Genomic DNA, 144,179 nt, shown 5'->3' on the forward strand with positions numbered 1-144,179 from the left:
TTGTTAGGCATTTGGAGATTTCTTGAATGTCCTAATTCTTTAGAAGATGTCTTGTTGATACTACTCAGTGCCACTTTTGGGTCTAGATTGATCTAGAAGTTGAGGTTTTTTGTCTGAGCATTGAAGTTGTGTAACGACAGTTGTATAGCATGGGATAATGTTTTAGGTCCGACTTTGGCAATGTATGTAATGTTTTGATGTGTTCGACGAGGAACATTCTGATTTTGTCCACTTCTCATTCCTTCCCACCATCACAATGCTTAGTGGTGACCTATTTTAGATCTTTGTCTTGGCTGACTTAGAGGATTATGTTTTTCAAAAGACAATATATGTAGGAGTATGATCTGGATGAGTTGGTATGGCTTTTTGTGTTGAATGCATGCGATATTGAAAGAATTTAGTTAATGTGTAAGTGTTATGTTTTGATTAAGTAAAAGAAGGTTTTTGAAAGGTATATGAACCTTGTACATGGCAGGAGATCAAAAGAACTAGAAAGATTTGTGCCTGATCACTTCAAAAACAAAAAAGATCCCAACCGAACAAAAAGGGATCAACACGCATTACATAAAAAACCAAAAAAAGACAGCTTTAGATGTGTAAGTGTTATGTTGTGGATTGTTATCGAAAGCAATTCTGGTAGAGTAGACTATGTTTTGGTGTTAGATTCTCTTTTATCTTTCTCTCTTGAGCAGTCAGCCTTTTTCTAGGCAGCAAGCCCTCTGACAGTGAGCCTTTCTGGGCAGTGAGCCCACTTGTAGTGAACATCTTTGTTGTGAGCCATCATTTATAAAAATCACCTTAACCGGTATTTCTAAATTGAGAATTAGCATTCTCCATGGTTTTTCCCATCTTGGGTTTTCCACGTAAATTCTGGTATTCCCTATGTCTAATTTGTTGTCTGCATATGCTTTCATGCTTTATCTATTTTGATTAAATCTATTAGTTGTTTTAGATCTGTGAATGAAAGTTTAAAGAATTTTTTTATTGTCAACTAATTCACCCCCCTCTCTCAGTTGCTCGGATATTCAACAAAGAATATTAGGGATTTTTCGATAAATTATTTTTATTAAGGAAAAAATAGGTTTTGAGGGGACCCAAAACCCCCTACAATAGGTTTTGAAGGGACCTAAAACCCTCAGATTTTACAAGGATCCAAAACCCAAAGTAAAACACTGCCAAAAGATACAGCAAAGAAATTCAGTAGCCCAATCTTAGCCTAATCAACAAGGTAAAATCATTGAAGAACCGATTGAAAACATAAGTAGGCCAAAGAAAAACTCAGACAACACTAATGGATGTAAAAACAAGAAAATCTAATGGTTTTTTCAAGGCTCCCTTGACCTGTAACAAATACCAAGGGTTTTTCTAGACACCCATAACCTAAAGATCAACCAGATCCATGAATAAAATCCCGAAGGAGAAATATGGAACTAGGGGGTTTTGAAAGCCTCCCCAAACCTTCATATTGGTTTTTGAACTGGCTCCCAAAATCATCAGGTTGAAGTTAGCAAAGACACTCTAGTTGATAGTCAGCTCCCTTCTAGCACAACTCCTCTCCACCTCTATAGGACAAGGATCCACCTCAATAGGAGCTAAAGAGAAACAAACACCAAATGGAAATACCAAACACCATCCAACCCCAGAAAATCTAGAAATAAAAGATCCAAACAACACCATATTGTTCAAAAATTGGGTTTTAGAGAGGCTCCCAAAACCTTAAAAGAGGGATGAGGCACAAACTAGTCATACCCCAAGGCAGCAACCTCCATTAAACTCTCCACCTCCATAGGAGAAAAGTGATAGAGAGCCAACATTGTGGAGATGATAGCAGTCAAACAACCAGCCTCAAGAAATAGGGCCAAAAAAGTACCCAAAAAACTCCATCCAATAACACCCAACTGACCACTCTTCCCCTCAATGGAAGAGCCATTCACCTAAATAGAATAGGTTAAAAAGGAGAATAATATGAGAGCTAAAATAGCACCATAACCCATCATGATGAAGATAACAATAGAAAAGCACAAGGTCCATGATGCAAGAAAAAAAGAAACCCCCTTGAAGACCAAAGAGATGCCAAGGTCAAGAGGCACACCACAAAACCCACCAAGCAAGGCACTGATGCAATACTATCAGCCTCCTTAAGATACCCTAAACCATAAAAAAAGAGGGCCCAACAAACCCCCAACACTAAGATCTACAATCAACACTTCCAAATAACCTCTAAGAGCATTACAACCCAAATGACGAACAGGGAGCCATCACCCATCACAAATTTTGGAGAAAAATAGAGCCCACAACCATAGGGGAAGGCCACACCTCATCAAATCCATTTGGGACTCCATTCTTGCCAACAACAACCTCTCTACCCAAATCCCAAGCCTCTCCACCATGCATGTGCACCACCATGCACACACAAAAGCATAGAGCGAAACGAGTAGAAGGACAAATAACCAAGAAATGGGAAAAACCCCCATTCCCGCAAACCACACATCCGAAAACTACCACAGCCACAAAAGATGGTAGGAGATCAGCCTCCTCATTACCATTTGTGCTAACTAAGATAGCTCCATTGCCAGCAAAAACCCATCTAGTTGTAGCCCTCGTGTGGTTCCCACTCCCGCCTCCATACATATCAAATCCAAACTAAAAAGGAAGAGCCAAACTCGCCTTTGCTGAAGGAAGCCAATCATCATCTTCATCTGGGTCACTGTCATCCCCGACTTTTGCATCTCCCTATGAATCCCTAGATGCACTTCATCATTTCAAATCTCAACTAATGCTTGATAAAAGAATGTTTATTTTTTGGTTTCCCCTTAATAAAAAGGAGGAAAAAACAAAAATTGGTGCATGACCTCATAATAAATCTTTTTCTCTCTACCTTATGATTTAAAACAAAAAAATCAATGGGTAAACTACTACACCCATTGTGGACGTGCCTCTAATATCCTCCATTAGTAGGGCCCGAGAAGGAAAACCTAAAATGACCATTGAGTGGACCATTGAATGAAATTTAGTATTTGAAACTTTATATACAAACTTTCTCTCTAAATAATTTTAAAATAGAAAAATTAATAATTTTTTAATTTCTTTTTTGATCATTTGATAATTTAATTTAGATTTTAGTTTTAATTAAAATTCATCATAGAAAGGCCCATTAATGGGCCTTTATGGGCTAATTCATTTTTGTAGAAGGATAAAGGGGTTGAATGGACAAAGCCAAAATTAGGATGGATTAAAATTAATTTTGATGGTGCATCTAGGGGAAATCGAGGGCCATTTGGAGTAGGGTAACTTACTAGCTAGCTATTGGAGCTTAGAAGCTCAAGGAAGGGATGAATAATGAAGCTGAAGTTAGTGTGACATTATTGATGATCACATTGGCAAGCAAACTTTCAATATCCAATTTGCACTTGGAGGGAGATAAACAAAATATAGTTAATGGGATTATAAAAAGTGAAACACCAAACTGAAAAAATCAACAAATTGGTAAAAATTATTAAGGCAAAGTTTAAACATTTTCAAATTATCAAAATCACCCATGTTAGAAAGGACGAAAATAAGGTGGCAAATAAAATATCCAAATGGGAAACATCACTAAATGAAGGTAATGATGGTTTATGGTGGTTGGATTTATGAAACCTCTAAATCAAGGCTTGAGAGATACAACAAGAGGATCAAAGTGATACGGTTTAAAGGATGTTGATGGATGAGTGTATGATGTGTCAGTTTATGTGTGCAAGCTTTGTGGTATGATGTGAGAGTTTTTATTATAGTTGCAAATGCTCATTGAATTCGGTCTGGGCATTGGAAGCTTTCTTTTTAGGGAGCTTAAAAACATGAGAGATTTTATCAATGGTGGAAGGTAGAGAGCTTAAAGACATTGCAATAGTGTGTGGAACTTGGGCAATAGGAAGAATGGAGGCCACGTTTAAACTCGAGTCAAGGAAAAGACAAATTTTATTTATGGGGGAGATCACAAAAATAATAATGAAGGATATTTTCAAATTTGATTACCCTTACTAGATGATCAGAATGCTCCTAAGGGATGACTTTATTAAGGTGGAGCATAAATATTGCTCCAGTGTGGACATTTCATCCATTTTGCTTGCCTGGAGTTTGGAATTGGACATAAAGGAGGAAGCTTAATGGGTTATGGAGTTTGGCATAAAAATGGAGTGAAGCTTTGGATTGGGTGCATTCATTAGTATGGTAAGGCTGAGAGAAGGTTTCATTACCAAAGGTGGTAGATGGATGCAGGTAGTTGAATTCACTTCTCTACTTAGACCTTACATGGTGTGGTGCTCTACATAGAACAAAAAAGACCAATGAGAAGAGACGACTATTGATTTTCATTTCATTAAGGTGTACATTCAAGAAAGGGAGAAAAATGGAGCCAAGGATGCAGATGGTCCAATGTTGAAGAGCAAGAAGTTAAAGTTTTCTAAAGAGGATTATCGGGTGTTGAGGACCAGATAAGAATTGAAGCCTAGTTTTTAAGGTTTTGTTGTTTGCAAGTTTATTGATTTCATAGAATATATGTAATTCTTATATGTTATATGTGAAACTGTATTTGAAATAGGATGGAGTAGGACTTTGGATGGGTGGTTTTTGTTACTATTATTAGTTCTATGGTTATAGTTTGATGGTTGTGGTAGTTTAATGGTGATTCTATAGACTGGTTTACAAACTCCTGTATTTATTTTTTGATTAATATTATATATATCAACTTTACCGATAAAAAAAAACTCATATAAATGAATATATGAAATTCTTTTTTAAAAAAATTAAAAATATAAGATCACTTTAAATTATTGTTTATTATTTTCTACTTATAATTTATATTTTAATAACAAATTTAAATATATTTCAGAGTATTATTACTTTTTATCTATAATTTAACAATAAATATCAATATATTCATTTTGTGTACAAACTTTAAAATCTATTATTTCATTTATTTTAATTTGTCAAATTGTAATTATATATATAATAAATCATTTATTAAAATTCATTCCATAAATTTTAATATTTATAATTATTGGAAGATTTAAATTTTTGTATAATTAATATTAATGAGAAACAAGATCACTTGAGAATATGTAAAAATAAGTTAACATATTAATAATTATTTAACGATAAATAATATTAATGATATTGTTTAATAATAAATTGTTCTTAAATAAATAAAGTAAACTAGCATAGATCTTTTAAATACATATATCTAAAAGTGATCTAAAAGATGTTGAGAGATATCATCTCGGGACTTCTTTGCACATCTTTTAGATAGATGTATTTAAGATATATGCTAACAACATCCACAATGCAATATGCATTTAATATATTTGAGCCAGATATCTAACTCTCATATATATCTATCTAGCTCACATATTTTAAAATTATTGAGGCATTTAAGATATATGTGCTAGTAGCATTCAAAGTATGACATGTATTTAATATATGTGAGCTAGATATCTAGTTGACATATATATCTACCTAGCCCATAGATGTAAAAATTATTGAGGCATTTCATATTTTTTCAAATGCATAATCAACATATCAAAAGATAATGAATGGGATATTTCATATTAAAGAAAAATATTGATGGAAGAATTGTCTCCAATAATGTATACATTACATAAAATTATCTTATTCAGTTAAAAACAAATTTATTTTTTATATAGCATTAAAAAAATATTTAATCTAATATGTTTGATAGAACAATAGATATAATTAAAAAATGATTGTTCAAAATGTATTCAAACATATATTATTTTTAAAAATTTATTAACAAATACGACTCGTTCATGGGCCTACACGAGATGATCTATCTTCTTGCCCTCCTATTGTGCAAAATGAGGTATAGTGGGAACCTTCAGATGCAAGATGGGATAAGGAAAATTTTGGTGGGGCTTATAAAGGCAATTCGAGAGTATCAGGGGCTAGGGTGGTTTTTAGAGATTGGAAAGGAAACATAATTGCATTTGGAGCTCAAAACTTAGGTATGGGGACAAATAATGAGGCGGAGGCTCAAGCAACTCTACTGGCGGTTCAATGGGGCCTAAAACTTGGTTTCACAAATCTCCATTTGGAAAGTGACTCTTTAATAATTATCAATGCAATAATAAAAGGGTAGACACCAGTGTGGTTTTTAAATAATTATGTTAAAAAGATCAAAAATGATTTAAACTTTTTTAGTGATTTGAGAGTCTCTCATATTCTAAGGACGAGGAATGAGGTGGAAGATGTGTTGTCAAAGTGGGCCTCGTCATTTTAATAGGAGAAGGCAACCAATTTTGAAGATTTTTTAAATCTTCATACTGGTGATGTGGAGGTGGTCACTTAAGTTGGCATGCATGTCCTAGATTTTGGTGAGTATAGAGAAGGAAGGTGGAGAATGTGCTTTATGGCTTGTAGGGTAGTGGATTAAATGTCACTTTAGTAGGAATAGAATTTTTGTAACATGCCAAAGGACATGCATTTATGATTTTACATTAATGATCAAGTGTTTGATGACATGCAATGGAGGAATGCTTTTGAAATGGCAGCGAATTGCTAGTTGCTACAACTTTTGAAGTGGCTATATTTTTTGTTGTTGTATGCATTTCTATCTGCAAACTCATCCTTTCTTCTTAGAGCTTGGGTGCAAAGCGATTAGGGTGTGTTTGCAAAGGTGGTGACACTATTGAAGTGGAGGAAATGGAGGCTAGCTTCATGTTGAAAACCGAGAATCAGTTGGTCCCCTTTTTTGGATGAGTCTCTGACATAAGGTTGAAGGACCTCTTTCGGTGTAAGAATAAGAGGATAATTGACACAGTGAAATTGGTCATGGGGGAGGGAATACATCATATTAGTCATTGCTACGTAACAAATATGAACATATATTCATTAAAGGTTGCTTGGGGATTGGAATTTGAAAACTCGGTTGAAACTATAAAAATGGTGGTGAAGGCTCTGGTTCTTGAGGAGTATTTGTTGGGTATGGATACTATTTTTGAATGGGTGGTGCTTGGAGAAGGTTTCTATGAGATTTTTCCATGATCAAGGGCTCAATGAAAAATACAATAGAGAGACAAAATAATGATAGGAATAAAATCTATTCTATCAAGAGAAAATACTAATCAACTGGATCATCAATTGTTACATGCAATGAATATGAGCTTGCTTATATAGGCAAGGCTATATGGATATGTGAGCACACAAACATGACATGTATCTCAATAAGAAACAAGGGTAGGTAGGAGAAACAATTTAATATTCCACATGAGGTGGATCACCCATTGAATGTGGAATGTAACAACAAGATAAGTCCACAAAAGGTGGAAATTCTCCTACACACACTATCCCAATGTGGCACAAACACCCAAGTGTCTCATACCCAAAATACTATGAAAAGAATTTCTAAGTAAGCTTAAGTAAGGTGTAATAATATCCATGATGAATAATTATTTACACCAACACCCCCCCTTAAGTGTAACTTAGGGGAATGCACTTTAGTCTACAATGCAACTAAGCAATGCAAGATGGGCCCCGGCTACGAGGCCATGTTAGGTACCCATGCACAAATGCAAATGCATGCAAACCAATGCAATGAAATCTCTCACAAAGCGGGGAAAGAGGGAAAAACCCAATGGAAAAAAACCCTCCCCCAAAAGAGAGATGAAAACTAGATACAAAGAACTCTCATAGAAGTATGTGAAGGACAAAACCCCATGTGAGGAAAAATTTCCCCCCATATGAGAGAAGAAGAAGAAGAAGAGAGACTAGGAAGTCCCCCCTCAATGTGGAATCTACACCAATGATAGAAGCTTGATGATGAATGAAGAAACTACTCCACGAACGTCAAACCACGTTCCTCCCCTTAGGAAGAAACAAAACCAAAGGTGTGTCCATGAAGTCTCCCCAACCATGAAGGGAAGATGAAGCAAAAATACTCGTGATGAAAGGAATCTCTGAAAACTACTCAAGTGTCCCCATGTCGATGTTGAAAGTTACCCCCTCCAAAGGTGGTAAACTGCACCACACTACTAAAAAAGGCACTCCAAGATCTAGTGGAGAAGAATGTATAACAATATCAAAAGTGTAGCTAGGAAATCGGAAATCATCAAAGCAATATAAAAACTAATCTAGCTCAATCACGAAAGCAAATTGCAATGATCTATCCTAACACACTCAATAGAGACATGAAAATGAAACATTCAAAACTAAAGATTATGCAAACCAAATGTAGATCTAAATGCTTCCTTCATGCGGCTCCATTGTTCTTCTTTCCTCTTCAAATAGTTTGGTTGTGGATCTCACCTACAAGTGCATAAACCTAATGTGAAAGCAAGATTGTCATTGACACAAGAATACTCGAAGCGTGATTTGACAAAGTGATTAGAAATTCGATAATCTGATTAGGGGATTGAGATTGAAGAAATTCATCCAATTTATAGATAAATTGGAGAAATAATCAAATTAGCATGATAATGATTTGAATGGAAATTCAAATCAAGAATAGCAAAATTATGACATGTGTATGACAAATTGCTATGCAAGGATTTATGACAATTTATGACAATTTATGACAAATTGCTATGCAAGGATTGATTGATTGTCAATTATGACAAATTATGACAAATTTCTATGTCATTCCCATGAAATTAGGAGAAAAATAGGAGAGAATTGAAATTAGGAATTAGAAAATAGAAAAATAGAAAATTGATGAAAATTAGGAAATTAAGAAATTAGAAAAAGAGGAAATTAGGAATTAAGATAAATTAGGTGAATTAATTAATAATTTGTCATTTATTAATTAATTCACAAAAGAGGAATAATTAACCAATTAAATGAACATTTAATTGTGATGAGAAGACTTAGGATAAATAATTAATTTATTAATCCTAAAGGGAAAAATGACAAACAAGGTTAAATGATTAAATCACGAAACCCTAGAAGATGAATTAGCAATGCAAAGATGACAATTAGGTCTTGATGAAAGATAATTGATATCGATTTGATCATGGTTTTGAATTGATAAATGACCAATGCTGATAAATGATTTGATTGAGATTGGTTGACAAAAATCAATGACAAATTGACCAAATTGACATGATTGAAAAAGGACAAGGATCGATGACGAATCGATCGCAATATGACAAGATTGACAAGGACAACGATCGACAAAATCATGACTGAAGATTGTTATTGACAAGACCAAATTCGAAAGCGAGATAAATGAAGAATGCAGAAGAAGGACTCAATGTTCACAAATGATAAAAACCAAGTGCATGACATAGGAGAAAACGTTAATGCAACGCAAAAACCTAAAATGAGGCAATGCGCAAATGTTAAAGTATGATCCCGCAAGCGTTGACCATTTTGCTAGATTCAACTGTACATGCCAATCTCAACCAACGTCATTGACAACCTTCTTCAGGATCTTGATAATGGTTTTATTTGATGCTTCGGCTTGACCATTCCCCTGTGGATAGTATGGACTGGAGAATCGGTGTTGGATATGAAACTTTTCACAGAGTTCCTTGACATCTTTATTCTTGAAGGGACGACCATTATCTGTGACTATGGCAAGGGGAACCCCATACCGGCATATGATATAATTCAGCAAGAATTTTGAAATTTGGACACCAGTGATATAAGTCATGGGGATGGCCTCGATCCATTTTGTAAAATACTCTGTGGCTGTAATGATGAACTTGTGTCCATTTGCAGATGTCGAGTGAATCTTGCCAATAAGATCCAATCCCCATTGAGAAAAGGGCCACGGAGATATGACAGAATGAAGTTCTTGGGCTGGTGCATGAATGTAGTTTCCATGAATCTGGCATTTGTAGCACTTCTTAACAAAATCATGAACATCCTTTTCGAGAGTGGGCCAATAATACCTAGCACGAATCAACTTTTTGGCTAAGCTTAGACCATTGAAATGACCCCCACATATACCATCGTGAACCTCATGTAAAGTCGTTTGTGCTTCGTCAGAATCCAAACACCTGAGGAGGGTATGGTCAAAGGAACGTCGGTAAAGGGTGTCGGCGATGATGACATATTTGGCTGTCTGTCGGATAAAGGCTCAACGTTGGTTAGCGGAAAGGTTAGGTGGTAAGGTTTGGGATTTCAAATATTGATATACATCATTGTACCATGGGGAGTTGGGACCAACAAGAACGCACATCACATCTGTTGTTGGAATGTCAAAAGAAGGAACCAGCAATTGTTCAACTAAAAATTCACACTTGTCCATATTGTTTGGCATATTTAACATGGAGGCGATCATAGCCATCACATCTGCCGACTTGTTTTGCATTCTCGGAACTTGATTGAAATGGATAGCCGTGAATTTTGTCTTGAAGAAATCTACCATATGCTTATAGGGAATAAGCTTTTCATCTTTTGTTTCGTAGTCATCATTGACTTGACGGATGACTAATTGAGAATCTCCATAAACTTGCAAATGCTTGATGTTCCAGTGGACTGCTACTCGGAGTCCTGTGACCAGTGCTTCATACTCTGCAATGTTATTGGTACAATGGAAAGTTATTCTGTAGCACTTTGGAATAGCATCACCTTGAGGGGTGACAAACAAAATGCCTGCTCCAGACCCGAACTTGGTATGGGATCCATCAAAGTATAACTTCCATTCATTAGAGGACGTGAGAGCAAAGACTGATTCATCTGGAAAATCAGTCAACATGGGATGATCATCAGAAATAGGAGCCTCTGCAAGTTGATCTGCTATGACTTGTCCTTTTATCGCCTTTCACTCCATATACTCAATATCAAATTCACTGAGGATCATGACCCACTTTGCTAGGCAACCCGTCAAAGCTGCTTGGCTAAGCAAGTATTTTAAGGGATCAATTTTTGCAACCAACAATGTTTGGTGGCTTAACATATAATGTCGGAGCTTCTGTGTTGCAAATACCACTACTAAGCATGCCCTTTCAATAGTTGAATAATTTAGCTCATAACCTACCAGTGTCCGGCTGATATAATAAATAGCTCGCTCTTTGCCGTTCTCATCTTGTTGGGCCAAGAGAACTCCTAATGTCGTTTCAGTTGCAGAAATATACAATAAAAATGGCTTTCCTTCTATTGGAGGCATTAGAATAGGCGGCGACAGCAAATAGTCTTTGAGAGCTTGAAAGGCTGATTGACATTGCTCAGTCCATTTGAAAGCGACACCTTTGTGCAGTAGATGTTGGAATGGATGACATTTGTCAGCCAACTGAGCTATGAAGCGGTGAATTGACTGGAGCTTTCCTTGCAGACTTCTTAATTGCCGGAGGTTTGAAGGTGGAGGCATATCCATTATTGTTTTAACCTTGGCAGGGTCGACCTCAATGCCTCTGTGAGAAACAATGTACCCTAGTAATTTGCCAGTTGTGACACCAAAGACACACTTCTTTGGATTAAGTCTGAGCTTGTAAGTCTCCATTCGGTCAAAGATCGGGCCCAGGATGGCTAGATGACTATCTATGGTGACAGATTTGCATAACAAGTCATCAACATAGTCCTCCATCAAAGTGTGCATGAAATCATGAAAAATTGTCGTCATTGCTCTTTGATATGTTGCGCCTGCATTTTTAAGACCGAAGGGCATCACATTCCAGCAGTAGGTACCCCAAGCACAGGTGAATGTTGTCTTATGCTGATCTTCAGGAGCAATGCGAATTTGGTCATAGCCGAAGAAACCATCCATCAATGAAAGCATCTCGTATCTAGCAGTCATGTCAACTATGATGTCAATATTTGGCAATGGAAAATCATCTTTAGGGCATGCTTTATTGAGATCCCTAAAATATGTGCAGATTCTGATGCCCCCAGTTACTTTGCTAACTGGTACTAAATTTGAAATCCAGTCCGCATAATCGATGGGTCTGATAAAGCCCACATCCAGTAATTTTTTTAGTTCCACCTTGACCAAAAGAGCCACCTGGGGATGCATCTTTCTAAGTTTTTGTTTGACAAGCTTGGCATTGGCTTTTAGTGGCAAATGATGAAGAACCAATTCTAGATCGAGGCTAGGCATATCTACATAGGACCATGCAAAGCTGATCTTCTTCTCAAGAAAGAAATTGACAAAATCTATTTTTTCTTGTTGTGATAGAGAAGCAGCAAAATGAATGACCTTAGGGTTGTCAGGTGTACCCAAATTGATTTCCTCGGTCATTTCCACAAGCAATGGTTATTTGTCCTGACTTGATAGGGGTATGTCCACTCTTCCACCTTTGGGCACCTCAGAGAGGTTTTCACCCGCAGGTACGTCTTTTATTTTGACTTTTGTATGATCAGAGAGTGCCTTACGGTTTTCACTCAGAGATCTATTCTTTTGATTTTTTACTATTTCTTTTCTTTTTTCATTTTGATGACTGGAAGAGGGAGTTGACTCCCCAAAATATGCTATGGAATCCAGGTCAATAGCAAATCCTGCCTTATGATCACCTTGTGGTATGCCTTCCCGTAGCCCAAGGAATTCTGCAATTGCTTCGTCATTTTGAAAACAGTCCAATGTGAGTGGTTCTTGTTGGTCATGTTGGATAAGCTGGGGATAGATGAGGGGCATGTCATCATTGGTTGTAAGGAGAGAGAGAGGGCTGATATGGTAAAGATATGAACATCTATGGTGTCACTATCCAAACTGCTTGTATCGGATTTGGAGCTTGGATCCCAAAATGACTCTATCCAAGCATGAGGACATGTTTTAGGAAGAGGAGTTATTTCATGTTTGTCTTCCATAGGCAAATTATCAGGGTCAATGAAAATATTGTCGAGGGCATAGGAGCTAGAAGAAAAAGAACTCCACTCCCATTCATTGGAATCAGTTTTGGGTTGGGCATCCTCAGGTGTTATTTCATCGTCAGAATCACGCCCGTTTCTACATGTGGGCACTTTGGTAGATGTAGATCCAATTCACAATGGTACAAAACCTAACCCTAAAGTTGGAGGTCGCCTCTTGGGTATGATAGGTTCTAGCCTTCCATTGTTGTTCAGGCCTAAGCCACTACAGCCGTCATATCCTTTCTTTTGCAGCATAGTAAATCCTTTGTTGTATCGTTCCACTGGCAACCTGACAGGTGGGGTCTCAGTTGGATCTTTGTAAAGCCAATCTATGACATCATCATCTACAGTTTCTTTGTCAAGCTCACCCCATCTTGTAAATGTAGTGGGAGGCTAATATTGAATAATGACTTTAGGTTCCTTTTGCAATAAATGCGGTTTTCCATATGATTTTGGAGATATTGGTAAATTCCTGATGAGGAATGTTTGATCCATTGAATATTCTCCACACCCTTGGTCCTGTATCTTCAATTTTCCTTTAACAGCATCTAACAATTCATTAGGATCTACATAGCTATGTGACTTGGCCTCTCTATTGACTGGGACTTGCTGCTGAGGGGTATCCTTTAGAGTAGCACAAAATTGAAATGGATTAGGATCTCCCAGAATTGTTATCTCAGTTCCATTGTAAGGATATTTTAAACATTGATGATAGGTGGATGGAACTGCTTTCATTGCATGGATCCATGGACGGCCAAGGATCATATTATAAGGGAGGTCAAGGTCTAAGACCTGTAGGAAAGTGTTTTCTGTCACTGGACCGACTCTGATAGGCAACGTAATTATCCCTTTGGATGGATGCTCAGCATCATCATATGCTTTGATTGTTATTCTTTTGGAAGCATCAATGTCATTTTCTGTATATCCAAGGCCAATGACCACTCTCAAGGTACAAATATTAAGACCTGCTCTGCCATCTATCAAGACTCGTCGGATTTTACAATTATGGACAAAGACTTCAAGGTGCAAAGGATAATTATGAGGGAGCTTATCAGGTGAGATATCATTATCAAAAAATCCGACATTTTGGGAAACAGCTAGATGTCCAATCCGGGCTTGAAACTAGTCAACATCAATATCTGACGAGACAGTGGACTCAATTAAAGCTTTATCCAGGACTGCACGATGCATGGGAGACATTTTCAACAACTCAAGGATTGATATTTGTGCAGGTGTCTTTCCTAGATGATCCAAGAGATTATACTGACTTGCAGGAGTTGGTTTGGGAGGAGCTGCAGGAGCTCCTTTCAAGACTATCTTGGATCGACGAGTGGTAACGGCGCAAGAAGGATCTTGTTCCTTTATTCTCAGGGTGGAAACATACTCATTTGATGCATGAAAACAATTAATGACATTGTTATAACCAGTATTTACATAATTTTCTGGTTGGGCAGAGTTGGAAGAAGACGCTTTACCCTTGTCATGATCAAGCAAAGGAGTTTTGAAAATAGTATGATCGGTGTTAGAAGTCACATGGGGTGGATCTACCTCAATTACTCCTTGCTCTAATAAATCTTGAATCATATGTTTCAGTTGAAAACATGACATGGTTTTATGTCCTTTAGACCAATGATACTCACAGTATGCATTATCATTCCACCAATGCGGTTTTACCACTGGTTCTGCCTTGATATCTAGTAGCTTAATAAATTTTGCTTGTATTAATTACTTCATTACCGACTCAATAGGCTCTCCCAATGGTGTAAATTATCGAGGAGGCCCATCCCTTGATCGGAAAGGTTTGCACTGCTGGTTTTGTTGTTGGCCTTGTTGTTGATTATATTGTTGAGTATGCTATTGTTGAGCATGCTATTGGTATTGCAGCTGTTGAGTAACATTGCTCACTGGTGCTTGATTTTGTTCCATATTTGACATATTAGGAACACTCAATTTCTTGATCGTGAAAGGGGGTTGATTTGCATTCACCGCTCTTGCATCAACAACTCCATCATTAGTGACATTCTTGTTCTTATACCAAAATCTATTTCTGTCCCTGAATAATTTGTGTTGTCATTGTCTTTATTGAGCTTGATAATTCCTTTAGCTACAAGAGCCGTTTCAATGCTCATTCCTTTCTTAATGAGTTTCTCTATAGTACTGGGACTTTTCAATTTTAGCTCATACATCATTTCTGGGACCAAATTCTGGATGAATAGATTCACTTGTTGTTCTTCGGGTATATCGAGAGAAGAACGACTATACAAGCTTCGCCATCGTTGCAAGAAAGTCACTAATGGTTCACCTTGCTTTTGCTTGGTGTTGCATAAATCTGACATGGTCATGTCACTGTCGATGTTGAACGTGAAATGAGATAAAAACTTTTGAGCCAATTCCGACCATGTCTTTATATTTCCTGGCAGATGTGAATACCAATCCATGGCTTGTCCCGTGAGACTTCGTGCAAATAATCGCATTAAATATGTCTCCTCATAGCTTACTTCCGTACATGCCACGAAAAATGCTCAAATGTGATCTTTTGGATTGCCATTCCCTTTATATTTCTCAAAATTAGGTGCCTCAAAATGCTTAGGGAATGGAGGCATGTATACACTCTTGTCAAATGGATTAGGACATAAATCTTGATCTGTATACAACTTCTTTGTTCCTTTAGTTTCTAATGCGTCAACTTTTCGTTGCAACTTCTCAAGTTGTTGCACAATTGTATCAGATTTTGGAGGTCCATCATTAATCCCGGTGGGTATTCTTTGTTGATATATCGCATTTCCGATCGGTTGTTGATACTCTGAAATGGCCGTTTTTGGTGTCTTCGGCATATAATGCTCTTGGTACATCTCTTGTTGTTGCGGTTGTGCTATGCCTTGATATCAACCATGTTGTTGTGCTTCTTGTAGCCTAGGTTGATATTGCAATTGAGTATGTTGTTGATATTGCATAGGCGCCAATTGCGGTTGTGAAGTAGGATAGCTTGTTTGCCTTGGCACATGTTGGTGTTGAGGCTGACGGATCAGAATTTGTTGACTTTGTCCCAATTGTTGTCGTGGTGTATATCCCAGCATTTGTAAAAAACTTTGTTTAGGTGGTTTTCGTTGCTTCTCCTTAAGATGGGGTATAGCAATTGCATTAACTTGCTGTGTTTTTTGTCCAATCCATTGTGATGGTTGCAAGTTTGCATTAACTTGTAATGGTGCCAAAGGCACTGCAATTTGTTGTCGAATGCGAAATTGTTGTTGTTGCACATTGCTAGTTTGCACATTCGATTGTACCTTTTGTGTATTACTCAATTGTTGCAACAATTGTTGTTGGTGCAAAACACTATCCGTAGCTCTTTGTGTCGCCATTATTGAAGGATCTGTCGCAATAGTGTTTGGCAAACATATTGAACTTAACGGGACATAAGAACTTTGTTGCATCGTGGAATTGTTTTGGACATTGGTGATATCAGGCATTCCAGTTGTGAAGCTTTCCTGCATCTTAGATTTTGATCCAATTTTATGCATGTAAGGAACCACTTCTTGTTGAGGGACAGCTGTCAATATTGGTGTGGTCTTCATTTGATCTTGTGTTATAGGTGTTGTGTTGAATAATGGATTATTTATTGTCTCAAATGGTGACTTTTGAGGAATAGTCACTGTCAATGCCTTTGAAGCACGTTTACTCATCAAGGTAGGTTGAGTTGCTTGTTGTGTATTTTCTTCATTTGGATGCGAAGAGAAACTTAGCAACTCACCGCCTTGTTGTTCTTGCACATTAATTTGCTCACTTGAAGAGGTCACATTACTCATCATGTTAAGATACTTTTGTGGAAACATCTTAAAGACCTTGTTCAAGAGCTTATCCATCTTTTTTGTTATCTTTGGATCTTGAAGGAACATGTCAACATCATCAGAAGCATCAGAATCGAATGAAGAACCTGGTTGGATATTTGGATTTGTTTCTTGTTGAATGCCTTGATCTGAACCAAATCCTTGCGAAAGTGTTTGTTCTTCATATAATGTTTGAGTTTGAATGTCATGTTGCAGGTGTGGTTGATTCCAATTGAAAGGTGCACTTCCTCTTGGAGTTGGTGGAACACTCCCATGTCCTGGTTTCATAGTTACAAACACTGGTTCATATAATGGAGGTGGTCCAAGTTGAACTGTTCCATATGGTGGTAGAGATGTGTTTGATGAACCTTCAATTTGTACTGTTTGACAAGTTTGAAACTGTGAATTTGCTATGTTGTCCATGGGTTGATACATTGGTTCACCCATCTTTTTAGATTTTGATCTTGTCTCAACAGGCATGTCACTTATGCAAATGCAATATTTTTGGAATTTTTCAAGGGCAATATATGCTATGCAACTAAATGCAAACTTGAATAGATGAAAATGCAATCTATGTTTTTGGTTGTTTTTGAAGATATTTGACAAACTTATGAATGCAAATCTAAGAGAGGGACCCTTGGGAAATTGGAAGGATGTCTAGACCTCAAAGGACAAAAGGACTAAGTGACAAAGGACAAGGTGACAACATCTCCCCTATATGCTTGGATAATAAGCTAGGTTTGACCATATGATATTGATGACAAAAAGATAAAAGTTTGATAAGGTCTAGACTTCCTAACAATGACTTAGGGTTTATCAAAGATTTGGATTACTCAAGTATGACAAAACCTAGTTTTGAGACTATATGGAAAAGGGGACAATTACCATGCAAGTGACCCTAATATGATATGATAATGACCTAAGCTTGATGAAGATACCTAGGGTATGCAAATATGAATTTATGCCAATGGTATGATTTTAATGCAAGAGGACACATGCAAATGGATGACCCTTATTGATATGCAAAGGAGTATGACTTAGGTGAAACCTAACCTTGGTACTTGACAATGAATTTTGCAAATTCCAACCTAGGATGAACCTAAATGTAAGTGACATGAATGTTGAGACAAGATTTTGAACAATGTTTGCTAACCATGTTTAAAGATGAGTTTTGAATCTTGTTGAACTTTTGTTGGATGAATGTCTCTTGTGTTTAATCTTACGTTGGATCAACTTCTTTTGTTCTTGAAATGAGATACAATTCAACTTTTGACAAGAAAAGAATACAAGATATTGCAACTTAGACTCAAGACAATCATGCTCATTCCCATATTTCTTATGGTAGGCAAGGACAATAGGTACCTTAAAGGTAGACTCATTATGGGATTCAAGGAGAATACATAGATGCTTGACCCCACGGGCTCCCCTCCATGGCACTCACTTCTCAGGGTAGCCAAGCATTAGTCCCCATGGAAATCTCCCCATGGCGAACTTAGTATCTCTTCCAAGTATCCGAACTTATCCTTCTCAAGCAACTAGAAGGGTTTTTGGCTTCTAAAAACAAGGTGTTTAGTAAGGATTTTTGTTAAGTGTTACTCCTTGATGTCACGCAAGCATGATTGAGACATTAATCCCATCAAGATACCAAACAAATGTAGTCACACAAGCATGATTTAGACCAAGAGGCCCTACTTAGATGTTGATATGAGAAAGAGTTCAAGGGTCATCACTTCCCAAGTAACTGCAATTCCCACGTAACCCTTCCTTCAAAGCTTTCGCTCATCAGGTATTTGTTTATAGTGAGTTATAATGCCAAGGTATTCTAGCCATACTCACTTTGGGTCGTTCCCTTCTCACGATTATCACTTGCTTGCAAAAGCAAATGGTCGGGAAGGCAGGCCCTCTAAAGGAGACACACAATCAAAGACACGAGCATGGTATCGAAGATCTGGATTTTTGATCACCCTAAGAAGGATGAGAGCATACTCTCCTACTCCAATGTCACACTCAACAATCAAAGCAAAAACATGTTCATTCCAACCTATTTAAAAAAATCACTAGGTGCCTAAAACATTAATGACAAACACCAAGTTTAGTTGTTTCTCCAAGGCAACCTGCAAAAACCCCAGTTAGAAGTTTGAGGTGTTTATTCTTTGACTATCAATTCTGCATAAAACATGTTAGTAGTTTCATTTGTTGTCTTTGCCATGCGTATGCCAAGATGCTGCACAGATAATTAGTACCAAAAACCAAAACACAGAAAACAGAATACAAAAACAAGATAATTTTTTAAGCAAAACACTATCTTTTTACCTCTGTTCTGGACTTTACATAGGCGCAGAACTCATGACACAAGCATAGAACTCATGACACAGGCACAGAATGTCTTCAACACAGGCGCAGGGTGCTCAACACAGGTGCAAGTTGTCTTACACAGGCGCAGAAGTTCCCAGAAAACCCTGCACTGCCCTATTTTTGGGTTTTTTTTAACCTACAAATCAACTCAAAAGCACTCAAAAACACAGTAAAGGGGTTAGATGGTTAGTGTTCACGTCAAGTTCACCAATTAATGTGATCTAGGAAATCGGAAATCATCAAAGCAATATAAAAACTAATCTAGCTCAATCACGAAAGCAAATTGCAATGATCTATCCTAACACACTCAATAGAGACATGAAAATGAAACATTCAAAACTAAAGATTATGCAAACCAAATGTAGATCTAAATGCTTCCTTCATGCGGCTCCATTGTTCTTCTTTCTTCTCCAAATAGCTTTGTTGTGGATCTCACCTTCAAATGCATAAACCTAATGTGAAAGCAAGATTGACATTAGCACAAGAGTACTCGAAGCGTGATTTGACAAAGTGATTAGAAATTCGATAATCTGATTAGGGGATTGAGATTGAAGAAATTCATCCAATTTATAAATAAATTGGAGAAATAATCAAATTAGCATGATAATGATTCGAATGGAAATTCAAATCAAGAATAGCAAAATTATGACATGTGTATGACAAATTGCTATGCAAGGATTTATGACAATTTATGACAATTTATGACAAATTGCTATGCAAGGATTGATTGATTGTCAATTATGACAAATTATGACAAATTTCTATGTCATTCCCATGAAATTAGGAGAAAAATAGGAGAGAATTGAAATTAGGAATTAGAAAATAGAAAAATAGAAAATTGATGAAAATTAGGAAATTAAGAAATTAGAAAAAGAGGAAATTAGGAATTAAGATAAATTAGGTGAATTAATTAATAATTTGTCATTTATTAATTAATTCACAAAAGAGGAATAATTAACCAATTAAATGAACATTTAATTGTGATGAGAAGACTTAGGATAAATAATTAATTTATTAATCCTAAAGGGAAAAATGACAAACAAGGTTAAATGATTAAATCACGAAACCCTAGAAGATGAATTAGCAATGCAAAGATGACAATTAGGTCTTGATGAAGATAATTTATGTCGATTTGATCATGGTTTTGAATTGATAAATGACCAATGTTGATAAATGATTTGATTGAGATTGGTTGACAAAAATCAATGACAAATTGACCAAATTGACATGATTGAAAAAGGACAAGGATCGATGACGAATCGATCGCAATATGACAAGATTGACAAGGACAAAGATCGACCAAAATCATGACTGAAGATTGTTATTGACAAGACCAAATTCGAAAGCAAGATAAATGAAGAATGCAGAAGAAGGACTCAATGTTCACAAATGATAAAAACCAAGTGCGTGACATAGGAGAAAATGTTAATGCAATGCAAAAACCTAAAATGAGGCAATGCGCAAATGTTAAAGTATGATCCCGCAAGCGTTGACCATTTTTAGGTGTCTACATTTTGCCCCTCTTTGAGACAATGCGATTTTAAGTGTTGTTTCAAAGAACGATAATGAAAATGCCCCAAACAATGACAATGACATATGCATGCCCCCTCGAGGAATTGGCCGAAAACATGCACAAAAGAGGCCAATTGATCGATAATAATGACAGAACATGATAGGAGCAAACAGATTGACAAGACTAACGGAAGAAATTTTAGTAAGCAGAAATTAGATAGAGGACAGGGAGAGATGAAGAAAAACTTGCTTTCACCAATGCACAGAAGTAGGTGAGAACCTTTATTTAATGTAGCAAAGCGGATGCAGAGCATCATGGCATGGAAGGCCAGAGCTGAAAGGCAACCCTTTTTGCAAAAGACAGACACATTGCAGACAAACAACAATCACAACAAAAAAAGAAAAGGACCATGAACCATCCCGGTCACTCTAAATCACGCAGTGACATCATCGCGCAACATAGAAACATGATCGAAGCCAAAAATAAATCAGTAAAAAGATAAGATGCACAAATTCCAACAAATCAAACAAACATCTTGATCTTCATTGTCAAAAGTTGAAAGTGTTGATAGGACGATCATGCTATCTGGTTTCAAGACATGCAGTACCCCGTCTAAGACAGGAAACAGTCTGGTTTTGAGTATACCACACCCTGTATAAGACCCATGATAGTGTGCCAAGGACAAATGATTTTGAGGTTGATTGATATGACAATTTTGATCAGTTTGAATGCCTGGTTTGATTGAAAGAGTTCATCTGTTAATGCATGATTTCATTTAAAGCACAGTGTTGGATTATGTGTCATTGGATGTATACTCAGTGATCTGTCTATGCACAAAGGGATGATTTATTGCAAAATGCTTGTTTTTGGATTTTAATGGTTTGAAATTTTTTTTGTTCATTTTTTTTCAGGACTTTTTATGACTTTTTAGGGATTTTCTCAGGACATTTTTCCATTTTTTTAGAGATTTGTTCAAGACATTTTTCAATTTTTTTTTGAATTATTTCAGGACAATTTTCAATTTTTATGATTTTTTCAGGACATTTTTCAATTTTTATGATTTTTTCAGGACATTTTTCAATTTTTATGATTTTTCTCCCAGTGTCTAGCAAGGCAAGGAATATGAAAGGTGAATAAATAGGCTTGCTAAAATGTTGGTGGATAGAGGAAAGACAAAGGCCTTTTATTATGGAGACAATACAGATGCAATTTTCAAGGGCTATTGTGTGATGGGACAAGAGACTGGATGTGACAATGTAAAGCAGTGACATGGCATGAGGGACATGTCAAGAGGTTTTTGAAACCATGTTTAAATTTTGTGTCCTTATGTTAGATCAAGATCAAGGAATGAAACAGAGTGTATGGATAGTGATAAGATATGGATAGGATAAGCAAGACCAAGAATGAATAAGGGACATGGACTGAAGGTCGGGATAGGATACGTGATAGTGGCAGAAAGTTGCAATAAGATAGGGAATATGGATGAAAGGTTGTAATAAGCAAATGGATAAATGACCAAAAGCTATGATAGACTAAAAGCTGCAAACAAGATACATGATGCTCATGAAGATCCTTAGCCTTGTCAAGATCAAAGGTGGAAAGAGGAAATGGACATGAGGGATGATAGGACAAGGAAGAGTAATAGGACATGAAGGAGTATGACATGGGTTCAATAGGATAATGGAACAATGAAGGACAAAAGGATATGATAGGATAAAACCTACCCCCAAGTGTGGTGTGCAAGAAGTTCATAAATTACGCATGACGCCTGTTTGCCAGGTTTTCATCACGGTACTTGCCCAAGGCGCCTATTTGCCAGGTTTTCACCAGTGGACGAATTATTTTTCTTTACTTTTGTTCTTTTGTCTTTTTTTTTTACTTTTTTCACTTTTCTTTTTTTTTTATTTTTTTGTATTTTTGAGCTTTTCAATAGAAGATGGACACATGATAGGGGATGGAAGAAGGACTCAAGCATCTTTTTTTTTTTGGATAGTAGCCTTGAAACAAATGGACCATGACCTTTAAAAGTATACTCACAGACGTTGGTAGGATAAGGACATGGAAAATAAGATGAAACTAAGGCGAGGATTTATGCAAAGGATTGGATCAAAGGGATGGAAGGATGGAAAATATGCATTGGATAATAGGTAGGGTATTGGAAGAATTGGACTTCAGTGGATGGAAATGTTGGCAAGATCAACATTGGCACACACCTTGAGGGGTGATGGATTGATGGAGGAAAAATGGATCTCAGATTGTGAGATTTGGATGGAGGAAAGGCTATGGATTTTGGGACATAAGGGCCCAAAACGGATGAAGAAGATTTGGAAGGTTTAGATGGAGGAATAGCAATTTTGGATGCCAAGTTGGATGTTTCTTTAGGCTTTTGTGCTTCAAGGAGCCACTTAGGGATCCACATGGTTTTTGATTTTTCATGCTTTTGTGGTTCCTTGGAGTGCATTGCTTGCACAAGGGATTTAGGAACCCATATATATTTTAACTTTGCTTTATTTTGCTCAGTGGGCCTTTGTGGCCTGTTGGATATTTCTTTTTCTTTATAGATCAATTTGTTCTTTGTTTTGACATGTCGATTATATTGGACATGTTGATCCTTGAATACATGTGGATTTCTAGACTTGTGACTTTTATGCTTGGCATCCAAATTGCTTGGAGGGGGAAATGAATGCATGGATGGATATGAATGAAATGGAGTTCTTTTGGATTGATGAAATTTACTCAAGGATGTGTGCCTTTGCTGACCTTGCATAGAGGACAAAGGGATATAAGGACCTAAGATGGATGGAAGGTATGATGGTGAAGGGATATGTTTTGATTTTGATGGAGGGATACCAATGTCTTGAGAGTGAGTTGTGTAGACATGACCCTTAACATTTTCTTTCACATGGAGGGGTTCTTTCTCACGAAGGTCTACTCCTTTGCCTTTATGAATATCTTGACTCGTAGGAGACTCTTTTCTTGGGGAAGAAGATGCGAGTCCATTATGAGGTGGATATGATATGAGAGAAATAATGAGATCTTGAAGTGGATCAGATTGCACCAAATTGGAAGAACCCATTATGCATGTAAGTGGATCGGATTGCACCAAAGTGGAAGAACCCATTATGCATGTCAAGGGTTCATGAACATCTTGCACTGACACGTTAGAATCATGAGGAGGATTAGGATCATGAGGGGGACTAGGATTGTGTAGTGGACATGGTTCAATGACGGGCTCTTCAAGAGATGGAATGGGAGAAATAATGGGATCATCAAAAGAAATGAGACCTTGGAGTGTATATGGAGCATTAAGACAAGGAGATGGAGGAACAAGTGGATCTTGTGGAGGATCTGAAGGAATAATTTGATCTTGACAAAGAGGAAGATTATTGGAATCCTCTTTAAAGGTGCTTTGCTCTTGACTTTCAATGGGATCATCATAAAGGATGGAAAGTATATCTTGATCTTTCTCAGGAAGTGGAATGTCAATGGGATTTGAAAGGACATTTTTTTCATGAAATGGAAGGGGATCATTTGGGATTGGATGAACTGGGATATCTTGATCTTGCTTAGGGAATGGAGTGTCAATAGGACTTTGGATAGGATGGACAAGAATAGGGGAATCATCATGAGTGTCTGGGAACATGGGGTCCTGGTCAACAATTAGATGGGATGATAAGGTTTCAGGATCTTGATCTTGATTTTCTTTAGGACTCATTTCTTCATGCTCTAAATTATCCTCTTGACATGGGGTTGGACTTTGGATATGCATGGGGGATTTTGGCAAGGGATCAATGCTTTGGCATGAAGGAAATGCACTTTGAACATTTGTGATGGATTTTAGCAAGGAATCAATGCTTGAACATGAGGAAGAGGGACTTCGAATGGGGTCTTCTAAAACAGGTAATGGCAATAAAGTGCATGGTGGCATTGGGTCTTGTATTTCTGAAACATGACAAGGAAGTGCATCATGAATTGGATTATCATGGAAATCAATTATGGATAGCTCTTGGATAATTGCATCCTTGGGTGTATTGTTTGATGAGGACGACATGGAAGGTTCTTGGGAAACTTCTAGAGGTGTAGGGATAGATGCCATTGGAGAGTCAATTTGGTTGTGGGGGGGTGAGGCATTGCTAGACATAAGTGTATTATCTTGATCTTCTTCAAAGAACTCACTTGGTAGGTTCCTTAAGAGCCTTGCAATAAAGCCACCTTTCTTTCAAGGTTTTGACATAGTTGTATCTGGAATTTGAACTTGTTTTTGGTTTAAGTCATGTTTTGATATTGGACTTGGTTCAATTGTTCCGACATGTTTGAAACTTGGGTTGGTGTGTGTTGCAACCTTTGTTTTTGAATGTTTGGTTGTGGTTGTTGACATTGATATTCCACCATTGGTTGAACTATTTGTTGACATTGTATAGTTGGTTGGACATATTGTTGAAATTGGACCATTGGTTGTGTTGGTTGAATATGTTGGACAATTGGTTGAACCATTGGTTGTGATGGTTGAAAATGTGATTGATAGTAAACACCTTCTTGTTCTTGTTGTGGAGGCACATAATGTTGAAATTGATGTTGTCTCTTTTCTTGAAATTGTTTCATCATCTCTATTTGTGAGAGGAGAGCTGGTATGTCTGATCGTTCAAGAAGAGATCTTACATCAATTGGCTCAATCTTTGGATTTTGACCTGGAAATTTTCGAAACACTTTGGACATTTGTGATCTATTCTTCTCAATGTTTTTCACTCTTTGTTCCAATATCTCCTCTTCTTGAGCTATTTTCTCCTCTAGTTTTTGTATTTGGACATTTACATCATCATGAAAAGTTTGACCAATATTGCCTTGTTGTTGGGTTCGATATAATTGTGATTGCCTTGGATTAAAATTCGATTGCATTGTTGGTTGATACGTCAAACTTTGTTGCATCATTGGTGCTTGGAACCTTGTTTCAATAGACATGTCACTATGCAAATGCAATATTTTTGGAATTTTTCAAGGATAATGTATGATATGCAACTAAATGCAAACTAGATAGACGAGCATGCAATCTATGTTTTTGGTTGTTTTTGAAGATATTTGACAAACTTATGAATGCAAATCTAAGAGAGGGACCCTTGGGAAATTGGAAATGATGTCTAGACCTCAAAGGACAAAAGGACCAAGTGACAAAAGGACAAAATGACAATGTCTCCCCTATATGCTTGGATACTAAGCTAGGTTTGACCAAATGATATTGATGACAAAAAGACAAAAGTTTGATAAGGTTAAGACTTCCTAAAAATGACTTAGGGTTTATCAAAGATTTGGATTACTAAAGTATGACAAAACCTAGTTTTGAGACTATATGGAAAAAGGGACAATTACCATGCAAGTGACCCTAATATGATATGATAATGACCTAAGCTTGATGAAGATACCTAGGGTATGCAAATATGAATGTATGACAATGGTATGACTTTAATGCAAGAGGACACATGCAAATGGATGACCCTTATTGATATGCAAAGGAGTATGACTTAGGTGAAACCTAACCTTGGTACTTGACAATGAATTTTGCAAAATGCAACCTAGGATGAACCTAAATGTAAGTGACATGAATGTTGAGACAAGATTTTGAACAATGTCTGCTAACCATGTTTGAAGATTAGTTTTGAATCTTGTTGAACTTTTTTTGGATGAATGTCTCTTGTGTTTAATCTTATGTTGGATCAATTTGTTTTGTTCTTGAAATGAGATACAATTCAACTTTTGACAAGCAAAGAATACAAGATATTGCAACTTAGACTCAAGACAATCATGCTCATTCCCACATTTCTTATGGTAGGCAAGGACATTAGATACTTGAGAGGTAGACTCATTATGGGATTCAAGAAGAATACATAGATGCTTGACCCCACGGGCTCCCCTCCATGGCACTCACTTCTCAGGGTAGCCAAGCATTAGTCCCCATGGAAATCTCCCCATGGCGAACTTAGTATCTCTTCCAAGTATCCGAACTTGTCCTTCTCAAGCAACTAGAAGGGTTTTTGGCTTCTAAAAACAAGGTGTTTAGTAAGGATTTCTGTTAAGTGTTACTCCTTGATGTCACGCAAGCGTGATTGAGACATTAAGCCCATCAAGATACCAAAAAAATGTAGTCGCGCAAGCACGATTTAGAACAAGAGGCCCTACTTAGATGTTGATATGAGAAAGAGTTCAAGGGTCATCACTTCCCAAGTAACTGCAATTCCCACGTAACCCTTCCTTCAAAGCTTTTGCTCATCAGGTATTTGTTTATAGTGAGTTAGAATGCCAAGGTATTCTAGCCGTACTCACTTTGGGTCGTTCCCTTCTCACGATTATCACTTGCTTGCAAAAGCAAATGGTCGGGAAGGCAAGCCCTCTAAAGAAGACACACAATCAAAGACACGAGCATGGTATCGAAGATCTGGATTTCTGATCACCCTAAGAAGGATGAGAGCATACTCTCCTACTCCAATGTCACACTCAACAATCAAAGGAAAAACATGTTCATTCCAACCTATTTAAAAAAATCACTAGGTGCCTAAAACATTAATGACAAACACCAAGTTTAGTTGTTTCTCCAAGGCAACCTGCAAAAACCCAAGTTAGAAGTTTGAGGTGTTTATTCTTTGACTATCGATTCTGCATAAAACATGTTAGTAGTTTCATTTTTTGTCTTTGCCATGCGTATGCCAAGATGCTGCACAGATAATTAGTACCAAAAACCAAAACACAGAAAATAGAATACAAAAACAAGATAATTTTTTAAGCAAAACACTGTCTTTTTACCTCTGTTCTGGACTTTACACAGGCGCAGAACTCATGACACAGGCGCAAAATGTCTTCAACATAGGCACAGGATGCTCAACACAAGCGCAAGTTGTCTTACACAGGCGCAAAAGTTCCCAGAAAACCCTGCACTGCCCTGTTTTTGGGTTTTTTTTAACCTACAAATCAACTCAAAAGCACTCAAAAACACAGTAAAGGGGTTAGATGGTTAGTGTTCACGTCGGGTTCACCAATTAATGTAGCTAGGAAATCGGAAAATATCAAAGCAATATAAAAACTAATCTAGCTCAATCACGAAAGCAAATTGCAATGATCTATCCTAACACACTCAATAGAGACATGAAAATGAAACATTCAAAACTAAAGATTATGCAAACCAAATGTAGATCTAAATGCTTCCTTCATGCGGCTCCATTTTTCTTCTTTCTTCTCCAAAGAGCTTTGTTGTGGATCTCACCTTCAAATGCATAAACCTAATGTGAAAGCAAGATTGACATTGGCACAAGAGTACTCGAAGTGTGATTTGACAAAGTGATTAGAAATTCGATAATCTGATTAGGGGATTGAGATTGAAGAAATTCATCCAATTTATAGATAAATTGGAGAAATAATCAAATTATCATGATAATGATTTGAATGGAAATTCAAATCAAGAATAGCAAAATTATGACATGTGTATTGCAAATTGCTATGCAAGGATTTATGACAATTTATGACAATTTATGACAAATTGCTATGCAAGGATTGATTGATTGTCAATTATGACAAATTATGACAAATTTCTATGTCATTCCCATGAAATTAGGAGAAAAATAGGAGAGAATTGAAATTAGGAATTAGAAAATAGAAAAATAGAAAATTGATGAAAATTAGGAAATTAAGAAATTAGAAAAAGAGGAAATTAGGAATTAAGATAAATTAGGTGAATTAATTAATAATTTGTCATTTATTAATTAATTCACAAAAGAGGAATAATTAACCAATTAAATGAACATTTAATTGTGATGAGAAGACTTAGGATAAATAATTAATTTATTAATCCTAAAGGGAAAAATGACAAACAAGGTTAAATGATTAAATCACGAAACCCTAGAAGATGAATTAGCAATGCAAAGATGACAATTAGGTCTTGATGAAGATAATTTATGTCGATTTGATCATGGTTTTGAATTGATAAATGACCAATGTTGATAAATGATTTGATTGAGATTGGTTGACAAAAATCAATGACAAATTGACCAAATTGACATGATTGAAAAAGGACAAGGATCGATGACGAATCGATCGCAATATGACAAGATTGACAAGGACAAAGATCGACCAAAATCATGACTGAAGATTGTTATTGACAAGACCAAATTCGAAAGCAAGATAAATGAAGAATGCAGAAGAAGGACTCAATGTTCACAAATGATAAAAACCAAGTGCGTGACATAGGAGAAAATGTTAATGCAATGCAAAAACCTAAAATGAGGCAATGCGCAAATGTTAAAGTATGATCCCGCAAGCGTTGACCATTTTTAGGTGTCTACGCGAGTCCATTATGAGGTGGATATGATATGAGAGAAATAATGAGATCTTGAAGCAGATCGGATTGCACCAAAGTGGAAGAACCCATTGTTAATGTAAGGGGTTCATGAACATCTTGTACTGACATGTTAGAATCATGAGGGGGATTAGGATCACTAGGGGGATCAGGATCACGAGAGAGACTAGGATTGTGTAGTGGACATGGTTCAATGATTGGTTCTTCAAGAGATGGGATGGGAGAAATAATGGGATCATCCAAAGAAATGCAATCTTGGATTGTATATGGAGCATTAGGACAAGGAGATGGAGGAACAAGTGGATCTTGTGAAGGATCTAAAGGAATAATTTGATCTTGACAAGGAGGAAGATCATTGGAATCCTCTTTAAAGGTGCTTTGCTCTTGACTTTCAATGGGATCATCGAAAAGGATGGAAGGGATATCTGGAATGTCAATGGGATTTGAAAGGACATTTTTTTCATGAAATGGAAGGGGATCATTTGGGATTGGATGGACTGGGATATCTTGATCTTGCCCGGGGAATGGAGTGTCAATAGGACTTTGGATAGGATGGACAAGAATAGGGGAATCATCATGAGTGTTTGGGAACATGGGGTCTTGGTCAGCAATTGGATGGGATAATAAGGTTTCGAGATTGTGATCTTGATCTGTTTTAAGACATCTTTCTTCATGCTCTAAATTATCCTCTTGACATGGGGTTGGACTTTGGATATGCATGGAGGATTCCGACAAGGAATCAATGTTTTGGCATGAAGGAAATGCACTTTGAACATTTGTGATGGATTCTGGCAGGGAATCAATTCTTGAACATGAGGAAGAGGGACTTCGAATGGGGTTCTCTAAAACAGGTAATGGCAATAAAGTGCATGGTGGCATTGGGTCTTGTATTTCTAAAACATGACAAGGATGTGCATCATGAATTGGATTATCGTGGCAATCAATTATGGATAGCTCTTGGATAATTGCATCCTTGGGTGTATTGTTTGATGAGGACAATATGGAAGGTTCTTGTGAAACTTCTAAAGGTGTAGGGATAGATGCCACTAGAGAGTCAATTTGTTTGTGGCGGGATGAGGCATTGCTAGACATAATTGTATTATCTTGATCTTCTTCAAAGAACTCACTTGGTAATTTCCTTAAGATCATTGCAATAAAGCCACCTTTCTTTCAAGGTTTTGACATAGTTGTATCTGGAATTTGAACTTGTTTGGCAAGGAGTTGGTTCTGATCTGATGTCATGTTTTGATATTGGACTTGGTTCAATTGTTCTGACATGTTTGAAACTTGGGTTGGTGTGTGCTACAACCTTTGTTTTTGAATGTTTGGTTGTGGTTGTTGACATGGATATTCCACCATTGGTTGAACTATTTGTTGACATTGCATAGTTGGTTGGACATATTGTTGAAATTGGCCCATTGGTTGTGTTGGTTGTATATGTTGAACAATTGGTTGAACCATTGGTTGTATTGGTTGAAAATCTGATTGATAGTAAACACCTTCTTGTTCTTGTTGTGGAGGCACATAATGTCAAAATTGATGTTGTCTCTTTTCTTGAAATTGTTTCATCATCTCTATTTGGGAGAGGAGAGCTGGTATGTCTGATCGTTCAAGAAGAGATCTTACATCGATTGGCTCAACCTTTAGATTTCGACCTGGAAATTTTTGAAACATTTTGGACATTTGTGATCTATTCTTCTCAATGTTTTTCACTCTTTGTTCCAATATCTCCTCTTCTTGAGGTAGTTTCTCCTCTAGTTTTTGTATTTCGACATTTACATCATCATGATAAGTTTGATCCAAGTTCTGAGACATGTAGAGATTGGATTGACATGATTGATTTCTCAATTGTGATGACATGGCTTCATAAGAAGGTTGAGATCTCATTTCAACAAACATGTCACTTTGCAATGCAACTAATGGGATTTTTCAAGGACAATATATGATATGAAACTAAATGCAAACTAAATGAATGAGAATGCAACCTGTGTTTTTGGTTGTTTTTCAAGATTTGGACAAACTTTTTGGAATGCAAATCTAAAAGAGACCCTTAGGAAATTGAAATGATGTCTAGACCTCAAAGGACAAAAGGACCAAGTGACAAAAGGACAAAATGACAATGTCTCCCCTATATGCTTGGATACTAAGCTAGGTTTGACCAAATGACATTGATGACAAAAAGACAAAAGGTTTGATAAGGTCTAGACTTCTTAACAATGACTTAGGGTTTATCAAGGATTTGGATTAGTCAAGTATGACAAAACTTAGTTTTGGCACTATATGCAAAGGGACAATTACTATGCAAATGACCCTAATATGATATGATAATGACCTAAGCTTAATGAAGAGACCTAGGGTATGCAAATATGAATGTATGACAATGGTATTACTCTAACGCAAGAAGACACATGCAAATGGATGACCCTTATTGATATGCAAAGGAGTATGACCTAGGTGAAACCTAACCTTGGTAATTGACAATGACTTTGCAAAATGCAAACCTAGGATGAACCTAGATCTAAGTGACATGAATGTTGAGGCAAGATTTTGAAAAATATTTGACAACCATGTTTGAAGATGTTTTGAAGTTTGTTGGATGAAATTCTCTTATGTTTAACCTTGTTTTGAATCAATTTGCCTTGTTCTTGAAATGAGATGCAATTCAACTTTTGACAAGCAAAGAAGACAAGATATTTCAACTTAGACTCAAGACAATCATGCTCACTCACACATTTCTTATGGTAGGCAAGGATAGTAGGTACTTGAAAGGTAGACTTGTTATGGGATTCAAGGAGAATACATAGATGCTTGACCCCACGGGCTCCCCTCCACGGCACTCACTTCTCAGGGTAGCCAAGCATCAGTCCCCATGGAAATCTCCCCATGGCAAACTTAGTATCTCTTCCAATTATCTGAACTTGTCCTTCTCAAGCAACTAGAAGGGTTTTTGGACTCTAAAAACAAGGTGTTTAGTAAGGATTTTTGTTAAGCATTACTCCTCGATGTCACGCAAGCGTGATTGAGACATTAAGCCCATCAAGATACCAAACAAATGTAGTCACGCAAGCACGATTTAGATCGTGAGGTCCTACTTAGATGTTGATATGAGAAAGAGTTCAAGGGTCATCACTTCCCAAGTAACTGCAATTCCCACGTAACCCTTCCTTCAAAGCTTTCGCCCATCAGGTATTTGTTTATAGTGAGTTAGAATGCCAAGATATTCTAGCCGTACTCACTTTGGGTCGTTCCCTTCTCACGATTATCACTTGCTTGCAAAAGCAAATGGTCGGGAAGGCAGGCCCTCTAAAGGTGACACACAATCAAAAACATGAGCATGGTATTGAAGATCTGGATTTTTGATCACCCTAAGAAGGATGAGAGCATACTCTCCTACTCCAATGTCAAACTCAACAATCAAAGCAAACATATATTGATTCCATCCTATTTAGAAATCATACTAGGTGCCTAAATATTAATTACAAACACAAAGTTTAGTTGTAGTCTAAGGCAACCTACAAAACCACCAAGTCAGAAGTTTGATATGTTTGATCTTTGACTATCGAACCTGCATAAAATTCATTAGTAGTTTGTGAAATAATTCTTTGTCAAGCGTTTTGCCACAAAGCTACCAACAATGTTAGAGAATCGAGAGAAATGAATCACCATCAAAATTAATCCATAAAAGTTGTGATTCTTTGTCCTCTTAGATTAATCTATGTGAAATTTATCAAATTTACCACCCTAGATTAATCTAGATAAAATTTGCATGAATGCATGATTAATTTGCCAAGCTAAATTAATCTAGATGAAGGTTGCATGATTTTGTTTTTTTGAAAATTTTGACCATTTACAGCAGCATAATTAAAATTGTCATAACTTCCTCAATATTTATCCAAATCACAAACTGTAAAATGATCTGGAAAGGTAAAAACGTGATCTAATATACCCAGAAATCGTTTATTTTAACTTGGCACGAAATTTTTTACATGATCAATTGATTATGACTATTTTTTTTTAGAAGAAAAATCTGCAACTTCACAAAACATTCAAAAAAAATATTAGATCCAAGCATGTTCACGTCAGGTTCACCAAGTAATTAACCTAGAGGAATCTCTGAAAACTACTCAAGTGTCCCCATGTCGATGTTGAAAGTTACCCCCTCCAAAGGTGGTAAACTGTGCCACACTACTAAAAAAGGCACTCCAAGATCTAGTGGAGAAGAATGTATAACAATATCAAAAGACTCACATGTCTTCTCAAAAGATAAAGAGACCTCCTCCAACTGGTGGACAAAAGTATCCACAATCATGTCAACCTCCAAAGATTGATCATGTAGAGAATTCACAAGAGGGTCAAAGTGATCCCTCGCAAAAATCGAAGAAGGATCATCTTCATCAAAGAGAAGATGAATGTCATCAATGATGTCTCCCAAATCTGCAATGTAGGACTCGACAAACAAACCTGCAATGTCTGTCAAGTAGGCATCCTAATCAACTGAAGCTGGAAGACATGGAATATCCTACTACACTGAATCAAAAGAAGTCAAAACTGTCGCACTAGCTGCATCATCAGGTGCAATAGGTGGTGTGATATAAAGAGAAGGAGATGAAATGCAAGGCTCAAGAATGGGGTCACATGTGAGAATCTCCAAGTTCAAGTGCCCAATGTTCTCCTCAAAATCTGAATCATCAATATAGGAAGAATCAACCTCATCAATAGGACCAAAATGTGAAAAAGAGTACAACCGAGATGCATGATCAACCACCCCAGTCACAATGATAGCTCCACTCTCCAAGTCTCTAATGATAATTGAATCAGGTGTGAACTCCACAGTTTTCCTAGTTGCCCCATGTGTGATTTGATAGATGGAAAGAAGATTGTTTGTCAAGTGGGGTACACACAACACATCATTGAAGGAGTTATCCCCAATGGCAATAGATCCTTTCCCAATCACATCCATGTATGTATGATTGCCCATAAAAATTTATGGCATGTGGCAAGGCTCAAATGTAGAAAACATAGACTGTGGAGATGCCATATGATGAGAAGCCCCTGAATCCAGAAGCCATCTCCATGAATCATGACTTGTAGTAGCACAAAGTGCTTGTCCCTTTCCTTTATCTATCCCAAAAGAGTGATCATTTCTCTTAGAAGAAGTTGATGTAGACATTCTGGAAAGTAGGTTGATTTTATTCTTCTCAAGAAGATTCTTCAACTCATCAATATCCTTCTTATAACAATGATGTTCATCATGTCCTGACTTCTTGCAATATCCACACAAAAAAATGTCCTTATATGATTTCCTCTTAGGTGAGAATGGTGAATCACCTTGTTGTGGAGAGGAAGATTGTGCTCCACCTTGTTGTGGTTTTGACTTAGGTTGCTTTTGATTCTTGCCTTTTCCTTGATTGCTTTTATTCCCTTTATTAGCCACCAAAGCTTGTGACTTTGAAGATTTGAGAATCCCCATCATGGTCAACTTAGATTGCTCAAGTATCAACATCTCCGTGAATGAATAAAATAAGGGAGAAGTGTATGAGGAACCTTGAGCTAGCCTATGGGTGTGAAAGAAAGATACAAAGGTTGCATACTCTAGAGGAAGCTTTTCCAACAAGTTGTAAACCAATTGAGCATCCTTTTTGTCAATTCCACAATCCTTTAGCTTTGCTCTTAGCTCATTTGCTTTTGTGACATAATCTTGGATTGTATCAAAATCCTTGGGATCCAAAGTTGTGAGTTCACTATCAAGCTTGTAACCCTTAATCTCATCAACTTGACCATACAATTTCTGAAAAATATCCCAAGCCTCTTTAATTGTGGTACACTTATCAATGTGAAAAATGAGGTCATCTGATACATACTTTCTAAGAGTTCCAAGTGCCATAGCATTCTTAGTAAGCCATTCAATTTGAGCATTAGGATCGGCCTTAGGATCAGGTGGTGCTGTAATAGTTTCATTTACATAATGAATGAGTCCTTTTTAAAAGAGTTTACTCCATGTCTTAATCTTCCATGATGTATAATTATGAGGAGTTAAAAGTGGAAATTTAGGAGAACCCATAGCACCAAAATGAAAAAAAATAAAAGATAGAGAGAGGCACAATCACACAAGACACCCCTCCCCCAAAATACTTAATCAAGAAACCCCCCCCCCCCCCCCCCAAAATGGTGATTTGACACTTTATACTTAGTGCGTATGCAATGGGCCACTTGCAAAACAAGGCAAAGTGGACTTCTGATTTCAGTTTACAACTTCTCAAAATAAGATATAAGAGACCTCAACAAATACTGCTAGTGATCTAAACTGAGACCCAAGCGAAATACAAGTAACAAATATGCCAAGAATGGTCAAATACTAAAAGTACAATTTCTACTTAAAATCATAGAAAAAAATGATATATTATGAAAGTAGACGAAAAAATATGCACTTTCAAAAAAAATGGTACCTGAAAAGGAGGTCATATGACCCCAAACGAAGCCTCTGAAGTTGCAAAATCAGGGATTAGACAGGTACATTCATGAAGATCTATGAATTCTGAAAATCCATTTATCAAAATCAAAAAATTCTTCCACCACTGTGAAGAGCACGAAATTCTAGCCCATTTCAAAAAAAATTGCACCAAAAAAGGAGCAAAAATGAGCAAGATATGGCCTTCCAAAGATTAACTGCAAAACTGAAAAGCTCAATGAGAGGGGGTTAAAAAAAAATTCAAAATACTGTTGACGTTAGAAAATGATGGGGTTAAATTTGATGCCTATCTGCTTGTTAAAAAAATTTCACCTCCTTGCCCATTCGGTGTCCGTACAGTACGGACTGGGTGACGTGGCGATCTGTGACTGGTCGAAAAAGGTGGCGTGGCTGGTCCACGTGCCAGCCGAGGTGGTAAAGGGGCACAACAGTGTTCCAGCTGTTGACGGTCTACCGGTGGCTGTGAGACAAAGCATAGGCGGTTGCCGGAGGCTATCTACTGGAGCGGAGAAGGATGGCGAGCCAAGCCGGGAATGTTTACCGGCGATGGGAGGCACCGGGGTCAGAGGGTCAGGAATGCTGCGGAGGATGTTCTATGGCTGTCGGAATAGGACCAGTGGCCAGTGGTGGGTACTTTGGGGTCAGGGCAGAGACCGAAGCAGGCATGAGTGAGGTGTATGGGCGGCGGGGCCCCAAAAAAATCTGCAGAAAGCTAACAGAGTATGGAGAGGGGGGTGGTCATGTGACCCCCCCAAAACAATAAAATTTGATTTTTTTTTATTTTTCACTATCGCTTTTTTTTCGAAATTTTTTTTTTTTTTCAAAAAAAAACCAAAAATTAATTTAATTTTTTTGCAGAAAATAATAATAATTTTTTTTTAAATTTCGAAATCCGTACAAATATAGCCAAAATAAGCGAGAAAAAATTCTCACCAAATATAGTTGACTTTATAGTCGAAATTCATGGAAATGGCCTCCCAGACTCAACCGTGATGTCCAAATCGCTGTACGACGCCCCCAAAAATAGTAGATCCCCAAATCTAAAATATGAAGCCTCCAAAAAAGTCTCCAAAAAACTAATCAATGAAGCCCTATAAGCTCTGATACCATGTGAGATTTTGCCAAGATCAAGGGCTCAATGAAAAATACAATAGAGAGACAAAATAATGATAGGAATAAACTGTATTCTATCAAGAGAAAATACTGATCAACTGGATCATCAATTGTTACATACAATGAATATGAGCCTGCTTATATAGGCAAGACTATATGGATATGTGAGCACACAAACATGACATGTGGCTCAATAAGAAACAAGGGTAGGTAGGAAATAGGTGTGGGTAGGTAGGAGAAACAATATAATATTCCACATGAGGTGGATCACCCACTAAATGTGGAATGTAACAATAAGATAAGTCCACAAAAGGTGGAAATTCTCCTACACACACTATCCCAATGTGGCACAAACACCCAAGTGTCTCAAACCCAAACTACTATGAAATGCATTTCCTAAGTAAACTTAAGTAAGGTGTAATAATATCCATGATGAATAATTATTTACACCAACAGTTTCAATGTGGTCAAAGGATTCAATGGGGATGTTCTTGCAGATAATTTGCCATTTGTGCGATGGCAGGAATGTGACCTGATAGAAATATTCAGGGCACTAGCTCAACGTGGGTGGGAGGCATTGAAGACTTTTGTGGAGATGATGCGGGTGGAGGCGGAGTTGAGGGAGGTAATGGAGGAGGCTAGGTGAGAGGTGGGATGAAATCTCAGGCCAAGAAAGAGGAAGATAGACGCAAATGGTACTCATCCCAAGTTATGTTGTGGTTCCACCCGGTTGTACTATTTCTTTTTGTCTATTTAAATGGTTGTTGCATCGTCAAAATTGTTGGTATTTGATCATTTGATCTTAACCGGTAATTGTTTGTTTGCTTGATGCAACTGGTACATGTTTGATTGGATTATTGTATGATGATTATGTTGTATGTTGTCATTGATGGCAACTATGTTTTTACAGACATCTAAGTCATATAGGTCAACCGGTAAGCAGAGATAGTTTTATCAGAACCGGTAATTAGGACTTTAACTGGTAAAAGACATACAGTATTATATTCCAACAGCTGGTACAAGAAATCTATGAAGACTGACACTAATACATTTGGCCTAAAATCTGACGAAGGTTTCCAACGGAGAAGGTATATTGTGACCACATTTGACTATTTTTTGAAAGAAATGTCTGCATTCGTTGGAATTCCGATGATAATTCAACATTTGGTTTCGACGGAGTAGGAATTGGCAATCAAATTTTTGTTTTTTTAGAAAAAGTGCCTACATTCATCGAAATTCTGACGATGTCGGGCATTACTTTAAAAAAAAGACCAAGTCATTTGATAAACATTATTCCCGCCTCTTCGTCCCGTCGACCTCTGCCATCACAAAAAATTGGGGGAGGGAAATAGTTTTGGATTGGGGTGCCGCCAAGATCTAGTTGAAGAAAAAAGGTAGGTTAATCAACCAATTCATTCACGGGATGTTTTCTTGAAGAAAAAATCATTATGTTTGTGACAATGTGTCGACTTTGCTTGATGTAGTGATGAAATTGTTTGAATTTTACATAGGAGGTTGCATTTGTCTTGGTTGATGATCAAGTTGTATCCTTCTTATAATGAATTTTACTGCTCATAATTTTTTTCATGCAAACACTTCACATCAGCCACAGACAACAGTTAGGGGGTTTAGGCATAAATACGCTACCATTCTAGTAGACGGAAGAAAAGACAATCCCTCAAAGTTGATTAATAACAAAGCCTTTGTCGTATCCACAATGACCCTTGCAGCAGCTATAGAACAGTTGAAGGATCATACAATCTTCATGAAGTGTGGTGGAGGTTGCCCCAATAAGACACTCATGGAGTGGTGGATTAACAACTTCGAGGGAGTGTAAGTATTAGAAACCTCCTGAATGAATTAATTCGAGTTGAATGCATTGGTTCTTCTCTAAAGATTTTTTTGTAATATGGGAGTCTACTCTTCTTTGAGGGTTTAAGCTTAAATTGCATAGATTGGGTCCCCAATTTCTCCAATGAAATATAAAATTAGGAACCCTTTATGTTGATCAGTCTTGTTGAACTTCTTGTGAAATATTGGAATATAAAAGTCCTAATTAAAATAGGAGATTCCCTTGGCTACTTTGTGGGGATAAATAAAGATTTTCTTAATGGTAGGCCATGCTCAATGACTAAATTATTCAGTGAGTTTGATTTGAATGTTGAGATCATGGAGGAATTGAAGATTATATTTAAGAATGGGATATCATTTTAAAAGGTTGTTGTAGAAAGGGGTTGGTTTGAAGAATGGTGCCTCCCAAAGAATAGCTCTGAAGCTAGATTCTCATTAGGAGAACCAAAATAGTCATAGGTAGGGAGAAAAGGTTTTGTAGTGCCCATAGATTAGAAGAACCATAATTAAATCTTGAACATCCTCAAGGAGACAGAGGTTGGCTATGCAAAGAAGAATAAGGGGAAGGAAAGAGCATTGAAATAGAGGAAGAAAACATGGAGGTTACTAAAAAGCATAAAATTACTTTGCTATCTGAACAAGTGTCAACATCTCCAAGAAAACCCTCTAAGGTGGAAGGATATTGAATCCCTACTTAGAATGCCACACTACTTAAATCCTAAAAACTCTAACAACCACTCCTATCAACAGGAAAACAACAATAGAAGATAGGGAGAGACTAGAGAATTTTTGGTCCCCTTATTAGGATATCAACGATTAGTTGATGAGGATAGCATGTGGGTGCTTGGATTTATTAAAAAATGATCAATTAAATGATCCAGGGTTAGGGGAGGACATTATAGAGGAAGATGGATTATAAGGAGAGGAGCACAATATTTTGTTTGACAATCTGTTAGAGCAAGATATTGAGGATAGTGAGGATGGTTAGAGCTTAGATCACTAGCCCCATCTAGTTGAAACTTGTGGGTGACAAAAATATATGTAAGAGTCAATTCAAATTTGAAAACATGTGGATAAAGGATACAAATTTCTTCAATATGATAGTTGAATGGTTGGGCGAGGATCATTTCATAGGATCTAAGCTATTATGATTTATCTCAAAATTGAAATCAATCAAGATAAAGTTGCAACAACCAAAATAACAATCATTTCAAAAACATATTTGAGTCTAAATAGGAGTTAGAGGAGAAGTTGATAGCCTTAAATAAGGGATTGTTGAAGGATAGTATAGACTTTAGGGTTGCTATGGCAAAGTCTCTTATGGAAAAGGAGGTACATGGGAGGACACAAGAGGCATGAGAGAAGTTTGTAACCTTGATCAAGCGACTAAAGTATTAGACAAAGAGTGCCCACAAGGTTTTAGAGTAGGTGGACACCATCCTAGAATGTCAATGGATAACAATTAGATCTATGAATCATCAACCTTGAAAAAAATATGAATTTAAACAACTAAAATTTGGACCATGCCCATTATCTAGCCTAAGGATAAAATCATATATGTGATTCTTATATGATAAAAAAACTAGCACATATGAATTTTTAAATCTTGCAAGATCAAACTGCAAAAGGTCAAAAGGTAGGAATCTTATGTCTAAGAATTTTGTTGTGGAAGTTAGGGCGGTTGTCACCTATGTTGCCTTTACTCAATGAAATTTGTAGCAATTTGTTGAATCTTTACACCTCAAATTAATCATTGATAGTGTTGAGTTTTTTGATGATAAGTGATGAAATGAGGGTAGAAACAAATACTAGCTCCCTCATCTTGTGTTTATGTCTATTTGGCTTGTGGTACACTAGGTTATCCTAAAGCAAGACACATGTCAAGGTTCATATAAAAGTGTATGTGATTGTAGTGTGTTTGCTATGTAGAATGTTTTTTTTTTTTTGAAGATCGATTACCAAAATAAAATAAAAGTACAAAGTCAGGTTACAATAATAGTGACCAAGTTGATTACTCCATCAAATCACCAACCAGGCTAAACCGCCTTAAAATTAGAAAAAGAAAAAAGAATCAGTTTATACGATTAAGAGTAATGTGTAGATCTTCGAGTCAACATCAAATTACATCAATATTATATCATCTATTGACAACATATTCAAAAAGATAGATTGTAATAGCTTATTAAGATTCATTATCACTATCATTATGTGGATTCTCCTCTTTCTCTTCATTATCTCCATCTTCATTATTAGCTTCTTTGTCTTTTCCTTTGTCATTATTCTTAGGTTCAATCCTACTAATAAGGAAAGTATCAAATTCTCTTCCAAGGGGCGCAAAGATCCTCTCTCAACTAGAGCAATCAGAGTTTTGGTGAGCCATTTCTAGGTGTCTTATAGCTTCACCCCTCTTTAATTGATATTGGTGTTCATTTTGGTATTTATTGTAAAATTCTATATACTCTTCCTAGAATTTCTTCCCTATCTTTCTTAGATCATGGGGTCAATAGGTTGTTAAAGTTAAGTGCTAAGATGTTAAACAAATTAATTAACTATAATCTGACTGTGAATAAATAGTAACAGTAATGAAACACAAGACACAAGACACCAATACCCTGGGAAAACCTCCCTCTTGGAGGTAAAAAACCCAGCCTTAAACTATAAGATGTATTATATCAATGGTAGGCAATTACAATATGACAGACTTATCTCTGATTGTTGTCCTAACAGCAAGTTGCCAAGATGATAGATGATGCAGCCCTAACCAGCAGTAGATGACCAAAGGAGCGGATCAACAGAAGATGGCTTCAACAAGATGAAGCAGAATCTTGACAACTTTGCTTAATAATTCTTTGAGGTTCGCTAAAGTGCAGTCCAGCAGATTCGCTAAGGATACAAGAGTATATCGCTAACATAGAAGAGCAGAGATAGGAAGGGCATATCATATTTTTGCATGTAATGAAAATGTGTTTTACTTCATCTTGAAGTTGTTTTATATATATATATATATATATATATATATATATATATATATATATATATATATATCCTTCTTTTGGTGGTAGATCTCCTTAGGTCAGCTTGCAACATTATTAATTTATTGTTATATTGTCATTGACATTTACCACGTTCGACATTTGGGTCCAGCCCAATGCCTTGGCACATTACATTTTGGGCCCAACCCTATCACACATTGAATTGCCTTCCCCACGTCACATTTGGGTCTAGCCCAATAATAGGTACATTGAAATAATACATACATATATGATTGTCATAATCTGAACTTAGCTAATATTTTTTTTCAACATAGGCAACATCATAAATGTCTTCTTTATATATTGAAGAGGAACCTTCATCCAATATCTTCATGAATCTTTTTGTTGGCATCTTCAATGTAAATGATACCTATTCAATAATCATTACTCAAGAAACACCATTTCCATTTAACAACATGCATCCTTTTCTTACCTCTTCCATCTAACCACAAAATTACCTAATAGCTTTTTTCACCTTATCTACTTGATAACTAGCAAGGAACCACATAGATGCATAATAAATGGTGTAAAAGGATAAGATTTTTTCACACACTTGGACTCTACTTACCAATGACAAAAAGTTCCTATTCCAACCATTGATTTTTCTTTCTATCTTAGCATACATTCATTCTCACATCCTAGGTAACGAGGGTAACACTGAGAATGGTATACCCGGGTACATTACAATTTTACCAGGCCCTCCCCATTGCCAACCAAATTGACTCAATCAATCAGGAAGGTCAATAGCCGATCCTAGTAAAGTAGATTTAGGCTGAGAAATATTTTATCCAAATTCATTACAAAATAACTCTAATCTATAATCGAGTTGATCATATTATTCTTGTCCAAGGTAGGAAACATGGCAATATCATCTGCAAATTTAACTTCTTTTGATTGGCTCCACTTTCTCCTAAATCTCATCTATCACCCTTTGATTATTTCTTTGCCAAAAAGAGATCTCAAAATCTATCATTGGACTGTCTTTTGATGTTGTGACTACTCTGAGATTCATACTTATATTCTTGTGTTCCTAAGAATATCATATTCTCCATTATTGGTTCTTTATAGAAACCTATATCTTTTATCATTGGCAATGGTTTGCATGCATTTATATGAATTCAAGGCCAAGAACAAATATATACTCCTTGGTGTCAATGAAATCCCTCTAAGCATGTGTTTTCTTCATCTCTAAAACTTTTCTTTCCACCCTTGTTGTTTGTAGCACTTTAGACCTATCCATTAGGCATGAGCTTTTAATCTCTATGTTTGGCTTCTATAAAACTTATGTTTGGATTGTAACATTTGCTACTATAAAACTTCTATTTGGATTGTAACATTTGTTGCCCATTGAATCTTTTGGACTGCCCTTCATATGCATAATTTTTCATGTGGTTCAGATTATTGCCATTTTTGTGGCTTCTTTGGTGGTGCAGTAGACGTATAAGGGTTTGCATGCAACTTGTTTTTAGTAGTTAAACTCATTTTCACAATGAAGGAGCCCAAACAGGAAGAAAATTTGGCATGAACACAAAGATACCTTGAATGCACTTAATGTCATATCAGTAGATATCGAACAAATCAAATAACCAAAAGGGTTCCTCGCAAGGTTCTTTGCTATATTCCCATTATTCCACGTATGCAATGATTATTCAAGTGCACTAGCTTGGCACAATTTATGGATTACCTCTATGTTTGTGTTCATTCATAATGCAGAAAGCATTGCATGAGTTCTACTTTTAAAATTACATAAAACATTTTTTAATTTATTTGATTGAGTCTTATTTGAAAAAAACATTATCAATGATGTTTCCTTTCTCCAAGAATTGGATCTAGGATCTTTCTGTCAGATAATATGTAACATCCAATGACTAAATCTTTTCTTTACAAATGCTTATTTTATTTAATCATCTGAGCCTGAATTATAATCTATATATGTGCAGAAGTAGAAGATACAAGCTGAAGAGTCATGTGGAAGTAAATTTTGTAAAAGAAAGCAAGTAGGCATTATCTTGAATGACATGGAAACAAGCTCATCAATAGCCCAGAAGAGAGCAATTGGAGAAAAGAAAAGGAAAGTGTTAAAGGGTGATAAATACATAGAGAGTATGCAATACAAAAAAAACAATGTCTGGAGTGTGTGATGTGGTCTCTAATTTATGTCCGGAGGGACTAACTCATTTTGGAGTTTCAGGGAAACCTATTGGGCCACACTTGGAGGAAATCCATGTGTTCTTGTAAGGGCCACTTTTTTTCTATTATGAGAATGATGCTTTTGCACCAAAGGATATTTGGAAGACAATACCCAAAATTTTCTATGGTGTAGAACCAGAGTTGGTGGACTTGAAGTACTTTTCAGCTTCCAGAAGACCAAGAGGTTATGTATACAATCTCCTAATAGAAGGGTGATTTCAAGCATTACCTCTCCCCCCCATGACTATTCAGGAAGAACTTCCTTAGACAAAGGACTATTGGCCTCCATGGGATCAAAGAAAAAAATTGAATTGCATAGACTCTAGACGATGTGGTAGTGTCCTTTGTAAAGAACTATGTACTATAATTAAAAATTTCATGAGTAAATCTACAAGATAGTGAACAAAAATACATTCTTGAAAAGTGTGAAGGATGGAACTTGGTTTGGGTGGGGCCAGGTTAGGTGGCTCCTCTAGAGGTTGATGATATAGAAATTATATTAGGATTTAAAAAATATCACACTCGTGGAACTTCTTGTGCAACTGATCGATTGCACTGTTTGGGTAATGCATTCCAAATAGATACAGTTGCATACCATTTATCTGTCTTGAAATAATTTTATTATGATGGCATTAAAGTTATTTCTCTATTTTCTGGTATTGGTGGAGGAGAGGTTGCTTTGCATCGACTTGGGATACATTTAAGTTGTGTTATATCTGTGGAAATATGTGAAAAGAATAGGCTTGTCCTTAATAGTTGGTGGACTAAAACCCAATAGACAGGTAGGTTGATTCAGAGGGAAGATGTCCAAGATTTGAGTACAGAAGTACTTGAGGACTTAGTAAATAATGCTTTCAATGACTTCTGAAGATCTCAATAGATGTCTTTAGGTCTAAATTGATGAAATGCCACTTGACACATGTTGTTTACCTATTTCATCCACTGAGACCTAAAGACATCTATTGAGATCTTTGGAAGTCATTGAAAGAATTGTCTACTAAGTACTCCAGTACTTCGGTATTCAAAGCTTGGACATCTTCCCTCTGAATCAACCTGCCTGTGTGTTGGGTTTTTGTCCACCAACTATTAGGGACAAGCCTGTTATTTTCACATATTTCCACAGATACAACACAACTTAAATGTATCCCAAGCCGATGCAAAGCAACCTCTGCTCCACCAATACCAGAAAATAGAGAAAGAACTTTAATGCCATTAGGATAAAATGCTTTCAAGATAGATAAATGGTATGCAACTGTATCTATTTGGAATGCATTACCCAAACAGTGCAATCGATCAGTCGCACAAGAAGTTCCACGAGTGTGATATTTTTCAAATCCTAATATAATTTATATCTCGTCAACCTATAGAGGAGCCACCTGACCTAGCCCCACCCAAACCAAGTTCCATTCTTCGCACTTTTCAATAATGTATTTATGTTCACTATCTTGCAGTTTCCCTCGTGAATTTTCAATTATAGTACAGAGTTCTTCACGAAGGACACTACCACATCGTCTAGAGTCTATGCAATTCAATTTTTTTCTTTGATCCCATGGAGGCCAATAGTCCTTTGTCTGAGGAAGTGCTTCCTGAATAGTCATGGGGGGAGAGGTAATGCTTGAAATTGCCCTTGTATTGGGAGATTGTGTACATAACCTCTTGGTCTTCTGGAAGCTGAAAAGTACTTCGAGTCCACCAACTCTGGTTCCACACCATAGAAATTTATGGATATTGTCTTCCAAATATCCTTCGGTGCAAAAGCATCATTCTCATAATAGAAAAAAGGTGGCCCTTGCATGAACACATTGATTTCCTCCAAGCATGGACCAATAGGTTTCCCAAGAACTCCAAAACCAGTTAGTCCCTCTAGGCATAAATTAGAGACCACATCACACACTCCAGACATTGTTTGTTTGTATTACATACTCTCTACGCATTTATCACCCTTTAACACTTTCCTCTGCTTTTCTCCAATTTCTCTCTTCTAGGTAGCTGATGAGCTTGTTTCCATGTCATTCAAGATAATGCCTACTTTCTTTCTTTTACAAAATTTACTTGCACACGACTCTTTAGCTTGTATCTTCTGTTTCTGCAAAGTTTCTAATTCCGTCAAAATTTTGACGACAACTACAGAAATAACCAACAAGGATGTTGTATGTCTGATGGTACTTCCTTGTCGGACGGTTGTCGATGCATGGTAGTGGGGTCGAGCATCAACATTCTGATGGTCCTCCGATGACATTTTTGGCCGGAGGAGCGAACATAGCCGTTGTCGGAAGAAATTCATGGTGTGGTCGAAATTCTGATGTTCAATGGAATCATCAGGAAGTCCGATGATGAGTTTTCAAAAGCTACATTTGTCGGCAGTCCGAGGAAAAGTAGTCGGACTTCCAACAATAGGTCATCAGAAATTAGCCCCGAATATACTAGTGTGAGATGATGTGATTTTACAGCAGCAATAAAGGATGGTAGATGAAGTTATGTTTGTGACTGGACGTGTTGATTCGATCAGATGAATGAGATTTGATTGACAAAGCAGGTATTTTTATTGAGACTTAACCGATAGTGATGAAAATCACTCAGATCGATAAAACGACATAGAATTGGATTTGTTATGTCAGTGGCCGACATAACTAAAGTGTGCAATGTAAGATTGTCTAGCTGCATTGAACCTAGGGAATTGTAACAAGGTTCTAGTAGACCTAATGATGATTTTAAATGTGCGATGAAGTATGAAAGGATATATGTGTATGAGCTTGATAGTGTGAAAGATCATTAGAAAATTTTGTATTTCTGATAGTGCGGTGATCAGAAGAGTTGAGAGATGAAGTATATGTGATATTGTAATGTTCTGAAGTAGATCTTATCAGACACTGAAGGTGTTATACTGAGATCATTTGTACTTGTTGTCTCCCTAACAGTTGCAACAATAAAATCTTCTTACAAGGTCACTCCTAATAGCATGTAATCGAATCCTAACAAGTCTAATCATTAAATCCTCTAACCAGGTGATACATTAACTTGTGTTTGCAAATCTTAGTAACTTGGGTAGCTCCTAATAGGGCTAGTCCTCATAGGCCTTTTTGTAAAGCTCTTAACTGGGCTTAGACACTTCTAATAGGGTGTGCCCCTAACCGGGTGTTGTAGACCTTAACTAGTCAGATATCTATACAGTAGATAGTGGATCTTTGTGGGTACCTACTCCTATCGTGGCTTTTCCCATTTGGGTTTTCCACGTATAAACTCTTGTGTCATGTTATTTATGCTTTATGTGGTGATTGCATACTTGGTTTTATTTCTTATATGCCTATTGAGTTTTAAGTTGGTAAAATTGATAATCAGATTTGTATTGTTCTTACTTGCACTTATTCACACCCCCCCCCCTCAGTGCCTTATAAGTTCATCAGTTGGTATCGAAGCCTAACTTCCTTAAGGCTTAACCACTTAGAAGGGATCTCTAATATTAAGGTAAATATGGGGGAAGGAATGAGTTACCAAGAGATGGCTAAGGAACTTGTAGAAACCAAGGAAGAGCTAGAAACCCTAAGAGGCACTTGTATAAGACGTCACTAGCTAAAAGGAAGGAACTGACCAAATAATTGTTGGAGATCAATGAAATAAGCTCTTCTGATGGAGTAAATATAGATGCATTGGTTGAGGAAGTGGAGAAACTAAATGGTGAGAAACTTAACATGAGGAGAGAGCTTGAATCCCTTACAATCCGTATGAGTCAAGAAATTGAAGCTAGGAGGGCAGCTAAGACAAGATCAAAGAGAAAGATCATGAGATCTATAAGGTAAATTAGGAAAATGGCATTCTATATGCACACTGGCTTGAGGAGAAAGAAGAGAAAGAAGAAGTCAAAACAAATGTTGATATGGCAATGTCTCTTAGAGAGACTCATATGAAGCAAAATGACGATCTTACTAAAGAGCTTACAAAAGCTAATGAGAAGCTTGCAAAATTAAGCAAGAGTTATACCATGCTAGATGATCAGATCCAATCTTAGAGGATGAAAGGTGATACATTCGGGTTAGGATACAATACATTTGAGGAAGGAGACCCTTCTAGTACCAAGAGAAACATGCATGAAGGTAAAATAGATCCTAAGGCTCAGAAGCCTACCGGTAATAAAGCTTACAAACTTGTTTGTTTTAATTGTCATAAACCAAGACATACTGCTAATGTTTGTAGAAGCATATCTGATGCTAATACTGGTTATAGACCTAATACTAGATATGTGCCTAGAAAATTTAAAGGTTACTGTTAGACATGCAACACGTATGGGCATAGATCTATTGAATATAGGTATGGAGCTAATTATCCAACACCTCATATGAATCCAAGAACTAATGGTGATTGGAGAAGGAATTTCAATGACCAGAGAAGCACTAATTGGAAAAGACCCCATGTTAACCGGTCTAGTCCTTATGAGATGGAGAAAAGAATTATTGTGATTTGTGTAATTTGCAACAACTTTAGACATGTGGCAATGAACTATCAAAGAAGGATAGGTAGAGGCAATGCAGGACCATGGAAAGCATCTAGAATGGCATGTTATCATTGTAACAAACCGGGTCACATTGCTAAGTTTTACAGAACACAAAAGAACCAACCGGTGAATCATCATGCAAACTAGAAAGGAAAGCAGAAAGTTGATATTGAAGAAACCAAAGCTGAGATGAATAGAACCTGGAAGAATAAGAGAGATGACAAGCTAGCTGAGGAATCAAATTCTTCACCTAGTGTGGAGAATCCATCGCCGACAAACTAAGTTGTATCTACAACTTGGGGTGAGATTATTGTCAAATATTGAGATGGACCCCTAGATGAAGTACTGTAAGTTAAATCTGCATATTCTGATGCATTTTGATGTTTATAAGTCTTTTTGAATCATAACCCATAAATATCATTGAGTTTTTGCAACTGGTAATATGCTTAAGAGTGTTTTAAGGCATTTTATGGTTTTGTCGATTAAAGAATTTAATGTAGTAGTTTGAGAGCAAATAAAAAGAACATTTTGAATTTCATTTGACACATTGCAATCTTGAGAGCATTTAGCAAGCGAGAAGAGCAGAACAAAGTTTGTGATTGCAACATTCAGTGTGTCTAACAGAGATCTGAGGTGATTGGAAGTGCATTGTGAATCAGTGAATGATGTTGAAGGTTTTGACGGTGTGAAACCCTAGTTGAGAAGTAGGAAAGGTATTTATCAGTGAATCCTACTCTTTGCTTTGAATTTTTGCATATTGTAGTATGGATACTCTGCATCTAGTTGATGTGACTGAGAGGCCGCGATCGGAGTTTAAATGACATCCTTTCAAATCAGAGGAAACAAACCCTGTCGGTGCCCTTTGTAGTGTACCATATGGAGTTTTGCATGTCAAAGATGTCAGATCTTTTTATCACTGCAAACTGGAGGATATGGGTGTATCAGTTATTTATGAATAGTATAGATCATTGTGTGATAACAAGGGCATATTGAAAGAACAGTTTAAAAGTGTCACCGAGAAAGGGTTTCATCATGTAGTTAACTTCATTAATGATTTTGATAATGAGTTAATTAGATTTGTTTTGAATCACATTCATGATCAATTTATGTGGTTGGATCAACCACATAAAATAACCAAGGAAGTCATTCATGTAGTAACCAGATTATGCTCAACCAGTGAAGTATCCTTACTTAGATCAGTACCCAAGAATGATGTTGAGAAGTTGACAGGATCAAGATGGGATGGTAGAACCCTAATAGTAAATAACATCAATGATCCAGCTGTGAAATATGCCTCTATGATGATCGGGTATAGAATCTACTATTCAAGTAGAATGAACAACATACCGGCAACAGCTATTCATACTATCTACCAGATGGTAAAAGAGAATGTTGACTATGATTTGGCAGAGGCACTAAGAAGTCAATTGATGGTGAATCTAGAAGTTGTGAAGAAAGATAAGAAGCTGAGATTTAAATTTGGTCAGTTGATTTTGGGATTGTTCTTCTATTTCCAAAACCATTCCCCTAGTATTGGAGATGTTCAATGGATTGAAGGTACCCCTGCACTACTTCAAATGAAGAACAACATTAGGATATTGAAGAAAAATTTTGATAATATTTCATGGGGTTACTTCAAGGAATTTCAAAATAAAATGCATGCTAGAGAGCGTATACCAGCAGAAGTAGTCAACCGACGTGAGAAGACAATTTTTTTATGGTGGATACCGACACCTGTATGATGGAAACAGTTATCCCTAGAACCACATGGGTATTACCTATGGGATATGAGGTAGACAAGGATCTACTCATTGCTTATGTTAACCATCTGTTAGAGAAACCAGCAGATACCACTGCAGAGAGATTTGGGACTTACAAAGAAAAATCTCTACAAGTCCACTCTAAGCTGCAGAGACCAGTGATTGCTAAGAAGATAAAGAAGGAGGTTGAAGCATTTGTTGAGTAGGAAGGTTTCACAAAAGAGCAGATAGCAGCAACAAGGGCCAAGTACGCAGCAGAGCAAGGTGAAACATCAAGTGTACCTATCGGTACCCCTACCAGTACCCCTATTGGTAAGGCTAGAGCTGCAAAAGCCAAGGCAACAGAGAAGAAAATGGAAGAAGACAAATCAGCTAAATCACAAAGAGGGAAACCATCTAAAATTCAGTTCCGGAGAAAGCAGAAAGTTGTTGATCCACCTGCTGAACCAGTTCAAACCAGAAAGAGGAAGAAGCAACAAGCCCACAAACTGGCAAATGATGAAGAGGCTAATGAATTAGAGGAGGATAAAAGACCACTTAGAGAAAGTGTTAATAAGCACAACTGGTAAGGGCAAGTCACCTAAGAAACCACTTACATTAGAAGACTCTTTCAATAGAATGGTTCAAATAATCAAGGATTATGGGATATACAAAGGTTTGAATATATTGTTTGTTCATTTATTTAAAAGTCAACAAAGGGATATTGAAGATGCAGTCATCTTCAGTACAATAAATATAGCAGAGCCCTTATTGAGTTGCAAGTGAAGATTCCCAATTCTTTGTATAATCTTATTGATGTAAGGTGGCAGGCAGCCATTACCCAAGACAAAGAATTCATTGATTATATCTTTAAGCACCTGCAACCAGAAGTAAATGAAGAAGAAATTGAACAAATAAAGGTTAATGCAAAGGCATCTTTCAGATCCAAGAAGAGATTAACAAAAATGTTAATAGAAGAGACCGAATCAGTCTAAAAGGAGATTGAGATTTTGATCAAGAAAGCAATTAGGTCTCATCTCGAATGAAGATGAAGAAAAAGATGAACAAGTTGAGGAAGATAGTTCTCAAAAGCTAAAGGTAGAAGAACTTCCTAAAGGTGTTAAGATCATAGATTTTGAACTGGATAACAAGTATATGTATGATGATTCAATTGATACTGAACCGATATTCATTCTTGATGATAACATTGGAGATAATGTTGATAATACTATTGATAATATAGATGTACTTGATGTTGATATTCAAATGTTTGAACAACATGAGCAACAAGAGGAACATGTGGAGAAGCAAACTGAAGAAAAGAGATATGATGAGCCACTAGTGAACACACAACCTACTGATAATCAAATTCTATTGGTAAGTGTAAATTTTGATGACAGTCAAAAGGAAAAGATAGATGAGGAAGTACCAGTGAATGAACAAAATATGGAGACACGACCACCACCGGTCAAGGACACCACTGAGGAAGAGAAGACAGAAGAAGATAAGACCGAGAAGGAGAAAATAGAGAAAGAAAAGGTAGAGAAAAAGGAGTCAAAGGAGAAGAAAATAATTGATGATGATGATGACAACTCGATGAGTATTAAAGGACCTATTGATATGGACAATTTGAGTTCTTCTCAATTGATGGAGATTGCAAAAGCAATGCAATCTAGAGCTCAAAAGAAAAAAATGAAGGAACAACAAAGAGAGGAAGAGACAATCAAGATAGCAATTGATATTTTGTGACTAATACTAAAAGTTTTGTCATTCCCATTGACAAACTTGGACAGTTGGTTAACGATGTCAGAGATCAACTCAAGACTTTTGAAGATTCGGCATATATATCAATTGAAAAGGATTACAAGAAGAAAAGGACATAAACCCTGATGTCTAAGATAGATAAAGGTAAGGTAGCACTCATGGTTAATGAAGACCTATTGAAGAATGCACTAGAAACTAGAGGAAAGATTTTGGCTACTATTTCTAAGTTTTCACTGTTTTGTGCTGACTTGAAGGAGAAAATGGAAGATGCTGAGAAAGAACTTGAAATCTTGAGAAACATTTAGACCCCTGAATGACTCAGCTATTCTTTTTGGTAGATCGGTTGTAGACTTACATCACAAACTTGAGATGTATGAACATGAGCAGGTAAAATGAGTTAGATCATTGAAGGATATCTGGACTCAACTGATTCCTAAAGTTGAAATTTGACAGCGAGCATACAAGGAGTTAGAGGCTATTTTGGCTACACTTGAGATGAGCACAGTTGATGCAATGGAGGAATTAGTCAGGCAGATAAAGACACATGTTGAGATTACTGGAACATTGTTAGAGACATGAGATAATGATCTCAAATAGTTGAAGTTTCATTTCAGTGACGCTTTTTCTAAAATTTCTTTGTAAAAACTTTATGACTCTTATATATATATACTCTGATGCAAATTTTGGGGTAAAATGTATATACCTTTCATATATTTTACTTCTTTATTTGGAATTGTTGTCAAAGGGGTAGTAATAGTTAAGTGTCAGTCAAAATTTTGTATGTAATGTAAAGAGGGAGTAATAGGAGTAATTGCTAAGGGGGAGTACATGTCATATAGTCAATTTTTGTAGCACACTTTGATAATCAGATTTGCATTGTTCTTACTTGCATTGATTCATCCCCCCTCTTAGTGCCTTATAAGTTCATCACAAATTTTGACCTGTGCTCTGCTATTTTTGTAGTTTTAGATTTTTCTAGGTATATGTTTATATTATTGTAATCGAGCATAATTGAGCTCATTTTGAAACTGTCTAGGTTTATATGGGGTATTTTTTTTATTCAGAATGGATGTATGGGCAGTTTTCGGTATTTGGGGTGGTTTTTTGGTGTGCATTATATATTGAACACTTTTTTATTTATAAAATCAAATTATTACCGACAAAAAAAAAATACTCAAAAATAAAGAAAGAAATTTACTAATAAAAATAGTGTAAGTAATATAACCTTGCAAAATAGATTTATTGTAATAATCAATCGATATTTTTTATTATCAATTGTAAGAAGTATAAAATGACCAAACTTGAATAAAGATATCTAAAAAGTAAAAACAAAGAAATATAATTATTAAAAAATTATTCAAGAAAATTTTAAAAAATATAATTTTTGGTGTGTTATCCTTCTACATTCGTCTTTTTCTTATAAAACTAGATATTAAAAGTGTAACCTTGCAAGATAGAAAATATTTTTTATTACCAATTTTAATAGGTTTAAATGATCATAATAATTTATAGATATGAATGATAATTAACTCCAATATGCTTCATACAAGGTTAAATAGGGTAATTAAAATTATTACTTAACATCCTTCTAACTCCTTTTCTTATATATAATATAATATATCTTTACCTTGTGTTATTAGTTATAATAAAATACGTAATAATATAATTTATAATATATTTAATTATTATTTTATTTTATTATAAAATGTCATAATATGTTATTTTTCTTTTTAATATAAAAATATCTTTTAATTTCGTGCATAAGCAACAAATAAACAAATAATACTGTAATATACAAAATTTATATTAGCAATGTAATATGCATGTATGTATGCATACATATATGTATATAGATATGTACATATAAATATAATATACTCATGGCTATCCAACCAATTAAAGAAGAATTTAAAAAAAAAATTGTCTCTTTCATATGATTTTTTTTTTGTTGGTTTGATAGACGTTTCTTTATATATATATATATATATATATATATATATATATATATAGAGAGAGAGAGAGAGAGAGAGAGAGAGAGAGAGAGAGAGAGAGAGAGAGAGAGAGATGCATACACACATACACATGCATGCATACATATTATATATCTGCATATAATCAAACATATATAGATAATGTATAATGTAGTACATAATCTTTATAATTTATGTATATAATAATAGTTCTTTCATATATATGAAAGTATTATTATTGATCACATATACTTACTTATCTATATATTATTAAGGAATGTATAATATATATATATATATATATATATATATATATATATATATATATATATATCTGTGTGTGTGTGTGTGTGTGTGTGTGTGTGTGTGTGTGTTATATGTTATATGTATATAGAGACATTGTATAGCTTTATATGAATATTTTAATATAATTTTTAAATCGACCAAAATGATGAGTATAGTATTCATAAAAAAGGGGAGTCCTAGAAAGGAACATCCCCAAAGTCTAGGAAGGACCAAGTCTAAACCAGTTTAATAAATAATCAAAGGTCCAAAGCCTCAACATAACATAAAAAAATTAATTACCTATTTCAACATCATTAGGAAGACTATTTATTATGAAAATTTCCCCAAACATCAATAGAGGCAAAATTATTGTATGTGTATGTGTATGTGTATGTGTATGTGTATGTGTATGTGTATGTGTATGTGTATGTGTATCTATGTACATGCGTGTATGCGTGTGTATGTAAATATGTATATGTGTACATATATTTATATGTAGGTACACACACATACATATACATATGTGTGTGTACATATATATACCTACAAACACATACACAAAGGAAATCATTGTATCTTTGAATGGCTCCACTCTCTCTTGTTCCTAGAAACTTATCCCTATACATTCTAATGAGTTCTTGTCACTCCCTACAAACTAATATTGTTCTATATGTTGTTGTTCATAGAATGGTTGTTTGGGTTGTTCCTACCTTCATTGAGGTCTCTCACCCTTGTGTTCCTACTAATGATGATTTGTTGGTGTTTCTAGATACATTGACCCTTATGAATGAATTGATTGTGGTTTTAAATGTATCAGTTGTAATGAAATTGGGTATCATGTAGTCAGTGATAGATGTGTCTTCATTGCCTATAAAATCTACTCTAGATGGTATGGTTCTTCTTAGTAGTGTTGAACCTTTAGTGAACTCTAGTGGTAGCATGCACCTAAATTTATTCACTCATTCTAAAATAAAAGCCTATAATAGAGGATGTAATACCTTACCCTATTTATCCCTATAAATCTCTGATGGTAATGAGCAAAAATATCATTGTTCTTACCTCTCACCCTCCTTCTTAAGCTAAAAATTTACCTATTTCTTACACTTTGTTTGATCATATGAAGGTTCTTAAATAGAATGTGGTTGATACAAATGTTTCTTTTCCTAATAATGGTTTATTATATATTTATTCACCTATGGCTATTCCCTTGAAATGTGCATCATTAATTTTTTAAATCAATGGGTACCTATCGTAGAGGATAGAGTGGATATTTATCCTTATATTAGTAAAATTTTGTGTTTATACTTGAATCTGTACACAATAAAATGTGGTGATCAAAAAAAATTTTGAGATCATATGACCTACATACCAATGAGACTCTTGGTGCAAGTATATAAACTAATTTGAACTAGTTTAACTTCCCAAGGGGTGTCCCATTGCTCTCTATCTCACAAGATCCCTAAAGCCAATGTTTTGCTCTCGGATCATTGAGAAAATGATTTAGGAATGACAACTCCAAGAACGAGTGATATTGTGATCTGTATGCCTGAATGCACTCTAAGATCTATATAATATGTTAAAATTGTGATGGTTAAGCTAGTACGAAGATAGTGATATGATAAAGATATTGTTAAATTATCCTAATCATGTTATACTAGCATGGATATACTATTGATATGAAAATGAAATGCTTTTAAATGTTTATGATGATATTTTAACAAAGAGAGGCTAAAATGCTTAGTAAATTAGACTATAATGTAGATGCATGAAACTTGGATATATGGGTAATGAAGAATGAGAGATCTATTTATAGGTAAAATAGGGCAATGGATGGTTAAGATTGAATAATCTTAACAATGGCTAGGATTGAAAGTTACTCAATCCATGTTTACAATTTTCACCAATGAAATGTTGACAATTGTCAACAAGAGGTTGCTTGAGAGGAGATGCAAGAAGCATTAACTGCCTGAGAAGATATGAAGGTTACCTTAGGAGGTAATGGTTAAGGTTGGGTTAGGGTTATCCATTGGATAAAGCTTTGACCCAAGGGGTAAACTCTCATGCAAGGGTTAATAGGATAACTATGGTAAAAGCCATAAGTGCTTGATGAGACCCTTGGGTCAAAAGGATGGTTAAGTTAGAGGAAATTCTCTAACCAAAGGTCAAAGGTGAGTTAACCATAAATGGTTATGTAAGAGCCTTTAATGGTTTGGGAGCCTTTAATGGTTTGGAAGACTTTAGAGGTTAACCATTTGAAGACATAAAGCCTTTAATGGTTATTGAAGACTTTGGAGGTTTTTGAGAAGTGTCTTCCTTTTACTTAGGAATGTGACAATGATTAGGAGATGAATTAGGCTAAATTGGAAGTGATTAGAAGAATCTAGAAGGGGTTTAGGAGGCAAGTGGGAGATGTAGGAAAATGCAAGTGGATGAGGGAAAATAATTTTAATTAAAATAAAATATTTAATTTCAACTAAAATAGATGCAACTTGCATAAATACAAGTGGAGGGATTTTTATAAATAAATTAGATTAAAAGGAAGAAAGAGGAATTAATTAAATAAAGTGATTTATTTAATTAAAGGCTAGAAAAGGTTTAGGTGAATTTAATTAAATAAATTGAGTAATTCATTTAATCAAATAGATGAATATGAAAAAAAAAAAAAAAAAGATTTAATTAATAGGGGGATAGGATTAAAATAAATATTAAATATTTATTTAAGAAAGTGGTTAGATTTATGTGTCTACATTTTGCCCCTCTTTGAAGTGACGTGTGTGCACATGTTGATTCAAAGAAAATCACTCGATATGCTGAAAAAAATTGATCGATATGATGTTGTGTGCCAAAATGTTTGATATGATGCCCCAGATGTAGATTTGATGAATGATATTGATGATGCCCCCTCGGGAGATGAATCAAGGGTCTGGTGAAAATTTGTCAATTTTATGATCATTTTTTAATTGATTGCAATATGAGAATATTGATTGTGTTGGATGCACATTATTGATTCATCTCCTAAAAAAATGATATGGATAAGGTTAATAATGAAAAAGTGGGAGTAAAATATTGTAATGGTCACCAAAATGTAATGGTGGGTGAAAGATGTGTGAATGAGAGATCTATTGGCCATTTGGATGAATTTATTATGTGTTGCATTGATGTTTTTCATTGATGTCAACACTAGTTGTTTGGATTCTTTACCGGCACCCTTGTGGTCCCGATAGGTTGAGTGGTTTTTGGTTGGTTTGGATCTGACATGATCCGGTAGGCTCCGATATGATTTGGTTATGGGATTGGCTTATTCATGATACTCATGTTCATATTAAGTCAGTTGGTTTTGGTCTAGTGATCAGATGCTATCTTGTTTGCTTGGAAGCTTGGCTTGTGGTTCCGGCGAGGGTTTCATCGAAGCTTTTGATGAAGATCTTTGATGATATGCATAAGTGGTGTTGGTGTAATTTCTGGTGGAGATTCAGGATGTTGTTGGTGATCATGTTCGATAATTGGCGGATGGATATCATTGCTTTAGCGCATGGACCTATATTGGGTCCTAGTTGATCTAGGTTATGGACCGGCTTAATGTAACGTGTGGATTGGACCTCTCGATGTGTTTTCAAGATGTCTTATGTGTTGGATATTATTTTTTTAGTCTAAGGTCGACATGTTTTGTAATTATGTAATTGGTTTATTGTCTGGTGGCCAACCTGATTGTTTATGGTCGAGGGTTTGTATATATAGATGTAAGATCTCATTGTAGATCATCATGGTCATAGTCAAGGGATGTAATGTGTGAATAATGTAATATCATTCAGCCAGTGGATTTGGTCGATCATTGGAGATCGAATTGGGTTTATGTAAGAGGATTTAGTCCTCTGGTATTGAGCTTAACCAGAACTATACTTAGGCATAGGAGATGTTATCTTTGCAGTTCAAACACTTCTCTGGATTGTAGTTTGGATTTCTATGTTGTCAGTGAGACTCCTTTTGTGATGAGCAGTGTGCTCTAGGTTGTTGGCCTTCCTGCAAGTGCAGGCCCCTCAATTGTAATTGACATATTTACTACAAAAGTATTATCTGACTATGGGTAGGCTTCCCACCATGGTTTTTTCCTTTACCAGATTTTCCACGTATAAATCTTGGTGTCATGTGGATGGTATTTAATCTATGATTATTGTTTATTCTTAATTGGTTTAAGTGTTATTCTGGTATTTGGTTTAATTATTCCAGTATTAATGTTTTGGGTTTTGATATAAAATTTAATTGTTAATGGTTTCGGTAATCTATGACAACTGATTTACCCCCCCCCCCTCTCAATTGTCTTCTAGATATTTGAATTGTCTAACAATTAGTATCAGAGCATTGGTCCTCTCTGTAGAAAGCTTAACCACTTGAGGAAGATCCTATGGTGACTAACAGTTCAAGTTCATCCAGTTCATAACGAGCTATCTTTCAGAGGGATATTCCTAGGCTTGATGGAACAAATTACACAGTGTGAAAGATTCAGATGGAGACTCATCTTAGATGTCTTGGCAAGGAGATTTGGGAGATCACACAGAATGGTGTTACACCTTTTAATTTGTTATCTAGAAATCCTCCTCCGACAAACCTGGATAAGGAGCTTGAGAATGATTGTAGAGCAAGAGAAGCCCTCTTGTGTGCACTTTCTGATCAACAAATAATGGGATTGACTGACAAATCATCTGGAAAGGCTATATGGGATAAGTTGGAGACTCTTAATGAAGGTGACCCTATAGTGAACATTGTTAAACTTGATGGTTACCGAGTGAGATATGAAAACCTAAAGATGGAAGAAGATGAAAGGATTAGTGCATTCATGCAAAGGGTAAATGAGATTGTTATGGGAATTCAATGTTGTGGTGGAGCTCTGAGCGAAGATGAAATTGTTTCTAAAGTTTTGAGATCCCTACCACCGGCTTACAAGATGAAATCTACTACTATTAATGAGTTGAGAACAATGGCTAATACATATGTCAACGAAGATACTTTGGTTGGGAAATTATCAGGTTTTGAGCTTGAAGAATTTGGACCTTCTGGAGCTATGAAGACTGAACTAGCTTTTCATGCATCTACATCTACAACCGGTAAGCAGTATTGGAAAGCTTTATATGCAAAGTAATTGGATGATATGGAGAGAGAAGATGAGGAGTTTGAGCAACTTGAAGCCCTATTTTCTAGAAGAGTACCTAAAGGACCGGTAGGAAGTAAGTATGAAGGAAAAGCACCTTTTAAATATTTTGCATATAATAAGATTGGTCATTTTGCATCTAGATGTCCTGAAAGGAATTAAAGATTCAAAGAAAGAGTTAGAAGATATTTTAAGCCTAACCCTAGATATCATAACAAGTATAAGTACAAGAAAAACAGAGACAAATCATCCTACATAGTGGATGAGGAAGGCAATACTGATTCTAATGATGGATCGGCAAAAGAGTCTGCTAGTGGTTCCGGCAATGGGAAGGAATGGGTGTTCTTGGCTATCAAGGAAGATGTTCCGACACTGGAAGAGAATGTACGTGAAGAGAAGGCACTTTCTGCTAAAATTGAAGACAAGGATGAATGGGTAATTGACAGTGGTTGTTCGCATCATATGACTGGAGATAAAGGGAAGTTTCTATCTTTGCAAGAATTTGATGGCGGTCTAGTTAGATTTGGAGATGACAAAGCATGTATTTTCAAAGGAAAAGGAACTGTATCATTGGATGGTAAGAACAATACTGACAATGTTTATTATGTTGAAGGTTTAAGGCATAATCTTTTGAGTGTAGGACAATTGGTGGATAAGGGATTTCAATTATAGTTAAAGGATGGAAAATGTAAAATCATTACCAGATCTGGTTTGGAGATTGCAACCCTACATAGACAAAAGGTAATATATTTCATTTAAATTTCGGTGAGAAGACATGTTTGATTGCACAAATTGATGAGAGTTGGCTATGGCATAAAAGGTTGTGTCATGTGAATTTTGATTGCATTGTAAAGATCAGTTCAACTAAGGAAGTTAGAGATATACCTAAGATTATGAAGCTATATAATCCGGTATGTAAAGAATGTCAAATGGGGAAACAGGTCAGAACCTTTTTTAGGAGTATACAAGATAAATCTAATGATGTCCTTGATCTTATTCATACTGATTTGTGTGGCCCTACTAGAGTCAAAAGTTTTCAAGGTGATAGATATTTCATACTAATCATTGATGATTATCCTAGAATGATGTCGGTTACTTTTCTAAAGGAAAAATCTGAAGCATTTGAAAAGTTTAAAATCTTTAAGGATAAAGTGGAAACAGAGACATGATTGAAGATTAAATGTTTGAGGTTAGACATGGTGGAGAATTCACATCCAGTGAATTTAATAAATTTTGTGAGAAGCATGGTATAAGAAGACAATTTTATGCTCCTCAGACACCTCAACAGAATGGATTTGTGGAAAGGAAGAACAAAACTATCTTAGATGTTGCTAGAACAATGATGATGGAAGCTAGTCTACCTCGTATCTACTAGAGAGAAGAAATGAGCATGGTGGTTTATACATTCAACAGAGTACATATCAAAGGAGAAACTGGTAAGATACCTTATGAAATATAGTTTGGCAATACACATACAGTTAAGTATTTCAAAATATTTGGTAGTAAATGTTATATTAGGAGAGATGATATCAATGGAAAATTTGATCCTAGATGTGATGAAGGCATATTTCTTGGTTATTCTAATGAAATCAAGGCATATAGATGTTATAACAAAAGATTATAGAGAATTGTGGAGAGTGCTAATTTCAAAGTGGATGAGTTGAATAGAGGTCAAATCAGAGTTTATGAGAAGGAACTGGCGGTGGAAATGATTTTATCTGAACCGGTAGCACCTTTACCGGAACAGAGTGTTGAACCAATTACTCCGGCAGTATCTGAAAATTCTACAGTAACTGAAGAATCAGGAAGAGGAACAGAGAGTCAAAAGACTCCTAGGTATGTGAGATTGAACCATTCAGAAGATCAACTCGTTGGGGAAATGAAATGTCTATGATTGGGGAAATGAAATTTTTCTTAGGTTTGCAGATTACTCAAACTGATAAAGGTATTTTCATCTGTCAAACTAAGTATGCTAGGGAATTGTTGAAGAAATTTGGTATGGAAGACTCTAAACCGGTAAGTGTGTGTGTGAAATTTGGGAAACCTGGAAAGGCACAAACACTTCAATAAACCACTATTTGCATGGGTCAGTTAATCAAAAACATCAAAATGAAATCCATTGCAAGTCAGCTTATTGCCTCCTAGAAAGTGAGAGTGTGGATTTCTCTCAGATTGCTAAGCTATCCAGTGACTAGACTACACTCAAATGGAGGATTTTTAAATGCATGCAACTAGGCGAATGCAAGATTAATAATTGAATGCAAGATTAATTGATTAAGTGAAATGAGATTATCAAGCTAAATGATCAAAGCTCTAAATGAAGCTATGCTAGATTATATGCAAGAAATTGAGTCTAGATAAGAGAAAATGAATCTAAGCTAATGAACTAGAAATATAAATGATTCTAAGATTAAATGAAAGCTAAATGAAAACTAAGTTGATTGATGAATTAACTATGCAAAGCTTATTCAAAATTTCCTTGATAACCTCCAACACAATATTAGCATAATAATGATGTAAAATTCTCGAATCCTGATTGAAGAATGAGAGCCTGAATTTATAGGAAAATCAAGAGGGAGACCAAAGATCAAGATTGATCTTTAATGAATGGTCGAGATCGATTCAAAGGAAGCACAATCCAGGTGAAATGATTTGATTGGACAATTTAATTCCATTTTGGAGAGATAAGATTGAGTTCAAATTAGCAACTCAGATTCTTTCCATTTTTCTTGAGTTCAGTTGATTTGTTTCCTTTTTTAATTTTTGTGCTCATAATTTCCAATTAATTTTTCAAAAATTAATTCCTCTTTCTTGATTTGTTTCCTTTTTTGAAGATTTGTGGCAATTTTTATTTATTTTTCAAATGAAATCCTCTTTCTTGATTTGTTTCCTTTTTTGGGAGATTTATGACCATTTTTATTTATTTTTCAAATTAAATTCTCTTTCTTGATTTGTTTCCTTTTTTGAAGATTTATGGCAATTTTTATTTATTTATTAAATATGTAAAATATATTTAATTAAATAAATAAGATATTTGATTTTTAAAAGATTTTCTACTTTGAATTTTGAATTTGATCAATTGATTAAATGAGAATTTCATTAATTGGAATTGCCATGTTGCATTTTTATACCTTAGGAATTAATTAATCAGGTTCACATGATTGATTTAAATTGATTATTTTATCCAGGACCTTGATGAGTTTTTTTTTAATTTAAGCACATTAGTCAAGATTAGAGGCCCATGGTTTTGGATGACCATTTTTAGGGTATTGCATTTGCCCCTCTTTGAATTGATGTGTGAGCAGCGCATTGATTCAAAGAACAATTGATGTCTAGGAGATACCAGTTCTAAACTTGATTGATCACGAACCAGATGAAGACCGAGGTATTCAGTTTTTTTGAAGCAATGAAACTGAACAGATTGATTGAAAGCGATACTGATCCTGAGATTGATTGAACTAGGACCGATGAAGAGAAAATATATTGAACCTGAACTTGATGGATGAAGAAGCGGATCTTACTAATCTAGGACTTGATTGAACTAGACATAGTGAGCAAAGAAAAACCGATCTTAAACTTGATGGATCAAGACACGATGAGCAAAGATAAACTGTCTAGCTTGATTTGATGTGATGAAACTAAACACCTGCTTAGATTGAGTGTGCCATCAAAGATACTCTTTAAACCCTTGATTGATTTTAAATGAATAATCAGCTTGATGAAAAGCGATGAAACTGATTAATGTTAAGAGATTAATTTAGATGAAGACAATATCAGCTTGATTTGATGCGACAAAACTGATATGCCCCTAGAGATTGATTTGATTCAGATGATCAAAAAATATCAACTTGAAATGAAGCGATGAAGCCGAGATGCCCCTAGCGATAAGGTCTTGTTTGATGTTCCGTAAAGATTAGCTGCTCGACTTGTAATGAAGATTTTGAAAGAAATTCTCAACTTTGAGGATCTGATTACTGATGATGATGATGTCATGAGTATTCCCCCTTGGGAGCGAAACCGAAAGATCGACATGTTGTGCAGTGATTTCAAGCAATTTGATAAAAAGATTAAGTGTTTAATGATTTGAGTGCAAAGAATGATTCAAAGGGCCATTTGAAGATTTAACGTTGATTGATGAGAAATTGAGCACAAATTGAAGAAAAGAATGAGCAGTTGATGAAAGCATTAAGTGGTCACAATTTAGCAAAATTGACTAGGAAGATGATCTCGGATTTTGATTTTGATCCCAAAAATGGAATCATGACAGTCAAATTAAGCAAGGGTGCAGTTTTCACGCCAATCGGAGAAAGTTGAAAATTAGGGTTTTGACCACTTAGCTATGAAGAGAAGGTTGATTTAAATTCAAGCTCCAAGTGAAGAAGACCAAATTCATTGTTAGTATGCTAGATTCACCATGCAATGCACGAAACTTAACATGAATGCAGAAGATGCAACTAGGACCTAGTCATTGGATATTGATTTGCTTTCTTATCATCATTGAGCGTTAAATGTAGGAAATAGACATAAGCATCAAGGCACAAAGAGCCAGGATGACCTAAATGTCCTATCCTCTTTGATATAGCAGTCAAACATAAGCACCAAGGCAAAAGGAGGCCAAGATGACCTGAATGCTTCTTCCATGCAAACACAACAGACACTTAAAATAGATAAGGAAATAGTTCTGACCTCACTGAAGCGTGCATATAAATGGAGTCGAGGTATGTGAGGCCATTTTACCTTAATATGAAGGCTCTTATCATAGACACCCAGTTTATAGGATGTTTTTAGATCATCAGAATCACATCCACAAGCAGAAAACAAAGAAAAGTATTAAGCCCCCAGTCCTTGTACCTCTTAGTCAAGATAGACTTCCTTGAGTTACTCAGAGGGAATAATGAATGAAAGACAATATAAAAGACAACATACAAAGAAAATTTCATCGTAGCTCAAGTGGTTTGAGTTGTTGTTTTCAGTTGTTCTTTTTTTGCATGTTTGATAGGGTGTCGGTGATCAAAACTCTGTATAAGGTAGGAGATAGATGACTGACTAAGAGTGAACGATCTAGACTTGACTGACACAAGGATGGCTTGGTTGAGCTGCTAAGGGATTTAAGATTGAAGTGCCCTAGGACTATAATTTTGATCAATTGCAAGCCATGAGGGTTTTAAGGAGAACCAAGGGGGGTGACGAAAGTGATTGAAGATTATGCACAAGCAAGCAAAGCGCAAAAGAAGGAAAGCGGAAATTTTTTAGTGATTTTTAAAGATGAAACATGTTCTGCCATCAGTTGATAAAGATAAGATTAACTAGGACAAAATCCAGCATTCATGTTGATCTATGTCATTCTTTTGATTTTTTGATGATTGATAAGAGTGTTTGGTTTCAAAGAGTGAGTACCCTGTGATAAGTCAGTGTATTGACATGTTTTTTTATCAGGACTCTAAGGTTTTTGGTATCTTTTGGGTTGCATTGTGATAGTAAAATATTGTGAATTGACTATGTAATCCATGTTTTAAAACTGAACTTAAGAAATCATGTTTGAACTTTGTCGGTTAATTCCTGCAGCCATGCCAATTTATTCCTACAGTCAAATGGTTTGTCCCTGTGATATGCGGATTATTTAGGATGATTTCATATGTGAGTTAATGAATGTATTAGTTAAGTAAGATACATATGCATGTCCTTGTATGTTGTTTCTATTTTAGTGCAGATAATAATTGATGATGCGGTGGAGAATTCTCTTTCGCACCTAAGGACTGGAGAATCACGTTCAGATAGCTGGAGGTCAAATTGAAGGAGATTCAAGTGAGTGCAATCTATGGTATAATTGGAGAAATTGTACTTCACCATGGGAGTTTAACTCTGGTGAATGTTTAATTTACAAAATATCTCTTTGGCATGCAAAGACTGTGGTTCGGTTTCAGATCCACAGTTCCTGCAGCTAAGCTCTTTGTTATCCCCTTCATCTGACAGCTATCCACCTCTTCTTCTGGGCGTAACTGGAGTTGTCCATTGTAGTCTGTCTTTTCTTTATAATAAGCTCTTCCTTCTTTTCTAAGAGTTAGACAGAATGGAAAGGGATTGAGTAGAGTTTTTGTCAAGTATTCTAAATTTTCTCTCTTTGAATATGTAATCATCTTTCAGGAAGAAATGAATAAAGATATGTTATTCTGATCTATTAATAGTTCTTTGCTGAGAGTTTGATATCACTCATCCAAGGGGGCCCACTTGGTGAGCAATCCCGTGTTTATGATTATTAAAGTTGGTTTTTACTTAGTTGCAGTAGAAGTTTATTACTGGACTGTTCCTGCAGCCACTAGAAATAGATCCTGTGATTGTTCCTGCAGCCAAGGCAGAACAGTGCGATTCCTGTTATTTTTATTAGATCTTTTCAGCAGAGTTTTGTAAAGCTTTCATTTAGCCTTTATGATTTCCATTCCTACCTTTCCTATAGTAATTTAGAATAATCAATTAAGGAGCTTAGTGCATATATATTGCAGACCCATTTCAAGTTTTATGTTCCTGGATTGACAACTAAATGAACACCAGCCATGAGAATAGTAAACTCTATCATATGAATGTCCAAACTTCATATTGAGATTTCAATTAGAGGTATTATTATTGTCATTATAGTTGGCCATGCTGGATACTACAGAAGGTTTATCAAAGATTTTAGCAAAATTGCAAGTCCCTTATATACACTGCTTACTAAAGATGCATAATTTAAATGGACCTCAGCATGCAATGAAGCTTTTTTAAAGCTGAAGCATGCTTTGACTCAAGCACCAGTTCTAAAAGGACCTAATTGGTCTCTACCATTCCAAATCTATACTGATGCATCTGATTATGCTATAGGAGCATTGTTAGGACAAAAAGTTGATAAGTTGGAAAATGCAATATATTATATCAGCAAGAATTTGCAAGGACCTGAATTGAATTATACATTTACTGAAAAGGAAATGCTAGTTGTCATATATGCCCTTAACAAGTTTAGACACTATATTATAGGATATCCCATATTTGTGCATACAGATCATACTGCAATTAGATATCTTATGAATAAGCCATCCATCACCGGTAGACTGGCTCGCTGGTTATTGTTGATGCAGGAATTTGATATCACAGTTGTTGATAAGCCAGGGAAGTCTAATGTTGTTGTAGATTATCTTTCACATCTTCAATTGCAGGAAGACTCTACAATGATAGATGACACTTTTCTAGATGAGCATTTGTTTCTCATACAAGCTCATACTCCTTGGTATGCTAATATTGCCAACTATTTAGCTGCAGCTAAGATGCCAATTTCTTTTTCTCCTAAGGAAAGAAGGTTGCTAGTTGAAAAAAGTTTTAACTTTTCATAGATTGCTGATTGTTTATTTTATACTGGACCTGATCAAGTTATGCGAAGATGTGTCAGAGAAGATGAAACATATAATATCTTGCATGCATGTCATGATGAGCCATGTGGAGGTCATTTTGCTGCCAAAAGGATGGCACTAAAAATACTCAATACTGGTTATTATTGGCCTACACTACACAAGGATGCAGCTTAGTACACAAGGAAGTGTGACAGGTGTCAACGAATGGGCAGACCTACAAAATCTGATGAGATGCCACTATATCCTCAAATATCTGTTACGCCATTTGACAAATGGGGATTAGATTTTGTTGGCCCCATTGATCCACCTTCTAATGGAAAATCTTATATCTTGGTATGTACAGAATATGTGACAAAATGGGTATAAGCTAGAGCTATGCAACATGCAAGAGATAATAAGGTAGCTGAGTTTCTCTATGAAGAAATATTTACAAGGTATGGAGTACCCAGGGAAATTGTCTCATATCAGGGACCTCAATTTACATCAACATTGATAAAAGCTTTGGTCAATGAATACAATATAAGACACAGGAAATCTACTCCATACCATCCACAGTCTAATGGCCAAGTAGAAGTTACCAATAGAGAGCTTGAGGCTATTCTTACAAAAACAGTGTCTATCCACAAGAAAGATTGGTCTAATTGGCTTTCAGAGGCAATTTGGGCATATAGAACAACATGGAAAACACCAATTGGATTCACACCTTTTGAGATGGTTTATGGCAAAACAGCAATGATGCCTATTGAATTTGAGCATAAAACCTTGAGAACAGCTCTACAACTGAATATGGCATTGTCTGAAGCACAGAAGGAATGCATTCTGCAGTTAAATGCTCTTGATGAATGGAGAAAGATAGATGTTCGACAGACAGAGTTGATTCAAAACCAAAGAGCTAGATGGCATGATAAATATATCAGAGAAAAGAAATTTAAAGTTGGTGACTGGGCACTCTTGTATGATTCTAGATATAAGGATGCTATGGGAAAACTCCAAACAAGGTGGTTAGGTCCTTATGAGGTAGAAGAAGTTTTTCACAATGGAGCAGTTCGGTTGTCCACAATAGATCCTGTTCGATTTAAACTCTTAGTGAATGGACACCGACTATGACTTTATCACAAGCCAGCTACTAGAGAAGAGTTTCTACAGCAATTTGCTCCTCAAAATGAAATACAAGTTCCTGCAGCAACTGTTAATGTTCCTACAACAACTACCAATGATTCGGTAACAATTCATGAGCTTCCTGTTGCACTTGAGCATGTTGATAAAGGTGATGTTCCTGCAGCCTCTATAGTGAACTTATTTACCGTATCATAATAAAATATTTCCATGTGAAATATTGTTCTCTGTACATAAAGTTCCATCCACTACATTCCATCCCACTTTCTTACCTGTCACTTCATTTCATTTCACCATCATTTTTGCCCAATTGCAGGTACGTGTATATTTTACTTTATTTTAATTATGCATTTATTAGTTCATTATGATTTTAATCCTGTTTTAATTTGCTTCAAACCCGAAATCTCATCAGCCTGTGTGGACACGTGCTAGGTTAAGTTGGGGGGGGGTTACTTTATAGTCCTTTTTCCCAGTAAGATTTATTATCTCGAACTGATTTCCTAACTGACATTACTTATGATGATTATTATTTCACGCGAGTGAATAATAAGTTCTGTCGACAAATTTAAGATATGTAGATTTTAGTTTTTGTGAATCTGTCAAACATTTTGGTGAAGCTGCGAAAGTATCAGAGTAAAAGATGGGTGGTGATCTGATTCACCATGAACCAACTGTCCATGAAGGGTTGTTGTAGGATGTTGTCTATGTGCATTATTTCCAAAACCACAACTGGCTGGATTATTTCTTGAGAATCAGGGATTTCAATGACGAAATAGCTGTAGAATTTATGCATTCTTTTGACGAAGGAGAAGCTACAATTAAGGGGTTGAGGGTAATTTCTACATAGCAGTGAATTGCAGAGGTCACAGGGTTGCTGCAGGAAGGAGAACTCTTTCCAGAATCGAAGGATGCAAGGAGTGCTAGGGCAGAGTTCATAATTTCTACTGACAGACCCTTAATGGTGGATAGGCAAGGGACTAGAAGGGTTTCTTTGCTAGCACATTGGCCTCAGGTAGCTCTGTATATTATGAAATATATTACCTGTGAGGGACGGTATTCAAATCTCCATTCACCTCACTTCAAGTTACTTAGTCATCTGTGTCATGACCGGCGAGTTAATGTCCCAAATTTCTTGTATCATCTCATTTCTATAAGTGCTAAGGAGACTAAAAAATATGGAAATCGCTCTGTTAGCCATCATGGACTGGTGAAGTTGCTGGTACAATGGTCCCTGAGAGATGTTTCACAAATGGAATGGGGTGTGTTTGAAGATATTTTGCAATTTAGGGTTGATGAAGCCCCTATTGAAAATAATCCACCGGTTCAAGAAGAGATAGTTGCAGAAGGTCTTTCTAGTGAAGATGAGGGTTTGCTGGTTGCTGAAGGAGCTGCAATTATTTTAGAAGAAAATATTGAAGCAGAGCCAATCGAAGGACAACCCTCTACCTCTCTTCAAGGAGGTTCACCTATTTTTCAAAGGGAAGGAAAAGAATTGGAAAAGGAGGAGTCAGATGAAGAATTTGTTATCCGGCCGCAGGAAGTGCATATCCCTCCTGCAGCCAAGAGGCAGCGAACAAAAACAAAAACTCCTATGTCTGTTTCAAAAGTGTATGTGAGGAGAACAAGAAGGAGGACATAGAAGACTCAACCAGTGAGTAATCCAGTAGAGGTGATTGCAATAGAAACTTCAGAAGAAGAAAACCCTACAGAAAAGTAAATTCAAGAAAACCCTACAAAATAAGAAATTCGAGAAAACCCTGCAGAAGAAGAAATTCAAGAAAACCCTGCAGAAGAGGAAATGCAAGAAAATCCTGCAGGAAAAGAAATTTAGGAAGAAATTGTAATTGATAAGCTTGCAAATCTGGCTTCAGTGGCATTGCAATGTGAGGAGATTATTGATGATGTTCCACAGCAACCTGGAGAAAATGTGGGAGATATACCAATCCAGAATGAGGAAGTTATTGAAGAAATCCCACGGTCTAAGGTAGGACCCATAAGAACTCCTTCATCCCTAACTAGTTTATCAATTGCTTTAACATTCTTTAGGCAATGGGAAATAGAGAAGGATAGGTTGCAAGGGATAATTAATAAGCAACAAAAAGAGATTGAGAAGAAAGATAATAGAATTAAAGAATTGGAGACTAAGGTAGAAGAGATTTATGGTATGGTTCCTGAGATAATGCAGTGTAGGGCTCCCCCAAGAATTTATGCAACGCACTTGAAAGAATGGTATCTGAATTTCAGATTAAACCGCATAGTAAGGGACCTTAATCCATCCTTGGAAACACTTGAGGAATTCTATCATGCTTATCAAACCTCCCCACATTCTGTAAGGAACCTATTATGTGAATTATATTTACATAACTATGTTGTACCCCAGGACAGAGAATGGAATCCTTTGTTGTACATTGGGGATATCCATCTCAGAGCTTTAATGTCTTGGATAAAAAATGAAATGATTATAGGACCACAAGCCAGGGAGTTTGAAAAATTGGAACTTGACTGTCCATTGCCATTGAGGAGGGAATCAGAAGCACCCAGGGCTCTGTATTATGATTGGAAAAAGTTGCTAATAAGAGATGATGTTAGTAAGATAGTACTTCCAATGAGAGAGGAAGTCTACCAAGCGTATGAGCAATTGGTTCATACCCACAGGACAACAGCACTAGAAGGACTAACTCAATTTTGGAATCATTTGCCAGATCATTTAAAACTGGGAGAACCCTACTCATTACAGAATTTTCATGCAGCTATACAGAGAGCCTCCAAGTACATACAGCTAGGAAGGGAGAAATCCAATAATTGGTTGCCATTAATCTTTCAGCCTCCTATCCTTATGTGGCCACTTTTGGCATGCCAACCAACATAACAGAATTATGATGTAGATGTGGAAGAAACAGCTACATGGTCCAGGTTGGAGAAGATGAAGGGATTTTATTGGAATTTGCCTTCCAAGGGAACCGGACAGGACATTGTTGGTGATTTCAGAGTTTCAGCAAAAATCAGAAATTTTCCTTTTGCTGTAGGAGCAGCAAACCCTTGAAGTTGTGGGGCATGATAAGTCGGTGTATTGACATGTTTTTTTATCACGACTCTTAGGTTTTTGGTATCTTTTGGGTTGCATTGTGATAGTAAAATATTGTGAATTGACTATATGTAATCCATGTTTTAAAACTGAACTTAAGAAATCATGTTTGAACTTTGTCAGTTAATTCCTGCAGCCAAATGGTTTGTCCCTGTGATATGCGGATTATTTAGGATGATTTCATATGTGAGTTAATGAATATATTAGTTAAGTAAGATACATATGCATGTCCTTGTATGTTGTTTCTATTTTAGTGCAGATAATAATTGATGTTGCAGTGGAGAATTCTCTTTCGCGCCTAAGGACTAGAGAATCACGTTCAGATAGTTGGAGGTCAAATTGAAGGAGATTCAAGCAAGCACAATCTATGGTATAATCAGAGCAGTTGTACTTCACCATGGGAGTTTAACTCCGATGCATGTTTAATTTGCAAAATATCTCTTTGGCGTGCAAAGACTATGGTTCGGTTTCAGATCCACAGTTCCTGCAGCCAAGCTCTCTGTTATCCCCTTCATCTGACAGCTATCTGCCTCTTCTTCTGGGCGTAACTGGAGCTGTCCATTGTAGTTTGTCTTTTCTTTATAATAAGCTCTTACTTCTTTTCTGAGAGTTAGATAGAATGGAAAGGGATTGAGCAGAGTTTTTGTCAAGTATTCTAAATTTTCTCTCTTTGAATATGTAATCATCTTTCAGGAAGAAATAAATAAAGATATGTTATTCTGATCTATTAATAGTTCTTTGTTGAGAGTTTGATATCACTCATCCAAGGGGGTCCACTTGGTGAGTGATCCCATGTTTATGATTATTGAAGTTAGTTTTTACTTAGTTGCAATAGAAGTTCATGACTAGACTGTTCCTGCAGCCACTGGAAATAGATCCTGTGACTGCTCCTGCAGCCAAGGTAGAACGGTGTGATTCCTATTATTCTTATTAGATCTTTTCAGCAGAGTTTTGTAAAGCTTTCATTTAGCCTTTATGATTTCCATTCCTACCTTTCCTATAGTAATTTAGAATAATCAATTAAGGAGCTTACTGCATATATATTGTAGACCCATTTCAAGTTTTACGTTCCTGGATTGACAACTAAATGAACACCAGCCATGAGAATAGTAAACTCTACCGTATGAATGTCCAAACTTCAGATTGAGATTTCAATTAGAGGTATTATTATTGTCATTATAGTTGGGGTAGATACCCCATCTAAGACCGATCTATCTGGTTTTGAGCGTACACATCCTTGTATAAGACATGTTGGTGTTGGTGTTGGTGTTGGTGTTGGTGTTGGTGTTGGTGTTGGTGTTGGTGTTGGTGTTGATTAGACATGTGATCAATTTGATTGTAGACTTTGAGAGTTTGTCTATTGTTGCTTTGATTTGATAGACAATCCATGCTTTCATGCTTTGATTTTCAAGATTTTATTTTTTATTTTTTTATTTTAGGGATTATTTCAGGACTTATTCTGATTTTTAGAGCTTTTTATGTTTGCCCCTAGTGTCTAGCAAGGCAAAAGGGATTTTGAGTACATGAATGGATAAGTGAATGATGGTGGACGCTTTTAAGGACTATCTCACAACGTTAATCCAAGCACAGGGACCAGATATAGCAATGTAAAGCAAGGATTTTAGCAATGTAAAGCAAGGATATAGTGCAGTGAAGCAAGCATATAGTGTAACGAAGCCATATGGTCCAAAGAGGTGGCCATGTCAAGAGGTTTGTGGAAAGCATGTTTTTACATTTTGTCCATAGTGTTGATCAAGATCAAAGAATATATTTGGATAGGGGACAAATAGGATAAGCAAGATCAAAGGTGGTAATGAAGGATGTAAGCAAGCAATGGATAGGAGCTAAAGGGTCTGGATCAAGTGTGATAGATAAGACATATGAAGCCTACAAAGATCCTTAACCTTGTCAAGATCAAAGGTAAAAAAAGGGATACGTACATGAGGGACAATAGAACAAGGAAGGGGTATAACAGGGGTATGATAGGATAATGAAGGGCAATAGGATATGAAGGAGAAAACCTTCCCCCTAGTGGTTTGCAAGAAGTTCACAAATTACACATGACACCTATTTTCCAAGTTTTCATCATGGTACTTGTCCAAGGTGCCACAAGAAGTGGTTTCACACAAGGACGAATTTATTTCTCTTTACTTTTTTTTTCTTTTTTTTTCACTTTTTTAATTTTTTTCTTTTTTGGAAGATAATGGAGACATGATAGCAGATGGAAGAAGGACCCCAGAGTCTCGCTTCTTTGGATGGTACCCTTGGAGTATGAGTTGCAATAGACCATGGCTATGAAGGTATGCTCAAAGATGTTGGCAGGATAATGAAATGAAACTAGGGCAAGGATTTATGCAAAGGATTGGATAAGAGGGATGGAAGGGTGAAAAAGAGGTGTTGGATAATGGATGGGATGTTGGAAGAATTGTGTATGGCTAGATGGAAATTTTGGAAAGATCAACATTGGCACACACCTTGAGGGATTGTGGACATATGGAAGAGAAGTGAATCTCCAATTTTAAGATTTGGATGGAGGAAAGGTTACAGATTTTGGGGCATAAGAACCCAAAATGGATGAAGGAGGTGATGGAGGAATAGACTCGGAAGGTTTGGATGGAGGAACAACAATTTTGGATGCCAATTTTGATTTTTCTTTAGACTTTTGTGCTTCAAGCAGCAGCTTAGGGATCCACATGGTTTTTTATTTTTGATGCTTTTGTAGTTCCTTAAAGCGCATTGCTTATACAAGTGTCTTAGGAACCCATATAACTTTTGACTTTTCTTCTTTCTTTGTGGGCCTTTGTGGCATTTTGTATTTATCTTTTTCTTTTTGGATCATATTTTTCTTTGTTATGGCACGTTTATTAGATGAGACATGTTGATCCTTGAATACATGTGGATTGCTTGATTTATGACTTTTATGCTTGGCATCCAAATTGCTTGGAGGGAGATGCATGGGTAGATAGGAATGATATGGAGATATTTTAGATGGATGGAAGGTACTCGAAGATGTGTGCCTTTGTTGATCCCGCATAAGGGATGGAGGGATATAGGGACCTAGAATGGATGGAAGCGATGATGGGGAAAGCGTATATTTGGATTTAACTAGAGAAATGTAGGATTTGTGAGAGATACCAACATCTTGAGAAATGTCCCTGAGGCCATGACCTTTAACATTTTCTTTAATATGGAGGGGTTCTTTCTTGTGGAAATCTACCCCTTTGCCTTTATAATTATTTTAAATTGTAGGATACACTTTGCTTTGGAAAGAAGGCGTGAGTCCATTATGAGATGGAGGTGGAATGTAAGGAATGATAGGATCACGAAGTGAATCAAACTGAACCAAAGTGGAGGAACCCATTATGTATGTGGGGGGTTCATTAACATCTTGCAACAACATATTATCTCTAAAATCAAGAGAGGGATTAGGATCATGGGTCGGATCAGGATCAATGACAGGCTCTTCAATGGAAGGAATAATGAGATCATCAAAAGAAATGAGATCTTGGAGTGTATATGGAGGACTAGGTCATGGAGACGGAGGGACAAAGGAATATTGTGGGGGATTTAAAGGGATTATTTTATCTTGACAAGGAGGATCTAAAAGTGAAGGGATACTTTGATCTTGACAAGGAGGAAGATCATTGGATTTCTCTTTAAAGGCGCTATTCTCTTGACTTTCAATGGAATCATCAAAAAGAATGGAAGGTATATCTTGATCTTGCGTAGGAAGTGGATTAGGAATGGGATTTGGAAGGATGCTTTTCTCTTGAGATGGAAAGGGATCATCTTGGAAGAAATAGAAAGGTATAAGGGGATCATCATGGGATTCTAGTGAAATAGGATCTTTTTCAATCATTAGATGGGATTGAGGATTTTTGGTATCTTGATCTTGATTTATGATAGGACTTGTTTCTTCATTCTTCAAATTATCCTCTTGACATGGAACCACTTCTAGGGAAGGGATAGGATTTTGCATAGGCGTAGGGGATTCTTGGAAGGTCTCCATATTTTGGCATGATGGGGAAGCATTTTGAGTGGGACTCTCTAGAGTGGGTACGTTTAGAATTGGAGTGCATGATGGCATAGGATCTTGTATTTTTAAATCTTTAGAGGAACTTGTATCAATATTGGCATTAACTTGGATTTCCATAGGACATAGCCCTTCAAGGTAAACATGAGAAGTTTCATTGTTTGAAGGAGATGGTATGGATTGTTGTTGTGATGTTTTAGGAGATGAAGGCATCATGGAAGGGTTGGAGGCCACATATGGAGCCTTGCTAGACATTGGTTCATGATTTTGATCATGCTTAGAAGTAGTTCCTTCTTTTTCTTTAGGCGAGTCATTAGGATCTTCAATTTCAATGACATCATTATCAATGAGCTCTTGAATATTATGTTTTAATTCCATGCAATTCAAAGTCTTATGTTCATTTTGTCTATAATATGCACAATACTTACTCGAAAATTCACATCCCCATGTGGTCTTTTTAGGCAATATGATAAGATTGTGCTCAAGAATCTCTATCAAAGTTGACTCAATAGATTGCCCCAAAGGTGTAAACTATCTATCTAGAGGATATTTGGAGGAAATGTCTTTATGTCTTGGTGAAGGTGTCTTGTGAGCTTGTTTGAGATTTGACTTTTGATTGTCAATTATTTGCTAGTTTTTATTGTCAAATCATATAATTGTTTTAGAATTCCTTGAAGTTTCTCACTCTTGATATCATGCATTTGTTTTTCAAATGAATTCATTTATTTATTTTGTTGGATTTTCATGTCATATATTTCTTTCTTGATATCTTGAATCATTTGAGCCAAGGTAGCCATGGGAATTGGAGCCAAGGTAGCCATTTATAGTTGATAGTGAGAGGTGTTACAGATATCAATGTGAGATCAAAGCTAGTTGTTCGTTGAGGCCAGAGGTTGATGTTCAAACTTATGTGGGTGAGATACACTGACTCCGATTTTGAGTCAAGGCTAAGTAGCCTAAGTGATACTCGAGAGTGAAGTTTGGAGAATGGATTGGTTGATTGGATTAGGCTGATTGAGCTAGCTAAGAGGTAACTGACAAAATCGTGCAACACAGCTAGAGAAGGTACACTACCAAGGTGTCTTTATGCTCAGGTTTAGAAAATCAAGAATAAGCTTGTTGTTTACATTTCAGGATTAATCAAACAGGATTGTCAGAAGCCTTGTTTTTAGCAACTTTGATAGACTTCTAAGTAGTGACTCATACAACAAAATTTCAATATTTGGACGACAATCCAAGGGTTTCCAGATGACAAATGCATATACTCTTACGAGTTGTTGCCTATGCTCAGACGATAGTTTAGTACTTCTCAGATGACAAACTATGAAGGAAAATGGTGACTTGTATGACTCAAGAATGGACATAGGACGAGTTTTGACAGAGTTTTGATCACTGACTTGGTTTTTAGTTTGTCTTTCAGTTTCAGTTTGATGTTTCTGATTGTCTTGAGGTTTTGTTTTAATTGTTTTAATACATGAAAAGTACAACAAACATTAGGTGTAAAATGATAACAAGCACAACATGCTAACCCTATGGAAGTTGGTTGAGAAGGAAAACCTTTGCCCGCAAGCTAGGTACACACCCAATAGCTAATCAGAATATGGTCACTGAATCTCATGCAATGTATTCTCAATGTCGTATTAGTTGACTCCAAATGCTAATGGGGGTATGATATGGTGAGTAATCTTGGGGGGGAAACTAGCCATCCCCTTGCACAAAGATTATCTTCCTTTCGGAGGTGAGTTGGGTAGCTTCTAACCTAAAGTTTGTAGTAAGGGTTTCATTCAGAATGACTGCTTGACTATCATGCAAGCATGCTTTAGATACAAAACCCAGCAGGATGTTGAAACCATGTAGTCACGCAAGCATGATTTAGACCGCGAGGCCCTACAAGATACTCAACATGAGACACTCCTCATAAATGAAGCAGTGCCACCTATTATTTCATCTCTTGGGACTTTCACCTCAGAAGTGTTTTATTATAGTGAGTTGGATTCCTGGCTTTGTCCAAACTTACTTGGGTCGTTCCCTCTCACTGAACCTTAAGGGCTTCTCGGGAGGCAGACCCTCTAAAGGTATCAACAGATCTCAAACTCTAATAGAAAAAACCTCAAGGTCTGGATTTTTTATTGTCTAAATGGACAAGAGCATACTCTCCTACTCTGGATTTTTCCCAAAAACACGTAAAACAAAGTTCTTTCCTTTATAGAAATTGAAGTGTTCCTAAAAATATTAAGAAGACAGAATGTTTGTTTGTATCTCCCGAGGCAGCCTGCAAAACAAAGATATCAGTAGTTTGAGTTTATAATATTTGGCAAACGTATGTTAATGATTGAATTCTTTGTCAAGCAAACCTGCAAACATTAAAAGCCCAAAATTAGTTTCCAAAATAACATAAAAAAAATCATCAAAAGATAATTCTAGCATGCAAACTGTAAATTAAACTAATCTAACAAGAATTTCCATTCTTTATGACTATCCTAGTTATGACAGTTTTGATAGTACTGTGCTCTGTCATTTATAAATTTCCAACCAGATATAATTAGGAAAATCTCTTTGGTGGAAATGTGTAAAACTTGGTTTTAAACAAATATAAAACATTTGTTTAGATCCAACGGTTCAATAAAAAGTTATGCCCTCTGAAAAGAGACCATTTTTTTACTGTCACTGAAGAATAAGTAAAATGATAGTACTGCACTCTGTCATTCATAACTTTCACACCAGACAAAATTAGGAAAATCTCTTCGGTGAAAAATGTAGAAAACTTGGTTTTAAACAACATATAAAAAATTGGTTTAGATGCAACGTTTCAATAAAATGTTATGCCCTTCGAACAGAGACCATTTTTTAGAGTCACAAAAGAACAAGCAAAAATAAAGATTTTTATTTGCAAATTTAACACATGTTTATTAGTTATAAAACCCAAACATTAAATTTGTTCAAGAAACATTATAAATCTTGTAGTCATGGGTTCGAGTCCCATGATCGGCGCCGAAAATGTGTGTGAAATTTTGGAACCTACAAAGGCACAAACACTTCAATAAACCATTATTTGCATGGGCTAGTTAATCAAAAATATCAAAATGAAATCCATTGCAAGTCGGCTTATTGCCTCCTAGAAAGTGCGAGTGTGGATTGCTCTTAGATTGCTAAGCTATCCAGTGACTAGACTATACTCAAATGGAGGATTTTTAAATGCATGCAACTAGGCGAATGCAAGATTAATAATTGAATGCAAGATTAATTGATTAAGTGAAATGAGATTATCAAGCTAAATGATCAAAGATCTAAATGAAGCTAAGCTAGATTATATGCAAGAAATTGAATCTAGATAAGAGAAAATGAATCTAAGCTAATGAACTAGAAATCTAAATGATTCTAAGATTAAATGAAAGCTAAATGAAAACTAAGTTGATTGATGAATTAACTATGAAAAGCTTCTTCAAAATTTTGTCGATAAGTTGCAACACAATATTAGCATAATAATGATGTAAAATTCTCAGATCCTGATTGAAGAATGAGAGCTTGAATTTATAGGAAAATCAAGAGGGGGACCAAAGATCAAGATTGATCTTTAATGAATGTTCGAGATCGATTCAAAGGAAGCACAATCCAAGTGAAATGATTTGATTGGACAATTAATTCCATTTTGGAGAGATAAGATTGAGTTCAAATTAGCAACTCAAATTCTTTCCATTTTTCTTGAGTTCAGTTGATTTGTTTCCTTTTTTGAATTTTTGTGCTCATAATTTTCAATTAATTTTTCAAATTAATTCCTCTTTCTTGATTTCTTTCCTTTTTTGAAGATTTGTGGCAATTTTTATTTATTTTTCAAATTAAATCCTCTTTCTTAATTTCTTTCCTTTTTTTGGAGATTTATGGCAATTTTAATTTATTTTTGAAATTAAATCCTCTTTCTTAATTTCTTTCCTTTTTTGGAGATTTATGGCAATTTTAATTTATTTTTCAAATTAAATCCTCTTTCTTGATTTGTTTCCTTTTTTGAAGATTTATGGCAATTTTTATTTATTTATTAAATATGCAAAAGATATTTAATTAAATAAATGAGATATTTGATTTTAAAAAGATTTTCTATTTTGAATTTTGAATTTGATCAATTAATTAAATGAGAATTTAATTAATTGTAATTGCCATGTTGCATTTTAATACCTTAGGAATTAATTAATCAGGCTCTCATGATTGATTTAAATTGATTATTTCATTTAGGACCTTGATGAATTTTATTGAATTCAAGCACATTAGTCGAGATTAGGGGCCCATGGTTTTGGATGACCATTTTTAGGGTATTACAGTAAGTACTCCTATGGTTACAAGTGAGAAATTGACAAGAAAAAATGTTTTGCACCGGTAAATCCTACAAGATACAAATCTATAATTGGGGGTATGTTTTATTTGACTAAGACTAGGCCTGATAAAATGAATATTGTTTATATTGTATCAATATTTTAGAGTGATCCTAGAGAAAATCAAGAGAGTGCGGTGAAAAGGATTTTTAGATACTTACAAGGTACATCAGAATATGGTTTGTGGTAACCTAAGGATGATGACTTTACATTATGTGCATATACAGATGTTGATTGGGCTGGAGATGTTGATGACTGGAAAAGTGCTTTCAGTGGAGCTTTCTTTCTTGGAAAGAAGTTGGTTTCATGGATCAACAAGAAGCAATCATGTACTTCTTTATCTACTGCTAAAGCTGGGTATGTTGTTGTTGCTACTAACTGTACACAGGTTTTATGGATGAAGCAAATGTTGAAGGATATAAAGTTGGATTGTAATGGACCGGTAGTTATTCACTATGATAACTCTGCTGCTATTGACATATCAAAGAATCCGTTATTTCATTTTAAAACAAAGCACATATCTATCAAGTATAACTTTTTGAAGGAAAAGGTGGAAGAAAATGAAGTTAGACTAGTTTATGTGAACACTAAGAGCATATTGCAGATATCTTCACTAAACCTTTACCTAAGGAATCATTTGAGTACTTCAAAGATAGATTGGGAGTTTATGCCCCTTTGGTAGAGACTTGATTGATGTGGTTTGAGCACTGATGTGGGGATTCTATTGCTCAAGGGGAGTAGTCAGCTTTGTGATTCAATGGTTTATATTTTTGCTTTGATATTTTTGTCAGATTTATGGCATTCATGTCAAAGAGAGAGATAATGATGTGAAAAAAGAAAAATTTAAGGAGTTGTATACATCAGGGGGAGAGATCTATGTACAATACAGAGCTTTACAAAGATATTATTCACAAGGGGAGTTTGGTCTTTGTTTCAGAACTTCATTATTATATCTTTGAGAAAGAGATTGTTGGTTGTCTTCCATTGGGGGAGACTTGTTTGGTGTTTCTTGGTACTTAGATGTTTTTCACATCTAGTGTTGCCATCAATGCCAAAAGGGGAGATTGTTGGCCATTTGGATGAATTGATTATGTGTTGCATTGATGTTTTGTCATTGATGTCAATACTAGATGTTTGGATGCTTTACCGGCACCCTTGCAGTCTCGGTAGGTTGAGAGGTTTCTGGCTGGTTTGGATCTGGCATGATCCGATAGGCTCCTGTATGATTTGGTTATGGAATTGGCTTATTCATGATACTCATGTTCATATTCAGTCAGTTGGTTTTGGTCTGGTGATTGGATGATATCCTGTTTGCTTGGAAGATTGGCTTGTGGTTCCGGCGAGGGTTTCACCGGCAGAAATTTTGATGAAGATCTTTGATGATATGCACAAGTGGTGTTGGTGCAGTTTCTGGTGGAGATTCAAGATACTGTTGGTGATCATGTTTGAGACTTGGCAGATGGAATCCATTGCTTTAGCGTATGGACCTATATTGGGTCCTAGTTGATCTAGGTTATGAACTGGCTTAATATAACATGTGGATTGGACCTCTCGATGTGTTTCCGGGATGCCTTATGTGTTGGATATTATTTGTTTGGTCTAAGGCTGACATGTTTTGTAATTATGTAATTGGTTTATTATTTGGTGGCTGACCTGATTGTTTATGGTTGAGGGTTTGTATATATAGATGTAAGATCTCATTGTAGATCATCATGGTTATGGTCAAGGGATGTAATGTGCGAATAATGTAATATCATTCAAGTAGTGGATTTGACCAATCATTGGAGATTGAATTGGGTTTATGTAAAAGGATTTAGTCCTCCGGTATTGAGCTTAACCAAAATTGTTCTCAAGCAAACACTTCTTTGGATTGTAGTCTGGATTTCTATGTAGTCAGTGAGACTCCTTTTGTGATGAGTAGTTTTCTCTAGGTTGTTTGCCTTCCTGCAAGTGTAGGCCTCTCAATTGTGATTCACATACTTACTACAAAAGTATTATCTGATTGTGGGTAGGCTTTCCACCGTGGTTTTTCCCTTTATTGGGTTTTCCATGTATAAATCTTGGTGTCATGTGGATGGTATTTATTATGTGATTATTGTTTAGGCTTAATTGGTTTAATTGCTATTCCAGTATTTGGTTTAAGCATTCTGATATTAATGTTTTGGGTTCTAGTATTAAAATTTTAATTGCTAATAGTTTTGGTAATCCATGACAACTAATTCACCCCCCCCCCCCTCAGTTGTCTTCCAATTATTTGAATTGTCTAACAAGATCAAGAGGAAAGATACCCTTTCACTATGGATTTCCCTTCAAACACTTTTCATGCATTACATTGGAAAACGAGGGGAAAATTCACTAGATTCAACCTCCAAAGAAGAAGATAAAATTCTGAATGAAATGAGAATGATAAGTCAATCCCCTCTTCTACTTAGAATAGAAAGGAATTGATTGAATTATGTATTCAGACTAAGTGAAAAGAGATGAAGAATTGATAATAACTCAAGATCGGAGTGTGGGATGAAATTGTGCACCTAGATTTGGCAATAATATGTTAAGACGAAGCTGCCCTATGAATTTGAGGAAAAGTTGCCCAAACCGTGGTGAAAGTGTACACGGTCCTTCGAAAAATCCTCAAAATGAAAAGGGTTTTTCTACCTCTGCAAATGGAGTCCAAATTCAAAAGTATAGTTGCGCACCTACAACCTACACATAGAAAAGAGAGGAAAATGGGTTGGGATTGAGGGTTTGCCTTCAAGTCAAACCCTAGTTTTTGAATTAAACAAGTAATGAAAGAAAGTACTTGCAAGTAAATGTAAATGGAAGACTGAAATGTAAATCACCTCAAGGTAGGTTGTGATAGAAATGTTGATAGAAATGCTTGTATGAAGTTGAATGTTGAAATGAATCTCCTCTTCAATGGTTGAATCCTTGACTTGAATGCAACACCTAGCCTTGAATGGAGACTTGAGATACTTAATGCTTAAAAGGGATGCTTGAATGCTTGAATACTCTTAAACACTTGATCACAAATTTTCACCTTATTCAACTCATGCAAATGAGAGGGCAAATGCAACTTTTATACTTGTCAATTAGGGTTAATGAAATTGATTTTCGTCACAGGCCGACATCAGAGAATTTTTCCCGCTCACTGCACAACCTTCAATGCAGTCTTAGGAAGGGTCCTGCCCTAAAATAAGGCAAGGGATAGGGGCACCACGCCCCTATCCTGCCCTTTTTTGTAGGACAGGATGCAGGTTAGGCAGTGCAGAGGGCAAGGGAGATGCATTTTTGGGGGGTTGAGCAGTCTCTGGTCTCTGATTAGGCTAGGGGATTCAATTTCACATACATGAGGACCCTAATGTGGTCGAAAATTGCTAGGGTCACAATTTTATGAGACTACATTTAGCCCCCACTTTAGCGGGAGTATGAGCATACGCTAATACTATCGGTAAAATAAGAGACAAGATTGAAAGAATTTTACCACGTCAAGGAGGCAAGATGCGCCAAGCCCCCAATGGACTTAGGATATCACAACTTTGATTGATAAAGTAAAAGGGAAGATTGAGAAGGGGATAACCATGACTGCAAGTAGAAAAATTCCCCTCATTATGAGTCATGAAAGCAAGGATACCAAAGATTACAAAGCAAAACAAAGTTCACTAAGTAATTCTTAAGTATCAAGAAGGAGAAATCGAGCAGAGTGTATGCCCCCATGTTAAATTAATCGTGTGTGCCTTATCAGGAGTGATTTCTTTAAGGTAGGATACACCTAAGAGAGAGAGAGAGAAGAGAGGGAGCACGTTATCGCAAGGATTTAGCCCCCAATTGAGGAATACACCCAAGGATAATGAACACAAAACATGAGGTAGTTTCACTTTCCTTGGGGTCAGTATGCTATTATGTTGTATGATAACTCATTTATATCATATATATATGTGCATATAATAATCATCATTCCCCAAAGAAAGGAAACTTCCTTGGAAGAAAGGGAAGATAAGAGTTTGTTGAGGCAACATAAAAGCGACCAAAAGAGATCTCAATGCTTTGCATTGTCCTCAAGTAGCTGATAAATGCTTATCGACATCAACATATTCATAATCACTATCAGAAGCATTAGGAGTTGTATTTCCATCATGAATATCATGTTCACTCATTTACTCATCAAGATTTATAGAAAGAGGAACTCACAAATGAATAGAAGTAAAACCATCACATATTTTTTGCAACTTATGATTTGGAGATTTAGGTTCAACAACTTGCTTAGGAGAAAAGGGAACCATGTCAACTATTGGAGTTCTAAGAGATTGAATAGTTTGAGGGATAGATTCACAATCTCGAACATGATTTCTTCATCGGTATTCTCTCGCACAACAATTTTCTCAAGTGTTAGAGGAATACTGAGAAGGAGGAGGAATATTTGGTGAAGGAGGAGTATCTCATCTTTGATAGTTGAAGGTTTAGGTTAAGGTATTTTAGGTTTAATAAGGGGAGAAGTAGGCCTCTTCTCTCTATAAGAGGAAGGAGGCAGAACTATGCCATACAAAGGAGGAATATTAGGTGTAGGAAGAAGACCAGGTCCATCATGAGGAGGAGGTATGGGTCTAAGCTTAGGAGGAATATTGTTTTGTTTCTTAGGAGAAGGCATAGACACATCCATAGGAATAGGTTGAGGATCTTCCTTAGGAAGAAGATTAGTTCTCTCTGTTAGGGGGAGAACTTCATCTTCAATAATGATAGGAATGTGAAGTGTTAAGGATCTAGGTTTACTTAAGGATAATATCATATCTTTCTTCTATTTTTGATAAGATTGAAAAAGAGAAAGAGATTGAAATTGCTTAGGCCAAAAGAAATCAATAGGATCACCGGGGCTTCTTTCAAATGGTTTAAATAAGATATGGTTCATAGTTATGATTTTGTTATTGTGAGGAAATTTCAAACACTTATGGATTGAAGAAGCAATAACTTTCATGGAAGATAGCCAAGGATAGCCTAGATTCACACAAAATTACTCAGAAGAAGGAATGATAACAAAGTTAACATCCATAGATTTAGTATGAACTTGAATAGGAAGGGTGATAGAGCCAATGGTAGGACAAGAGAATCCATCAAATATCTTCACAACCACATTAGAAACATCATAAATTAGTTCATGCATTCTTAAAGTGAAAAGATACTCCTCGGTGATGATATTAACCATGCAAGAGGGATCAATAAGGGCACCATGACAAAGTATATCCTTAACCTTCACAACTATGTATGAAGGGCCATCGGGTGCTCTAATGGTCTTACTAGAATCAAATGTAATACAAGGATCCTTAGGCGTATCTTGTTTTTCTACCATATTTACCAAGTTTGGAGCCATAGAGGTGAATTCCTCATAAGAGAAAGAAGTAAGAACAATATCAATCACGTTAGAGGCATGAGAAGGTAAGGGATTAGTGAAAATCTTAAGATTTTGATTAGGAGGAGCTACTAATTTATTCCCTTTATCATTCACACCTATGATAGATATAGTATTATTATCAATCAAATCTTGAATCTTATTTTTCAATGCGAAACATTTCTCAGTATCATGACCAGGCTGACGATGAAATTGACAAAATGAATTGTTATCAAAATAATGGGATGCAAGTTTAGAAGGATCAACTGGTTTTATAGGAGGAAGTTTGATAAAATTTATTTGCAGCAACTGAGACATAATACTATGTAAAGATTCATTCAAAGGAGTAAACTGTCTTTCTCTTTGGGAAAAATTAGAAATAGAAAGCACACATGTTGTAACATTCACATTGTTGTTGTTGATTGTATCATTGAACTTGATGAAGATTTTTATTGGTTTGAACTTCACAAATAGTTGTTGAACACTTTCCCCCTTATCACTCGGAACCACAGGATTGGATTGCTCCATTTGACTCACAACTCGTTGATAATTGTGGAGTGTTGCGCACAACTACGGAAATAAAGTATACTCAGACAAAAGAAGCTTTTCCCTAATATCTTTTTGCAAATTAGAAATTAAAATCCTTTGAAGATCATTATCCGGTACAGGGAAAGAAATTTGATCACACAAATGCTTATATCTACCAATGAAATCAGTCACTTTTTCTTTAACACCTTGTTTAGAATGCATTAAATCAGTCAAAGTAATTTTAGGACCAATGTTATTTTGAAATTGTTGGATGAAAGAATTTGCCGGTTGTTGAAAAGAAGTGATAGAATAAGAAGGCAAAGAGCAATACCATTGTAAAGCCTTATCTCTTAGTGTTCTTGTAAACAGTTTTGCAATCAATCTTTGATCATAAGCAAAGTCAGTACACAAGGTTTGGAATGTTTTGACATGCATAAGAGGATCACCTTTTCCATTATATACTTCTAATTGAGGGACCTCAACATATTTATGTGGCGCAACTTTAACAATATCAAGAGAAAGTGGGCTCACAACATCAAAGGTGGGAACACTAAACTTGGATTGACTCGTAGAAGCAATTTGTTGTTGTAAGGAAGACACGGTTTGAGCAAGATTGTTAATTGTCGCTTCGGTAGAAGAATTGATGTTAGACATAGTTTATTGAGAAGGTGGTGTGATGTTATTGAAAGAAGGCATGGACTGAGAATAAGGTGGTGGGACATTATGATAAGTAGGCATAGGTGATGATTGGGTAGGAAAAGGGACACTTAAAGGAGGAACCAAGTTATTGAAGGAATTGCCCCCTTGTGTCACATTGATTGGTTGAGGGATAATAGGAACACTTATTGAAGATATAGGTAAAGATGGAGGATTTAATGAAGAAGAGGGATTTCCCCTAGACTAATTTTTGTAGTGATGACACTTTGAGTTGAAGTAGCCATGATGTTGGGGGTGAAAGTAGGAATACTAGTCATAAGAGTAGTCAAAGGAATAGAAGGATTGACTTGTGTTGAAGGTTGTGAATAACCTAGGGTTTCGGCACAACTCTTGATAGGAATAACATTATAATCAACAATATGTGCAATGCCACACAATATATCAATTCCATTCTTATCACTTTGAATCGTGTGCTTAAGGTCTTAAATTAATGGAAGAGCTTCACTATTAGGGTATTCTTGGGACATCCATTGTTGAAAGTTATCAAATTGATTGTCCAATTTAGAAACTTGATCTATAGAGACCCTAGTTAAAGTTTTTTCTTCATCATGGGATTCATCAATGGAGTAAATAGGCACATGACTAGGATTGGAAGAATTAGCATGATCCTCATTAAAGAAGTCACCCAAATTAGGCTCCATCTCCTCAGTAATTAAACCTTGGGAGGCCTTAATTCTAATGCTTCATCTAACAGAGATAGTATAGGTAGGACTAATTGTGGTAAAACTCATGCACTAGAGGGAAAATTTGAATTTTGAATTTTGAATTTTGAAGTATAGGAACAAAGCTTACAAAATTGAGTAATGCAAAATTTTAAAAAATAATGATTACACAATTTTAACTTTGTTGGAGAAAGAAAAAGACAATTGGAATGTTTAAAATTAGGGCCAAGGGGATACCACTTAATTTTAAAATTAACGGAATTTTTAAAATTAGGTCAGACTATAATTAACCTCTTAATTTTAAAAAAATTCTTGAAATTTGAAATGTTGAATTTTGGAGATATTTTCAATTCTAGAGGGATAAAAAATCAACAAAATCAACCAATCTTTGGATTTAGGCTATTAAATCCAGTCATAATAGTCTCCTGAAATTTTGAGAAAAAAGTCGAGGACCGTGGCAGGAATGCACATGGTCCGACCAACTTTTTTTGAATTTTTTGGGATGAATATTACGATGATTTCAAAGCTAACCACAAAAAATTGGCGAATTTTACAATTTCTAGATGGGTGAAACTAAGGTTCAAATTTAAAAATAGGACCCTATTAGGGTTTTGAAGAAAAAGAGGAATTGAATTGCAAATTTGAAAAAGGTCAAACCTAATGGATAGGGACACCTTCGAAAATGTTTAGAAATCTGAATTTGAATGAAATTTGCACAAAATCCAATTAAATTTGAAAATTAGGGTTGTATGACCTAACCATTTAATTTTGAAATTTGAAATTTGGGAAAAAGGAGGGAACTTGAAAATTTGAATTGTAGGAATGAAAACAAGTCTGAGAACAATCACAAATCTGAAAAATAAATGAAAAATTAATTTTTGCACAAGTTCAAGATGATTTTTGAAAATTAGGGTTTTAACAAGTAACCCCTTAATTTTGTAAATTTGTTTTGCAAATTGAACAAGACAATGAGGAAATTAAATTTGACAAACAAAACAATTTTCAGATCTAAGATAACCACAAGCAATTTTTACAAATCACAAGTTCAATTTTAATTTTAAAAACTAGGGTTTTTAATGATTTAACCACTAAGTTTGCAGAAAAAATAAACTTGTAAATGAAAAATATGCAATTTTGTTCAAAGGAAAGCATGCCTCACGTCAGGTTCACCAAAATGTAATAGTGGGTGAAAAATATGTGAATGAGAGATGAAGAGGAAAGCTATCATTTCCCTCCAAGGAGAGATGAGAGTTTCACTACGGATTTCCCTTCAAACACTTTTCCAGCATTACATTGGAAGAGGGGGAGAGAAATTCACTAGATTCAACCTCCAAAGAAGAAGATAGAATTTTGAATGAAATAAGAATGATAAGTCAATCCCCTCTTCTACAAGGAATGGAAAGGAATTGATTGAATTATGTATTAAGACTAAGTGAAGAGATGAAGAACTGATAATAACTCAAGATCAGAGTGTGGGATGAAGCTGGGCACCTGGATTTGGTAATAATATTTTGAGATGAAGTTGCTCTATGAATTTGAGGAAAATTTTCCCAGACCGTGGAGAAAGTGTACACGGTCCTCCGAAAAATCCGCGAAATGAAAAGGGTTTTTCTACCTCTGCAAATGGAGTCCAAATTCGAAAGTACAGTTGCGCACCTGCAACCTACACACAGAAAAGAGAGGAAAATGGGTTGGGATTGGGGGTTTCCTTTAGGTCAAACCCCAGTTTTGGAATTAACCAAGTAATGAAAGAAAGTACTTGCAAGTAAATGTAAATGGAAGACTGAAATGTAAATCACCTCAAGGGAGGTTGTGATAGAAATGTTGATAGAAATGTTTGTATGAAGTTGAATGTTAAAATGGATCTCCTCTTCAATGGTTGAATCCTTGACTTGAATGCAACACCTAGCCTTGAATGGAGACTTGAGATGCTCAATGCTTGAAAGGGATGCTTGAATTCTCTTGAACGCTTGATCGCAAATTTTTACATTATTCAATTCATGCAAATGAGAGGGAAAATGCAACTTTTATACTTGTTAATTAGGGTTAAGGAAACTATTTTTTGTCATAGGCCGACATTGGGAAAGTTTTCCCACTCACTGCAACCTCCAATGCAGTCTTAGGAAGGGTCCTACCCCAAAATAGGGTAGGGGATAGGGGCACCACACCCTTGTCCTAGGGGGGACAGGAACACCACGCCCCTATCCTGCCCTTTTTTGCAGGACAAGATGCAAGTTAGGCAGTGCAGAGGGCAGGGGAGATGCAGTTTTCAGGGGTTGAGCAATCTTTGGTCTTCGATCAGGCTAGGGGATTCAATTTTGCATGCGTGAGGACCCTAATATTGTCAAAAATTACTAGGGTCACAATTTTATAATACTAAAAATACATGTCCCACTTATTAACCCTCTGATTTACCCTATTAGAAGGTAAAAAGTGAATTTGAAAAATCTTTTGCACACTTGTCTTGTTGTGATTGTGACATTTGGAGATCTGACCATGATGTTGATTCCATACTCTTCGCACCAATTTGAGTGCGTTAGGTGATACTAGAGACCCGTCGCATATGGGCCACCAGTAAGTGGCCAAAATCCATCTTGTTTTTTATTAGTTTCATTGATTTTTGTCACGTTTTTCAATTTTTGCGTCGAAATTTATCGGTTTAGTGCATAGGGTCCCTAAGTTAGCGCATAGGAAACCCTAGGTAGGTTTAGCATCTGAGTGTCAAATGATAACACATTTGGGGGGTAGGTTAGCACATCGATGTGTTTTAGCGCATAGGGTTCATAGAGCAGCGCAAAGGGTATGACAAGTAGCGCATAGGGTAAAATAGTGCATTGGGTAAATAGGCTAGCGTATTGAAGTCGTGTTGTAGCGCATGATAGAAAAATAGCACATAAAGTGTGTTTTCTATCACATATGTGTGAAATATTAGCACATAAGTGGCAGCTTAGCGCATTGGAGCCCTGATTTAGCGGGTAGGGCAAAAAGTTGGAAAAAAGGTGTTTTGAAAAATGCATCGTGAGTCCAATGAATTGGATAGGTTGTGTAGATGTTGATATGGGTTTGTCAATTGTCTGATATGAAGCATGATCTAATGTGAGTCTTGTTTTGTTATGATGTATGATTCTGATATGTTGTTGGATTGCGATATGAGTCTGTGGTCGATATGGATCTTGTTTTGATATGAGTCGCTTTTTAGAATGAGTCAAGTTGTCGATATGGATCTGATTTTTGATATGGGTCAAGTTGTCAATATGGATCTTATTGTCTATATGGGTCAAGTTGTCGATATGGATCTAATTTTCGTTATGGGTCTTGATTTTGATATGGGTCCTGATTTTTGTTGAGTCTTGAGTCGAAATGGATCTGATTTCGTTATGAGTCTTGAGTCGATATGGATTTGATTTTGTTATGGGACTTGAGTCGACATGGATCTGATTTCATTATTAGTCTTGATTTTGATATGGATCTGATTTCGTTATGAGTTTTGATTTTGATATGGATCTGATTTCATTACGAGTCTTGAGTCGATATGGATCTAATTTCGTTATGAGTCTTGAGTCGATATGGATCTTATGTGTTTCTGATATGATTCACATTTTAATTTGATTTGTTTTTTTATTTTTGATAGATTTGATTGAATCAAGAACTGATGATGGATATGTGTTGATTTGCAAGAAAATCTTGGTGTGTTACAATCTCGGGAGTGATTCCTGAAGCTGTGGACACTTATCCCGTGCCTATCACAGGCTGACAAAGATGTGATTGAGAGATGTGGTTTATCATCCTTACTAGACATGCTCTGGTTTATCATTAACTAGGGGTTACTGACAATATTGGTAGAGAGGTGGCACAGCGACACAAATACCTTTCATTGGGCGACCGGTGAGATGACAATTACACCAGAGGACTGTTATCAAATTCTGCGGAGGTTGGGGATTTGCTACCCTATGAGAAGACTAAGGAGGGTGGCACATAGGCTCTTCGTCATGTTTTCCAGGATTATCACATTAGTGGCTATGAGATCTCGTGGCAGGAGTTTTTGGACTTGGGTTACGGCAGGTCTCATTAGTGGTTTCATGTGTCTCAACCATAGGTTGAAGGGACTGGTCGTTGGATGGGGATTGGTTCTATAGGAGATGGTGACGCAGGGACGCGAGTTTGCATGGGGGTCTTGTATGTTGGCCCATCTATACAGAGAGCTCCACCAATTAGTATATATGGGATACACTAGTCTATCAGCTGGGGTGACTTTATTACAGGTGTGGGCCTAGGAGCATATACCAGTGTCGAGGCCACTTGTAGACGGAGATAGACCAGTTGGTCACACATATTCATATGGTTATACAGGTGTAGTTTTCTAGTGTAAGCTGGGAAAACTAGAGCACTAGCGCAGGGCTTTGGATGACATCGATACGATCATCTGGAGACCCTATATGGATTATGAAGTGTGGGTCGAGTATGGGCTAGAGATGCCCTATGTATATATATGTCTAGGTACCTGATTGGGCAGATGCCCTTTATAATCGAGATATTTATGCACAGTCTCGTTCATTGGCAGTACAGTAGACATCAGGGGATGCCATAGGAAGCTTGTTTCTATGCTCATCGATGACAAGATATGCTAGAGTAGGGGCCTACCCTAGATAGTGGAGCAGTCGTGGATGAGTATATAACCTTGGAAACACAGATCTAGGATTACGAGGCTGAGGTTGTGGATGTTGGGATGACAGAGAAGTTCTTAGCTTACTTTGTGGCACATGCAGTGGCATGTATATCTGATCTGACAAAGCTGTTGCCAGCTTTTGATGATGAGGAGGAGGAGTGACCACAAAGGCGAGGGGGTCCTAGGCAAAGAGAGGAGGATGAGGGAGAGTAGGGAGGAGATGGAGGTGGAGGAGGTGGTGGAGGTGGGGATGGCGGTGGTGATAGGGGTGGAGGCAGCAGAGGTGGTCTCATGCTTGGTGTGGGTGGGGGTGTGAGGATAGGTGCGGTGTTAGCTGTTGTAGGAGGGATGGAGGAAGATAGGTGACCTGCCTAGAGGAGGAGATCTAACATTCTACCTCCACCAGCACCTCGGACAGGGATGGGTGTAGCTAGGACCACTACATAGGTACCTATTTAGATTAGGGTGCCAACCTACCAACATGATGCTCAGATTAGAGCGTTATAGGTTTTGATGCAGGAGTTGCAAGCACAGGTGCTACCGCATTAGCGACAGATTGTGCAGTTGTAGGTAGAGAGGGATACAATAGTAGAGCATCAGGGTTGAGCAGAGGCCCTTTCTGACAAGTTAAAGAGAGCCACCACAGTTGTTCCACTTCGAGACACATTGAGGGAGATATAGTACTCGACCAAGGAGGCCAAGTATTATAGGCATTTGTATGAGGATATGGTCCCTCAAGATCATAGATCTCATAGGTCTGTTGCAGTGGTATCCACTCAATCCAGATATAGTCATACGAGGATAGAGAGTAGAGGTGTTACGAGGTTGGTATGACATGATCCATCTAGTGGAGATCTGAGAGTTGGGACATATGCTGCCAGACCCTCCGCCTTAGGAGATAGTTGTTGGCATATGTGCAGAATTTGATGACACAATGATAATGTATGTTGTCATTGATGTCAATATGATGAAGTGTGAACCGGTGTGTTGAAGTAATTAAACTGGCAAGTGAACCGATATATGCAAAGTTTGTATCGGGGTTTCACTTGATATGACTACCGGTTGGTAGTCTCAACTTCAGGGTTTCCGGTTGATGCATTCCAAGTCTGTGCAATTCGACCAACGACATCCTATCATGAGTTAGCAATGAAATGAAGATTAGATCATGTTGCCACGTCAGCCTTGTGTGTGTGAAGGATTTCCTTGAGGATCTTGCATGAGAAGATTGATTCTATCTACCTCAGAATTGTGCAAAATCTTAGTAAACGGTGGAGAGCGTGTGATGGGTTATCAGCTTCTAGAAGCGGTGAAGAAAGGTTGATGAAGAACGTCTTGAGATTTATTCAAGATTGTTTTACCCTATGTAATGTGTTTAAACGGCCAGGATTGGACTGACTATATTGTTAACCTAGATGCTTAGGGTTTTAGGTTTTGGCCACCGACCTAATTGTTGTCTATAAGGTCGATGATGATTTTCATTTGAAGTCATTGGCAAATGAATGTATGTGAGGTGATTCTTGCTAGACCGAAGAAGTGAGGAGATTTGCAGAGTATGATTGCAGATGTAAAGAAATTGAAATGGATCTTCCTTGGCATTGAGTGTTGTTATCAGATCAGTGTATTACCTATTGACTTCTAACCACTTCAGCAGTTGGAAAATCCCTTTACTGGGTAGCTTTAACAGGATTTTTGTAAATCCTTTAACAAGGTGACTCAAAATCATTGAGTTCTTCAAATCCTCTTACAAGGTAACCTTTAATAGGGTTTTAACCTCTAACCGAGTATTTAGCCATCCCTTAACCGGGTGATCCCCAGCAGAATCGGTTCCTAGTAGAACCTATTGTAAAGTCTTTAACCGAACTAGGGACCTAACAGAGCAAACTTCAGAAGAGTTCAAGAACAACTTGTGCGTATTCATCCCCACCGTGGTTTTTCCCAGTTGGGTTTCCACATGAAAAATCAATGTGTTATGTGTGATTCTTTTTCATGTGATATTTTAGTGTTTACTGTTAAGTGGTAATGCAAGCTGATCTAATGGTCATTGTATTTTTGATGAATTACTTGCTTAAGCATATGGGTAAAGTTGAGATGAGATATTAGGTTTTGAGAAGATCTAAGTGTTACCGATTTATGTCTTTTACAGTCTTACAATGTTTTACCAGTATTGTCTTGGTTTAGATTGGTGTTGTTGTTTCCCAGTTAGTGCAGTCTTTGCAGTTTAAGTTGTAAGAGAATTTTTTGTCTGTACTGATTCACACCCCCCCCTCTCAGTACTTGTTGGGTATTTACTGTTCATCATTATTCATCAATTGGTATCGGAGCATCCTCCAGGTCCTTAGTGTTATAAGCTTAATCGCTTGAGGAAAATATCTTATTCTAATGATGAAGAGCGAAGGTCCTAAGTTCAACAGAGATAACTTTAAGATATGGAAGGACAAAATGAAGATCTACATTAAAATCATGGGTGCTCAACACTGGAACTATGTTGAGAATACTTATGTTGTCCCTACCGGTACTCTCATCAATGATTAAAGAAGAGAGATTCAAGAGAATGGGCAAGTCATGGAAGCTCTTATCAGCAGTCTATCTAATATTGATTTTATAGATGTTCAAGATAAAGAAAATCCCAGAGATGTATGGGATACTTTGGAGACTATCTATGGCGGTAATGAGCATGTCAAGCAAGCTAAGGAAGAGAGCCTTAGGGGAAAATTTGAAGACATGCGGATGGTTGAAGGAGAGACCATTCAACAATATGGGATAATAATTAAAACTGTTGTTGGAGACATCAAGAGTGCAGGAGGCACAATAGATGATCCCATCATTGTTAGCAAAGTTTTGAGATCCTTGTTACTGGTCTATGCAATAAGGGTTGCCGCTATTCACGATTTGAGATCTATTGACAAGACAAAGGTATCCCTAGACTCCATCATTGCTAAGTTGACCGCATATGAGCTAAATAGTTATGATGGCAGTGTTCAGAAGACTGAATCAGCCTTTAGAGCATCTGTTGCACTATCTAGAAAGGGAAAGGAAGTTGGTACCAACTATGAACCTAGACAAAGTAGAGATATGGATGATGAGGAGATCCTGATGGAGTTTGAAGCTCTTCTTGCCAAGAGAATTCCTAAGGGAACTGGAAAATATAGAGGTAAGCTCCATTTTGAATTTTTTTTCTTGCAATAGGATAGGACACATTGTTGTCAACTGTCCTAATAGTGATAATAAGGACAAACCAGAGAAGTTTAAAAAGTTCAAAGGAGGAAATAGGAGAAACTGTCTTGTTGTAGTCGATGAAGGTGTCACTGATGATGAATCAGAAGATGAAGAAAGCGAAGACATAGTGTTTGTATCCATTAAGGAAGATGTGTCAAACAAGAAGGCTCTTCTCTCCCACTTTGATAATTCTAATGAGTGATTATTGATAGTGGATGTTCTCACTACATGACTGGTGACCAGAGGAAGTTTCTGTCTCTGGAAGAGTACAATGGAGGTGTAGTCCAATTTGGTAATGATGCACCATGTATGGTAAAAGGAAAAGGGTCCATCTCTCAAAATGGAAAAAGCAGTGCTGATAATGTGTATTGGGTAGAAGGTCTCAAGCATAACCTTTTGAGTGTTGCCCAGCTGAATGATAAAGGACTCACTCTGGAATTTAAAGATGGAGTGCGCAAAATAAAAGGAAAGAGTGGTGAATTGATGGCCACCGGTATGCAAACCAGAGGTAACTTATTTCAGTTAAATACAAATATCAGTCAATGTCTAATGGCTAACTTTGATGACAATTGGATATGGCATAGGAGACTCTGCCATGTAAATTTTGATAATATTGTGAAGGCCAGTAAGATCAAGGCAGATAGAGGATTGCCTATGCTAAAAAAACTAGAGAATCCTTTGTGCAGATAATGTCAACTGGAGAAAATGTCTTCCTCAACCTTCAAAGGTAAATCTTTCACAACAGATAATTTACTTGATCTTGTGCACACTGACTTGTGTGGTCCTATGAAAACTAGGAGTGTTCAGGGAGATAGGTACTTTATGATTCTTACTGATGATTGCTCAAAAATGATGTGGGTCACATTCTTGAAAGACAAGTCTGAAGCTTTTAGAAAGTTTAAATCCTTCATAGCACTAGTTGAAAAGAAAAGCGGTAAGAGGATTAAATGCCTTAGAACTGACCAAGGAGGTGAGTTCACTTCTGGTGAATTCAATAAGTACTATGAAGAGAACGACATAAAGAGGCAGTTGTCTGCCCCTGGACTCCACAGCAGAATGACCTAGCAGAAAGGAACAACCGGACTATAGTTGAAGCAGCCAGAATGATGTTGATTCAAGGGAAGGTTGCTCACACCTTTTGGAGAGAAGCAGTGACCACTGCAGTCTACACTATGAACCAGATACTCATCAAGAAAGGTAAAGATAAAACTCCTTGTGAGTATTGGACTGGTAAGACTCCAGTAGTAAGCTACTTTAGAGTATTTGGTAGCAAGTGTTATATCAAGAGAAGTGAACACCAGAGCAAGTTTGATGCAAAATGTGATGAGGGAATATTCCTAAGGTAATCCACCAAGAGAAAATCTCTCGATTTTTTTAACAATAGGACTCAAAGAATTGTTGAAAGTATCAATGTTAGAGTCGATGAAACCTCTGAGAAACCTGAGGAAACTGGCAGTGAGTGAGCGGTAGATGAACCGGGTGTAACCTTCTGGGAACCGGTTGCAAAACAACCAAGTACAAGTAACAGTGCTCCTACACCAATAGATGTTGCGGTAGATGTAGATGAAGATGAAGATGATGATGAAGAGGAAAAGCAAGAGGAATTAGCTAAGATCATTCCTAGGTATGTAAAGTTGCATCATGGTCCAAAGCAAATCGTAGGGGATAAGAATGCAAGAATACTTACACGAAGAAAGGTCAGAGAAAATTCTTGCATTATTTCTAAATTTGAGCCAAAAACATTTAAAGAGGCACACAAAGATGAAGACTGGATTAAGGCTATGGAAGAGGAACTTGACCAGATAGAAAAGAATAATACATGGTCTTTGGTACCCAGACCTGAGCACAAAAATGTTATTGGCACCAAATGGGTTTTTTGAAACAAGCTGAATAAAGATGGCACAGTGGTAATAAACAAAGCAAGATTGGTATGTAAGGGATATGCTCAAGAAGAAGAAGAAGACTATGCAGAAACCTTTGCTCTAGTAGCTAGATTGGAAGGAGTTCGAATTCTACTTGTATATGCAACCTTCAAGGGATTCAAACTGTATCAGATGGATGTAAAATCTACATTCCTGAATAGAATACTTGAAGAAGTGTATATAGAGCAACCATATGGGTTTGCCCTATCAAAAGACAGTGATATGGTGTGTAGGCTACATAAAGCCTTGTATGGATTGAAGAAAGCACCTAGAACATGGTATGAACATTTACACTCCCATCTTGTGAAGATTGGATTTAAAAGAACAAGTGAAGATAACAATGTCTATCTGAAGTCAAAAGGAGATCAGATTCTGATCTGTGAAGTGTTTGTTGATGACATAATTTTTGGTGGAGATGATAAGATGAGCCATGCGTTTGCAGATGAAATGAAGAAGGAATTCGAGATGTCACTAATCGGAGAGATTAAGTTCTTCATTGGACTACAGATTCAACAAATGAAAGATGGTATCTTTATCACTCAGTCCAAGTATATCAAAGAGGTGTTGAAGACCTTTGGCATGGAAGACAACAAACTGATTGGTACACCGATGATGACCAGTTGTAAATTGTCAAAAGAAGATGATTCAGCTTTGGTGAATGAGAAAGAATACCGATCAATGATTGGTAAGTTGCACTATGTAGTACACAATAGATCGGACATTGCACATGCAGTGGGCATTGCTGCACATTTCCAGAAAAGTCCAAGAGAATCCCACTTGGTAGTAGTCAAGCAGATTCTTAGATATTTGAAGGGAACTATAGATTATCGATTGTGGTATCCATACAAAATGATTTCAATCTCAAAGTGTTTACCGATGCCGATTGGGATGGTAATGTGGATGATCAGAAGAGCACAACCAGTGGTGCATTCTTTCTCGGTGGTAGACTAGTCTCATGGATGAGCAATAAGCAGAGTTATATCTCTCAGTCCACAGTAGAAGCAAAATATGTAGCAGCATTTATGAACTGTACTTAGACAATTTGGATAAAGCATGTATTAAGTGGTTTCAAAGTCCCTGTATCTGAACCGGTGAGTATATTTTGTGATAACACAAGTGCAATTAATATTTCCAAGAATTCAGTTGCATGCTAGAACTAAGCACTTCGAGCTCAAGTATCATTTCTTAGAAGAGAAAGTTCAAAACAAAGAGGTTGTATTGGAACATATTTCCAGTAAGGAGCAGTTAGCATATATATTCACCAAGCCTCTACCAAAGGCTACATTTACCTATTTAAGAGGTGAATTAGGGGTGTTGCCCCTTCAAGAGGTGAACTAAAGGTATGTGCTCCACATCAGTTAGGTATTGCATTGTCAAATCTTTTCAGGATTGATGTGTTGAAGGTTGCTACTCCTCAGGGGGAGCAGTGTAGTGGAACATGGAAGCTTGTGCCTCCACTTTGGCATTGTTGTCAAAGGGGGAGAAGATGTGAAGCAGAGAAGATATCTGAGAAGATATCTGCAGTATTGAAGATATATAATATGGAAGAATATGTAGAGATATCTTTGTGTATTGCCATCAATGCCAATGGGGGAGATTGTTGGCATATGTCCATAATTTGATGACATGATTATAATGTATGTTGTCATTGATGTCAATATGATGAAGTGTGAACTGGTATGTTGAAGTAAGTAAACTGGCAAGTGAACCGGTATATGCAAAGTTTGTATCGGGGTTTCACTTGATATGACTACCGGTTGGTAGTCTCAGCTTCAGGGTTTCCAGTTGATGCATTCCATGTCTGTGCGATTCGACCGATGACATCTTGTGATGAGTTAGCATTGAAATGAAGATTAGATCGTGTTGCCATGTTAGCCTTGTGCGCGTGAAGGATTTCCTTGAGGATCCTGCATGAGAAGATTGATTCTATCTACCTCGGGAATGTGCAAAATCTTAGTAAACGGTGGAGAGCGCGTGATGGTTTATCAGCTTCTAGAAGCGGTGAAGAATGGACGATGAAGAACGTCTTGAGATTTGTTCAAGATTGTTTTACCCTATATAATGTGTTTAAATGGCCAGGATTGGACCGACTGTATTGTTAACCTAGATGCTTAGGGTTTTAGGTTTTGGCCACCAACCTAATTGTTGTTGTAGACACCTAAAATTGTCAGGTCGAATTAAATAAATATTTTATTTATTTAATTATTTTAGCCTAATTCTTCTATTAATTGAATAAATTCTTATTTATTTAATTCATTCATTTATCCTCTTCTAGCCTTATTTCTCATTTAAATAAATACATTTATTTATTTAAATTATCCTTTTCCTAAATTAAATAAATATCTTATTTATTTAATTGATCCCACTTCCTCTATTAATTATATAAATCTTCTTTCATTTAATTAATTCATTAACCTTTTCCACCCATGACACATGTCATTCATCTCTTAATTCATACACTACCTACCCTTTTATTATTTTATTATTTTCTTTACCTACTCTCTAATCATAGTCGACCTCTTTTACACCTCTCAATCTTATCCCTCCATTTCATATAGTGTCTTCTATATAAGGAGATGCTTCCTTCATTATCAAACCCTCACTATGCATTTAGCCCTGACTACGTTCTTGAACTTTCATATGCGATCCTACTTGCAACCACATTTCCGTTCTTTGTTGAGCTCTTGTGCACATATAAAATCTAAGAGCAAATATACCAAGCAAGATCAATGGAGATAGGAAGAATGGAGATTCAAACCCTATTGGACATGTGACGGTATAATCTTTGTGATTTCATTTGATTTGCATTGTCTTAGGTAATCTTCATATGTTATGGTGGATCTTTGTTGTTGTTAGGCTAGGGTTTGGTGGTTGAATTCATTTAGTCTTTCAATATTATTGTTATCTATTTTCACCGTATACATTTTGGCACGCCCGGTGGGACTCTTGTCCCTTTTGCATTTAACATCTTTTGTTGCAGATTTTGTGTTTTTGAAGTTGCAAATCTGACATTTCCGACAACATTTTGACATTTTCGCGTTTGCGCATTTTGAGATCGTATTTTTTATTTTCTGCCGCGTCTATGACATCTGGAATGGCATTGAAGGATTTCATTATAGGCGCGTCTGTGGGCAATTTAATCGCATCTGTGAGATCTAATCGCGTTTGTGATCATTTTAATCGCGTCTGTGTCTTGCAGGATTTTCTGTTTTGCATTTTTTTTTGCAGAAACGCGTATGTGAGGTGTTAAAATGTGTCTGTGTTACAGAATTGCATCTGTGTAGGGCGGAATCACGGCTGTGTAGGGTAAAATCGCGTCTGTGTTTTAAAAAAAAATTTAAAAATTTCCTCATTTAAGGTTTTCATTTTTCGCCATTTTGTCTTGCATTTAATGTTTCAGATCTGGTTTATATTGAGATAACATCTTTAGATCTAATGAAATTGGTGCAGCTTGTCTTGAAAGAAAAATCATTTTGTCGAAGGCCCCTACTTCACAAAGTCTTTTGGATCTAAAATTTACCTAACTTGTGTGCTTGCAGGAAGGTGTGCTTGCAAGAAGGGGTGATCATTTGAAACAATCCAAACTACTAATAGATCTTTGTTGCAGGACCTTGGCAAGGGTTTTTGATCTTTATTGTGTGCCTTATTTTCATAGACTAGCAAACACTTCAATTGGTGCACTAAAATTGAACCATTGTCTTTTGTGTCTTGAGCAATAGGCTCTTTTTGTTTAATCTTTAGAGGGCCTGTCTCCTCGTGTGGTCATTAGGACTACTAGTGAGGAGAGAATGACCCAAGTGGTAGTGAGGAAAACCCACCTCTTCCAAACCACTATAAACAACTGTATCAATGGTGAAAACTGTGGATAACGTGTGTTGATTAGTTCATACCGACACTATGTCTCCCCATAAACCCGTTTGATCAAATTTATTTGATCAGTTGTAGGGCGTAACCCCTATCGGCTGGCAGCCTTCTGTATTTACAGAGCTGAAAGTGCCGCATGTATGGCCACACGAGCGGATGCCCTTACTAGCACCTTTTTGTTTTAGAAGCCAAAATCCTTCTAGTTGTTGGGGCAGGAGGTCAGACCTCTGGTAGCGGCCCACACACATACGGTTCTTAGTAGAGATACAAAGTTCGCCATGAGGAGTTTTCGTGGGGACTGATGCTTGGCTGCCCCAAGAAGTGAGTGCCGAGGGTGGAGCCAGTGGGGTCAAGCATCTAAGTATCTACTCTGAATAGCATAGCCTCGGGGGAAACTCCATGTGGGATCAATAACTATTGTCTTGGCCAGCCATAAGAATTGTGCTTGACTTATTTTGAACAATCAAACATTCAAGACCAAACATCAAAACATTGTGTCTTTTGTGTCTTCAAGTGTATGCAAGACAATTTTACATCAAACAACACACTTTTTTTGGAGTCATTTTGGAGTCTAAACACTTGCAAACATTGAGTCCTCATCAACACTGTGTCCTCTTGTCACAAAAAGCAGTCAAACATTCAGATTTGGTCACAACAAAACAGCTTCACAGATTGGAAAAATTGCACAAAGTTTGTAGAAACGCGTCTATGTCTGACAGACCCGCATCTGTGTCATCTAAACACATCTGTGAAGGGTAGAAATGCATCTGTGTCTTTTGAGCAACATTGCAGCATCTCAGAAACGCGTTTGTGTCTGGCAGAACCACGTCTGTGTCATTTAAGCACGCCTGTGAAGTATACAGGCACATCTGTGTTCAGGATTGAAAACTTTCATAATTCAGCAAACAAGAACAGTCTGTTTCAGACTTATTGAGCTTCCTAAGCTATCTCTTCAGGTTTTCATCTAGCATTCAACCTATCTTTAGGTCTCACAAAGTCCATCATTTCTTTACATCTTGCATTACATTCACATTTGTCTAAACTTGAGTCAAAAGGTCACTTGCTTGTCCTCATCATACTTTGTCAACACACTACATACATACAACATTTTGCTAAGTGGTCCCTCATCAAGGTCTATCACCTTTGGGTCTCATTTGGTCTTACTTAGAGTCAAGGTCAACTTACCTCATCAAGAGAAACGATCATCTCTTTGGAAACCACACCTACTCTACTACATACATACTTGGTCTTACACTTTGGATATTGCAAGTACACCTCAGATTCATTTGCATTCCATCCAAACTCTTGGTCTTCCATACTCTTTTCATTTTCATCTAGTCTCACACATCTTGGTCAATACCTAGTTCATGGTTGAACCCCATTCCCAAAAATCTAGAAGAGAAACTAAAGAGGTTCAAGAGTCCGCAAACATGAGTTCCTATGAGTATGACAATGATATCTTTTTCAATTCTGATCATACTACATTACCTGACATGGATGCTTATAGAAACATTCCAAATGTTGAGCACATGGACACTACAAACAACAATGATACACACAATGACAATATGGACAACATTTTAGTGCATTCAACAGAAGTGGAAGACTCCATTATGGATCCTTGTTTCAATCGATTGGTTGAGGAAATAATGAGGAGAGATAGACAATACTTCTTACAAGTGACAGCACAAAGTGTAGCCAAGATCCCTCATGATTTTGACATGTCTCAAATAATGGAAAATCGACCTTTGCAACAACCTCACCTCAATATGGATCAAAGGAGGCCTAATAGTGGAGGCAATAGAGGACCATATCTTGTGCCTGAATCACCATCATCTTTGTTTCAAAAACTAGAGGTCCCATACACACATGGTCAATCATATGATACTCACCTTCGCAGACCATTATGGAAGTCTTATGCAGAAAAATATGCTCAATCACATACCAATGCTAAGGATCAACAACCAAAGCAATTGGATATCCAAAGGCATGCTCAAAATTTGGACACAAGGAAACCTCATGTCAAATTTTAGGGCAACACATTAGAACAAACTCATGACATGCCTATAGAGTATGGTATACATGGGCAAAGCAGATATTCCATTCCTCACCATGACTCTATACCAAGTGGTCCTTATACGCAGCATCATTATAGACCTCCTCCATATGAACATGTGTATGATCAATACCATCCATATATGCAACACGCTCCTCCTCCACCTGGTAGTTCAAGCATGGGGTATGGTCCAAGAAGTCGATCTCCACCTAAGAACAATTTGGAACAACAAATCAAGGACTTACAAAAGAAAATGGAGGACATAAATACACCGAAGCCAACATACACAATGAGAGACATATGTCCCTGTCCATTTGACAAAAGCATTCCAATGCCTCCATTTCCTACACACTTTGTGATACCTAAGTTTGATAAGTACAAAGGAAAAGGGGATCCTAAGGCACATATAAGACAATTTATCACAGCTTGCATTGAGGTAGCAGTGGAAGAGACATATTTGATGAGATTATTCCCACAGAGCTTAGGTGATCAAGCTATGGAATGGTTCTCCCAACTACCACCTGGAATTAAGTCATGGGGTGATTTAGCAGAGGCATTTATCCAACATTTCTCATACAACATAGAGACAAACATATCAGTCACTACTTTGTGCAACACCAAACAAAGGGATGGAGAGTCTTTTTCATCATTTTTACAAAGATGGAGGAATCTAGCCAGCAGATGCTCTTATGAAATTCCACAAAAACAAATGGTAGAGATGTTCACCCAAAATGTTAAAAAAGACATTGGTTATGACTTAAGAAAAGCTTGTATGTCCACCTTCAAGGACGTCATTGAAAAAGGCTTAGCAACAGAAAAAGTCCTAATTGAGCAAGGCATCGTCAAAATATTCAAGGAAAACAAAGATGACTGTAAAGGAAAAGATAAGCCAAGATGTTGGAATAGAAATAAGAACACAGTCAATGATGGTGTTGTTGATGCCAATACAGTGCGACCCAAAATCATTTTTTCAGGATCAAGCTCTACAAACATTCAGGTGAATACTCAAACAACTTCAAAGTCACGAAGGAAGTACACTCCATTGGGAGAACCACTTGAGTCAGTTTTCAAAAAGCTAGTGGCAAACAAGATAATCACAATTCCAGATTTTCCTCCATATGAGCCAAAGGTCAAACCAAATTGGTGGAATGACAATGAGTATCGTGAATTTCATAAGAGAAAGGGCCATAAAACAGGAAATTGTCATCGACTGAAGAACATCATACAAGATCTCATTGATAGAGGTGACATTGAGATTGAAGGACACTCATCCAATCAAGAACATGAGATGTTTAAGGAACCATTCCCAAAGCATGACAAGGGAAAAGCTAAAGCCACAGATGACCAGACCAACTATACCAGAGCATCCTATAACTATGATTCAACTACCAATCACATTTCGATGGACAATTATGTCTCTACCATTATCATCAAGGACAAAACGCCTGAGAATTCTACCCAAAGACCCAAGGTTGTCTTGAAAGGCATTGGATCTTCTTCTGAACCTACCTCTAAATGTAATGTTACAACTCATCAAGATAAATTCACTTTGCAAGGTGCTCCAGCTAAAAACATGGCTTCCTCATCAACCAAACCTGAGTATGACCTTGTAGAACAGTTGGGGAAGACACCTGTGCTCATCTCCATCCTTGAGCTCTTACGCATATCCCCCGCACATAAAGCTATTCTTGACAAAATCTTGAGAGACACTGTTGTCCCTACTCATCTGAATGTGGACCAGTTTCAAGCCATGGTGGGATACCTTTCCATTCCACACTCCCTTACATTCACAGAAGTCGATGACACCTCTGTAAGTCAGCCACATAATGCACCATTACACATTGAAGCCTTCATACACAAACATCGAATAAAATGAGTCCTGATAGATGGAGGAGCAGGTCTAAACATTTGTACATTGAGCACTATTAAACAATTGGGATATTCTGATAACGTTGTGAATTCTACAAACAAAATTACCATCAAGGCATATGATAATGAAGAGCGTTCATCCAAAGGCACAGTCACCATACCTCTCAAGGTTGGGCCAGTTACGAAGGATGTGGTTTGTCAAGTCCTAGACTTGGATCTCACATACAATATATTACTAGGATGTCCTTGGATTCATGAAATGAGGGAAGTCCCATCTACATATCATCAATGTATCAAGTTCCCACACAATGGAGTTGAAGTGACCGTCAAAGGTGATCTGAATCCATTCATATATTGCAACAATCTGCGACCTAAATCAGAAATAACAATCCCATTCAATCGAGAGGTTGTTCCTTCATCAACATATGTTGATCCAGAATCCTTGAAAGCTTCTACATCAAAACAAGCAGAGATCAAAGAAAATTTCAATATTAAAGACATGGGATGTGGTGAGTATATCTTTCATGTTGATCAACTCTCACTATCTCCTAAGACATTCAGTCGACAGGAACAATCTACAAACAATTTGAAATGCCAAGAAATTGGGTGTGAACCACCTAGTGTTGTGGCTACTAAGTCTGAATGCAAATCTCCTCTAGTGGTGCAAGCATCTCTTGATATCAATGGTCCTAAGAGTGGTTCCAGTGAAGAATCTATTGAGCATATCGCCAACCCTCTTGAGAACTCACATAGCCTTACTATGTCATTCACTCCTTCCATTTCTACTCCACTTTCAGACTTGGATCAACAAGAATTACAAAAGCCCTTACTAATTGGGGATGAAAAATTAAGCTTTGAAAAGAAAAATCTAAAAGTCAAAAATAAAGAAAAGTCCTTCAGTCCAAATCAAAATCAAAAGCTATTGGACTCTACAAAAATTAAAGTCAAGGATAAAAATCCTATGAAAGAAAAAGAACAAGAGTTGATCTCCCCTAATATCAAAATAACTGGGGGCAAAAGTTCCAAAAATATTAAGTCAAAAAGCACACTTGTTGATCCTAAGTCTCCATCATGCTATCCTACTTTCACTTCTTTTCACAATCATAAGCCTTCATCACTCATCTACTTGTTCCACACATCCTTTCCCTTCTAGCGATACATCATGGACCTTTAATGGAGCTTCCTTGAAGGATTTTGTTATCAGGAATGCCCAAACTTCTTCAAGTGACACGCATACGGGCCTGTGTAGTCCACACACTAGTAATTCTATCTCAGTTCTTTTATCAAGGAAGACAGTCACTCGAGCTACACATCATTCAGTCAAGGAACAATGCAGCTACAATCATAAAGTCAAGCCTCACACATTTGAGGTAGGTGATTTGGTTCTCAGAGAAAATCCTAAAAATCAACAAGATAGAGAGAAGAAGGGAAAGTTCAAACCAAACTGGCTTGGTCCTTACATCATCACAGCAGCATATGGATCTGGTGCATATCAGCTCTCAACCACAGAGGGTGAACCTTTGGATGATCCTATCAACAGCATGCACCTTCTCATGTTTTACACATAGCTCTTCAGAGTATCCCAATTCAAAAATACAAAAAAAATTTAAAAAAATTAAAAATACAAAAAAAATCATAAAACATAAAAATCGTTACTTGGTGAAATCTGGCAAACAGGCGCCTTGTGACACAAAAATAAAATAAAATTGAAAAACAGAAAAACATTTCGCCTAATGGTGAAAACCACTTCGGTGGCGCCCTGGGCAAGTACCATGGTGAAAACTGGGTCACCGACGCCATGTGTAGAGACATTGCTCCTCCCTCCTTCGGGACTCCATTTCATCCTTTCACTTTTCACACACTCACAACCTATCCATTCATAATAAACTTATCCACTCCCATCATGGCTTGTCATTGATCTACCTAAAATTGGTTAGCCATTCATAATAAACCTTCATTTTCACCCCTTTCCATCCATAATAAAGCAGCTCATATATGTGGCTAAGGTAAATCCTATGTCTAGTAATGGGTGTGGAACTAAGAACATCACATGTTTCGAGTACATTTTCTTCCACTTTTCTTCAGTCTATCCGTGCACAATCCACAATAAAGCAGCATTTGCATCATAGATCTGCAATAAAGTTCCATCTTCTCTGCAATAAAGTATCAGTTTCATGGATTCAATCAGTTTCAGATGAGACACAGCAGCAACAATGGGCATCAACAAATCAAATCTTTCAGCAGACTCAGACAACATTATGGTTTAGTTCTATCTATCCTTTTATGAAGGAAAACATTGTGACCACAATCAAAAAAGACTTATACAAGTGACAAGAGACACTAAACTTGAGGACTACAGTGGATGTTGGTGTCGAGTCTTGGTTTTCTTTTTTATTTTTATTTTCTGGAGACATGTCTTTTAGCTTTTCCAGGATGTCTCTAACTAGAGATTCTATCTCCAGGATGTCTTTGACTAGAAAGGCGAGGATGGGGTATCGTCACCTATTTTTCTTTGTTGTCTGTGGATTGTCTCTTAGTAATGCTATGACTTGTCCAAGGATATGAGGATGATGTGAGTCTAGTATGAACTAGGGCATTCCTTGTTTGTGATTGTCTTATCTCCATGCAAACAGGTAGAATGACTTTCTGGGTCGAACATATGCCTCGATTGTCATAACCTACTTGCCATAATAAAGCTCAATGATGATAATGCACAAGAAGCTCTTTCACTTTCATATCTTCTATCTTCCATCCCCCTTTCTTGATTGACTTTCATCATCCTTCCTGAGTCCGTGTAGCCTGCTATCACACGACTGAGTATAATGACACGCCAAAAATATTTGCATTTCATGTAGTTGCACCTGCATTACCACATATTAAGAATTTCATACATACATATAGATATCACAATTGCATTGCATCCTACACACAACACATATTAGCACATTTTACATTTTTATCATGTAAATAGTTATTTGCATTATCATATTCATCTGCATTTCATACATTCACATTTGCATCATACATAACACATTAACAACATAAAAAATTTATATCCATATCTGCATCATGAAACATCTCATCACATAGAAACATACATCATGAAACATCTCATCACATAGAAACATACATCATAGGAACATAAATCATAAGTGTCATGATACAATGATGTCAAAATCATATGGCTACAATCACCCGCAGGTGTCTACATCATAATACAAAATGGTACAAAAAAATTGATACATGGGGAGCCCTCTATGGCTATGATGAACTCCCTCCCTCGGAGCTGCTTGGCCTCGATGGATTTTGAGCCCTGGAAGGACCCGTCCCAAGATCATCTCTCATGTCCCCTCTATCTAGTGGTGGTGGAGGACCCATAACCCCACCACTGGACGCCTATCTCCTCTAACTCCCTCCAGTAGTCATCGCTATCTGTGATGGTCTGCGGAAGCTCCTAGCCCGCTGCTCTGGTGGCACAGCCCCATAGTATAGGTCTCTCCAGTAACCTATCTCCTCCCCTTCCCGCAGAACATAGGCATATCCAGCACATGTGTCCTCTATCGCCTGCCTCCCAGCCCTCAGTGTTGTCTCAGCCTCAGTATAGCACCGAATTGCCTGATCCCGCTCCCGCTCAGTATCCCTCAGCTATCTCCTAAGCCTAGTTGTCTCCCTCTCCAGATCCTGGATCTCATCTACCTATCCCTAGCAGATCTCCCTCGGCTCAAATAGCTCATCCTCCTCCTCCTCGGGCCCCTGTGCCTGTGCTTGTGCCTGTGCCTATGCCTATGCCTGTGCCTGTGCCTTTTCCTGTGCCTCTGCCTATACCTGTACCTGCCTCTGTCCCTGTCTCTACACCTGTCTAGGACCCTGTGCTGCTGGAACCTGTAATGGCAATCCACTGTGACCCCTCACCACCCGAGCCTGTCTCTCCTTCCCACCCTCTCTTCATGGAGCCACTCTCCTCTCTCCAACTACACCCTGCCTCCTCCATTGGCCTCTACCCCCACCATCTCCATCATCATCCTCATCCCCTCTGCCATCTCCATCTACCAGCTCTCCTGGATCTGTCAGGCATGGAAATGGATGCTCTACCCAATATGTAGTGTACTCTGCATCCATACTTGCATCCTCAATCTCAGGCCACATATCCCATGGCATGGGCACCATCTCTACTAGTTGCATCACGACCTAATCATATGATAATAGTGGCCCAAAGTGTGCCTGGTCTCGCACTGTCCGCGCATACATACCAGAACCCTGTGGCATCCGCTAGATCCTGCCAAACTGCCTACATACCCTATCCACTAACTGCCTCTCCAGTACATAGGGCGTCCGCCCAATCATATCTGCTCCTGAAGGTATAGGGTAGCTCCACTACGTCATCCTCCCACTGCTTGCACTTGCGGTACAGCCTCCATATCACAGTGTCAATCTCGTCGATCACTCGACACCAATGCTCCAACCTACGAATCCGTGGCTGTGAGGTAATCATATCATATAGATGAACAAAACTGTGTCCATGACCCCGGCCTCTGAAATGTATCGGTTGTGTGACTGGCAGATGCTCATATGCCCATACCTGTAACAATGTAACTCCATAGCCCAATCCTACAGATCCATGGTAGACGAACTGATGGAGCTCATAATATAAATGTGCCAGCAGGCACGGTCCCTAGGCATATCTGGTATGTTGTGTCACTAGTGTCTCCAAGGTGCTCCCCAGCCCACAACCAACTCTCGTGTCACCCTGTCTAGACACAGGAACCCACTGATCACTCCTCCTAACACTGTTGGTAGTGCTAGTCCTGTCGCTATCATCGTGTCCCATGCCACATGTCCAGCCCTCATCTCTAGTCCCGGATCCCGGAACACTCATCTCATGCCTCCCTGTCTCCATCTCGATCATAGGGTATCAGCTCCCCATCGATTAGTATCCGTAGTATCCTGTACACATCCTCTAAGGTGACTGTCGTCTCACCCATAGGCAAATGAAAAGTGCATGTCTCTGAATGCCACCTCTTAGCCAGCGCAGTCAGCAAACCCATGTTCGCCCGAAACTCAGGCACATATAGAATATATCTCAAACACATAACCTCAATGGTAGCCCTGTCCTCGAATGTCAACTCTGGTCGTAACCTCTGAGTCGATGGGAATCTCTCCCATAACTCCAGCATAGGTAAGTACTCCTGTAGTCAAGCAAATCAATCATGTCAGTCAAAGTGACACTCATTGTTCATCACAAAGTGTTGCTATCTATCCTAGTGACACTCACTGTTCATCACAAAGTGTTGCTATTTATCCTAGTGGTACTCCCTGTTCATCACAAAGTACTATGTGTTCTTGCACTCCCTGTTCATCACATAGTGTTGCTCATATTTGCACTCCCTGTTCATCACAAAGTGTTGCTCCTATTGGTACTCCTTGTTCATCACAAAGTACTATGTCTTGGTACTCCCTGTTCATCACAAAGTACTATGTCTTGGTACTCCCTGTTCATCACAAAGTACTATGTCTTGGTACTCACTGTTCATCACAAAGTGCCTCGATCTATCCTAGTCTTCCCTAAAGGACTTGCTTGAGTGTATCCTCTTAGCAGCTTATCCAATCGACAATGTATGTTCATCACAGAACTGTCCATTTGACCTTGAAGACATAAATGCACCTTCATGACATAAACGCGCTTACAGATTGCACAAATGTGCCTCTGATCTGTAATGACCCACCTATCCTGCACAGACGTGCCCACATTTCACAAACACGCCTGCACAACGTAGATGTACTCGCATCTGGCACAGACGCTTTTCCTAGCATAGACGCAGCTAGCACCAATGCAGACGCGCCTGGCCAACCTGGACGCGCCTGGCACCAACGTAGACGCGCCTACATAATTTTGACATTTTTTCACATTATCCTAAAGCGCATTTATTGCACTACCTAAGATGAATTAATGACAACATTTATTGTGACAAAGTACAAGGAGGTTTTGCGATACTTACTGGCTCTCTTCCATCTATTGGCCTCTGAAATCAACGAATGCGATCGAATCTGTGAACCAATGCCATCGCTGTTGACTGATGCTGCTCTATTCTCTCTCTGCACTCTGATCTCTTGGATGTGTGGATGACAATGAGGATGTTTTCCCCTCGTGGTCTATCTTATAGACTGCCCTAGCCCTAGCCCTCATTTCCCGAGTCAGTCTTCTTTATCCTGTGACTCTGTCACTCTATTCTGCCCTAGCCCTAGCACCAAATGGGTTTTTTGAAACAAGCTGAATAAAGATGGCACAGTGGTAATAAACAAAGCAAGATTGGTATTTAAGGGATATGCTCAAGAAAAAGGAGAAGACTATGCAAAAACCTTTGCTCTAGTAGCTAGATTGGAAGGAGTTCGAATTCTACTTGTATATGCAACCTTCAAGGGATTGAAACTGTATCAAATGGATGTAAAATCTACATTCCTGAATGGAATACTTGAAGAAGTGTATATATAGCAACCAGATGGGTTTGCCCTATCAGAAGACAGTGATATGGTGTGTAGGCTACATAAAGCCTTGTATGGATTGAGGCAAGCACCTAGAACATGGTATGAACATTTACACTCCCATCTTGTGAAGATTGGATTTAAAAGAACAAGTGAAGATAGAAATATCTATCTGAAGTCAAAAGGAGATCAGATTCTAATCTGTGAAGTGTTTGTTGATGACATAATTTTTGGTGGAGATGATAAGATGAGCCATGCGTTTGCAGATGAAATGAAGAAGGAATTCGAGATGTCACTAATCGGAGAGATTAAGTTCTTCATTGGACTATAGATTTAACAAATGAAAGATGGTATCTTTATCACTCAGTCCAAGTATATCAAAGAGGTGTTGAAGACCTTTGACATGGAAGACAACAAACCGATTGGTACACCGATGATGACCGGTTGTAAATTGTCAAAAGAAGATGATTCAGCGTTGGTGAATGAGAAAGAATACCGATCAATGATTGGTAAGTTGCACTATGTAGTAAACAACAGACCAGACATTGCACATGCAGTGGGCATTGCTACATGTTTCTAGAAAAGTCCAAGAGAATCCCACTTGGTAGCAGTCAAGCAGATTCTTAGATATTTGAAGGGAACTATAGATTATCGATTGTGGTTTCCATACAATAATGATTTCAATCTCAAAGTGTTTACCGATGCCGATTGGGCTGGTAATGTGGATGACCGAAAGAGCACAACCGGTGGTGCATTCTTTCTCGGTGGTAGACTAGTCTCATGGATGAGCAAGAAGCAGAGTTATATCTCTCAATCCACAACAGAAGCAAAATATGTAGCAGCATTTATGAATTGTACTTAGACAATTTGGATAAAGCATGTATTAAGTGGTTTCAAAGTCCCTGTATCTGAACCGGTGAGTATATTTTGTGATAACACAAGTGCAATTAATATTTCCAAGAATTTGGTTGCATGCTAGAACCAAGCACTTCGAGCTCAAGTATCATTTCTTGAGAGAGAAAGTTCAGAACAAAGAGGTTGTATTGGAACATGTTTCCAGTAAGGAGCAGTTAGCAGATATATTCACCAAGCCTCTACCGAAGGCTACATTTACCTATTTAAGAGGTGAATTAGGGGTGTTGACCCTTCAAGAGGTGAACTAAAGGTATGTGCTCCACATCAGTTAGGTATTGCATTGTCAAATCTTTTCAGGATTGATGTGTTGAAGGATGCTACTCCTCAGGGGAGCAGTGCAGTGGAACATGGAAGCTTGTGCCTCCACTTTGGCATTGTTGTCAAAGGGGAGAAGATGTGAAGCAGAGAAGATATCTGAGAAGATATCTGCAGTATTGAAGATATATAATATGGAAAAAGATGTAGAGATATCTTTGTGTATTGCCATTAATGCCAATGGGGGAGATTGTTGGCATATGTCCATAATTTGATGACATGATGATAATGTATGTTGTCATTGATGTCAATATGATGAAGTGTGAACCGGTATGTTGAAGTAAGTAAACTGGCAAGTGAACCGGTATATGCAAATTTTGTATCGGGGTTTCACTTGATATGACTATCGGTTGGTAGTCTCAGCTTCAGGGTTTCCGGTTGATGCATTCCAAGTCTGTGCGATTCGACCGATGACATCTTGTGATGAGTTAGCATTGAAATGAAGATTAGATCGCATTGCCATGTTAGCCTTGTGCGCGTGAAGGATTTCCTTGAGGATCCTACATGAGAAGATTGATTCTATCTACCTCGGGAATGTGCAAAATCTTAGTAAACGGTGGAGAGCGCGTGATGGTTTATCAGCTTCTAGAAGCGGTGAAGAATGGACGATGAAGAACGTCTTGAGATTTGTTCAAGATTGTTTTACCCTATATAATGTGTTTAAATGGCCAGGATTGGACCGACTGTATTGTTAACCTAGATGCTTAGGGTTTTAGGTTTTGGCCACCAACCTAATTGTTGTTGTAGACACCTAAAATTGTTATGTCTAATTAAATAAATATTTTATTTATTTAATTATTTTAGCCTAATTCTTCTATTAATTGAATAAATTCTTATTTATTTAATTAATTCATTTATCCTCTTCTAGCCTTATTTCTCATTTAAATAAATACATTTATTTATTTAAATTATCCTTTTCCTAAATTAAATAAATATCTTATTTATTTAATTGATCCCACTTCCTCTATTAATTATATAAATCTTCTTTCATTTAATTAATTCATTAACCTTTTCCACCCATGACACATGTCATTCATCTCTTAATTCATACACTACCTACCCTTTTATTATTTTATTATTTTCTTTACCTACCCTCTAATCATAGCCGACCTCTTTTACACCTCTCAATCTTATCCCTCCATTTCATATAGTGTCTTCTATATAAGGAGATGCTTCCTTCATTATCAAACCCTCACTATGCATTTAGCCCTGACTACGTTCTTGAACTTTCATATGCGATCCTACTTGCAACCACATTTCCGTTATTTGTTGAGCTCTTGTGCACATATAAAATCTAAGAGCAAATATATCAAGCAAGATCAATGGAGATAGGAAGAATGGAGATTCAAACCCTATTGGACATGTGATGGTATAATCTTTGTGATTTCATTTGATTTGCATTGTCTTAGGTAATCTTCATATGTTATGGTGGATCTTTGTTGTTGTTAGGCTAGAGTTTGGTGGTTGAATTCATTTAGTCTTTCAATATTGTTGTTATCCATTTTCACTGTATACAGTTGTCTATAAGGTCGATGATGATTTTCATTTGAAGTCGTTGGCAAATGAATGTATGTGAGGTGATTCTTGCCAGACCAGAGAAGTGAGTAGAGATTTGCAGAGTGTGATTGCAGATGTAAAGGAACTGAAATGGATCTGCCTTGCCATTGAGTGTTGTTATCAGATCAATGTATTACCTATTGACTTCTAACCACTTCAGCAGTTGTAAATCATTTAACAAGGTGACTCAAAATCATTGAGTTCTTCAAATCCTCTTACGCGGTAACCTTTAACAAGGTTTTAACCTCTAACCAGGTATTTAGCCATCCCTTAACCGGGTGATCCGTAGCAGGATCGGTTCCTAGCAGAACCTATTGCAAAGTCTTTAACTGGACTAGGCTCCTAACAGAGCAAACTTCAGAAGAGTTCAAGAATAACTTGTGGGTATTCATCCCCACCGTGGTTTTTCCCAGTTGGGTTTCCATGTGAAAAATCAGTGTGTTATGTGTGATGTTTTTTCATGTGATGTTTTAGTGTTTACTGTTAAGCGGTAATGCAAGCTGATCTAATGGTCATTGTATTTCTGATGAATTACTTGCTTAAGCATATGAGTGAAGTTGAGATGAGATATTAGGTTTTGAGAAGATCTAAGTGTTACCGGTTTATGTCTTTTACAGTCTTACTGTGTTTTACCGATATTGTCTTGGTTTAGATTGGTGATGTTGTTTGCCAGTTAGTGCAGTCTTTGCAGTTTAAGTTGTAAGAGAAATTTTTGTCTGTACTGATTCACCCTCCCTCTCAGTACCTGTTGGGTATTTACTGTTCATCATTATTCATCAATAGTCACACCTGAGAGACATGTCCTGTTGTTTTGATCACTTTGTTGTACTGATAGACATGATACTCATTGTACATTTTAACAGTTTTGCGAGATATATATGATATATGGCATTGATTTTCTCTGATCCACACGTGATGTGTTATTGATGATTATTGATTTATGATGTGCATTATTTGATATGATGATACTATGAGGATGATTAGATGCTTAGATAATAATGATGATCTTGAACTCTTAATGTTGATTATTATATGATGATGTGAATGCATGGTTCGTGTTGGATAGGTGTTTGTGATATGTATTGTGTTTACTTTGATATGAGATGTGATGTTATATGAATGTTATGATTGTGAGATGTACCTTGAAAATGAGAGTTAAATGATAATGATAATGATATGAGATGTATCTTGAAAATGAGATGTGTGATAATGATAATGATGTAAGATGTATCTTGAAAATGAGATGTTAATGATAATGATAATGACATGAGACTAGTGCAAGATTACAAATGATATGCAACTGAATGAAAGTTTAAGATGATATGCAACTTATTGTAATTGTATGCAACTAAATGATCACTTTAATTCTATCGTTGGCATTCCTTTTAGTCACTTGTTTGTGCTCTTTTTGTCATCATTGAGTTTTTGATATGTTGAAAGTTAATACAAGCATCATGGTATAATTGAACCATAATGACCTGAGTATAAATTACATGGATTTTTGATATTGCAAGATTATACAAGCATCAAGGTATAATTGAACCAAGATGGCCTGAGTGTTGCTTGTGTAAAATAGACAAGAGTTGACCATTTGTATGTGCAAAAATAGAAAATGTCTTCAATGATATATTTCCAATCATGTCTTGAGACAAATTTGTACCATACAAATGATCGCCTCACAGACAGAAAACCAAAGAAAATACCAGATTCCTTTGTTGCTTCTCTAGCTTAGTGCATCCTTGAGTAGCTCAGGAGATCTAATGATTCAGAAATCAATATATAAATAGTCAAAACTTCATGCCAAAATGTAAATAAATCATAATTTAGAATAAATCATCCATCGTGTGTGTGTTGAAGTTGTAGTTGGATAATGATCATGTTTTCTAGTCCAATTAGTAGTTTTGACATTAGTTGCCCTAGTATGATGTGATCCTCATTTGTTGTCTAAATGTTAAAGCGAGATGAATTCTACCCCCAGTTATGGACACTTGTCGATGTGGATATATACATTGATCACCAAGACATGGTGGGATATGATATGGATAACTGTTATATAATTAAGGACAATGACTAGGCTAAGTATGTTTGGGATAATGTTGCATGTATAATTGTTCTACGATGGCTATGGGTTGAGATCAGATGGATTAAAGATATGATGCGAGTACCAATTGTTGTGCTCTGTGAAGTGTATCTGTAATTGCAACCACAATGCACCTAATAAATCATTACAAGCAATGGTTAGTAAATTGAAATAATGAAAGACAAAACCATAGCTAATTGACTTATTGCCTCCTAGTAAATGCGAGTATGAAAAATGCTCTTAAATCTGATTATGCATATTCCAGTGACTTGACTACACTTAGATGGAGGATTTGAATGATGAAAATGCATGATCTAGCAAGAATAGCATGATTAAGCTATATGAATTTCATGATTATTCTAGAAAATAAGCTAGAATGAAGATGCAATTAAGCTAAAATTGAACATGATAACATTGCTAAAAATGATAAACTAGAAGCTAGATGCCTATAGTAACAATGCATAAGATGAGAATGAGATGGGATCCATATTGCTCAAAATGAGGTCTATTTATAGGATTTCCAAAGCTAGGGGTGAGGTGGAAAGAATCAATGGTCAAGATTGATCTAAAGATATCAATGGTTAAATTGGAGGAGGTTGGAAAAGGGGTTGGATTAAAGGGAACATCTGTCATCTCTATAGTGATAAGTGTCAAGAGACTTCTAGAAGGGTTTAGATGAAAGGGAACACTTAGTGACAAGTGTCACAAAGGTTCTAGAAGAGGTTGGATGAAAGGGGACATGGTGGTAGGTAGAATGGGTTAGGTTTAGGAATGGTTAGGTTTAGGAGTGGTAGAAGTTAGGAGAATTTGAATTTAAAAATTCAAATAATAAGAAAAGGCTAATTAATTTCAACAACTCATGAATTTGATTTGTTTTAATTAATTATGAGATTAGAAGAAATGATTTTGGATGGGGGGAATTAATTAATTTGAATTAATTAATCAAAGGGGATTATTGAAATGAACCTATTAAATAAATCCTTAGATTTATTAATAAGTAGATGAAAGAGGAAATTTAATCAAATTGCTTAGTGAATTCAATTAAATTCGGGAGGGAGATTAATTAAATAATTGCTTATTCAATTAATTATCTTCAGACCATTTTTAGGTGTATACATCGATAGATAGAGAAGTTGTTCTCTCACAAATAGCACCTGTTGCCAAGTTTTCACCACTTGTTTTTATTGCACTTTGATTTTTTGATTTTATTGTTTTTTTTGTGTCTCAAGGTGCCTGTTTGCCAGGTTTTCACCATAGTGATGATTTTTGATAACTTTTTTATTTTATTGATTTTTTTGTGTCACAAGGTGCCTGTTTGCTAGGTTTTCACCATAGTGACGATTTTTTATACTTTTTATTTTATTTTTTTGCTTTTTTGCTTGATCCGTGCATTGGACGACTCAAGTGTAGAACTTCTTCAGATGGATGTTGTTGGTTGGTTTGTCAAGCACATCCCCTTCTGAAGTTGACAATTGATATGCTCTTGATCCATAGGCTGATATGATGACAAAGGGTCCCAACTAGTTGGGCTCAAACTTCCCCTTCTTTTCTCGATCTTGCTGATTTCTGGGATTTTCTTTTAGAACCAAATCACCAATTTTGAATGCCCTAGGGATGATTTTGTGATTATAACTTCTGCACATTCGTTGTTGATATTCCTTGAGATGGTCATAGGCACATTGTCATTTTTCATCAAGAAGCTCTAATTCTTGCAACCTATTCACTTGATATTCCTCATCTGGTATGAGGCCCTTCAAAGATACTCGGAGAGATGTGATTTTTTACCTCAAGAGGCAGAATTTCTTTTAAACCATACAACAATAAATATGGGGTAGCCCCTGTAGGTGTGCGAATACTCGTTCTGTAGGCCCAAAGTGTTGGATTGAGTTGTGCATGCTAATCCTTGCCAGCATCATTCACTGTTTTCTTGAGGATTTTCAGGATTGTTTTGTTTGATGCTTCTGCTTCGACATTCCCTTGTGGGTAGTATGGTGTGGAAAAGTGATGTTGGAATTTGAATTGTTCACATAGCTCTTGCACATCTTCATTTTTGAAAGGACGTCCATTATCTGTGATGATGGAACTAGGAATGCCATATCTGCAAATGAGATAGTTGAGGATGAATGATGAGATCTGCTTTCTAGTCATAGTGGTCATTGGGACTGCTTCGATCCACTTGGTGAAGTACTTCGTGGTGGTGATAATGAACTTATGCCCATTTGAAGAGGAAGGATGAATCTTTCCTACCAGATCAAGTCCCCATTGACAGAAAGGCCAAGATGTGGTGAATGGTTGTAGCTCATGTGTTGGTGCATGTATGAGGTTACCATGAATTTGACATTTAGGAGATTTCCTAGCAAATTGATAGGACTCTCTTTCTATTCTCGACTAGTAATATCCCATTCTCAGAAGTTTCTTGGCAAGAGTAGGACCACTTGAATATGTACCACAAATACCTTCGTGAAGCTCTTGTAAGGCAAATTCAGGTTCATTATGATCGAGGCATCGAAGAAGAGTACCATCTACACCTCGGTGGTAAAGTGTGTCAACGGTTAAGGTATAGCGGGTGGCTTGTCAGATGAAGCTTTATTTTTAGTTGCAAGATAAGCTGGGTGGGAGAAGATTGTTTTTGAGATAGTCATATATCTTCCCGTATAGAGGGGAATCCAGTTAGGGAACTAATGACTTGGGATGCGTAATTGTCACAGGCTGGGAAAACAATTTCTCCACCAGGAATTCGTAACGATTTTGTTTATTTGGAATTTGTATAAGTGAGGCGATAGTGGCCATTGCATTGGCAACTTTGTTTTCCAATCTTGGAATCTACACAAAGGTGATGTGTACAAAGTACTTTTTGAAATCATCCTCCATTCTCTTGTAAGGCATTAGCTTATCATCTTTTGTCTGATAGTCATCATTGATAACTAATTGAGAATCCCCATAGACTCTTAATTATGTGATTCTCCATTATACAACTACTTTGATTCCTGTTACCAGGGCTTCGTATTCAGCAATATTGTTGGTGCATGGAAACATTAGTCTATAAGATCTCGAAATTGTGTGCCCCTCTGGAGTGACGAATAAGATGTTGACACCCGATCCATGTTGTGTATAGGATCCATCAAAGTATAGGGTCCATTTCTTGGGTGTGATAGTGAGTACATCCATATCTAGAAATTCCACCTGTAGTGGGTGTTGGTCTAGTAGTGGTGTTTTTGCTAGTTGATCTGCAATTGCTTGTCCTTTGATAGCCTGTCGTTCTGTGTATTGAATGTCAAACTCACTTAGGATCATGACCCATTTAGCTAATCTTCCCGTGAGAAAAGCTTTGCTGAGTAGATACTTGAGAGGATCAATCTTTTCTACCAACTTGATTGTGTGGGCTAACATATAGTGGCAGAACTTTTGAGAAGCAAACACCACTGCTAAGAAAGCCTTTTCGATGAATGTATAATTTAGTTCATATCCGTTCAAAGTCTTGTTGATGTAATAGATAGCCCTTTCTTTGCCTGTTGGATCTTATTGTGCTAGCAATGACCCCAATGATACTTATGTTGTTGATATATAGAGGATAAGTGGCTTGCCTGCTATTGGTGGCACCAAAACTGGTGGATTCATCAGATATTGTTTGAGTTGGTAGAATGATTTTGCGCATTTGTCTTCCCATCTGAAAGGTATATTCTAATGAAGCAAACGATTGAAAAGAAGACATTTATCTGCTAACGGAGCAATAAATCGTCTGATGGATTGTAGCCTGCCCTATAGAGATCATAGCTGGCTAATGTTTTTTAGGATGTGGCATCTCCATGATAGCCTGAACCTTTGTTGGATCTACTTCGATGTCCTTTTCTGATATAATGTAGCCCAAAAGTTTGTCGGATTGACCCTGAAGACACACTTCTTAGGGTTTAATCTGGCATTGAATTTCTCCAATCATTGAAAGATTTTATCTAGGATGTCGAGGTGTTCAACTCTTGTAAATGATTTAGCTAGCAAATAATCTACACAATCCTCCATGAAAATATGCACCATGTCGTGGAAGATTATTGTCATGGCTCTTTCATAATTTGCACCAGCATTTTTCAAGCCAAAAGGCATGATGTTACTGCAATACGTTCCCATGGACATGTAAATGCAGTTTTATCTTGATCCTCTGGAGCTATCTTGATTTGATTATATCCATAGAATCCATCCATGAGATATAGCATTGTGTGTCCTACTGTTAGATCAACAATGGTGTTGATGCTTGGCAAAGGAAAGTCATCCTTTGGACATGCCTTATTGAGGTCTTTGAAGTTTGTACAAATCCTTATGCTTGTATCTGGTTTAGAAATGGGTACAATGTTTGAGATCCATTCGGCATAGTCTATAGGCCGGATGAATCCGACGTCTAATAACTTATTCCATTCTGCTTTGACTAATAATGCCACATGTGGATTTATCTTCCTTAGTTTTTGTTTCATAGGTTTAGCTCTAGGAGCGATGGACAAGTGATGCATGATTAGATTCGGATCCATGCCTAGCATGTTAGCATAAGACCAAGCAAAATTGATTTGCTTCTCTTTGAAGAATTTGAGAAAATCTGGTTTTTCTTTTTCTGTGAGTGATTCTGCCATATGTGTAGTTTTGACTACCACTTCAGTGTCGATATTTATTGATTGAGTTGGCTCAATCAATATTGGTGATCTCTCCTAGTAATGTTCAGGAAGAGTTTCAAGTCTCTCATCTTTAGGTGCCTCAAAGAGGTTTTCACCATTAGATGTGTCCTTTGTTTTTTATTTTTTTGTGATCTAATACTGCCATTAAATGGTTTTCATCATTAGATCCATTTTTTATTGTTTTTGTGACTGATTGACTTGGCACTCCCCTGATTGCAGATATCGTTATGCGGTTCCCTGATGGAGCATATTTCTAGGTTGACTGAGCACAAGTATTGGAAAATTGATTCATCATTTGGGAATATTAGTATATCATGATGTTCGGGTTCTTCTCAGTCTATGAGGTCAAGATATATGAGCGGCAAGGAGTCGTTTGGCGGGTTAAGATCAGCTGTTGTAAGTGTCATGATGGAGACATTCTCATAGTTTTTTGGGATATCGGTGAGGTCTATGATATTATCGAGGTCTTCAATGGTACTCTCCTCGACATTGCCTTGTTCGTATTGTCGATGCTCATTCTCACTAGCCTCATAGATATGTTGTGGTCCAAATTCAAAAGGTCAAGATCTTGAGCCTTGTCCCTCATGAGAAATGGGTGTGTATGCATGGATTGTATCCACCTCAATATCTTCAGTAACATCAGAACAACTATCCCACTCGTATTCATTAGAATCGGTTTCAGAATCACTATCCTAGGTTATCTCACTGAATCTGACAGGTATGTTGTATGGTGAGAAAAGATCACTGATAATTGACACAAGTTTAGTAGCTTGTTCTGATTCGAGATCGGTGCTTGCTTGTACTCTTTGAAATTGTTCATACATTGTTTCCCTTCTTTGAGTAGAAATTTCCTTAGGTTGTGGCTCAGCCTTGGTTTGATCGGGTTCTTGTACATGATGTACTTTCTTATAAGAATCTTCCTCCCTTTGGATAGCGAGTTCTTCTTGTCGCCTCTCATTTTCTTCATGTTTTTGCTCCTTTCTTGTCTTTTTTGCTGCTTGGTTCAGTGCTTCTTTCCACGAGTCTTCATTATGATTTTTCTTTTCTTTCCATTGAGGTTTTTGATGGTGATCCTTCTTTTGCATAGGCGGAACATGTTGGCCATTCCCAAGTCCTATTTTGTCTTTTGCAAATTATGAACGGGGTTGAATGGGTTCTATGATGCCTTCTTGATGCTTGCTAATAGCTCCTTTTCCTTTGTATCCCATCCATTGCATGATCCGGAACCCATTTCCATATTGTTCTATTGGTATGGCTACTTCAAGGGTAGTAGCTTTGATTTCTTCCTCATCCTTTTATAGCCAGCTAAGGATGTCTTTATCTTTTGATTCTTCAGCCAATGTGCATATTTGGATAAATTTACATCAAACTTTGTGATGGGTTGTGCTTTCTGATGCCTTGATGTGGAATTTTGTCCATGAGACCTTGGTGAAGTTGGCAGCTTAGATAGACACGAGGGTTCAAAAGAGTATTCCCTCATGCCTTGGTCCTTTCCTTTCATCTTTTTCTTTAAGTTCATGGATAGAGACTTGAGTTCTTCTTGATGGTTGGATGATGATGAAGCTTGGGCCTCCCTATTATGTGGAATCAGGACATCTTGAGTTGTCCCCATAGCATTGCAGTACTGAAAAGGGTTAGTATCTACAGATATTGAAATTTCATGTCCATTGTAGGGGAACTTGAGACATTGATAGTACGTGGAAGGTACCACTTGCATTTCATGGATCCATGGATGACCCAAAAGTATATTGCATGTCAAGTCTATGTCCAAGACTTGCCACATGGTCTCTCTTTGTATAGGACCTACCTGAATGGGTAGTATCATAGTTCCTTCAGATGATCTTTCTTCATCATCATAGGTTGTTTCAATAAGAGCTTGCTCCAAGATATCCTTGTGTTTTGGTGAAATTTTGAGCAACTCAAGTATAGATATCTGAGCGGGTGTTCTTCGTAGTTGGTCGACCAAGTTATATTGAGTCTCAGGGAGAGTTGTTGTTGTTGATGTGTTTCCCTTCAAGACATATTTCTAAGCTCTTGTTGTCACATTTATTGATGCTTGTTCTTGTTTGTCTTTGATTTTTATGACATTCACTTGATTGTCATATGTCGATATGTGATTGATTGTGTTTTCGTATATGTGATTGATATGAGCTCCTTTGGTGTTGTTTGACATTGATGCTTCTCCCTTGTCGTAATTGGGAAGAGGATTTTTGAAAGATTCATGGTCACCATTGGTTTTATGACCATCAATCATTAAGTCTCCCTTGTTTATCATGTCTTGAACTATGTTCTTCAACCTCATGCAATCATTTGTTCTATGCCCCTTGTTTCGATGATAATCACAATAATATGAGGCATTCCACCATGGTGGTTTCACTTGGGGTTCAAAGTTGCTTGTGGCTGGCAACGTGATGATCTTATTTGCCAATAGTACTTGAAATGTTGAATCCAAGGTTTTTCCTGATGGTGTGTATATTCGTTGATATGAGAAATTATTAGCATTGCCTCTTTGATTTGTTTTGTTCCCTAGATTGTTGTTGTTGTTGCCTTGGTGATTGTTGTTGTTGTTTGACATTGAAGCTCCTTGGTTGGTATTTCATTGATAAATGTTAGTGCCTTGATTGGTACTTCTTTGATCATTATTGGATGGTGGGTTGCTTGATAAAGTCAACATGAGTTGTTTAGACTTTACATTGTTGGCATCAATTACCCCATCATTAACAATGTTTTTGTTTCTTGTCCAAAATTTGGACTTGTCTAAGTTGTTGTTATTGATTTGATTGTTAAAGGTGTTATTGTTTGACGAATTAACACCTTCCTTAAAGAACTTCAAGGTTCCTTTCTCGATGGAAGCTTCCTCTACTTGGATACCATTCTCTATTAATTTTGTAAAAGATGGTATAGATTGTAGTTTGAGATGGTAAGTCATTTCAATATTCAAATTGTCTATGAAGATTTCCATCTTTTCCTTTTCAGGTACATATCGTGGGTACCTTGCGACCATCCACCTCCATCGTTGTAGAAACACCATCAATGTTTCATTGTTCTTTTTCTTCATATTGCATACGTCAAGCATGGTGATCACATGTTGGATATTATAGGAGTATTGTGTTATGAATTTGTTCACCAACTCATCAAATTATCTAATGGGAGGTGTGAGTTCTTAAAACCACTCCATTGTTTACCCTCCCAAACTTCTTGGGAATAGTCTCATTAAATATGTGTCATTGTGAGTGAACTCCAAGCTCATAGTACAAAATTCCCGAACTTGATCACGAGGATCACTCTTACCATCATATTTGTCATACTTTGGTATATCTGGATTTGGGGGAAAAGGTACCATGTTTAATCTCCTATCAAATGGATAAGGACAAATGTCATCTAATGAGTATCTTAGTGTGGTTCCTTGTTGCATGTCCTGTATTTGGCTTTGAAGTGTTTGGAGTTGTTGTGTAAGAATAACTAGGGGTGCATTGGTCCTTCAATGGGGAGCTTCCCCTCGTTCATTAAGATTGTCCTAATTGCAGGTATTTTCTTGTTCATGAGTGTTATCTTGTTCATTAGTGTGATCTCTAATGCATATGTTTTCTTGATCATAATTTTCGTCTTCTCTCTATTGTTCTTGATTGTAAGCATAGTTTCTCACCCTTCTTCATGAAATTCTCTCATCTGTATTCCTTAATTTTTTTGTGTCAAAATCCTCAAGAATATTGACTCCTTTACTAGTTAGCATGAGTAGATATTTTTGCTTATCCACTTCTATAAGCCTTTCTATGAGTTTTTGGAAAGCCACATTCTCTTGAAATTTTTGGAGAATCTCTTCGGTGATCTTTGTTTCTCCCATATTTGCATATTCATCAAAAGGATTGGACACTCTACGACTCATACTTGATTCTAGTTGTGATTCCTTCTTTTTGTTTTTTTAAAATCGAGTGACAGCAGGCATTAATATATCTCTACAATAGTGAATTATTCTTCTTCTATTGGGGTTCTTCGTGGAGATGGTGGCTCAAGCCGAGCTTCATTTTAAGTGATAAGAAACTTTGGAAACAAGGCGGGGTTAATCCTTCCTCCCCTATTAAGGCATTGGTTGAATGTTGCTTTCTGAACGCAAGCCCTACTTCTCAAAAGTTCTTTGTCAACTTCGTTGGTTTTTCCTTGGATATACAACTGCATATGATGCAAGAATGTGCGATGTGATTTAAGAGTAGATGGTTGATATAGAGAAATTTACTCCTCTTGATAAGTGCCTTAGAACTAGGTTGTCTCTTTTTCAACTTGGTCTTTTGATGAAGACTTCTTCTTCTCAAAATATGGGGAGTGGTCATAAACAAATGGTAAATGTTGATGTTGATGTTAGACATGGATACTTTATTTTGGATACTCAAGTCTACTTGTCAAGTAAAGGTTTCATTTGATTCGCCCTCACGATAAAGTGTGCCAAATGATATGAGTCAAGTTTCATGATGTAGAAACTTGATTTGATAACTTGAGATATTAACTAGGTATTGGTTTGATAGATATTTCATGATCTTCACTAATGATTGCTCAAGGATGATGTGGGTCACAATCTTGAAGGATAAGACTGAAGCTTTTGGTAAGTTCAAGGCATCCAGGGTCTTAGCTGAGAAAGAGAGCGGTAAGAAGATAAAGTGTCTGGGGATAGATCAGGGCGGTGAATTTACTTCAAAGGAATTCACTAGGTATTGTGAAGGAAATGGTATCAAGCGACAACTTTCTGCACCAAGGACACCGAAACAAAATGGGATCGCAGAGAGAAACAACCGGTCAATTGTTGAAGCTACTAGGACGATGTTGATACAAGGAGGTGTAACGAAAACTTTATGGAGAGAATTTAACAACACAACTCTCTACACTATGAATCAGATTCTGGTAAAGAGAGGTAAGGACAAGACTCCTTATGAATATTGGTATGGTAGATCACTTGATGTTAGTTATTTTAGAATATTTGGAAGAAAGTGTTTTATTAAGAGAGGTGATTATATTAGCAAATTTGAGGCTAAAAGTGATGAAGGTATATTTCTTGGCTATTCCACCAAGAGTAAGGCCTACAAGTGTTTTAACAACCAGACACAAAGAATTGTTGAGAGTGTTGATGTTTGAGTGGATGAATTTCCTGAAGTCTCAGAGGAAACCAGTTCAAAGAAAAAGGATGAAGATCCTTGCATTTTGTTTTTGGAACCAGAAACTATGAAATCTGAAACCGACAAAGCAAATATTGATGTATCAGTCCAACCGGAACAGATAAATTCAGAAGAAGATGATGATAATGAAGAAGTTGAACCTGAAGATAATGATCATTCCAAGATATGTGAGACTAAATCACAATCCTAAATAGATTATTGGAGATAAGGATGTTGGAGTACTAACCAGAAGAAGAATCAGAGAAAATTCTTGCATGATCTCCACTATTGAACCAAGAACTGCTAAGGAAGCATTTGGTGATGATCATTGGGTTAAAGCTATGGAGGAGGAATTAGATCAAATTGAGAAGAACAACACATGGACCCTGGTACCCTAACTGGTAAATAAAAATGTGATAGGAACTAAGTGGGTTTTTAGGAACAAATTGAGTGAAGATGGTGTTGTGGTTCACAATAAAGCTAGGTTGGTTTGCAAAGGTTATGCACAAGAGGAAGGAGAAGACTATGGTGAGAATTGTGCACCAGTGGCAAGATAGGAAGGTGTCAGAACTTTACTTGCATTTGCAGCACATAAGAAAATTCAAGGTATACTAGATGGATGTTAAGTCAGTGTTTTTGAATGGGATACTTGAAGAAGAAGTATACATTGAGCAGCCAGATGGTTATGCTCTGACTGATAAGAAAGACATGGTATGCAGATTGCATAAAGCTTTATATGGATTAAAGCAGGCACCTAGAGCATGGTATGAAAGGCTTCATACACATCTGATGAAGATAGGATTTCTAAGAACCAGTGATGATAGTAACATATATCTCAAATCTCAAGGAGATAAAATACTAGTCAGCGAAGTATTTGTTGATGATATCATATTTGGAGGTAATGATGACATGAGCAATGGTTTTGGAGATGAAATGAAAAATGAGATTGAAATGTCTTTAGTGGGGGAAATAAAAAATTTCATAGGCTTGCAAATACAACAAATGAAGAATGGTATTTTCATCACGCGGTCTAAGTATGTGAAAGAGGTCTTGAAGACATTTGGCATGAGTGACTGTAAACCAGTTGGCACACCTATGGTTACAGGTTGTAAGTTTTCTAAGGAAGATGAGTCTAAATCTGTTGATGAGAAGGAATATAGGTCAATCATTGGAAAATTGCACTATATTGTTCACAGTAGACCAGACATAGCTCATGCAGTTGGCATATTTGCTAGATTTCAGAAGGATCCTAAGGAAACACATCTGATAGCAACCAAAAGAATTTTTAGATACTTGAAAGGTATTGTTGATATGGTATCCATATGGAGGAAATTTTGACTTGAAGGTGTACACAGATGCAGATTGGGTAGGAAATGTTGATTACCAGAAAATCACAATCGGTGGAGCATTTTTTCTTAGAGGAAGGCTTGTTTCATGGAGTAGTAAGAAGCAGAGTTGTACTTCACAATCTATTGTTGAAGCTGAGTATGTTGCAACTTACATGAATTGCACACAGGCTATATGGATGAGGCACATTTTGGAAGGTTTTAAGATGAAGATTTCAGAACCTATAAATATTTTATGCAATGACACAAGTGCCATAAATATTTCCAAGAACCCTATTTTGCATGCACGAACCAAGCATATTGAATTGAAGTATCATTTCTTGAGGGAAAAAGCTCAGTGTAAAGATGTTATCTTGGAGAATGTTTCTACCAAGGAGCAACTTGCAGATATTTTTACTAAACCTTTGCTTAAGACTACTTTTGAGTATCTTAGAAGTCAGTTAGGGGTTGTCCCTCTTCATGAAGTCAATTAAGTATGATGTAGACTACATCAGTCTTGGAGCTACTTGCAAAATTTTACAGGAGGATTGGTGTAAAAGTGGATGTATTCCTCAGGGGGAGCATCCAGTTACAAATTGTTGATGATGCACAGTGAAATTTAACATTAAAATTTTTTACTATTAATTTGGCATTGCTGTCAAAGGGGGAGAAGAATTATATGATTATGGGAAGGAGAACCAATGACAAGCTGAAGACACAGTGATGATGGTGAATACTTGGTAATGTAAACCAAGATTCCTATTTACAATCACGCATCAATCAATGGTGTTGATATTTGTATTACCATCAATGCCAAAGGGGGATATTGTTGGCATTTGCTTGAAGATTGCATTAATGATATGTTATGTTGTCATTGATGTCAATTGAACCGGTAATGATATTGTTGTAATATTGTTACTGTAACGAGTAGGAAGAATTTGTGAGGTAACCGGTATAAAGGTGTAAACCTTATCTATTGTTGTAACTGGTAAACCCTACCTATTGTTTTTGATAAACCCTAACTGATTAAGTTTGGTGAATTGGTTATATTGGTTTATGATCTGATGATGTGCGGTAATGATGATAACATGCATGATTATTGTATGAAGACAATTCCAAGAGATTTTGGTGAGTTGTTGTAACTATTTCTGTCTAGGGAATGAGCAAATGTATTGCATCTAATTCAAAGTGCATGATGAGTTACTAAGTTCAATGAAGCGATGATCAAGGAGCAATCAAGGTTTTCTTGATTGATGTGCAAAGATTGCTATGTAATCCAATGGTCATACTTGAACCAAATTTGTTTGTAATCTCGATGAGAGTTAGATTTTTGTTGTGTTACCGACCTGATTGATTTGTATTTAAGGTCGATGAAGTTGTTTAGTTTTTGAGAGAGTTGGCAAAGAGATAGACACGGTTCAGTTGACTGTGTGGTTGCCGAACCAGATGATGTATTTGTAGTTTGAGTAAAGGCAGATAGAAGCATGAAATGGATCTAATCAAGCAGGTGTAGTGCTCTTCTGATAGATTAGCAAACTCCTATTGTTTTCTAACAATTACAACATAATTGAAATCCCCTAACCAGGTAATCTCTAACAAGCTTGGTGCTATTCAAATCCTCTAACAAGGTAGTCCATTAGATTGGATTTTCAAATCCTCTACCGAGGTTACTCCTTACGGGGTATTGCTTCTAACAAGGAATTTGTAGTCAATCCCTTAACGAGGTGATTCCTAACATGATCAATTCTTAATAGGACATTTTGTAAAGATTTAACAGGTTAGGCTCCTAACAGGGCGAACTTTAGAAGAGTTTAGATATTATCTTGTGAGTCTCATCTCATCGTGGTTTTTACCTATTTGGGTTTCCACGTCAAAAATATTTGTGTCAAGTGGTGAATGTTTTTGTGGTTATGTTTTCATGGTTGATTTACTTTACTACTTAACTATTTTTTTGATAGGTCATGATAACCGAAAGCATTGAGATATGAAGAAGTTGTTTATTGTTAAATTGTTGTAACAGACAATCAGTTTATCTTATGAGTTTTTATCTTGACAAAGTTATTATTCTAAGTTTACTTTGAGAGATTGATTGGTGAAGCTTATTATCAGTTTTTCTATCTACTGATTCACCCCCCCCCCTCTCAGTAGTTGACCAGATACTTATTCTTTCATCATACCATCATGATCATTGTTTTGATACTCCTTAATCTTATTGGATGAAATCTGATCTCAAGATAGTTGAATATTTGATATCTCCTTCGAAGGGTGCTTATTGGATTTGGAAATTTCTTACTTATGATCCTTTTTTGTAATTTTTTTGTTGGATTTGTCAGAGGACCTAAAAGGGTATCTGAAACTATTGATGAAAATTTCACAAGGTCGGTTTGCTCTTTGTTTTTTGCCAATTTTGATCATGCGCTAGAACAGAGACCTGATGCACTAAAGGATGCCCCCAAAGTGCTATAGAATGATCCATATGTGCTATACTACCTCTCAAATGCGTTATTTTCTACTGCTTGATAACATAATTGTTGAATTGGTTATGCACTAATATGTCCCTTTGAGGCGCTAATGTTTGGTGCAAATACGTTATAATATGCTTCAGATGCGCTAGGTTGATGCTCCTATGCACTACAAAGATGTTGGAAAGCACTATCCTAGTTTTTACCAGTATGATACTTATCATGCACTAATGTGAGTGATGGAAGCGCTAACTGTTGGTTGGAATGCACTATCTAATGGTTGAGATGCGCTAGGATGTTGCTCCTACACGCTAACTGTCCTGATATTTTTGTTTGGATGATTTTGCCGAGATGCTGAGAAATGAATTTTGTGATTTGATGGATGATTGTCTGATAAAATGATTTGAAAACACAGTAGACAAAGCAGTAACAATTTGCCTATGCTAACAAATAGTGTATGTGTCTTTTGAGGATGTTTTCAAATCCCCAATGTTTTCATTGGTTTGGATTATAAAGAAGACATATCAAGCAGACTCTTTATTCAAAATGTCATTGACAATATAATAGCCCACTAGTCTCGATACTCTGTCAGCTCAAACAACCTTGTCACCCCTAGGGGGCGCCCGTTTTTTTGCCTTTTGCCAGAAATTAACCCAAAACGAATGGCTTCACAATTGAGTAGTTATTTTGGGAGATATATGGTGAGTGATCTTGGGGGCAGATTCTTCCCCACCCTTGCACTATGATATTGCCAATGTTTGGTAACTGAATCAACTCAAAGTTTCTAATGCTAAGGTTCATAATCAGACTTTCGTTCGGTCTACAGTGATAAACTCCCTCGGGAGGTTTCCCAACCTTTAGAACAAAGACTTTATGTATCTTAAAGATAGTGAGGGAAGACTAATCACTGAGAAAAACTGTTGGAGGGGATTTTCATCCGCCTCCACATTTGATTATGATGAATACTAAGAGGGGGGGGTGAATTAGTATACCAAAAAATACTGTACTTAAACACTTTAATAGTCTAGCAGTAAACCGGTAAAACAGTTTAGCAAACAAACCGGTTAACACACATGCAAACCAAATAGAAAATAATGCATTCACCCATAGAAGCACAATCACCATAACACAAGAGATTTTGACGTGGAAACCCAAATGGGAAAAACCACGGTGAGATGAAATTCACAAGTAACTATCTACAAAATAGTAACCAGACCGGTTAAGGTCATACCGGTTAAGGTCATACAATGTTCTTTACCAGAACTGATCCTATTAGGAATCTCAATCTCTGATAGGAGATAAGTCTGATTAAAGACTACCTTGTGAGAGGATTTCAGATCCACAGATGTGAACCACCTTGTTAGAGGATTTACAAAGGCTTTTCTGGGCCTACCCGGTTAATGGTTTCTAACTTGTCAAAGATGTGAGTAATCAACAAGTGAATGATCTAGCAAATGACACATTCTGCTTGATTAGATCCATTGTAGCTCATAGCTAATATATTTCAGCATTACTTCAGTCTTCAGTAACTCCTTACTCTTTTACAACTCACAAACTTGATCTTCTCGGTTAAGATTGCACATTCAAAAGCTCATCAACCACCACAAACCCTATCAGCTACACACATATTCTAAAACCCTAGACATGATGTCCTTAAAAGGAATCTGATTTCATGTCGGTCCAGTAGGACTACATTGCAAGTTCCTAGGTTCATTGTATCTAGACACATTTGGTAACACGACATAAAATCACCGTCAAAGTGTCAGTGGATGGTAACTCATCACACAAATATACCAGTTGGTAACTCATCACAGAGTATTACCGGTTTGTCCAACTTTTCGGTTACCGGTTGGTGACTCAAAGTAATACTGGTTCAAACAGATTACCGGTTTACAAAAATTGAAGATTGGGAAAAAGATAACTACTGCTTCCGGCTCCTTTGCTCTGCTCCACTTGAGATCCTTAAATTGCTTGATCTCTCTATGCCACTTGGGTCTTTATACCGCTTGAGATTAGTAAACACTTTCTGCATAACAACAGTAGTCTAAAGACTACAACATGATACCGGTTTGGAACAATTACCGATTGAGTATAATTCATACATTCTCAAAGTGATCTCATAACAAGTGTGTGTCCATCGATGACAATCACAAAATAATCATCAAAATGCCAACAATCTCCCCCTTTGGCATTGATGGCAACACTTAGGAAAAATTTTGACATCTAAGTGTTTTACAACAAAATTATACCATAAGCAAAATTACCCCCCCTAAGCATATACACTATCCCTTTTGCATAAACATGAAAGTATGCAAATCATGCATCAAAATTTGAAATACAAAATACTAATTCCCCTTTGCCAACAATGACAAAGTATAGTTGAAAAAACCCTGTTCCATTAGCATGAAAAACTGATTTAAAAAGTTTATGACAATAAAGAGTGAAACTTGTCAAAAACTAATTTAAAATCCTGTATAAATGTCTTCATGGATAAAGACCATGATTCAAGCAATGAGGTAGCAAACTCATTCTTCATTTGCATCTGATAAACCTACTCCTCCATGGCATCCATGGTACTCATCTCTTGAGTAACCTTTAGGGCATCTATATTGAGGTAGCATTTCTGGAGAATTTGTAGTCTTGGCAGTAGGACCAATTGAAGTTCCTGCAAATTATGTGTCTGGTTGCTTATCTCTGCCTCTAGTCTTGCAAACTGAAGTTGAAACCAGTGAGCAGTTTGTCCATATGTGGAGAAGGAATCATATGGCATCTTGAAGGTGCTAATAAATGACTGCATATCAGATTGCAGTTTGTCCTTCTGAGTGAGCACATCATCACAGAATAAATGAGGTTGACAAATCTTGTTGAGTAGCAGATTGCCCTCATCCATTGCATCTTTGATGTCCTTTTGTGCCTTCTGAAGTTCTGACCGAAGCTCATTCAACTTCTTCACCAAGGCAATGTTCATAGCCTTTTCGTGCTCCTTTTTGGCATTTGTTTCTGCAACTTCTTCTAGGCTTTGGACATGGTCTTCCACAACTGTACATAGAAGCTTTAATTGGGCAAGTGAGGAATCGGTACTAGGGAGGTTTGTACCGAGTATCAAATTGGTGAGTGTTTCCACCGCAGTTTGGATAACATCTTCCTCCTTTTTCCTCCTTAGAGCATCCAATCGCTCTTGAGCAATCTTAATGCTCTGTAGTAGCTCTGATTCGTTTGCAGACTGGAGGTCAATAGGACTGGTAATGTCAGCCGCTTTGGCTTGACTATTGGTTGCCTTTGGAGTCTCCATCTGAGTGCTTTGTGTCGCTTCTTCTTTCTCTTTGGCTTTCTTCTTGTCTTCTTCTGCCTTCTTTTTCTCCTCTTCTTTCCGCTTCTCTTCATCTTCATCCTTTTTCTTCTCCTCTTCCTTTTTCTTCTCCTCTTCCTTTTTCGCTTCCTTCTTCTTCTTCTCATCCTCTTCTTTCTTATTCTCCTCTTCTTTTCTCTTTTCTTCCTCTTTCTTTTTCTTCTCATCCTCTTTCTTCTTTTCCTTTTCTGCCTGTTTTGTCTTTTCTTTCTCCTGTTTCTTCTTCTCTTCCTCTGCCTATTTTCTCTTGTCTTCTTCCTGTTTCTTCTTTTCTTCCTCTGCCTATTTTCTCTTGTCTTCCTCATGTTTCTTCTTTTCTTCCTCTGCCTGTTTTCTCTTGTCTTCCTCCTATTTTATGCACATCAGGAAAGTATTGTGCAAATACTTCCTCTCTTATTTCTTGTTCCTTTTCTATGGCAATGCGCCACTTATTGTCTAAAGAATTATACAAAGAATCAGGCACCTCAGATTTAATTTCTGATGGCCACCGGTCATTAATACATAAATAATTGATAACTTCCTGTTCAACTTCTTTCTTTTCATCATCATTAAAATCATCAAAGCACTCTTTTAAATCACCAAGTACTTTTCTTCTAATATTCTTAATTGTTCTTTGACAATGTGTCAAAGGTTTATAAGAGGAAATATCAATATTTACCGATGCAGATGATGTCAGTTCACTCTTTGTCTTTTTTCTCGCTTGCCTAGTCTTCTTAGGCTATTCTTCAGATACAGTGTCCTCTGAGTTTGGTGTATTGCTTTTTGTCTTTCGCTTCCTCTCAAAGACTTTGGCGGGTGCCGCTTCCAGTTTCTTTTTTGCTGGTGACCGCTTGGTCACTTTGGGACTTGTTGTGGTAACCGGTGTCGATGCTGAAGGCACTGCCTTTCCCTTCTTTACTGAGGATTCTTGAACTAGTGTAACCCTATCCAAATAGGTGTCGGTTCTCTTTTCCTTTGGATCAAGGGGCGAGGTGATTAGGGTAGAGGCATACCCATCTAACATGTCATTCATTACCTCATATCCCATTGGTTCCACTTCTTCCTGTCTAGGCTCAACCGCCTCCATTATGCACTCATCAACTTTGATGGTGAAGCAGATGTCTTCCTCATACTTTTTGACTATATCACCGGATATTCTTACCTTTTGGTTCATTTTGAATATGAACTCATCAAAATATTTGTTCAGCACTTCCGGATAGCCGGTTCCTACCGCTTGTAGGCTTTCCTTGATTTTCTTTGTCACCAGTTGGTCAGCAGACCACTGAATATCACCTACTCCTGGAAAATAGCCTTGGAAGTAGAAGAACAACCCAACCAATAGTTGTCCAAACTTAAATTTTAGGGCATTGCCCTGTTTGATCGACTTGAGGTTCAACAGGAGTTGTCTTTGCATACCGGTGCACAGATCAAATGATGCATCTTCCTTGATCATCCTATAGGCGACATTTACCGATGCAGTAGAGACAGAGTTGATTCTGCTGCATGGAACATCTGGTATCCTATCACCATACATGCATATTTGACAAGATCGTCTTTGATTGAATTGGCAGTCATTCCTCGTGAATCGCTCATAGAACCGATGAGCTTAGTCATTTCTGTCTTGCTAATCTTTCTTAGGGCTGACACTTCACCGATATTGCAGAAACCTGTGACAGCATGAATCACTTCTAGTGTGATATCATGCATCCCCTCTAAGTACATCTTATCACCGTGTACTCTGCTCAAAATAATTCGAATGTGATCATCCAAAAATTCTTCAAGAAAATAGGCTGCGTTGTGAAGTTTCTTCTTTTCCAGAATGCTGAATTTTTTTTTAATCTTCTTATCCTTTTCGCAGAACAGGTTCAACTGGGAATGGATCATCAGAGATCCTAGGTCTTCAATCTTGCAGTCAATGAAATCTGAAATGCCTTCTTCCACTATGACACCAACGGGTATTTGAGATAGGGCATTGTATTTTGCTTTCCGTTGAATGAAGTCTACAGAATCAACGGGTGCACTAGAGCTACTATGTGATGCTGAAGCCATGATAAACAGGGAATTTTGAAAAATACCTTCGTAGATCGAATTTTAGGGCTTCGCAATTTGAACTTTGCTCCACACTCCTTCGGTTGCTGAAATATCGCTTTGCGTTCTACACTTCTCCAATAGATGTTTGCTTCAGATTCTTCTTCAGGATTTTGATAAATTCTTTGAATCGTAATGTAAATCGTTTTTCTTCGCTTTGCACTTGAAAACTTCTTTGCTTGAAAAAAAATGATAGTGAGAAATGATTTGAAAATTCTTTTAAAACAAATTCTCCACCTACCATAATAAATGCTCCACTATTAGGGCGTAAACCCTTTATACTGTTTCCGGTCTTCTGCCAATCTGACAGGTATCTCATACTAGTTAAGGTCTTTTACCGGTGTCAACCGGGGGTTTGAGATATTTCATTGTTTGCTCCCCCTAAGCTTTTCCGATGCTTAGTTTGTCGGTTCAACGACTTCTGTGCACTGGGTGCAAAAATCGATTCTTCTTGAATCGCTTCTTCTGGCTTCTTCTTCCAGGTTTTCTTCATATCTGCTTGAACAATTTTAATATCAATTTTTCCTTCTGGAGTGAGGGGTATATCATTCGATATACTCTTTCTTGCTCTGCAGAATCTTGCTGTATGACTTGGTTTGTTGTAGTGATAGCAAATCATTCCAGGTGCTCTCCAAGGTCCATTATTCATGTTTCCATTCTTCCTTCGGCATGTTGCAGCAGTGTGACCATGACCATGACAAATCATACAGATTGCTCTCCATCTGGTTGTCGCTTGATAGCCACTGCTCCTTGACTGATGACTATAGGTATTAAACCGGTTTGGGTTCTGGTTCCCAGAGGGTTCAGGAAAAACTCCTTGATTCCTTTGAGGATACCTTCCAGTATTGTGCATGATAGACCCGCATTCAAATGCTCTATGCCCAAACTTGTTGCATGCATAACGATTACCATTGAATCTATTGGATCTAGGCTTATCGTTTAGAAAATAAGGAAAATTATTGTAAGCCTTACTTCTACATATATTAGCAGTGTGTCCTTCCTTGAGACAGTTAAAGCAATCAGGTTTGAACTTTTGCTTACCTTTATCCTTTGATGTCGGTTGTTTCTTTGATGCTCCACTTTTTGTTCCAGAGGTCTCTCCTTCCTCATATTCAAAGAAACCAAGTCCATTGGTATTCTTTACCAGTTTAGCTGATTCAAGCTTCTGCTCTAGCTTGACAGAGCTCTTATTGAATTTGGCAAGTATTTCCTTTGACTCAGTGAGTTCTTTGGAAATGGCAACATTGGATTCCTTCAAGGTTGCATTCTCAGAGATAGCCAAGTTCAGTTCACCTTGCACTTCTTCTTTTTCCATTTTGCTTTCATGAAGATGAGCGGTAAGTGCACTGATCTCTTGCTTCAGCTTGGAGATCTCATGATCTTTGTCTTTTACCAGATCTTCAGCTTTCCTCCAGTTCTCAAGCTCTTGACACATTCTAATAGTTAGGCCTTCAAGTTCCCTTCTTAGGTTGGCATTGGACTCATTCAATTTTTCAACTTCTTGAATTAGGGCTTCCATGTCCGCTTCATCAGAAGAACTGTTTTCAGTTAGCTCCATCAGTTTTTCAGCATGCTCTCTTCTTTTTGCCTAAGAGGCCTTATATGTGACCATAAGCTCATCATAGGCTTGCTCAGACTGAGTGAGCCGATGAGTAAGTTCCCTCACAATGTATTCCCCCATATCTCTTTCCAAGTGGTTAGACTTATAGAAAGGTTGGCTCTGATACCAATTGATGAATACTAAGAGGGGGGGTGAATTATGATAGTTTTGATACTTAATATAAGTACATATCCAATAGCCAACAAGATGAGAGGGGGGGGTTGAATCATACAAACTTAATCTTCCATAAAAACATCAGATTCAACCTTGATAACATATACTTCAGTAACATAACCAAAACTGTTAAACATGCAAACTCAAAAGCATATAAACATCATAAACCTCATAACACCAGATTTAACATGGAAACCCAAATAGGGAAAAACCACTGTGGGATTTTGGACCCACTAAGAAATATACTCTTCTAGAGTATGCTCGGTTAAAAGCAAATCCTGTTAAAGATTATAAACACATTGCTAGATGTGACCCGATTAAGGGATTTCCCTCAGATCTGTTAGGATCTTCACTTTGTTAGAAGTGACCTTGTTAAAGGATTTCAAACACTCAATCAGAATGTCACCTTGCTAGAGGGTTTTACAAATAAGACTGTTAAGTCCACTCGGTTAAGAGATTTTATGTCACTTTCACAAAATAATAGTAATAAAAATCTATCTGCAACTTCACATCTAAAATGCTAAAGCAGATTCTTATTTGCTCAATACAATCTAGACATAGAACTAATCTTGTCCATCTGTTGGGCTTCTATACTCTGTTATTCAAACAGGTCTTCAAGCTTCTGTGCTCAGTAATCACTATGTAGCATCCCTGTGCATACACTTGCCCGCATGCATTGTTTATCAACAGTTTCCTATTTATAAACAATTAGCTAACCGCTTAATCTCCTTGATCACATTTACCATGATCAATCATAACCATCAGATCTTCAATCTTGTCCAGGTTCAATGCATCTTTCGATCTGAAAAACGTTTTACCCTGCCTTGGAACTTGCATACATTTCTTGAAACTTGTGCTAGGGTATTGCGGTTCAATCTACGTTGTAGATCTTCATGCTGACTTTCCTTTGCCATAGATTCATTAACAAACTTCATGCACAACATACCAATCATTTAATCAGTTCCAGCTCATCAGCTTCCTTCATTAAATAACGCATATAAACATTTAATGCATTTTGTTATAGCTCAGTTACAACTCGGTAAATACTAAACTTCACTCGGTAGCCATTCCGCCTTCATTAATCGATAGCGATAACCTTAGGGTTTACCGACTAGGTTCCTTAGGGTTTACTGACTAGGTTCTTTGCTTGGTAACATAGTATAGTATTAACCTTACAATTTACAACATATGTATGATGTCAAAACAATCTAAACATCATGATCTCATCATTGTCTGACTCGGTAATGGTTGCCCATTGAATACCTTAATCATCCCCTTATTCTTCATAATCTTTCTGTGTCTTTTACCGACATCTTTATACTCTTCAAATCATACTTCTTAAGATATGGCAACATCATACTAAATTAGAAAATCAATTTTTTGACATCAATGACAAAATAATAATATCAAGACAGTAAACATCCTTAATCAGTTATATCCATAATTATCAACAACCTTCTCGATATCCTTATTGAAATGCCAACAATCTCCCATTGTCTATTATAATGCCAAATGCTAACAAATTAGTATACCAAAAAATACTCTATTTAAACACTTTAATAGTCTAGCAGTAAACCGGTAAAACAATTTAGCAAACAAACCGATTAACACACATGCAAACCAAATAGCAAATAATGCATTCACCCACAGAAGCACAATCACCATAACACAAGAGATTTTGACGTGGAAACCCAAATGGGAAAAACCACGGTGAGATGAAACTCACAAGTAACTATCTGCAGAATAGTAACCAGACCGGTTAAGGTCACACCGGTTAAGGTCATACAATATTCTTTACCAGAATAGATCCTGATAGGAATCTCAATCTCTGTTAGGAGATAAGTTCGATTAAAGACTACCTTGTGAGAGGATTTTAGATCCATAGATGTGAACCACCTTGTTAGAAGATTTACAAAGGTTTTTCTGGGCCTACCCGATTAAGGGTTTCTAACTTGTCAAAGATGTGAGTAATCAACAAGTGAATGATCTAGCAAATGGCACAGTCTGCTTGATTAGATCCATTGTAGCTCATAGCTAATGCATTTCAGCATTACTTCAGTCTTCAGTAACTCCTTACTCTGTTACAACTCACAAACTTGATCTTCTCAGTTAAGATCGCACATTCAAAAGCTCATCAACCACCACAAACCCTATCAGCTACACACATATTCTAAAACCCTAGACATGATGTCCTTAAAAGGAATCTGATTTCATGTCGGTCTAATAGGATTACATTGCAAGTTCCTAGGTTCATTGTATCTAGACACATTTGGTAACACGACACAAAATCACCGTCAAAGTGTCGGTGGATGGTAACTCATCACACAAATATACCAGTTGGTAGCTCATCACAAAGTATTACCAGTTTGTCCAACTTTTCGGTTACCGGTTGGTGACTCAGAGTAATACCGGTTCAAACAGATTACCAGTTTACAAAAATTGAAGACTGGGAAAAAGATAACTGCCACTTCTGGCTCCTTTGCTCCGCTTCGCTTGAGATCCTTAAACTGCTTGATCTCTCTATGCCGGTTGGGTCTTTATACCGCTTGAGATCGGTAAACACTTTCTGCATAACAACAGTAGTCTAAAGACTACAACATGATACCGGTTTGGAACAATTACCGGTTGAGCATAATTCATACATTCTCAAAGTGATCTCATAACAAGTGTGTGTCCATCAATGACAATCACAACATAATCATCAAAATGCCAACAGATTATAGTGGTTTGGAATACTTGGTGATGAAGTTGTTTCCCACTTAAGTCATTCCCCTCTCACCGACCTTAATGGCATCCTAAGGGCAACTCGAGAGGGTAGGCCTGTGAGGCCCTACCCCGACCTATCCTATCTCTTCAGTTATTTTCATATTAGAACTATTTTGGATGCTAGTTTTGACACACTATGGATATAGAACTTTATATGGTCCCACGATTTTTGGTAATATTGATATATATTTGATGCTCCATTTCTATGCCTTGTGGATTATAGAATATTATATGATTCTAGATTAGGGTAATATTGTGATGATGTATATTATTATCTGAATTTCAGGGTTTGTTATAATGTTAGAACTATGTTTGCATATCTTGTAGATGGATCAAATTTTGACGATTATGATGAATTGCTTTGATTTGTGACAAATCGTATTTTATAATGACAAGTCTTTGCAGAATGGATGTATTGTATTCTGATTATGTGTTTTATATTATATGAGGCTATTGGGAAGTACTAATGTTTAAATTGAGATGTGCAGGAGATTATCCATGTGACCATGGAAATATTATGGAGAATCGAGCCTAGGCCTATGTGCGTTAGTAAAACCAGGGGTTGTCTATTTGGAGAGACAACACCCCATATGTATTGTATTTTATTCGTAAATGTAAAATGTTGCATGAGTGTAAATTGTATTCATTGAATTGTTTAAATCGTTTAAGGGACAATTGCCACGTGTGTATTGTGATGTGGAATTATTTTGTAGTGTCACTTGACACCTATGTAGTATGTTGTGTTGGCAATTTGTCATGTCACCTTTTTGGAGAGTTTTATTTTTTGTTAATTGTTATATCTCCTATTTATCCTTGAAGGAACCAAGAAATCTAGTTTAGTGAGCCACAAGGAGGGTCAACTCAGAGTTGACCCGTAGGTTAACTTCAGATGGACTTTCTGAGGGTCAAATCAACTCCTAGAGTCAATTTTAGAGCATTTCTATTAGGCCTCATGGGGTACCTATGGGTGAAGGCCAAAATTGGCCATGTGTCCTTCCCTTAGGACTTGTTTAACCACCCAAAAAAGTGGTTTTCCCAAGATGGACGAATTCCATCTATAGGAGTGCCCTCCTTGGTAGGATAACCTTCTTGAAGGGAGTAATCCCTCTTCCCCATTCCTTTTCCCTTCTCTAGGTACCTAGGTTAGGGAGTGTGTAAGACCTAGGGAAGACCAACCCAATGGGGGATCCCTCACTCTATCCAAGAGGTTGGAAGGAGTGAGAGAGGCCTTCTTAGGCTAAGAATGGAAGCTTAGTGAGCTAATCACCCACTCTCCATCCTTGGAGATTTTTGGAGAAATTTTGGGAGGAAAATCAATTTTAGGATAGTAGATTTAGGGGTTAAGGAATTGCAGAAAAAGATTAGAGGATTGGGCAGCTCTTCATCAAGCTTTCCCTTAGATTTCCCTTGGCAAGTCAAGGTTGGTGTTATTTTTCTCCTCTTATGTAAATGTAAAAATGTTATAGAATGTTTGAATGGAAATTGCTATAACTCTTTATTTGTGTTGTATTTGTAAAATTTATGTGTTTCTTGTTTATTTCTGTTTTATTTAATGTTGTGTTTGGGGAGTGTTCAAGACCATCCTTTCCTTGGGAGGAAAGATTGGTCTTGGGGGTGGAAGGAGCTTGACAGCCCTTAGGGTGAGAGGCTCTCATTTTGAGAGTGATCTCAAGGGTCTGTCCATGAGACCCTTGCTGCTTTCTTTTGTGTTATTTCACTTGGGGGTCATAAGGGGGAGCAAATATGGCATGCTTGCCTTTTTGGGGGTCATAAGGGTGTAGGGATTAAGGATGAATTTTGGTTATGCTTTCATGGGTGCCATGAGTTGGCTGTAAGTTCTATCTAGCAGATTTCTCCCCTAGGGTACTTGGTCCACTTCCAGCCTAGTAAGGCATCACATTTTGTGATGGAGTTTCAGCTTGGGAAGGGATGTGACTGTTGTGTTGATCTCTTTTCCCCTTTGTTTGTTATAATGCTTGGTTGCAACCCCGTCTAGGTCTTGATTCTCCAAGCTCGGGGGTGGCTTCTGGTAAGCCTAGGCTGGGAGGTGAGCATCCCATGGTCACAATCCTAAAATTTTATATGCAGGTAGCTGGGAAAAGATCTAGGAGTTGTAGATTTTTATTCAGATACAGATTTCCTATTTAAATGCAGAAAAGCAAAAAGAAAATGTAATTTTATGAATTGTAGCAAAATAAATATATGTAAATGAAGAGTTTTAGGTTGTTTTCTTTTATTCTCTGTATAAAGATTAAGAATGAGAAGACTGGTTAGATTATTCACCCATTTTATATATGGGCTATTGTAATTTATTATTCTGTAAGCAATGTAATTTTTACTTAAATTTTGATGCCTATTATGTTGCTGTAGACTACATCTAAATCTTGTCTCAAAAAAAAAAAGTCTGTTATCTTGTTTATTTTCTACAATTTAAAGAAAAAGAAAGGAATGCATTAGGTTCCATTGCTCACTTGCATAGTTTAATTACTGCTCTTTTATTGTTGTGAGCTCTGTTTAGACATGGTTGAAAAGGATCTAGTATTTTTACATTGCTATAGAAAGCATGATGTATGACTGTTAAAAAAAAAGAGAAAGGGAAGAAAAATAAGATTTATTCATAATGTTGTTAAAAGACTAAGATCAGAATGTTTAGATGTTAGAATCTCAAAACAAAATAAGGGTTTCTAGCCCTATTGTCTTAACATTTATTTAAATATATCTGTAAATATATAAGTATATATATATATTGAAAAATATATACTTATATATATATATATATATATATATATATATATATATATATATATATATATATATATATATATATATATATATATATATATATATATATATATATAAACTTCTATATGTGTTTATCCCTGCAACAATAAGAAAAGGAAACATATTTTGTCTTTGTGTATTCCTGTTACAAAAAAAATATATATAAAAAATTGCATGCTGCTGTGTTAAAAATAATTCAAACAAACTTCCTAACCCTATCAGGTATATATATATATATACCCTTGCATCTGAATCATACTCAATGGATACCTTTTAAAAAAAAGGTATATGTATGTATTCTGGTCATAGCAGTGAATATATATATATATATATATATATATATATATATACACACACATGAAAAAATATATATATATATATATATATACACACACATGAAAATATATATATATATATATATATATATATATATATATATATATATACACACACACACACACACACATATATATATATATATAAATGTATACTTTTATATATATAAAAAAGAGCGAAATATTAGAAAACTACAAAAAAAATAAATAGGAAAATGGGGGTACCGAGCTGAGCCACTGTGTGTTAACACAGTGGACGGCTCATGGCCGAGCCACTGTGTTTACACACAGTGGGCAGCGCCGAAGGCACCGCACTGTGTGTAAACACAGTGGAGCGGACGCGACCGCCACTGTGCTACACATAGTGAGCGGCGCCCGCCACTGTGTGTATACACAGTGGGCGGCGATAAGCCCGTCTGCCACTGTGTGTGCACACAGTGGGCGGCGCTGCCCGCCACTGTGTGTACGCACAACGGCGTCCGGGGGAGCCCGCGCCAAACCCTCCGCTCGTCCCTCTTCGAACCCTCCGTCATGCCCTAATCCGCCGTACCTGCAATCTCACACACTCCAAAAACAAATTTAAAAAAAGGGGTTTAATAAACCCTAACCCATTTCGGGTTAGGGCATAAAATAATAAGAAAATAAAACAAAGTGGGAATATATAGAAATGCAACCCTAACCGAATTTCGGGTTAGGGTTAGCATTTTAGGAATAAGGGAATTCTTTATTTAAAAGAATTTTAAATTAGAGTTGGGAAATTTAAATGGGAGCTTTAAAATTTAGTTTTAATTAATAAATAGGGTTATTTTAATAATTGAATTATTATATGTTTTTTTTTTATTCCTAAGAGAATTTAAATTTTAATATAGTTAATTTAAAGGGGTTTAAAAGCGAAAAGTTAATATATTTGGCAAACTATACCCTAAATCAAATTAATTTATTTAATTAGTTAATAGATTATCCTCAATTTAATTGTGGACAGTAGGTTATATTGTAAATGGGGAAAAATTTAAAAAGGAGAAATTGTAAAATTAATTTCATGAACCTTAAGCCCTTGAGACTGATTTTGGCCGGATCGAAATTAAATCGTCAAAATTAAGGGTTTAGGGAAAATTAGAATTGGCTTTAGCTTATTGTCGGTTTTAGTGGGCAATTGACATTATAGTAATTCGAACCCTCATCGGTTGGATTTAAATAATAAATTTGCATGTGCATCAATTAATTAATAGCATTATCATTATATGATTGGGAATGATTTAATACATTAAGATAACCAATTAACCCTTGTTTTAATTAGCGACAACTTGATTTAGGAAATTGAGCTAGCTAACTAATCCGTGATACTATCTAATCTCCACCAAATAAAGTCGCTCGTTCGAGTTGGTTAATTAACCCAACCTTAGTAAACAAATTTATTTACATCCTAGATAAGACAAAACTCTAATAAAGTTATTATTATGTAGGATATATTGCGAGTTCATGTTGTCAAAAAAATAAAATTTGTTGTTCCGTTTTTGTGCCCAAAAGTTGGGCACGACAAGGCCTTCTAAAAGTGTTAATGCATGAAACTAAAAGAAAACATAAAAGAGACGGTTCTAGTTTTTTTATCACCTATTGAAGGTGAGAGCATATACCTGTCACCTCACAAACACAAAAGATAGGGATTCTTTTTAAACCTTCATTGCAAAATTGTCTAAGCTAGATGGAGATGTTGCTCCAAGAAGACATGACGTTCTTTTTATCTGAATATAGCAATATGTGAAGATAGCAAAATTTTTGAACTTAAAGAAATCCTGGTCAACCAAAGTAAATTCATCAAATGAATAACAGTGATTTTGAAATCTCGAAAGCTCTCTTGAAATGAAGTGAAGTTTCTTTTTAAACTCCTAAATGAAAAATGAGGTTCATTTTAATCAACACCAAAAGAAAATGATGTTCAGTTTTAACCCTTTGCAAAAATGGGAAATTTTGTTTTGTTCTTTTTAGAGCCCAAAGAAAGATGATCCTATCTTGCATAAAAGAAAAGATTTTGATTTTGTTATTCTTTAATCATGCAAGAAAGAAAGATGAAGTCTATTTTAGGCACCAAAAAGAAATGATGAAGTTCTTTTTAAGCATCCAACAGAAAGGTGAAATTCATTTTAAGCCTTTGCAATAAAAAAGTGAGTGCTTTTTACCAACTTATAAAAGAAAGTAAATAAAACTAATTAACTCCTCATTTTCATGCACTAAACAATGTTAGAACCTGCACATAGTTAGTCAAAAATTAAATCCTGATGGTGGGATTCACAAGCCTAATTTTTCTGACTCTGTTACAAATTTTTCTTCTTTGTCAAAGCTACGCGCTAAACTTTCGCACAAATGCACTAAAGTATGGTGCAAAAGCGCCAAAATAGAGCACTTATGCGCTATTCTGTTGCTTGGATGCGCTAAAACAATGCTCCTATGCATTTTGA

This window comes from Cryptomeria japonica, chromosome 2 (genome assembly GCF_030272615.1).
Source record: "Cryptomeria japonica chromosome 2, Sugi_1.0, whole genome shotgun sequence".
In the NCBI taxonomy this organism is placed as follows: domain Eukaryota; kingdom Viridiplantae; phylum Streptophyta; class Pinopsida; order Cupressales; family Cupressaceae; genus Cryptomeria; species Cryptomeria japonica.